Genomic DNA, 144,179 nt, shown 5'->3' on the forward strand with positions numbered 1-144,179 from the left:
TTAGGGGATCTTCCCAACCCTGGGATTGAACCCAGGTGTCTAGCTTCTCCTGCATTGGCAGGTGAATTCTTTACCACTAGCACTACATGCTATATAAATTGTTGTAAATCCAATGTAATGCCTTGCTTTTTGGAACATTCTGAAGGTTACAAAAAATATTTTCAATTCTTGGCTGGTATAATTAGATGCACAACTCATGGATATGAAGGGCTGACTGTACATGTCAATTATATGCAGTTGATTAATTGTGTCCTTGGGCTCATTTTGCTGATTATCTGCCTGATGGATCTATCCATTTTTTTATAGAGTGATATTGAAGTCTCCAACTATTATAGTGGATTCATCTATTTCTTCATGCTGTTTTGTTTTTGCCTTACTTAATTTGATACTCTGTTTTTAGGCATATACCCATTAAGGACTATTATATCCTCTTGAAATAGTTACACTTTTATCATTATGTAATTCTTCGGTTTGCCCCTAAAGAGTTCCATATTCTGAAGTATCTTATGTCTGAAATTAGTACAGATACTTCAGATTTCTTTGATTTGGTATTAGGATGGGAATTTTTTTTTCTATCTCTTTAATAAACAGGTGTCTTTATATTTAAAGTGAGTTTCTTAAAGACAACTTAGACTTGGGTCTTATTTTTTTAATCTATTCCAGCAATCTCTGTATTGAAATTTATATATTTATACCATTAATGTTAAAGTAATTCTTTTTTTTTTAATTTTTTATTGAAGGGTAATTGCTTTACATAATTTTGTTGTTTTCTGTCAAACCTCAACATGAATCAGCCATATGTATATATATATATCCCTCCCTTTTGAACCTCCCTCCAATCTCTCTCCCCATCCCACCCCCCTAGGTGGTTACAGAGCCCCTGTTTGAGTTTCCTGAGCCATACAGCAAATTCCCGTTGGCTATCTATTTTACATATGGTACTGTAAGTTTCCATGTTCCTATTTCCATACATCTCGCCCTTCCCACATATCCATAAGTCTATTTTCTATGTCTGTTTCTCCACCATTGCCCTTTAAATAAATTATTCAGTACTATTTTTCTAGATTCCATATAGATGCATTAAAATATGATATTTATCTTTCTCTTTCTGACTCACTTCACTCTGTATAATAGGTTCTAGGTTAATTCACCTCATCAGAACTGACTCAACTGTGTTCCTTTTTATGGATGAGTAACATTCCATTGTGTATATGTACCACAACTTCCTTATCCATTCATCTGTCAATGGACATCTAGGTTGCTTCTGTGTTCTGGCTATTGTAAATAGTGGTGCAATCAGCAAAGGGATACATGTGTCTTTTTCAATTTTGTTTACTCAGGGTATATGACTAGGAGTGGGATTTCTGGGTCATATGGTGGTTTTATTCCTAGGTTTTAAGGAATCTCCATACCGTCTTCCATAGTGGCTGTATCAAATTACATTCCCACCAATAGGGTGTGAACGTTCCCTTTTCCCACACCTTCTCCAGCACTTATTGTTTGAGGCTTTTTCATGATGGCCATTCTGACCAGAGTGAGGTGATATGTCATTGAACTTTTGATATGCATTTCGCTATTAAAGAGATCTCTTCAAGAAAATTCGAGATACCAAGGGAAAATTTCATGCAGATATGGGCTCGATAAAGGACAGAAATGGTATGGACCTAACAGAACCAGAAGATATTAAGAAGAGGTGGCAAGAATACACAGAACAGTACAAAAAAGATCTTCAGGACCCAGATAATCACGATGATGTGATCACTCATCTAGAGCCAGACATCCTGAAATGTGAAGTCAAGTGGGCCTTAGAAAGCATCACTATGAACAAAGCTAGTGGAGGTGATAGAATTCCAGTTGAGCTATTTCAAATCCTGAAAGATGATGCTGTGAAAGTGCTGCACTCAATATGCCAGCAAATATGGAAAACTCAGCAGTGGCCACAGGACTGGAAAAGGTCCGTTTTCATTCCAATCCCAAAGAAAGGCAATGCCAAAGAATGCTAAAACTACCGCACAATTGCACTTATCTCACATGCTAGTAAAGTAATGCTCAAAATTCTCCAAGCCAGGCTTCAGCAATACATGAACCGTGAACTTCCTGATGTTCAAGCTGGTTTTAGAAAAGGCAGAGGAACCAGAGATCAAATTGCCAACATCTGCTGGATCATGGAAAAATCAAGACAGTTCCAGAAAAATATCTATTTCTGCTTTATTGACTATGCCAAAGCCTTTGACTGTGTGGATCACAACAAACTGTGGAAAGTTCTTCAAGAGATGGGAATACCAGACCACCTGACCTGCCTCTTGAGAAATCTGTATGCAAGTCAGGAAGCAACAGTTAGAACTGGACATGGAACAACAGACTGGTTCCAAATAGGAAAAGGAGTATGTCAAGGCTGTATATTGGCACCCTGCTTATTTAAATTGTATGCAGAGTACATCATGAGAAAGGATGGACTGGAAGAAACAAAAGCTGAAATCAAGATTGCTGGGAGAAATATCAATGACCTCAGATATGCAGATGATACCACCCTTATGGCATAAAATGAAGAGGAACTAAAAAGCCTCTAGATGAAGTGAAAGAGGAGAGTGAAAAATTTGGCTTAAAGCTCAACATTCAGAAAATGAAGATCATGGCATCCAGTCCCATCACTTCATGGGAAATAGATGGGGAAACAGTGGAAACAGTGTCAGACTTTATTTTTGGGGGCTCCAAAATCACTGCAGATGGTGACTGCAGCCATGAAATTAAAAGACACTTACTCCTTGGAAGGAAAGTTATGTCCAACCTAGATAGCATATTCAAAAGCAGAGACATTACTTTGCCAACAAAGGTCCGGCTGGTCAACGCTATTGTTTTTCCTGTTGTCATGTATGGATGTGTGAGTTGGACTGTGAAGAAGGCTGAGCGCCGAAGAATTGATGCTTTTGAACTGTGGTGTTGGAGAAGACTCTTGAGAGTCCCTTGGACTGCAAGGAGATCCAACCAGTCCATTCTGAAGGAGATCAGCCCTGGGTGTTCTTTGGAAGGAATGATGCCAAAGCTGAAACTCCAGTACTTTGGCCACCTCATGTGAAGAGTTGACTCATTGGAAAAGACTCTGATGTTGGGAGGGATTGGGGGCAGGAGGAGAAGGGGACGACAGAGGATGAGATGGCTGGATGGTATCACTGACTCGATGGACGTGAGTCTGAATGAACTCTAAGATTTGGTGATGGGCAGGGAGGCCTGGCGTGCTGTGATTCATGTGGTCGCAAAGAGTTGGACACAACTGAGTGACTGAACTGAATAAAGAGTGATGTTGAGCATTTTTTCATGTATTTGGTATCATCTGTATGTCGTCTTTGGAGAAGTGTCTATTTAGCTCTTTTTCCACTTTTTGATTGGGTTATGACTGCTTGTGTATTTTGGAGATTAAGTCTTTTTCAGTCATTTCATTTGCTACTCTTTTCTCCCATTCCACATGTTGTCTTTTCGCCTTGCTTATAGTTTCCTTTGCTGTGCAAAAGCTTTTACGTTTAATCAGTTTCCACCTGTTTACTTTTGTTTCTATTTATATTACTCTAGGAGGTAGATCATAGAGGATCTTGTGTTGATTTATGCCATCCAGTGTTCTGTCAATGTTTTCCACTAAGAGTTTTAATGTTTTGGTCTTATATTTAGGTCTTTAATCCATTTTGAGTTTATTTTTGTGTATGGTGTTAGGAAGCGTTCTAATTTCATTCTTTAACATGTAGCTGTCCAGTTTTCCTAGCACCATTTATTGAAGAGGCTGCCTTTTCCCCACTGTATATTCTTGCCTCCTTTGTCAAAAATAAGGTACCATAGGTGCATGGGTTTATTTCTGGGCTTTATATCTTGTTCTATTGGTCTACATTTCTGCTTTTTTCTGCCAGTACCATACTGTCTTGATGATTGTAGCTTGATAGTATAACCTGAAGTCAGGAAGGTTGATTCCTCCAGGTCCACTCTTCTTTCTCAGGACTGCTTTGGCTACTTGGGTTCTTTTGGGTTTCCATATGCATTGTGAATTTTTTTGTTCAAATTTTGTGAAAAATGCCATTGGTAATTTGATAGGGATCACACTGAATCTGCAGATTGCATTTGGTAGTATAGTCATTTTCACAATATTGATTCTTCCTACCCAAGAACATGGAATATCTCACCATCTGTTTATGTCATCTTTGATTTCTTTCATCAGTGTCTTATAATTTTCTGTGTGTTTTTCTTTTGTCTCCTTAGGTAAGTTTACTCCTAGATATTTAATTCTTTTTGTTGCAATGGTGAATGGGATTGGTTCCTTAATTGCTCTTTCTGATTTTTCATTGTTAGTATATAGAAACTCAAGTGATTTCTGTGTATTGATTTTGTATCCTGCAGCTTTGCTAAATTCACTTTAGCACACTTTCTGATACTATCTTTAGGGTTTTCTGTGTACAGTATCATGTCATCTGCAAACAGTGAGAGCTTTACTTCTTTTTTTTCTGATCTGGATTCCTTTGATTTCTTTTTTCTTCTCTGATTGCTGTATCTATAAGAACTATGTTGGATAAAAGTGGTGAAATTGGACACCCTTTTCTTGTTCGGGACCTTAGGGGGAATGTTTTCAGTTTTTCACCATTGAGAATAATGTTTGCTGTAGGCTTATCATACATGGCCTTTATTATGTTGAGGTAGGTCCCTTGTATGCCCATTTTTTGAAGAGTTTTAATCATAGACGGGTGCAGAATTGTTTCAAAGGCTTTTTTCTGCATCTATTGAGATGATCATATGGTTTTATCTTTCAGTTTGTTAATATAGTGTATTGCATTGGTTGATTTGCTTATACTGAAGAATCCTTGCATTCCTGGAATAAACCTAACTTGATCATGGTGTATGAGCTTTTTGATGTGTTGCTGAATTCTGTTTGCTAAAATTTTGTTGAGGATTTTTGCATCTATGTTCATCGGTGATATTGGTTTTCTTTTTTGTGTTGTCTTTATCTGTTGTGGTATCAGGGTGATGACGGACTCATAGAATAAGTTTGAAAGTGTTCCTTCCTCTGAAATTTTTTGAAAGAGTTTTAGAAGGATATGCATTAGCTGTGGTTTTCAGGCTCTCTGCCCACTGATGAAGAATGGTAAGAGGCTTAGAAAGCTTCCTGATGGAAAGACTGATTGAGGGGAAAACTAGGTCTTGTTCTGATGGGCAGGGCAATGTTCAGTAAAACTTTAATCCAATTTTCTATTGATGGATGGACCTGTGTTCCCTCCCTGTTATTTACCTGGGGCCAAACTAAGGTGGAGGTAATGAAGATAATGATGACCTCCTTCAAAAGATCTTATGCAGGCAGTGCTACCCTCAGTGCCCCCAAACCTGCAGCAGGCAGCACCAACCCACACCTCTGCCAGAGACTCCTGAACACTCATGGGCAAGTCTGAATCAGTCTCTTCTGGGGTCACTGCTCCTTTCTTCTGGTTTCTGGTGCCCACAACGTTCTCTTTGTGCCACCCTCCTCCCAAGAGTCTGTTTCACCAGTCCTAGGTAAGTTCTGGCAGCTCTATGGTGGGGTTAATTGTGACCTCCTCCAAGAGGGCTTATGCCATACCCAGGTCTGCTGCACCCAGAGCCCCTGCTTCTGTGGAAGTCCAATGCTGACACAAACAGAGCTCTGTCTCAGTCTCTGTGGGGTCTCTGGGTCCTGGTGCACATAAGGTTTGTTAGAGCCCTCTGAGCATCTCAGGCAGGTATAGGGTTTGATTCTAAATGGAATTTTGTCCCTCCTACCATTTGCTGGGGCTTCTCCTTTGCCTTTGGATGTGGGGCTATCTCCTCAAAGTTGCTCCAGCACAGCACAGCTGTCACTCGAGCACCTACCATCTTGCTGGGGCTTATCTGCGTTTGGAGGTGGGGTATCTCCTCACACTCTCTCCAGCACCATGTAGCCGCTGCTCCAGTGCCATACCGGAAACAGTATGTGAACCATGAACTTCCAGATGTTCAAGCTGGATTTAAAAAAGGCAGAGGAACCAGATATCAAATTGCCAGTATCCATTGGATCATCAAAAAAGTGATAGAGTTAAAAAAAAAAATCTACTTTAGCTTTATTGACTATGCCAAAGCCTTTGACTGTGTGGATCATAACAAACTGGAAAATTCTTAAAGAGATGGGAATACCAGACCACCTGACCTGCCTCCTGAGAAATCTTCATGCTGATCAAGAAGCAAGTTAGAACTGGACATGGAACAACACAGTGATTCCAAATCAGGAAAGGACTGCATCAAGGCTTTATATTGTCACCCTGCTTATTTAACTTGTATACAGAGTACATGATGAGAAATGCTGAGCTGGATGAAGCACAAGCTGGAATCAAGATTTCCAGGAGAAATATCAATAACCTCAGATATGCAAATGACATCACTCTTATGGCAAAAAGTGAAGTAGAACTAAAGAGCCAGTTGATGAAAGTGAAAGAGGAGAGTGAAAAAGTTGGCTTAAAACTCAACATTCAAAAAACTAAGATCATGGCATTTGGGCCCATCACTTCATGGCAAATAGATGGGGATACAATGAAGACAGTGACAGACTTTATTCTTTGGGCTCCAGAATCACTGCAGATGGTGACTGCAGCCATGAAATTAAAAGACGGTTGCTCCTTGAAAGGAGAGTTATGACCAGCCTAGACAGCATATTAAAAAGTAGAGACATTATGTTGCTTACAAAAGTCCATCTAGTCAAGGCTATGGTCTTCCAGTAGTCATGTATGGATGTGAGATATGGACTATAAAGAAAGCCGAGTGCCAAAGAATTGATGCTTTTGAACTGTGGTGTTGGAGGAGACTCTTGAGAGTCCCTTGGACTGCAAGGAGATCAAACCAGTCAATCCAAAGGAAATCAGTCCTGAATATTCATTTGAAGGACTGATGCTGAGGCTGAAGCTCCAATACTTTGGCCACCTGATGTGAAGAACTGACTCATTGGAAAACACCCTGATGCTAGGAAAGATTGAGGGCGGGAAGATAAGGGGACGACAGAGGATGAGATGGTTGGATGGCGTCACCGACTCAATTGACATGACTTTGAATAAACTCCTGGAGTTGTTGATGGATAAGGAGGCCTGGTGTACTGCAGTCCATGGGATCACAAAGAGTCGGACACAACTGAGTGACTGAACTTAGGCATTAGCTCTTCTCCAAATGTTTGATGGAATTCTGTGAAGCCATCTGGTGCTGGGCTTTTGTTTTTTGGGAGATTTTTGATCACTGGTTCAATTTCAGTGCTTGTATTTGGGTTGTTCATAATTTCTATTTTTTCCTGGTTCAGTCTTGGAAGATTGAACTTTTCTAAGAATCTGTCCATTTCTTCCAGGCTATCCATTTTATTGCCATATAGTTGTTCATAATAGTCTCTTATAATCCTTTGTATTTCTGCATTGTCTGTTGTAACCTCTCCTTTTTCAATTTTAATTTTGTTGATTTGATTCTTCTTTTTTTCTTGATGAGTCTGGCTAATGGCTTGTCAATTTTATTTATCTTCTCAAAGGACCAGCTTTTAGTTTTATTAATCTTTACTATTGCTACTTTGATTTCTTTTCATTTATTTCTGCTCGGATCTTCATGATTTATTTCCTTCTACTAATTTTGGGGTTTTTTGTTCTTCTTTTTCCAGTTGTTTTAGATGTATAGTTAAGTTGTCTACTCGACGTTTTTCTTGTTTCTTGAGGTAGGATTGTATTGCTATAAATTTCCCTCTTAGAACTGCTTTTGCTGAATCCCATAGGTTTTGAGTTGTCATGTTTTCTTTGTCATTTATTTCTAGATTTTTTTTTTTAATTTCCCTTTTGATTTCTTCAGGAACCTGTTGGCTATTTAGAAACGTGTTGTGTAATCTCCATGTGTTTGTGTTTCTTACAGGGTTTTTTTTTTTCTTGCAATTGATATCTAGTCTCATAGTGTTATGGTCTGACAAGATGCTTGACATGACTTCAATTTTCTTAAATTTACTGAAGTTTGATTTTTGACCCAAGTGTTGGTCTATCCTGGAGAATATTCCATGTGCACTTGAGAAGAAGGTGTATTCTTTTGCATTTGGATGCAATGTCCTGAAGATATCAATGAGATCCATCTCATCTAATGTATCCTTTAAGACTTGTGTTTCCTTATTAATTTTCTGTTTTGATGATCTGTCCATTGGTGTGAGTGGGGTGTTAAAGTCTCCTACTATTATTGTATTACTGTCAATTTCTCCTTTTATGCCTGTTAGTGTTTGTCTTATGTATTGAGGTGCTCCTATGTTTGGTGCATAGGCATTTACAATTGTTATGTCTTCCTTTTGGGTTGATCCCTTGATCATTACGTAGTGTCCTTCCTTATCTCTTGTAATCTTCTTTATTTTAAGGTCTATTTTGTCTGATATGATGATTGCCAATCCAGCTTTCTTATGCTTCCCATTTGCATGGAATATATTTTTCCATCATTTCATTTTCAATCTGTATGTGTCTTGAGGTCTGAAATGGGTTTCTTGTAGACAGCATATAAATAGGTCTTGTTTTTATATCCTTTCAGCCATCTGTGTCTTTTGGTTGGAGCATTTAATCCGTTTACATTTAAAGTAATCATTGATATATATGTTCCTATTGCCATTTTCTTAATTGTTTGGGGTTGATGTTTTAGATCTTTTTTCTTCTGTTGTATTTCTTGACTATGGAAGTCCATTTAGCATTTGTTGTAAAGCTGGTTTGGTGGTACTGAATTCTGTTAACTTTTGCTTGTTTGAAAACCTTTTTATTTCTGCATCAGTTTTGAATGAGATCCTTGCCAGGTACTGTAATCTTGGTTGTAGATTTTTCCCTTTCAATACTTTAAATATATCTGCCATTCCCCTTTGGCCTGCAGAGTTTCTGCTGAAAGATCAGCTGTTAAGTGTATGGGGTTTCCCTTGTATATTACTTGTTGCTTCTCCCTTGCTGCTTTTAATATTCTTTCTTTGTGTTTATTCTTTGTTAGTTTGATTAGTATGTATGTTAGCATGTTTCTCCTTGGGTTTATCCTGTATAGGACTCTTTGTGCCTCTTGGGCTTGATTGACCATTTCCTTTCCCATGTTGGGGAAATTTTCAACTATAATCTCTTCAAAATTTTTCTTCATATCCTTTCTTTTTCTCGTCTTCTTCTGGGACCCCTATTATTCGAATGTTACTGTGTTTGATATTGTCCCAGAGGTCTCTGAGACTATCCTCTGTTCATTTCATTATTTTTACTTTATTCTGCTCTTCAGAAGTTATTTCCACCATTTTATCTTCCAGTTCACTGATTTGTTCTTCTGCTTCAGATATTCTGCTATTGATTCCTTATAGAGATATTTTTAATTTCAGTAATTGTGTCATTTGTCTCTATATTTTTTTCTTTAATTCTTCTAGGTCTTCTTTAGTTGATTCTTGCATTTTCTCCATTTTTTTTTCAAGGTTTTGATCATGTTTACTATCATTTTTCTGAATTGTTTTTCAGGGATTTTGCCTATTTCCTCCATTTACTTGGGTTTCTGTGTTTCTAGTTTGTTCCTTCATTTATGTAGCATTTCTCTGCCGTTTCATTTTTTTTTTTTTTTAACTTATTGTGTTTGAGGTCTCCTTTTCCTAGGCTTCAAGGTGGAATTCTTTCTTCCTTTTGGTTTCTGCCCTCCTAACGTTGGTCCAATGGTTTATGTAAGCTTCCTATAGGGTGAGATTTGTGATGAGTTTTTGTTTGTTTTTCCTCTGATGGGCAAGGCTGAGTGATGTGGTAATCCTGTCTGCTGATGATTGGGATTGTATTTTTGTGTTGATTTTTGTTTAGATGAGGCATCCTGAGCAGGCCGCTACTGATGATTGGATGATGCTGAGTCTTGATTTCAAGTGGTTTCCTTTGTGTTAGTTCTCACTGTTTGATACTCCCTCGGATTAGTTCTCTGGTAGTCTAGGGTCTTGGAGTCAGTGCTCCCACTCTAAAGGCTCAGGGCTTGATCTCCCTGCACCTCTAAACCTACACTTCAAATGAGAGCAACTCAACAATAGGTGTGGGTTTGGGGGTGTCGGAGCCTGTGCCAGGGCTGAACTCACAAAGTTGATCAGCCATGGGAGCCCCCAGGCCAGCAGGAGACTTCGGAGCAAAAACTAAAGCAATTCTTGATATATTTGGATTAATAGCAGATTAATTGTTATTTTTATTGATTGCCTGCCTTTTTTCTCTATACCTATTTGTCTTCCACAATTTTGTACCTTTTGTAGTATTAATGGAATTTTCTTTGTGACTGCACTTTCTCTCTTTGCTAAGCATATCAATTATACTTTTAAAAAACTTTTTTAGTGATTTTCTTTTAGTTGCAATATCCATTTGCAAATAACAGAAATTGGCTTCTAAATTATGCTATAATACTTCAAAGATGATGAAAGTACAAAGTATTCCTATTTCTTCCATCTTGTCCTTTGTATAATTGTTATCATTCATTTCACTCATACATCAGTTCAGTTCAGTCACTCAGTTGTGTCCGACTCTTTGCAACCCCATGAACTGCAGCACGCCAGGCCTCCCTGTCCATCACCAACTCCCGGAGTTCACTGAGACTCACGTCCATCGAGTCAGTGATGCCATCCAGCCATCTCATCCTCTGTCGTCCCCTTCTCCTCCTGCCCCTAATCCCTCCCAGCATCAGAGTCTTTTCCAATGAGTCAACTCTTCGCATGAGGTGGCCAAAGTACTGGAGTTTCAGCTTTAGCATCATTCCTTCCAAAGAACACCCAGGGCTGATCTCCTTCAGAATGGACTGGTTGGATCTCCTTGCAGTCCAAGGGACTCTAAAGAGTCTTCTCCAACACCACAGTGCAAAAGCATCAATTCTTCAGGGCTCAGCTTTCTTCACAGTCCAACTCTTACATCCATACATGACCACAGGAAGAACCATAGCCTTGACTAGCCAGAACTTTGTTGGCAAATAATGTTTCTGCTTTTGAATATGCTATCTAGGTTGGTCATAACTTTCCTTCCAAGGAGTAAGCGTCTTTTAATTTCATGGCTGCAGTCACCATCCGCAGTGATCTTGGAGCCCAAATAAATAAAGTCTGATGCTGTTTCCACTGTTTCCCCATCTATTTCCCATGAAGTGATGGGACCGGATGCCATGATCTTCGTTTTCTGAATGTTGAGCTTTAAGCCAACTTTTTCACTCTCCACTTTCACTTTCATCAAGAGGCTTTTGAGTTCCTCTTCACTTTCTGCCATAAGGGTGGTTTCATCTGCATATCTGAGGTTACTGATATTTCTCCGGGCAATCTTGATTCCAGCTTGTGCTTCCTCCAGCCCAGCATTTCTCATGATGTACTCTGCATATAAGTTAAATAAGCAGGGTGACAATGTACAGCCTTGATATAGTGCTTTTCCTATTTGGAACCAGTCTGTTGTTCCATGTCCAGTTCTAACTCTTGCTTCCTGACCTGCATACAGATTTCTCAAAAGGCAGGTCAGGTGGTCTGGTATTCCCATCTCTTGAAGAATTTTCCACAGTTTATTGTGATCCACACAGTCAAAGGCTTTGGCATAGTCAATAAAGCAGAAATATATGTTTTTTTGGAATTCTCTTGCTTTTTTGATGATCCAGCGGATGTTGGCAATTTGATCTCTGGTTCCTCTGTTTTTTCTAAAACCAGCTTAAACATCAGGAAGTTCACAGTTCACATATTGCTGAAGCCTGGCTTGGAGAATTTTGAGCATTACTTTACTAGCATGTGAGATGAGTGCAATTGTGCAGTAGTTTGAGCATTCTTTGGCATTGACTTTCCTGGGATTGGAATGAAAACTGACCTTTTCCTGTCCTGTGGCCACTGCTAAGTTTTCCATATTTGCTGGCATATTGAGTGCAGCACTTTCACAGCATCATCTTTCAGGATTTGAAATCGCTCAACTGGAATCCATCACCTCCACTAGCTTTGTTCATAGTGATGCTTTCTAAGGCCCACTTGACTTCACATTCCAGGATGTCTGGCTCTAGATGAGTGATCACACCATATTGATTATCTGGGTCCTGAAGATCTTTTTTGTACTGTTCTTCTGTGTATTCTTGTGTAATCATATATATGTGTGTGTATATAAAATAAAATACATTGTTGCTGTTGTTATTTTGAACAAATCATTATCTGTTAGATCAATAAAGAATAAACAGTAAATGTTTTTGTTTTATCTTTACTTATTCCTTCTTAGTTGCTCTTTCTTTCTTATGTAGATCCAAGTTTTGTACCTATACTGTTTTCTTTCTCTCTGAGGAACTGCTTTTAATATTTCTTTCAAAGCAGGTATTTTGTCAGTGTGTGCATTTGTCCTAAGTCGCTTCAGTTGTGTCCAACTCCTTGTGACCCTATGGACTGTATCCTCTCCATGCAATTCTTCAGGAAATAATACTGAAGTAGGTTGCCATGCCCTTTTCCAGGGGGTCTTCCCAACCTAATGATTGAATCTACATCTCTTGAATCTCCTGCATTGGCATGTGCGTTCTTACCACTAGCACAACCTGAGCAGTCCCATTTTGTCAATAAATTCCCTCGTTTGTTTCTCTAAGAAAATTTTTGTTTATCTGAGAAATTTTCTCACTGAATAATGGTTTCTATGTTGGTAATTTTTCTCTCAACTCTTTTAATATTTCACTCCACTCTCTTCTTGCTTCCATCATTTCTAAACAATTCATTGTAATTCTTATCTTTTCTCCTCTATAAGCTAGGTATTTTTATTTTGTTGATTCTTTCAATATTTTATCATTTTTTTTTAAGTTTGTATATGTTACGCCTAATTATATATGTTTTTTGGAATTTATCCTGTGGGGCTTTCTCTAAGCTTCCTATATCTGTGGTTTGGTGTCTGACATTAATTTCGGGAAAATTCTCAGTGATAATTGTTTAAAATATTCATTTTGTTCCTTTCTTTTTTTCTTCTTCTGGTATTTCCATTATGCATATGTTACGCCTTTAGTAGTTACCCCACGGTCCTTGGACATTCTGTGTGTGTGTGTGTGTGTGTGTGTGTTTCAGTCTTTGTTTTCATTGCTTTTCAGTTTGGGAGTTCTTTTATTAAAATATCCTCAAGCTTAGAGTTTTCCTTATCTGTGTCCAGTCTACTAATATGCTCATCAAAGACACTCTTTGTATATTTTACAGTGTTTATGATATATAGCATTTCTTTTTGATTCTTAGAATTCCATGTTTCTGTTTAGATTTTTCAACTGTTCTTATATGCTCTCTACTCTTATACATTATAGCCCTTAGCATAATAATCATGGTTTTTTCCTCTTCTTTTTTATTGAGGTACAGTTGGCTGACAACATTATATTCTTTTCAAGTGCCCCTGAACTGTGAAATTTACCACTGTTCTCAGTCCTTCCCTCCCACCCTTAGGTAGGACAGGATGGGGACTGGATTTGGGTGTTTCCTTTCTCCCATGTAGAAGGCTAAGCTACCTAGAGTTAAGTTTTCCAAAACTGAACTTCTTTCCTGAAAGAAGCCCAGCAAATTATGATCTGGTAAAATAGTCTCTACTTGGGGCATGTCATGTTAAGAAGAAAAGAATGCTCTACCGTATTTCAAAATGATTTGTTTTCCCCTTTTACAGCCAAAAATATGAGGGAATTTTTCTCATGTATTCACTGTAAGGACCTGGAAGAACTCCTCTAGGTAAATCTAACAGAACTTTATAGGCCCTTCTATGACTGGGTCTTCCTAGAGTTTTAACTCTCAGAGCTGTCCACATTGAGCCTCTAGCCATTTGTCAATTACAGTTCAGATTTTCTTACCCTGGCATTGCTTCACATAGAAGTTCCTGCTCATGGATTTCTGCTCTATAAATTATGATTCTCTGTATCTGCCTGTTTGTCTCTCCAATTTTGGTACATTTGTTTGCCCTGTGACCTCATTTTCTGGTTACTATAAGAAGAGTTGTTTTTTCAGTTTGTTCAACTTTTTATTTGTTGAACAAATAAAATTCCTAGAAACATGGAATTATAGGATTGAGTGGTGACTTCTAAGCTTCTTGCATGCTGAACCAGAAATAGGGAGTCTCTAGCTTTTCTAATTAATTTCTAAGGATAGGATAAAATTAATTTTTTAGGGATAGTTTTAGACAAACATAAAAGTTTCAAAGATAGTACAGAGAGTTTATATTAATATAAACCCCAGGCCTAATTTCTCCTGTTATTAGCCTCTTACACTGGTATGGTACATTTACCACAACTAACAAACCATTGTTGATGAAATATTACTATATAAAGTCTATACTTTGTGTGGATGTCCATAGATTTATCTAATTTCTTCTTTCTGTTCCAGAAACTGCTATCCAAGAAACTTCATCACGTTTAGTCATTATGTCTCTTTAAGATCTTGGCTGTGAGAGTTTCTCAGACTTTCCTTGTTTTTGATTAACTTGATAGTTTTAGAGAGTACTCATAGTGTATTTTGTACAAGACATATCAATTTTAATGTATTTGTTGTTTTTGTCAGTGTTAGACTGGAGCAATTTTTTTGAGTGGAGGAATAATACCACATAGGTAAAGCGGTATTTTTATCACATCACCTCAGGGATACATAATATCAACATGATTATTTTATTTATTTATTTTAATTAGAGGCTGATTACTTTACGATATTGTATTGGTTTTGCCTATCCTGCCCTAGTTAGTGTTCTCCAGGTTTCTCAAAAATATTTGCTTTTTCCCCCATTTTTATACTCTATTCTTTATTTTAACAGAATCTAGGAATTTATTAGTGACTGATATTTGTTATTTATTTTCTCATCTATGTGCCTATACTCTCTTCTTTAGAAACAAGTCACCAAACAAGGTGCACATGCAATGGGAGGAGAATGATTAAGCTCTACTTCTTGGAAGGAAAAATTATTTGAAACTTTTCTGTAAAGAACTGTTCCCGCTATTCCCATATTTATTTTTTTTCAATCATTTATCTATATCAGTATAAACTTGTGAGATTTATTTTATTATTTGCATTATAATCAGATATTATATTATGTCCTATGTTGCATAGATTGTTCCAGGTTTGGTTAGTAGGACATATTTTAGGTTGACTCCTGTGTCCCTTTGATATTCCTTTATGCTTTTATTTTCTGAATAATAGTCTACTTTCTGAGCACTACCTTACTTTCTGATCCTACAAGATGTTCCAGGCTCATTTTCACTGAATATATTTCCTATCCTAGCTCTAATAATTTTTCTAGGAGCCTTGATTTTCTTTTATTGGAAGGATGGTACCTGCAAACTTAGATATGGTACTGCTGTGCTCAAAGCTACTGGGGTAGTCTTTCCAAGTCCTCTCAGTTGACAGATTTGGGAAATATATATGTGTATACTAACACTTGGTTATCCACACCTATCTATAATTATTTCTATATTTCTCCATCTGTATCTACATTAGGCTATATACATAATCATGCTGATATCTTTGATCACAGTGCAATAGTATATGATTCATTCCAGCATTTCTCCCCTTGCTTATCTTCCCTCTCCAACCATAACGTACCCAGCTCCTACCATGCACTTTCCACTTACTTATTAGTTTCAATTCCAATGTTCATGTAAAGTAGTTTCAGAATTTTTAACCTGTACTTCTGTGAGAAACAACTTTATCAACTAGAGTACGATGTTTATGTATAAATCTTTTTGTATTTAGCCTTAAATTTTCTAGTCAAATCACTAGTTTCAAATTTTAATTAGGTCAGCTTTTTCCCCCATCCCCTTCAGTGAAGTCATGCTGTTTTGAGACAGATTCTGCATTTCATCCTGGATCCCTGACCTACTGTTTTTTCTTTCTTTCTTTCTTTCTTTTTTTTTTTTGCATTCACTGAAATTCACTCTGTGATGTACAGTATTTTGTGGCTTGACAAATACTAGTGCTGTGTATCTACTACATCAGTATCTCACATAAAAATTCCATCACCCTAATGAACCTGCTATGCATTCCCTTGTAATTGACCACTCCCCTCTCAAACCCCTGGAAACCATGTTTGTCTTCTGTCTCTATATTTTTGCCTTTTCTAGAATGTCATATGAATGGAATCATTTAATATGTAGCCTTTTAGATCTGACTTTTCACATTTAACAAACTGCATTTGTTTTATTCATGTTATTGTATGAATTACTAATTGATTCCTTTTTATTTTTACTGAATAATATGCTCTTTATAATTGTTCCACAATTTCCTTTTCCATTCACCTATTGAAGTAAAAAAAAAAAAAAAAAACAGACATCTTGGTTGCTTCCACTTTTTGGTGATCATGAATAAAGCTCCTATAAACATTCATGTACAGGTTTTTGTATGAACATAAGTATTCAGTTCACTTGGGTAAATACTTAGGGATGTAACTGATGTTTTTACTGCATGAGTAACTACCAGAGTGTCTTCAAAGTGGCTATCCCACTTCTCATTCCCACCTGCAATGGATGAGAATTTCTGTTACTCCACAATTTTGTGAGTATTTGGTATTATCAATTACATGTTTTTAATTTCCATTTATCTAATGACATATGAAATTGAGCATATTTTCATATATTTATTTGTCATTAGATACCTTTGTTTAGACCTTTCATTCATTGTTTTATTTATCCCCCTTATTAATGAGTTTTAAGAGTTCCTTGTATATTCTGGACACAAATGTGATTGTTTTCATCAGATACATAATTTGAAAATATTTTCTCCTATTATTTCCCCCCTGGTCTTGTCATTCTCTTAACAACATATTTTTCAAATCAAAGCTTCTAGATTTGATAAAGTCCAATATGATGAGGTTTTTCTTTCATAGGTCATACTTTTGCTGTGTCTAAAAGCTCATTGTCAAACACAGGGTTATGTAGATTTTCTCCTAGAAGCTTTATATTCTTTCATTTTTATAATTAGGTTTTTGATTCACTTTGAATTAATTTTTCAAAAGATATAAGGTATAGTTATGGGATTTTTTTTCACATGGTCCTCCAATTTATTAACACTACTTGTTAAAAAGACTGTTCTTTTCCCACTGAGTTTCTTTGCATCTATTTCAAAAATCAGTTCATTTGGGTGTCTGTTTCTGGAATCTTCATTTTATTCAATTTATCTACATGTATCCTTTCACCAACACCACAATGTCTTGATTAATGTAGCTTTATAGCAAGTCTTGAAATTGAGTATTGTGCATTACCCAACTTTTTCTTACTTTTTCTCTTTTTTTTTTTTACTTTTTTTCTAAATTTTTTTTATTATCCCACTACCTTTGAATTCCTATGTAAATTTTAGAATCAGCTTGTCATTATCTACAAAAATAAACCAAAAAAAGCTTGTGGAGATTTCTATTGAGATTGTGTGGAATATATTGAAAAATTGGAGAGAAATAACATTTTAACAATCTGGAATCTTCCATCCCATCTACATGGTATATATTTTTTTCCCACTTATTTAGATCTTATTCTATTTTTCATCAGTGTTTTATACTTTTCTACATATAGATCATACCTATATACATATATATATATATATGTATATGTTTTATACATATATATATACACACACACTAGATGGGTGGATGGGAAGAAATTTGAGGATTGCAATCAGCTGCTTTAAATGAATAGCTGGGAGTCTAGCTTCAGGTGTTATGTAGTCCTTTTTTATACCTTCTGGAGGAAACCAAACCCTACAGAAAGGGACCAGAATATCTTAGCCCACCCGGAGTCTTAAGCATCCTCTGGCCTTAGAATCAACCATTCACTGTCTGGTGAACTAAAAGGAAATTCTCCTCCTAGGGAGACCAGTGAAACAGGCACTGTGCTTCAGTCCTCTCTCTACTTCTAATATTTTTGCATTCTCCTTATCTCAAGGTGCCTCCTTTTGGAGAATTGGTGGTGGTGGTGTAGTCACTAAGTCATGTCTGACTGCTGTGACCCCATGAATTGTAACCCATCAGGCTCCTCTGTCCATGGGATTTTCCAGGCAAGAATACTGGAGTGGTTTGCCATTTCCTTCTCCAGGGGATCTTCCTGATCCAGGGATCAAATCCAGGTCTCCTGCACTATAGGCAGATTCTTTACTGACTGAGGTAACAGGGAAGCAGTACTCAACAACATTGTAATATGTTATCTTTACTGATATATTTATATTTAAAAATATTATTCCAGAAGAATTATTCAAAAACAAATTACTTTGTTGAAATTTCTGGCAATATGACATTAGTATAGAAAAATATTTTGGGATTAGGAGATTTCCCAATATCCACTAAATCAAAACACAAAAAAGTCATTATTCTTCCTATTCATAAAGTGATTCTAGGGTCTATGTCATGTACACATCAAAACATGAAAATAGAGAACTATTACTTAGTGAGTACTTGCTATGTGCCAGACACTGGGTTAAGTATTTTATGTACCTTCTCTCTCCTAATCATTATTACATTGTAAGGAGGTAAGTATGGTCATCCTGATAGTACAAACAAGGAAACAGAAGTTTAAATTAGTTAAATAACTTGAAATGTCAAAGAGTTAGCAAATGACATAAACTTCAGAGTGTCTAATTCCTAAATAATTATGCTCATCATTATTTTATTGTTTTATGCTTTATTTACTAGAAAGGTAGCCAAAATAAACAATATGAATTTTACAGATAATTTCATAAAGAAAGCATATCTTCTGATTCTGAAACAACCTTTCTTAAGAATTAGTTTTAGATGTAAATGAAAGGTTCAGTGCTCAACAAAATAAAATTGGATATAATTAAACTATCACTAATAATAAGATTAACTGATGGAAAATATTTTGGCTTTAGAAATTCTTTTCCTCAAAACCCCCTCACTTGAAAAAATTTCTAAAGCCATGTTCAATTTCCTTTGAGCCTAGACTGTAATAGCTTTATATCCTTTCTCTTATATCCTCATGTTTTCTCAGCAATCTTCTAAAAACATTATGCCTGACAGCCATTATTAGTATCCCTGCTTGATTATATAATTATTGGCATTATTAATTTCAGCACTATAAAATTCAGCAGAAAAAACTGAGAACTAATCAAGATGGAATGTTCAGATCACAGCATGTGAAGACCTGGAGTAAATATTCATTTGGAGATTGGAGATTTAAGGTGTGCAACTTTCATTAATATTTTATAATATACTTTCTCATTCTCCAAGTGTTGAAATTGGCACTTATAATATAGTGTGATCTAACAGGGTATCAAAAAGCATCAGCTAATTTAATCTATGCCCTGCTAGTTCTACTATGCTCAGCAAATAAGAAAGTGACCTTCTGTGTATGACAAAATGGTGGAGGTTGAAACTTCATTTGTGTTCTAACTCTGCATAAGGAAAATATTATGTAATATTAGAGCTACTCCACAACATACAAATATAATGGGAACCAGGTGGAGCACTAGTTTTACTTATCTATATTCAATGCACCTTGGGTCAGAAATCAGAGCGGAGGCTAGAGGCATCATTTTAATGATGCTAGTCCAATGCCTTGAATTTTAATAGCACGTTCCTGATGAGAATCTTAAGGCTTTGTTCACCTTCCAAGAATTCAAATAAGTGTGACATGGTGTATGTCCTAAAGACTAATAAAGTATGGAATCTTAGTGGGGTATTTATTGAAACAAATTAAATCCCAAACCAAGACCCTCTTTTATATATTCTTTTTCTTATTGGCACTACTGAGAAGCAAAGTTGGCCTTATATGAGCAAAAAAAATGATGTGAATAGATGCTATAGAAATTTATTTATTTATTTTTCGCACTACCACCTGTTCTGGACATCTTCCATTCGTCTTTTGGACCCATCCTCTACCCTGCATTGTGTTCCAGGAGACTTACCTACAAGAATCATATAAACAGAGCCCCCTTGTCGTCTAGCTTTGGACTGGGTTTGATTAATGGTGAGAGCTGGTAGAAGACTAGCAGGTGTGAGGAGAATGAAGGTGGAAAACTTACCCTCTTGTCTTTCACCCTGTAATTCCGTAGTCTAGGTGTACCCTTGACTAAAGGTCACAGCTCCTATCAGGATTCTTTCCCCACACAGTTCTTTCTGTCTCTGTTCTTCTCCTTTGCCCTTTAGGACCTAAGGAGGTAACTGACACTTTCACCCCTAACTCAATGTTACAAATCCTAGAATCCTGCACCATCTCTTTGGATTTTTGTATGACATGCTTACTACTTTGTAAATAGGCCCTTTATTAAAATCACTGAAATGATTTAATTAGAGATTAGTTCAAGATTATCAGTGCTATTTTCCACCAGCATTCTGGTGATACATTATTCTGTAACACTGTCTGACAAAACACATGAAAAGATGCTCAACATCACTCATTATCAGAGAAATGCAAATCAAAACCACTATGAAGTACCATTTCACGCCAGTCAGAATGGCTGTGATCCAAAAGTCTACAAGCAATAAATGCTGGAGAGGGTGTGGAGAAAAGGAAACTCTCTTACACTGTTGGTGGGAATGCAAACTAGTACAGCCACTATGGAGAAGAGTGTGGAGATTCCTTAAAAAACTGGAAATAGAACTGCCTTATGATCCAGCAATCCCACTGCTGGGCATACACACTGAGGAAACCAGAAGGGAAAGAGACACGTGTACCCCAATGTTCATCGCAGCACTGTTTATAATAGCCGGGACATGGAAGCAACCTAGATGCCCATCAGCAGATGAATGGATAAGAAAGCAGTGGTACATATACACAATGGAGTAATACTCAGCCATTAAAAAGAATGCATTTGAATCAGTTCTAATGAGATGGATGAAACTGGAACCTATTATACAGAGTGAAGTAAGCCAGAAAGAAAAACACCAATACAGTATTATCATGTATGAAACGAGTCACCAGTCCAGGTTCGATGCACGATACTGGATGCTTGGGGCTGGTGCACTCGGACGACCCAGAGGGAGGATATGAGGAGGGAGGAGGGAGGAGGGTTCAGGATGGGGAACACAAGTATACCTGTGGTGGATTCATTTTGATATTTGGCAAAACTAATACAACATTGTAAAGTTTAAAAATAAAATAAAATTAAAATAATAATAATAATAAAAAAGAAATTTATTCTTTTGGCTTTCATCATATAACCAGAAAAGCGCTGCTTGAGATTTCAATTTTATTATCCATTACTTACATATCCTGCTTTCTGACGTAACAACTCACCATGCCTCTCATCGTTCAAGGAAGGGCTATAAAATAATTTATCAATAGACTATTGATAGGAAATATGTGTTATGTATTTTTATATTGTTAAAGACAGTTTAGTATAGTGATTAAAGTCATGTCACCAGAAATTTTATTTATCAGAGCATAGTCAATTTACAGTGTTTTGTTAGTTTCAGGTGTATAGCAAATTGAATCAGTTACACATACACAACATATCCACTCTATTTCTGGATTATTTTCCATATAAGCCATTACGGAGTATTGAGGAGAGTTCCCTGTACTATACATATATAATAGTGTGTATATACATATACACACTATATATTTCATAATTCCATGGGCTAGGTGTACCACTACTATATATATATAGTAGTGTGTATATATCAATCCCAATCTCCCAATTTATCCTTCCTCCCTTTTCCCAATGGTAATCTTAAGATTGTTTTCTACATAGGTGACTCTTTTTCTGTTTTTTAAAGAACTTCATTTGTACCAATTCTTAGATTCCACGTATAAGTGATTTCATACGATATTTGTCTTTCTCTGTCTGACTTCACTCAGTATGACAATCTCTACATCCATCCATGTTGCTGTAAGTAGCATATTTCATTCTTTCTTTGTAACTGAGTAATATTATATGGCATACATGTAGCACATTTTTATTCATTTGTCTATCAACAGTCATTTATTAATAGGTTGCTTTCTTATCTTGGCTATTGTAAATAGTGGTGCAATGAACATCAGGGTGAATTTATTCTTCTGAAGTAAGTTATTTTTCTGGGTATATGCCAAGAAGTGGGATTTCTGGATTATATGGTAGTTCTATTTTTAGTTTTTTAGGAACCTCCATACTGTTCTCCACAATATTTTCACCAATTTACATAACCACCAACAGTGTAGAAGTGTTTCATTTTCTCCACACCCTCTCCAGCATTTATTGCTTTTAGATCTTTTGATGATGGCCATTCTGACTGGTGTGAGTTGATACCTCATTGTAGTCTTGATTTACATTTATCTAACAATTAGTGATCAAGCATCCTTTCATGTGTTTTTTGGTCATCCATCTTCGATGGACAAATGTCTATTTAGATCTTCTGCTCATTTTTTTTGATTGGATTTTTAAAAATTGAGCTGCATGAACTGTTTGTATATTTTGGAGATTAATCCCATGTCAATCACTTCATTTGCAAATATTTTCTCCCATTCTGTGGATTGTCTTTGCACTTTGTTTATGGTTTCCTTTGCTGTGCAAAAGCTTTTAAGTTTAGTTAGGTCTCATTTGTTTATTTTTGTTTTCATTACTCTAGAAGGTGGATCAAAATATATCTTGCTTCCATTTATACCAGAAAATATTCCACTCTATGCTTTCCTCTAAGAGTTTTATTGTATCTGGCCTTACATTTAGGTCTTTAATCAACTTTAGTTTATTTTTGTGTGTGGTGTTAGGGAGTATTCTAATTTCATCCTTTTACATGCAGCTCTTTAGTTTTCCCAGCATATGTTAATGAAGAGACTGTCTTTTCTCTACTGTATATTCTTGCCGATTTTGTCACAAATTAGTTGACTACATCTCCTGCTAGACTATGTCCAGTTTACCTTGATTCATGGACCTAACATTCCAGGTCCCTATGCAATATTGTTCTTTGTAGCATTAGACTTTACTTTACCACCAGACACATTCACAACTGAGTATTGTTTCTGCTTTGGCCCAGACTCTTCATTCTTTCTGGAACTATTTTTCCACTCTTCTTCAGTAGTATATTGGACACATAACAACCTGAAGGGCTCAAATTCTGGTGTCATATCTTTTTTCCTTTTACTGTTCATGGGTTTCTCAAGGCAAGAATATAGGAGTGGTTTGCCATCTCCTTCTCCAGTGGATCACGCTTTATCAGAATGCTAAAGCTTTTGACTATGTGGATCACAACTGTGGAAAATTCTTAAAGAGATGGGAATGCCAGACCACATTATCTGTCTCTTGAGAAACTGTATTCAGGTCAAAAAGCAACAGAACCAGACACGGAACAAAGGACTGGCTCAAAATTGGGAAAGGAGTATGTCAAGGCTGTATATTGGCACCCTGGTTATTTAACTTATATGTAGAGTACATCATGTACAGTGCCAGGCCAGATGAGCCACACACCGGAATCAAAGATGCCAGGAGAAATACCAACAACCTCAAATATGCAGATGATGCCACTCTAATGGCAGAAAGTGAAGAGGAGCTAAAGAGTCCCTTGATGAGGGTGAAAGAGGAAAGTGAAAACTCTGACTTAAGACTCGATATCGAAACAACTAAGATCATGGCATCTGGTCCCATTAATTCATGGCAAATAGATGGGGAAAAAGTGATGGATTTTATTTTCTTGGGCTCCAAAATCATTGCAAATAGTGATTGCAACCAGGAAAGTAAGACATTTGCTCCCTGGAAAAAAAAAGCTATGACAAAACTAGACAGTGTATTATTTTATTTATTTATTTATTTTTTTACTTTACAATATTGTATTGGTTTTGCCATACATCAACATGAATCTGCCATGGGTATACACGTTTTCCTCTTCCTGAACCCCCCTCCCACCTCCCTCCCCATACCATCCCTCTGGGTCATCCCAGTGCACCATCCCCAAACATCTGTATCATGCATCGAACCTGGACTGGCGATTCGTTTCACATATAATATTATACATGTTTCAATGCCATTCTTAGGCAGTGTATTAAAAAGAAGAGATATCAGTTTGCCAACAAAGCTCTGTAGAGTCAAAGCTATGGTTTTTTCAGTAGTCATTATGAACAGATCTGAGAGTTCGTCCATAAAGAAGGCTGAATTCTGAAGAATTGATGCTTTGGGGTTATGGTGCTGGAGAAGACTCTTGAGAGTCACTTGGATAGCAAGAGTCCAAAACAAGCAATCCTAATGGCAATTAACCCTGAATAATAATTGTGGAAGGATTGTTGCTGAAGCTGAAGCTCCAATACTTTGGCTGCCTGATGTAAAAATGTGACTCATTGGAAAAGACCCTGATGTTGGGAAAAATTGAGGGCAGGAGGAGAAGGGGTGACAGAAGATGAGATGGTTGGATCACTGACTCAATGGATATGAGTTTGAACAAACTCTTGGAGATAGTGAAGTACAGAGAAGTCCATGCGGTCACAAACAGTTGGACACGAATTTTTGACTGAACAACAACAGATGACCACAAGTGTATAGGTTTATCTTTGGGCTTTCTATCCTGTTTAATTGGTCTATATTTCTGTTTATGTGCCAGTTCCATAATGTTTCAATTACTGTATCTTTGTGAAACAGTCTGAAGTCAGGGAGCCTGATTCCTTCAGCTCCATTTTTCTTTCTTCAGATTGTTTTGGCTATTCGGGGTCTTTTGTGCTTCCATACAAATTGCAAAACTTTTTGTTCTAGTTCTGTGAAAAATGTTTTTCATAATTTGATAGGATTGCATTGAATCTGTAAATTGCCTTGGTTGTATAGTCATTTTCAAAATATTGACCATCTAAGAACATAATATGTTTTCAATCTGTTTCTGTTTGCATCATCTTCGATTTCTTTCATCAGCATCTTACAGTTTCAGAGTACGAGCTTTTTGCCTGGTTAGATAAGTATACCTAGGTATTTGATTCATATTGATGCAATGGTAAATGGGATTCACAATAAACTGTGGAAAATTCTGAAAGAGATGGGAATACCAGACCACGTGATCTGCCTCTTGAGAAATTTGTATGCAGGTCAGGAAGCAACAGTTAGAACTGGACATGGAACAGACTGGTTCCAAATAGGAAAAGGAGTACGTCAAGGCTGTATAATGTCACCCTGCTTACTTAACTTATATGCAGAGTACATCATGAGAAACGCTGGACTGGAAGAAGCACAAGCTGGAATGAAAATCACCGGGAGAAATATCAATAACCTCAGATATGCAGATGACACCACCCTTATGGCAGAAAGTGAAGAGGAATTAAAAAGCCTCTTGATGAAGTGAAAGAGGAGAGTGAAAAATTTGGCTTAAAGCTCAACATTCAGAAAACGAAGATCATGGCATCCAGTCCCATCACTTCATGGGAAATAGATGGGGAAACAGTGTCAAACTTTATTTTTTGGGGCCCCAAAATCACTGCAGATGGTGATTGCAGCCATGAAATTAAAAGAGGCTTACTCCTTGGAAGAAAAGTTATGACCAACCTAGATAGCATATTCAAAAGCAGAAACATTACTTTTCCAACAAAGGTCCGTCTAGTCAAGGCTATGGTTTTTCCTGTGGTCATGTATGGATGTGAGAGTTGGACTGTGAAGAAGGCTGAGCGCCAAAGAAATGATGCTTTTGAACTGTGGTGTTGGAGAAGACTCTTGAGAGTCCCTTGGACTGCAAGGAGATCCAACCAGTCCATTCTGAAGGAGATCAGCCCTGGGATTTCTTTGGAAGGAATGATGCTAAAGCTGAAACTCCAGTACTTTGGCCACCTCATGCGAAGAGTTGACTCATTGGAAAAGACTCTGATGCTGGGAGGGATTGGGGGCAGGAGGAGAAGGGGGCGACAGAGGATGAGATGGCTGGATGGCATCACTGACTCGATGGACGTGAGTCTGGGTGGACTCTGGGAGTTGATGATGAACAGGGAGGCTGGCATGCTGCAATTCATGGGGTCCCAAAGGTTTGGACACGACTGAGCGACTGAACTGAACTGATATGGGGTTATTTCCTTTATTTCTCATTCTGATTTTTTTTTGTTAGTATATACAAATGCAATAGATTACAATACATTAATATTGTATCCTGCAACTTTACTGAGTTCACAGATGTGCTCAAGTAGTTTTCTGATGGTATCTAGGATTGTCTATGTATAGCATCATGTCATCTGCAGTGACCATATTGCTTCTTCTTTTCCAGTTTGTACTTATTTATTTATTTTTCTTGTCTTATTGCCATGGCTAAGACTTGCAAAGCTCTTTTGCAAAAAAAGCAGTGAGAGTGCACATCCTTGTCTTGTTCCTAATCTTAGAGGAAAGACTTTCAGTTTTTTACCATTGAGAATGATGCTTGCTGCAGGCTTGTCATATATGGCCTTTATTAGACTGAGGTAGATTCCCTCTATGCTCACTTTCTGAAGAGTTTTTATTATAAATGAGTGTGGAATTTTGCCAAAAGTTTATTCAGCATCTATTGAGATGATCTCATAACTTTTATTCTTTAGTCTATTAATGTGGTGTATCTCATTGATTGATTTGTGTATATTGAAGAATCCTTGGATCTCTTGGATAAATCCCATTTGACCATGGTATATGATCCTTTTAATATGTTGTTGGATTCGGTTTGCTGGTATTTTGTTAACGATTATTATGTCTATGTTCATCAGTGATATTGGCTGATGAACATATATCTATGTTCATCACATATATGCTATCATAAGAGATCATATATCTCTTATGATCCTTTGTATTCTGTGGTGTCAGTTGTAATGTTTTCTTTTTCATTTCTAATTTTATTGAGTTGAGCTCTCTTTTTTTTCTTGATGAGTCTGACTAAAGGTTTATCAATTGTGCTTATCTTTTCAAAGAACCAGCTTTTTCAAAAAACCAGTTTCATTGATCTTTTCTATTGTTTTCTTCATCTCCTTGTCATTTATTTCTGATCTGATCGTTATGATTTATTTCCTTCTACTAACTTTGGGTTTTTCTTGTTCTTTCTCTAGTTGCTTTAGGTGTAAAATGAGGTTGTTTGTCACCAGAATTTTAACTGTGGTTCTGTTGATTGCTAATCATGTAACTTTGGATACTTTTCTCACCTTCATAAGTCTTAGTTTAATCATTTGTAAAAGAAGAATAACAACAGTACCTCACAGAGTTCTTATGATGATTGAATAAAGTAGTCATCCAAAGTACTTAACATAGTACATGATAACATAAATAGGTGCTAGCTATTATTAACACCTAGCATATTTATTAATCTATGAATCCATCCATTTAATGAATGTTGAGTTCCTACTATGTGTTAAGCACTATGCTGTGCCTGGGAGATCAGCCCTGGGATTTCTTTGGAAGGAATGATGCTAAAGCTGAAACTCCAGTACTTTGGCCACCTCATGCAAAGTGTTGACCCATTGGAAAAGACTCTGATGCTGGGAGGGATTGGGAGCAGGAGGAAAAGGGGACGACAGAGGATGAGATGGCTGGATGGTATCACTGACTCGATGGATGTGAGTCTGCGTGAACTCCAGGAGTTGGTGATGGACAGGGAGGCCTAGCGTGCTGGGATTCATGGGGTTGCAAAGAGTCGGACATGACTGAGTGACTGATCTGATCTGATCTGATCTGTGCCTGGGATTAAAAGCTGAAGAAAACAACAAATGATCCCTACTTATAAGGTCTAGATCTACAGGCAAAAATTCAAGGACAAATAAAGGTAATCACAAATCACAGTCACAGGTAAATGTAATAAACACCATGTAGGAGAACTGCCTGGTATCATATGATTAAATCATAGAGAAGTTCTACCTCTGAAGAAGACTAGATACTAAATAGAGAAAGAGTAAAAAAATATTTTAAAAATGCAAAAGCAAGTATAGATACCATTGAGGGAAAAGAATAATGAATATGAATGAATGGGGAAGCCCAGCTGGTTATAGCAGAGAGCAAAATCAAGGTTGAAATGTAGTTAAGGATGAGACAACATAGGCCCTTGAACAAAATATTAAAAATTTTGCTGTTGTCTTAATGGAAATAGGAAGTTATGGAAGGTTTTAAGTGTGTGTGTGTGTGTGTGTGTGTGTGTAAAGCTCACTGTATTTTGGAAAAAAAATCATTAACTTCATTGTGAGGATGCAAGGTAGATGAAGACAGACCAATTAGAAGGATATTACAGTAGTTCAGCCATGAAATTAAAAGACGCTTACTCCTTGGAAGGAAAGTTATGACCAACCTAGATAGCATATTCAAAAGCAGAGACATTACTTTGCCAACAAAGGTTCGTCTAGTCAAGGCTATGGTTTTCCCAGTGGTCATGTATGGATGTGAGAGTTGGACTGTGAAGAAGGCTGAGCGCCGAAGAAATGATGCTTTTGAACTGTGGTGTTGGAGAAGACTCTTGAGAGTCCCTTGGACTGCAAGGAGACTCAACCAGTCCATTCTGAAGGAGATCAGCCCTGGGATTTCTTTGGAAGGAATGATGCTAAAGCTGAAACTCCAGTACTTTGGCCACCTCATGCGAAGAGTTGACTCATTGGAAAAGACTCTGATGCTGGGAGGGATTGGGGGCAGGAGGAGAAGGTGACGACAGAGGATGAGATGGCTGGATGGTATCACTGACTCGATGGGTGTGAGTCTGGATGAACTCCGGGAGTTGGTGATGGACAGGGAGGCCTGGCGTGCTGCGATTCATGGGGTCTCAAAGAGTTGGACACGACTGAGCAACTGAACTGAACTGAACAATAGCTCAGGGAACAGATGATGTTCACTTGGATTAGAGTGATGGCAGTGAAGATTGAAAATAGTGGGTGGATTTAAATAGTAAAATTAGCAAGACTTGATGATGGATTGAATATATAGAGTGAAATTTCCCAGGAAGTCACCAATTTTTTTGATTTGTAGAACTTGGTTAACAATTGTGCCATTCACTGAATTATGGGATACTGAAAAGAACCAAGTTGGCAGTAGAGATAGCATATATTTTCTCTTTTGGATATGTTCTATGTGAGTTAATTTTGAATTTAAAGAGATATGTCACATTTTATTTTTTTTAAGTTGTGTTATCTTTTATTATTATTATTTTTCACTTTACAATATTGTATTTGTCACAAACATTTTATTTTTTATAATTTTTATAATTTTTTCCAAATGAAGTATAGTTGGTTTACAGTGTTGTTAGTTTCAAGTGTATAATAAAGTGATTAAGATATATGTATGTATGTATATACTATTTTCAGATTCTTTTCCCTTATAGGTTATTACAAAATATTGAGTATAGATCTATGTTTTATACAGTAAGTCCTTGATGATTATTTTATATATAGTAATGTGTATATGTCAATCCCAAACTCCTAATTTATCCCCTCTTTACTCTTTTGTAAACATAAATTTGTTTTCTATGTCTGTGAGACTATTTCTATTTTGTATATAAGTTAATCTGTGTAACTTTTTAAAGATTCCACATATAAGTGATAGCATATGGTATTTGTCTTGTCTTATTTACTTCACTTAGTATGATAAACTCTAGGTCATCAATATTGCTGCAAATGACATTATTTCCATCTTTTTATGGCTGACTGATATTCCATTGTATATATGTTCCTCATATTCTTTATCCATTCATCTATCTTGACATTTAGGTTGCTTCCATGTCTTGGCTATTGTTATAGTGCTGCAATGAACATTGGGGTGAACATATTTTTGAATTATGGTTTTCTATGGATATATGCCTAGGAATGGGATTGCTGGAACATATAATATGTTCCAGAATACACAGAAGAACTGTACAAAAAAGGTCATAATGAACTGAATTACTATGATGATGTGGTCAGTCACCCAGAGCCAGACATTCTGGAGTGCAAAGTCAAATGGGCCTTAGGAAACACTGCTATTAATAAAGATAGTGGATGTGATGGAATTCCAGTAGAGCTATCCAAAACTCAGAAGGATGATGCCATCAAGGTGTTGCATTCTATATGTCAGCAAATTTGGAAGACCTAGCAGTGGCCACAGGACTGGAAAAGGTCAATCCTCATCCCAATTCCCAAGAAGGGTAGTACTAAAGAATGTGCTAACCATTGGACAACTACACTCATCTCCCATGCTAGTAAGATCAGGCTTAAAATCTTGCAAGCTAGGCTTCAGCATTATGTGAATCAAGAACTTTGAGATGTCCAAGCTTGATTCAAAAAGCAAGAGGAACCAGGGATAAAATTGCCAACATTCAAAGTTGCTGAATAATAGAAAAAATAAGGGAATTCTGGGGGAAAAAAAATACCTACATCTATTCCATCAACTACACTAAAGCCTTGGACTATGTGGTTCATAACAAACTATGGAAAGCTCTTAAAAAAGATGTGAATACCAGGCCATCTTACCTGTCTCCTGAGAAACCTGTATGCAAGTCATGAAGCAACAGTTAGAATCCTGTATGGGACAAATTACTGGTTCAAGATTGAGAAAGAAATACAACAGAGCTGTCTGCTGTCACCCTGTTTGTTTAACATATACGCTGAGCACATCATAAGAAAGGCTGGGCTGGATGAATTACAAGCTGGAATCAAGATTGTTGTTCAGTCTCTCAGTCATGTCTGACACTTTGCAACCTCATGGACTGCAGCACGCCAGGCTTCTTTGTCCTTCACCATCTCCCAGAGCTTGCTTAAACTCATGTCCATTGAGTCGGTGCTGCCATCCAACCATCACATCCTCTGTTGTCCGCTTCTCCTTCTGCCTTCAATCTTTCTTGGCATCAAGGTCTTTTCCAATGAGTCAGCTCTTCACATCAGGTGGCCAAAGTATTGGAGCTTCAGTTTCAGTATTAGTCCTTCCAATGAATATTCAGGACTGATCTCCTTTAGGATTGACTGGTTTGATCTTGCAGTACAAGGAACTCTCAAGAGTCTTCTACAACACCATAACTTCTTCAGCACTCAGCCTTCTTTATGGTCCAACACTCACATCCATACATGACTACTAGAAAAAATATAGCTTTGTCTCAATGGACCATTGTTGGCAAACTGATGTTTTTTGCTCTTTAATACACTGTCTAGTTTTGTCATAGCTTTTCTCCCAAAGAGCAAGCATCTTTTAATTTCATGGCTGCAGTCATCATCTTCAGTGATTTTGGAGCCTAAGAACATAATCTGTCCCTTTTTCTCCATCTATCTGTCATGAAGTGATGGGACCAGATGCCATGATCTTGCTTTTTTGAAGGTTCCATTTTAAGCCAGCTTTTTCACTCTCCTCTTTCACCGTCATCAAGAGGCTCTTGAGTTCCTTTTCACTTTCTACCATAAGGCTGGTGTCCTCTGCATATCTGAGGTTATTGATATTTTTTCCCAGAAATCTTGATTTCAGTTTGTGCTTCATCCATTTTGCATGATATTTACAGCATATAAGTTAAGTAAGCAGGGTGACAATATACAGCCTTGAAGTATTCCTTTCCCAATTTGTAACCAGTCCATTTTTCCATGTCTGATTCTAACTGTTGCTTCTTGACCCGCATACAGGTTTCTCAGGAGGCAGGTAAGGTGGTCTGGTATTTCCATCTCTTGAAGAATTTTCCAATTTGTTGTGATGCATACAGTCAAAGGCTTTGGTGTTGTCAATAAAGCAGAAGTAGATGTTTTTCTGGAGGTTTCTTGCTTTTTCTATGATACAACAAATGTTGGCAATTAATCTCTGGTACCTCTGTCTTTTCTCAATCAAGCTTGAACATCTGGAAGTTCATGATTCACATGCTGTTGAAGCCTAGCTTGGAGAATTTTGAGCATTACTTTGCTAGCTTGTGAAATGAGTGCAATTGTGCAGTTTTCTGAACATTCTTTGGCACTGACCTTCTTTGGCATTTAAATGAAAACTGACATTTTCCAGTCCTTTGGCCACTGCTTAGTTTTCCAAATTTTCAGGCATATTGAGTGCAGCACTTTCACAACATCATCTTTTAGGATTTGACATAGCTCACCTGAAATTATATCACTTGCCCTAGCTTTGTTTGTAGTAATGCTTCCTAAGGTCCACTTGCCTTCATGCTCTAAGATGTCTGGCTCTAGGTGAGCGATCACACCATCATGGTTATCTAGGTCATTAAGATCTTTTTTGTATAGTTCTGTGTATTCTCGTCATCTGTTCTTAATATCTTCTGCATCTGTTAGGTCCAAACTATTTTTTTCCTTTATTGTGCCCATCTTTGTATGAAATATTACCTTGGTATCTCTAATTTTCTTAAAGAGATCTCTAGTATTTCCTATTCCATTGTTTTACATTGTTCACTTAGAAAGGCTTTCTTGTCTCTCCTTGCTAGTCTTTTAATCTCTGCTTTCAGATGGATATAGCTTTCATTTTCTTCTTTGCCTTTAGCTTCTCTTCTTTTCTTGTAAGGCCTCCTCAGACAACAATTTTGAAATCAAGATAGGCTGGAGAAACATCAACCACCTCAGATAGTCAGATGAAATCATTCTAACGTCAGGAAGCTAAGAGGAACTAAAAAGCCTCCTGATGAGGGTGAAGGAGGAGAGTGAAAGAGCTGACTTAAGACTAAATATTAAAACAGCTAAGATCATGGCATCCAACCCCATTATTCCATGGCAAATAGAAGGGGAAAAGGTGGAAGTAGTGACAGATTTTCTCTTCTTGGGCTCTAAAATCACTGCAAATGGTGACTGCAGCCATGAAATCAGAAGACAATCACTTCTTGGGAGGAAAACTATGACAAACATAGACAGTGTGTTGAAAAGCAGAGACATTACTCTGTAAACAAAGGTTAATACAGTCAAGTCTATGGTCTTCCCAGTGGTCGCTAGAGTTGTGAGAGCTGGACCATAAAGAAGACATAATGCCAAAGAATTGCTGCTTTCTAATTGTGATGCTGGAGAACACTTCAAAAGTCCCTTGAAGAGCAAGGAGTTCAAACGAGTCAATCTTGACGGAAATCGACCCTGAATACTTGTCAGAAGGACTGATACTGAAGCTGAAACTCTAGTATTTTGGTCATCTAATGCGAACAGCTAACTCATTGGAAAAGTCCCTGATTCTGGGAAAGATTGAGGGCAGAAGGAGAAGAGGGCATCAGAAGATGAGATGGCTAGATGGCATCACCAATGCAATGGACATAAACTTGGACAAACTTCAGGAGATGGTGAGGGACAGGGAGTCCTGTTTTGCTGCAGTCCATGGTTGTCCAATAGTTGGACAAACTGGGTGACTGAACAACAGCAACACAGATATATGTCTAGGAGTGAGATTGCTGGAACATATGGTAGCTGCATTTTTAGTTTTCTAAAGGACATGCCTACTGTTCTCCTTAGTGACTGTACCAATTTACATTCCCATCAATGAGGGTTCCTTTTTCTCCACACCCTCTGTAGCATTTATTATCTGGTGCTTTTTGATGATAGTGATTCTAACTGGTGTGGGGTGATACCTCACTAGAGTTTTCATTTGCATTTCCTTGATGATTATTATGTTAAATATCTTTTCATGTTCCTGTTGGACATCTCTCTGTCTTACTCTGAGAAATGTCTATTTAGGTCTTTTATCCAGTTTTTGATTGGGTTATTTGCTTTTTTGTTATTGAGTTATATAAGCTGTTTGTATATTTTGGAGATTAAACCCTTGTCAGTCACATCATTTGCAAATATTTTCTCTCATTTTATAGGCTTTCTTCTCATTTTGTTCATAGTTTCCTTTGCTGTACAAAAGCTTTTAAGTTTAATTATGTCCCATTTGTTTATTTCCATTACTCTAGGAAATGGCTTGGAAAAGATCTTGTTGCAATTTACCTCAAAGTGTGTTCTGGTTATGTTTGCCTCTAAGAGTTTTATAGTATCTGGTCTTAACATTTAGGTCTTTAATCCATTTTGAATTTATTTTTATGTATGGGGTTGAAGAATGTTCTAATCTCATTTTGTAACATGTGCTTGTGCAGTTTTCCCAGCACCATTTATTGAAGAGTCTGTATTTCCTTCATTGTATAGTCTTGCCTCCTTTGTTATAGTTAATTGACCACAGGTGTGTTGGGGGGATTATTTCTGGGCTTTCTATCCTAGTTTATTGATCTATGTATCTGTTTTTGTGTTTGCTTATTATAGCTTTGTAGTATAGTCTGAAGTCAGGGAACCTGATTTCTTCAGCCTCATGGTTTTGTTTTGTTTTGTTGGCCACATTTCAAACAGCTGAATTAGTGTAATAAATGCACCATATGGGAATAAATGTACTATGGGGTTAAAGAGGATGAACTTTTGGGGGGTTTCTTCCAATTCTTAGGTTATTAAATCTAATCTTGATTTTATCACCGATCAGCAATGTGGTCTTTAGTAAGACATTCACCTTTCTGAGACTTTACTTTTTCAACTGCAAATTGAGGAAGTTGAACAATATGATCTATAAAAATAAGGTACCTGTACTATCTATGAACTATTTGATTTTACAAGTGCTTATAAAATCAAGCCAAGGGCAAGATACAACTTTTATACTTTCATATTCTAATTATACAATTCCACTTCCTCTTATTTCCTAAAGGAATGGCCCAGAGCTAACTGCTACTTTAAATTAGGAATAGAACAACAGGTAGAATATGCCATCTAGGATATTAAAGTCAGTTATTTGACAAATAAAAATAAAATCATGGCTATTGTGGATCAAATTTCTGGAGACTAAAGTTTCCTGCCTTTTTGTTACCTTTCTTTAACAACAATCAATCAATTTTCTATTCTAAATTTCTATATTATTTTATTTCAAATAGCATCTGATTTATTATTATTGGTGTTATTTAAAAAGCTGTAGTTATATTTGATTATTCCAAAAATAACTTGAGGAAACTAATAATAAAAGGTAACTCAGTGCAATACAGTTGCTAAAATGAAAGTAGATACATATACTAAATATGGAAGAAAGGTTAGCAAAGGTGACTATAATCATTGTGAGAATATATGAGGCTTAAATGAACTTCTTGGCAAATAAAACAGAGAGAAGTGTGAGCAATTATATAATATTCATGGTCTGATCAAAAGAAACATGTTTGTACTCCAAAAGCAAATTTTCTCCCCAGACTACATTCTAAAAGAATTAATTACATAGATTCTTAGACTGGGAATATTGAAAGTAGCGTAGTGTTTTCCTGTCTTTCTAGAAAATGAGAGTGCCCAAAGTCAGTAGGGATGTAAGAGGTGATAGGAATAGTATGAACATTAATGGTACCTACAGGTGACCTGTATTAGGTGTTTTATATGTCTTTTATCTTGTCTTATGATTTAGTTATTATTCATATTTTAAATAGGATAACACTGAGATTTGTAAAGATTAAGTATCCATTGCCTTTGTTTTAGATATCTGCAGTCTTTGGTGTGTTATACATCAAATTTAACAGTGTTTGTTCATATCAATTTTTACTGTTTACTGCCCATAGTGCTAGTTTTATGCCTGGTTCATGTCTCTGGGCTATATTGTTTTAATGTCACATTTGTGGCATAAGGATATGAAAGACACTCACATCCTAGTCATAAAGTTCAACTTCTCTAGTTGTACTAAGCATCCAACCCATCCATTTGCTATGACACCCTAAGGGTGCTGCTACCATTTTGTACATGGATTTCATGATTTTGATATGACTTCCCAGGAATCTCTTTTCCTCTTCTCCTTGAACTTATATGTCACTTTTTCATTACATCTGTCACTTAGGGGCACTGATATTATTTTTTGTGTATTCAGACTTTTACAAATGTCTGAGGCTGTTTCTGCTTCACAAATTTCTGGTCTTCTGATTGAAATGAGGTGAGGGAAAGCTGAACAACATACTTGTCCCAAGATATATCCTACAACACTATTAAGCTGAAAACTTATAAATAAAATCTAAATTTATGTGTGTTTTACCAATGTAGCATAGGTCTTAAATTCATGGTCTTAGGAGTTAAACAGAAATGACTTGAATCCCAGTTCCGCCACTTAGTAGGTAGGTTTGTGTTTCTGGATAACTTATCTAACTTTTCTGCACACTTTCTGCATTTCCAAAGTTGGGATACACTATATTTGCCTAATAAGACAATTTGAGGGACTAAGTGAGATCATAGATATAAAGTGTTGAACACAATGTACAACATACACTAAATGTTCAACCATTAGAATATTCCCAAGTAACTTTCTCAGGGTGCATGATGAGCAAACCATATATAAAAATTAACTCAAATTGACCAAAGATACAAAAGTAAGAGTGAGAACTTATAAAACTCTTAGAAGAAAAGACAGGGAAGCTTCATGGCATTGATTTTTGGCAATTATTTCTTGGATATTGCATCAAAATACAAGCAAAAAAAAGAAAAAAATAATTGACTTCATCAAAATTTAAAAGCTCACTGCATCAAAGGACACTATTAACACAGTGAGAAGGAAACACACAGAGTGACAGAAAACATTTGAAAATCATATATTTAATGAGAGATTAATATTCACAATATATAAATAAATCCTACAACTCAACAACAGAATAGAAAACAACATGTTTAAAAAATGGACAAAGAACTTGAAAGGATATACAAATGGCCAATAAGTACATGAAAAGCTTCTCAGCATCACTAATCATTAAGGGAGTTAAAATCAACCACGATAAGATGCCACTTTAAATTCATTTGGAGAACTACTACCAAACAACCACAACCACTACAACAACAAAAACAGAAAATAATGTGTTAGCAATATGAAGGATTTGAGAAATGATACAGAGAAATGGATATGGAGGATATGGGGAAATAATAACTCTTATGCATTGCTGGTGGAAATGTAAAGTAGTACAGTTGCTATGGAAAATGGTATGATAGTTTCTCAAAAATTAAACATAGAATTATTATATAATCCAGCAATTCCACTTCTAAGTCTATGTGGTTGTTGTTGTTCAGTCACTAAGTCACGTCCAACTCTTTGCAACCCCATGGACTGCAGCACACCAGACCTCCCTATCCCTAAGTCTATACCCTAACAGAATTGAAAGCAGGTACTCCGATATTTGTACAATCACATTCATAGCAGCATTATTCACAATAGCCAAAAGGTGAAAACAACCCAAGTGTTCTTGAACAGATCAATGTATGAATAAAGTGCATTATATACATATAGTGGAATATAATTCATCTCTAAAAAGGAATGAAATTTTGATACATGCTAAAACATGAATGAACTATGAAAATATTAGTCTAAGTGGAATAAACCAGTCAAAAAAGGACAAATGCTGTACTTTGTGTGAAATGTCTAGAGCAGTCAAATTTAGAGACAGAAAGTAGAATGGTGATGCTTAGGTGTTAAGGGGATGGGGGGCTGATTGCTGCACACTTAAAAGCAGTCAAATTGGTAAATTGTATGTTATGTATTTATATTTGTTGTTGCTGTTTAGTTACTACGTTGTGTCTGACTCTTTTGCAACCCCATGGACTGTAGCCAGCCAGGTTCCTCTGGAGTGGGTCCATTCCCTTCCCCAGAGCGTCTTCCCAACCCAGGGATCGAACCTGTGTCTCTTGCATTGACAGGCAGATTCTTTACGATCTGAGGTGCCAGGGAAGCATTATATATATTTAGCCACAATAAAAAAAGAAAAACAAAAGAGAGAGAGAGAGAATGCTTACTAACTCTCAAGACTTTCAGGCAGAAATACCCTCATCTCTACTTAGAGAACAGGAAGTTCAATCTGACAACTCAAGATGCATTAGCTATATCACAAAATAACCCTTACAAACATGTTATAAACTCAAGTATGTGTTCTTATAAGTTAAGTATAGGTTTATGATTAGTTAGAAAATTCCCATCCCACTTACTGGTGTTCTCAGCACTCAGTTTCAGCCTTTCATTATGACATATTTTTCTCTGGAGTATTTTGGCCTTTAGGTGCCCTTTAGGTTAATATCATTGATCATTTAGCAAACCTGGGAATTAGCCTAGCCTGAGCTTTGTTTTTAACACATGTACATTTAAGATTAGCCCTAGGCAGGATTTTTAAGTAGGAGAGGTTTCCCTCTAATCTTTTTTTTAATTTTTTTAACCTGTTTTCCACCATCCAGAAACCTCACTTACAGCAGTTGATCCAAGTTATAGGACTTACTTTCTTTCCCAATCAATACAGATTTATCCTCTACCCCATTTTGGAAATCAAATCTCATACAAGATAAATTATTGTTTGATAATGGCTGAAACTATTTCCCATGTTTTATACGGTTTGCACTTTGACATTAGCTTTCAGTACTTCACCCCAAATAGATGATGTGAAATTTTCAAGACACCACTGCAATGTTAAAGAAAATTATGAGGGGTAATTGGAAGATGAATCTTCCTTTGTGCAACTCAAATTGTAAGAAGGATGCTGTCTATTAAATCTAAATATGAGTCTGATATTATATAAAATAAGTGTTTTTTTTTCTCATAAACACTGGGGAAAGACAGGTCTAAAAATTGGCCAGTGTGTTATCTCTTGATATATTTATTTAACACCCTCTAATGTAGTTAATTCTGAGTATTTTTTAAATGATTTCTTGAGAGCGACACACCCTGACACACACAGTTTCCTCTTTGATCAAGAAATAATAGAATGGCATATCATTCAATGGCTCATTGGTAACAAAGGACACAGCAGACATCATTTAAGGAGGGAAAAGATGCCTTAAAAAAAAAATAACTGAAGGGTGACGGTATTTCTAGGTAACATCACAGGAGATTCATTTCCCAATTTGAATAGGGGGAACTACCAGGCTGAAAAAGATATTGATCTTCACCTGTAGGCATGGCACAGAGTATAGAAACAGGTACTGGGTATTAGCATCATGTTGCACTCATAATTTATTTTTTTAAATTTACTTTCAGCTGTGAAGTTTTATCTAATGCTTCTCATGTGGCCATGTTGTTTTTAACTTTGGCATGTTTCTTTAAAAAAAAAAGAACAGACAGGCAATGAAATTCAGAGAACAAAATGCCCTCAGCTTAGCTTTCTTTAACAATACAAAAGACTTTGTGTTGCTTTAGGGACAGCAGAAATAGAAGTTGTACTTCAGTAAAACTCTAAAGGAATAAAATTCATTAAGGGACAATTATTTCATGTTTGCAATTTCATGATTCACCTCCTCAAAAAGAGACATTTCTATGCATAAAAGTATAAGTCGCTCAATTGTGTCCAACCCTGGGACCCCATGGACTGTAGCCTACCAGGCATTCATGGAATTCTCCAGGCAAGAATATTGGAGTGGGTTGTCATTCGCTTTTCCAGGGGATCTTTCTGACTCAGGGGTCGAACTGGAGTCTTCTGCATTGCAGGTGGATTCTTTACCATCTGAGCTACCAGGGATGCATGGAACCTCAGTAAATGAACAGTAGAGAATCATTCCTATATTGTTGCAAAGAGAAACTTATTTTCCTTCCTTTATATTCTTTCACTTCTTCTCTTAGTTATTTTTCAATGTCTACTAGTCCCTAGTGGTTTTAATTTCAAATTGCTTCCTACACAAACTGTGAGATCTAGATCTATACCTCTCACAGTCCATATTGCTTCCTCTCACAGTTCATTTTGCATAACATCTCTTCAGCTCAATAGTAAACTCAGTTGAAAAAATAAAACATAAAATGACACTGATAGTATAGCATATGGGCCACCACTGGAAAGAGAAAAATGATAGCATATGTAATAAACACCTTTAATATTCAAATGGGCTATACTTACAATTTGTTGTCTTTCTAAAAGTCAGATGAGAATACATTTCTGTGAAAGGGAAAGAAAGATAAGCTATAAAAAATGATAAATATCCTACACCAAAGACATAAAATGGAAACTGTCATGTTTTCCTCTTGTACTTTTCTTTGAGGTAAATATTTCTGAAAACCTCTTATTTTTGAGTTTGTTCTTTTTCTAGGCCAGAAGGGATTCAATGTTTACCTCTAGAAAAGCTACAAGTTGTACTGTGAATATCAGTATTTAAAAACCAATTAGTTCTCAAATTAATTTTCTTTAAAAAGCTAGATCATTTAAGTATAGATTATAACCTAATTGCCCTGGGGCCAGGAAACAGGCAATTTCTACCCTAGTTGTTTTGTAGGGGACATATAATATTTCTGGAACCATACTCCTTAGTGATCTTTCCATTCAATAAGTATCATAGCTTTGAGATTCAGTCTGAGAATTCTTGAGAGGAAAGAAGATGTAAGTTTCCTCATTACTTTCTATTGTTTTCTTCCCTTTAGACCCTAACCTTAACCTGTAAAATTATCACTTTATAATGAATGAACTTTTGCCATAACCCATGTGCTTCTTGCTTCTCCCTGTTTTTCTAAAGCCTAGGGGCATAAAAAGCATGTGCTGTGATTTCATACCAAAAATGTAGAAAAGATAAATTCTAAATCAAGTAGTTAAAGCAAATTCAAGCAATTTATTCAGAAGTCATGATACGAAAAACAACTACTGAAGGAAATGGGGGGGGGAGAGAAAACAAGATTTTCAACATACAATGAAGCCATAGCATGAATCCCATTCTTGTTTATGCTAAAAATTTCATTGGAACATTGTTATATTGTACAGACTTGCAAGAAATACTTATTTTAATAAGATCCATATGGTACTATAATCATCAAACCTTGTAGAGGATTGAGTACAGAGCTATGTTACATGGATGTTACTAAACTTTAAAATGTTCTAAAATTACAGGATAAACCATATTTCTTTGATTTTTTTTTTCACATTTTAATATTCCCAAAATCAAGATGCCCCTTAAAATTGGTGGTATCAGAGTTTAGCAAGTTGAATCTTTTTATTTCTTGGTGTAAATATATAATTTCATATAATTGATGGAATTCTAGTTTTAATAAAATATGGTATTACCTTGTATTGTTACTATATTTAAATTTATATGTACTTTATTTTCTACTTTTGATTATTGAAGTTTCCAAGAATGGGAAGTTTCTGCCTTAAGAACTTCCTAAATCCTGAAATAATGTTATTTTGATATCTTTCCTTGTGAATATTCATAATTTAATCTCATGCTACTTTGGTGCAATTTTCTTTCATATAAACTAAAATACTGTAAGGGTTGTCATGCAATATCCTCACTCTGAGATATTTATTGACTAGACTAGATGGACAGAAGCAACAATTATGATACTTTTGATTTCTTATGTATAGTTTTTTGATAGTTTCAATTTTGTTACTAAAACCACTCCTCTATCATCTATTACAGAAAACTTCTTTAGCACCACACCAGTGTTGCCAGTGGCAAACAAATCCAAATTACATCATGAAGAACATTTTAACTTTGGTCCTAAATTTTATTTTGGCAGAGAAAAATAAATAAATAAATGCAATAAAATGGCAATGATAAAAATAAGAGTTTTATTGTATTTCATTTGTCATCAAAATTCCATTTGGAAATATGGATTAACATTTACCATAAAAATGCAGACAATAATTAAAATGATTTATCAAGTAATATCAATCTCTTGAAACATACACATTGAGGCTGTATTATACTCAATGCTGTGCTAAGCCGTTCAGATGTGTCCGACTCTTTGCAATCCCATGGACTATAGCCCACCAGGCTCCTCTGTGCATGAGGATTCTCCAGGCAAGAATACTGGAGTGGGTTGCCATGCCCTCCTCTAGGGATCTTCCCAATCCAGGGATCGAACCCAGGTCTCCCACATTGCAGGCACATTCTTTACTGTCTGAGCCACCAGGGAAGCCCATTATACTGAATACTGTAATATAATTTGTAATATAAAATACAATTTCTAATAATTAACTGTGAAAAGTGAAGTCGCCCAGTCGTGTTCAACTCTTTGTGACCCCATGGACTGTAGCCTACCACACTCCTCTGTCCATGGGATTTTCCAGGCAAGAGTACTGAAGTGGGTTGCCATTTCCCTCTCCAGAGGATCTTCCCAACCCACGGATTGAACCTGGTTCTCCCGCATTGTAGATAGAGGCTTTACCATCCAAGCCACGAGGGAAGTCCTATAATTAATTGTGGCTTCACTCAAACTTCAAAATATTTGGGTTGCTAATTTACTGTGGGCATAGGTCTTGTAATCAATATACACAAAGCAATTAATGTGGAATCAAAAACTAAATTTAACTAAGTTTATGACAAATTAACATAATAGGATTTTTTCTGTGGGCTTGGATTATCTATATTTGTATCCTATACTAAGTAAATTCATCATTAAATGATTATTCAAGCAAGGTGTTATATAATAAACTCTTAGAAGTCTCTTTTTATTAATTTTTTTATTCCCTCAGTACCTAGCAAAGTGCTTTGAATACAATAGCATTTTATTAATGGTCTGTGAAATAAACTGCAAAAGTAGAAAAGCATGTTGCCTAGATCTATCTATAACTAAGTGTTTGGATAAGGAATTATATATGTGTTTGTTTGTTTTCTGGACAATGTAATATTTTCATATGCAAACATAATAATTCCAGACCTGAGGAGCATTTGTAATAAATGCTTGATACATTTATAATACTAGTTATGATTATAGATGAGAAACTCACCTCTTAAACACTCAGTATCATCATCTATAAAATCAGGAGATGAGACTAAAAAGTCCACATATAGACAAATTATACAAATATAAGTTAAAAAATTAAAAGAAAATAAATTCAGCACTTTGAAATTGCAGACATTAGGGTGTACCATTCCTCTGTGTGGGCTTCTCGGGTGGTGATAGTGGTAAAGAACCTGACTGCCAATGTAGGAGATAAGAGACATGGGTTTGATCCCTGGGAGGAGAAGATACACCAGAGGAGGGCATGGCAACCCACTCCAATATTCTTGTCCGGAGAATCCAATGGACAGAGGAGCCTGGTTGGCTACAGGTTTGCAACAGGGTCACAAAGAGTCAGACACGACTGAAACTACTCAACACACACACATTCCTCTGTGTAATAAAAAAGGTTGATATCATTTCTGATGTTTCACTTCTGACAGCTTTCAAGTCCCACCATTCTTCTTTCCTACATATGTCCTTCTGTCCTACATCTGAGCAAGCTGAGGAGAATAATGGAGTGTTCTCTTCTTTTTGGTGCCAGCAGGAAGTTAAAACCACACAAATCCTGAACTGCTTGTAAGAGCCCTAACCCTGACCTCGACCTCTAATCACATAAAAACCCCAAGCCAATCTCTTTTCCCTGGACTCTCAAGCCATTTTCAGGCCAGCTTGGTAACCACACTGCTCTGTCTAGAATGCTTCATTATCTAAGTAAGAAACTTTCAAAATAACTTCTTGAAATCACAGAAAAAGATAATTTATGCAGAGTCCCACATTATTTAGTAAAACAGAAAACACTAGAACCCAAAATTTCAAGTTCTTGGTCCAATGCTATTTTCACTATGCAACTTTGTTTTGTGACTGTCTATCAACTCCAAAGATACGTGGCCTTAGATTTTCCAGGGAGTGTCTTTCTCTTCACGTATAAAAAGTTATTCAGTATAGAGTACAAATTTCAAAGCATCCTGAGCAGCCATGTCCACTGACCTAACAATACCCTGAAACTTGAAGCAATTTCCTGCAAATTTACTCAAACTTCCTAAAAGGATCACTTTATAATTAGGAATCTCTGAGTATAGTATGTCAAATTAGTTTTAATTACTTTAATTATTTTAGTTATTTACTTTAATTATTACCTATTGTATGCATTATCTCTTTACTCAAAACATAAGTTTCATAAATGTACCAATACTGCTGGGCACACAGTAGTTGATCAATTAATATTCATTTGTTCATTACTACATGTGCACTATCAAGTGAGCACCACACCACATTATTAGAGGAAGAGAATGTAAACAATTTGTCTTTGATCATTATATTCAGAATTTTTCTACAACCCCAGTTTTATATTAAAAATAAAATATAGAAAAAAAGTTGGTACTATGAATGTATTTTAAATCCTTTAACTGATTTTGATTCAGAGTTATATTTCAAGCTACTTCTTTTTCTTTAATCAGTGCAAATGTCCTAGTTTCATTCTTATGAATGTTTTTCTGATGGGTTGTTGGTCATTGACTAGCACATTGTGCTTAATTTATCTAAGCAATGAATAGTATTTTATAGGAGATAAAAGCAAGAGAAACAACAAAGGGAAATATAAAAAAGAATTTCAATAGTCCTTGTCTAAAATCTCCCTTTGGAGAGAACTATATAATTGACATATTTCAAAATTTTATCAAGTTCATGTGACCTAATGTAATTTTCCCCTTATATTACATTGAATATTTATTTTTCCAATATTTATGGATTTAATAAAACAAGATTTTAATGTTCTAAAATATTATTATGGAGGAAGATGATTTAGAGAAGAAAATTGGCAACGGGGTTGCTCTCCATCTTCTCTAACTCTGCCCGACTTTCACGACTTCTTTGATTCCATTATCACCTGTGGGAAAGTTGGCACTGTTGAACACAGTGAGTCAGGACTAATTCACCCCACCCATACCCGCTAGGTCAGAGTTGCCTCCAAATTTGCTTCTACTAAATATATTCCAAGCCCTGGAAATGGCATGGGAACAGAGGGAATTATACCAAGACCCCAGAGCAGGTAAGTGGGTTCTTAGTAGGACAGGCTTCACAAGCTTCAATTTAGTGAAAGTGGCAGTTGGATGGAAGAAATGAATATGGTTTCTGTTTCCTTTGCTGATCTGGACTGGTGCCGGCTGCCAGAACCCAGGATGTGATGCTGTGAACAAGAGTTTGTGGAGGACTCAAGCATGTGGCTGAGAGATGAGACACCTGAAAGATGACTGGGTATAGATATGAGGCTGCACTCTCTCCATCATGATGTAGTAGAGACAGCATAGCTGGCATTTTGCATCTTACAAGATACATGACACCCTTATGTTGGGTCTCCATTTCCCAACACTCTTGGATAATCCATAGGTACAGATTATTATCTAGCAATGTAAACTATACATTTTACTGTGAAAACATTTTCATGAATACTCACTAGTAAGTTATTCAAACAGATTTTGCAGCAATTAGAGTTTAGATCTCTAGGGATTGATATATTTAAACACAACATACCAGGTATCAGTTCATAACATCTGTTCGATCATTGATCCAATGTGTTGCAGCACTAAAATATAGTTAAATTAACACATAATTTACCACTGTGTAGAACAACTGGAGAAGGAAATGGCAACCCATTCCAGTGTTCTTGCCTGGAGAATCTCAGGGACGGGGGAGCCTGGTGGCTGCCGTCTATGGGGTCACACAGAGTTGGACACGACTGAAGTGACTTAGCATAGCATAGAACAACTGCAGAGATAGGGAGACAGAGGAAGAGACAGAACAAAGCAATAAAAATATAACGTTTCATCAGTTCAGTTCAATTCACTGTTGTGTCCCACTCTTTGAGACCCCATGAACTGCAGCATGCCTGGCTTCCCTGTCCATCACTAACTCCAAGAGCTTGCTCAAACTCATGTCATAATGTTTCATACTTTAACCTCCTCCCAATGTTGATACAGCATTTGTAAGTTTACCAGGTGAAGGCAGGTCATCTTTATATCCATTTCACTAAGGTAACTGATTATCAGTAGTTGGCATGAAATTTCTTTCCAAATGAGACCTCTGGTTGGTGAAAGAAAGAAAAATAAAAGATTCAAGAAATCTCCCACCATACAGTCCCAAATAATTGGGTGTCAGAGTTTATTTTTGTTGGTATGTGTCAGTTCTATAAACTAATCAACATGTTATCTAGATCTCTTTTCTGTACTGCCACTAAAATGTTATCTAAAATAGAATAATTTATATTTTTAAATTTCCAAGTTAAAAAAAAAACCTTCTATCTTAAAAAGTGAGCATGTAAACCAATCTTACAGGTTAAAACCTAATTGTAATTGTATTGTCATAATTGTTGTAAACAGATTTCTTTTTTCTTTTTTTTTCTTTTTCTTTTCCAGTCCAGGTTAGATGCAGGATACAGGAAGCTTGGGGCTGGTGCACTGGGATGACCCAGAGGGATGGTATGGGGAGGGAGGTGGGACGGGGGTTCAGGACTGGGAACACGTGTACACCCGTGGTGGATTCATGTTGATACATGGCAAAACCAATACAATATTGTAAAGTAAAAAAATAAAAAAACTTAAATATATATATATAAAAGATAAACAGATTTCTAGGTTCTACTATCTAATCATTGTGATGTTCTGAAAATATGAATTCTTTTAATTATAATATACATATAACATGATAATGAAAGACAGTTACAATAACCTATATAACTGTTTTTCAAAAATATCAGCACAAAACTGAAACTGCACTTAACATAGCAAAGCATTATCAGCAAGGTTCTGCACATATTCACTATATTAGAGACTTGATGGTAATACTACATATTAATACATTTTCATAATTTATTAAATTTTCAGTACAACTTAATCTTATCACAAGCAATTAATTTTCTGAAGGTTGAAATGTATTTGTTTCATCTGTTTGCTACTCTGGCTTTTAACTTCTTTTTAAATGTGCCCATGAAGTATTATTTTTCATGTAGTCTCTGTTTCAACTAATCACAGGCATTTCTTTAAATGCTAGATATAAATCCACTTCAAAATTTGGAAGCTAAGCAGCTGAACATGAGAAATTCATGTTCCAAAGATTCCTGTATCATTTTACTGACAGCCAGAACTACATCAAAATCCTTGGTATCCCCATTTCCCTTTACCAACCCCATGCAGAAAAAGCAAACCAAAAAACCTTCTTCTCTATCCAGTTCTTCATGCAGAATCACACTGTTTGTACAAAAACAGTAATAAACTGACAACTATGTTAGTGCTGTTGACTACTAGTGTCAAAATACATTTACTTGTGTGAGGAGCTTAAAAAGTGTAATTGTTAAAAACAGAATCTCAGGAGACAGGCCACTCAGGTTCAAATGACCAGTTCTGCAACTTAATATCATTGTGAACTGAGACAATTTACTAAATGTCTCTGTGCTTTTGTGTCTTCATCTGTGAAATGGAAATGACTATAGGACCTATATTAGGGCATTATTGAGAAGATTAAATTAATGTATATGAAACATTTAGAACAGTACCTCGTCAGCAAGTTCCATGCTATCATTTGCCATTGTCATTGTTCAAGCTGATAAGCTTACTCAATTTACCAGAGGTTTCCCTGATAAGTTTTAGAGGAGCATTGCCATTTCTATGTGGAAGTATGTAAGTCATGAAACTCAGGAGAATAGTCTATGGATGATTTTTGGCTTTCCTTTGCTCTTAGTTTCAAGAGAGAACTGTTGCACTTAGCTGTAAAATCCTTAAATGTTTTGGTTTCTACCTACTGGCAAGCCACATACTATACCATGCTCAAACCACAATGACCCTGTCTCACCCTCTCATAATCTTTTTTTTCTATTTTGTTGGATGGAGCTATGCACTTGACCTCTATATAAAATGTTCTTCCCTCACTTGTTTATTTAACTCCTGTCATTTCAGTGTCATTCCTTGGGCCAAATCCACCATTAATTGCTCTCAGAGGTCTGTGAAACTCTTTCTAGACTTTATCTGAGTTGTAACTTTGCTTTAATTTATGTCATTAGTTGATTTTTTTGGTCTCCACCACTATATTTTTAAATACTATGAGGGCAGGAGTTGTGCATGATTTTCTTGACACTGTATCTCTCATTTGCCTGATAAACAGTAGGAACTCAAGTATTTGTTGAGTGAATGAATAAATGGAAATAAGGAACATTATGCATGGTGGTGCACCTTCTTCATTTACACTAAATAGGAGGCAAAAGAATGAATCTCAAGATCTTGATGGCAATGAATACTTTCCATGAAAAATGAAATTAGTAATCACTCTTGACTGGTAATTCATCTATAAACAAACATTTATTTTATAGGCAAGATTAACTTTGATAACAGTAATGTAGAAAGCTTTGAATCAATGTGATGAGACAAAGATTAGTACACCTCATTGGGCTCTTTCTTATAGAACATCTTGATGCTTTAGATCATTATAAGAAACTTCTCCCATGAGGATAAAATAAAGTTCTGAAAAACTTTCTGGAAAATTGTATCTAAACAGTTGAATTATTGAGGGTAAATACACTGAGATACAAATGGGGGAAGTATATTTTTCTCCAAACAGCAGGTAAAAGAAAACAAAGAACACCAAACAAACCTCTACATTTTTGTAAGAATCAGAAATATTATTCTTTTCATACACACACCCAGTTCAGTTCAGTCACTCAGTCGTGTCCAACTCTTTGCAACCCCATGAACCGCAGCACTCCAGGCCTCCCTGTCCATCACCAACTCCCGGAGTCCACCCAAACCCATGTCCATTGTGTCGGTGATACCATCCAACCATCTCATCCTCTGTCGCCCCCTTCTCCTCCTGCCCTCAATCTTTCCAGCATCAGGGTCTTTTCCAATGAGTCTGCTCTTCGCATCAGGAGGCCAAAGTATTGGAGTTTCAGACACACACTAATATATATATAAAATAAATAATAAGAATATGATGTATAGCACAGGAAATTCAACTCACTACTCTGTAATGGCCTATATGGGAAGATAATCTAAAAAAAAAGAGTGGAGATTATATATATATATATATATATATATATATATGTATATAATGATTTGCCTTGGAAATGAACACAGATCATTCTGTTGTTTTTGAGATTGCATCCAAGTACTGCATTTCAGACTCTTTTGTTGACCATGATGGCCACTCCATTTCTTCTGAGGGATTCCTGCCCACAGTAGTAGATATAATGGTCATCTGAGTCCCAAAGAAAGGCAATGCCGAAGAATGCTCAAACTACTGCACAATTGCACTCATCTCACATGCTGGTAAAGTAATGCTCAAAATTCTCCAAGCCAGGCTTCAGCAATATGTGAACCATGAACTTCCTGATGTTCAAGCTGGTTTTAGAAAAGGCAGAGGAACCAGAGATCAAATTGCCAACATCCACTGGATCATAGAAAAAGTGAGAGAGTTCCAGAAAAACATCTATTTCTACTTTATTGACTATGCCAAAGCCTTTGACTGTGTGGATCACAATCAACTATGGAAAATTCTGAAAGAGATGGGAATACCAGACCACCTGATCTGCCTCTTGAGAAATTTGTATGCACGTCAGGAAGCAACAGTTAGAACTGGACATGGAACAACAGACTGGTTCCAAATAGGAAAAGGAGTTCGTCAAGGCTGTATATTGTCACCCTGTTTATTTAACTTATATGCAGAGTACATCATGAGAAAGGCTGGACTGGAAGAAACACAAGCTGGAATCAAGATTGCCGAGAGAAATATCAATAACCTCAGATATGCAGATGACACCACCCTTATGGCAGAAAGTGAAGAGGAACTCAAAAGCCTCTTGATGAAAGTGAAAGTGGAGAGTGAAAAAGTTGGCTTAAAGCTCAACTTTCAGAAAACGAAGATCATGGCATCCGGTCCCACCACTTCATGGGAAATAGATGGGGAAACAGTGGAAACAGTGTCAGACTTTATTTTTCTGGGCTCCAAAATCACTACAGATGGTGACTGCAGCCATGAAATTAAAAGACGCTTACTCCTTGGAAGGAAAGTTATGACCAACCTAGATAGCATATTCAAAAGCAGAGACATTACTTCGCCAACAAAGGTTCGTCTAGTCAAGGCTATGGTTTTTCCTGTGGTCATGTATGGATGTGAGAGTTGAACTGTGAAGAAGGCTGAGCGCCGAAGAATTGATGCTTTTGAACTGTGGTGTTGGAGAAGACTCTTGAGAGTCCCTTGGACTGCAAGGAGATCCAACCAGTCCATTCTGAAGGAGATCAGCCCTGGGATTTCTTTGGAAGGAATGATGCTAAAGCTGAAACTCCAGCACTTTGGCCACCTCATGAGAAGAGTTGACTCATTGGAAAAGACTGTGATGCTGGGAGGGATTGGGGGCAGGAGGAGAAGGGGATGACAGAGGATGAGATGGCTGGATGGCATCACTGACTCGATGGACGTGAGTCTGAATGAACTCCGAGAGTTGGTGATGGGCAGGGAGGCCTGGCGTGCTGCGATTCATGGGGTCGCAAAGAGTTGGACACGACTGAGCGACTGATCTGAGATATATATATATATATGTATATATATGTATACGTATACACATACATATGTATGTATGTGTGTGTGTGTATATATATATGTATATATATATATATATATGTATATATATATATATATTATTATGTGTCAGTCCATAGGGTTGTAAAGTGTCAGACACAACTTAGTACAACTGAACAACAAAAACAAATATATGTAAAGGTGATGTACACAAACCATCTATTAGGACCTAAAATAACTCAGAGAAAACTATACTTACTAAAGTAGTTTGGAAAGCTCTAAGAACAACATTAAAGCAGTTGGCAAAAGCATAGTCCTCTTCCCTTCTGCATCATAAGTTCTTACAATTATTTAAGATAGCACCATGATTGTACCTTTTAAATAGAGTTGTAGGGACTATACTAGGATTGCACTTTTAACTCTCTATTTAGAAACCTAACATTGGTTTTATGACTATAGAAAGAGGTCATAAACTTAGCGGGAACAAACTGAATAGCAGAATAAGAGGGATAGCTAAAAGTAATCTGGGATCTCCATGAAAGATTCTTCAGAAATAAAATCATCATTTGATGGCACTAAGTCTGTGTACTCCATGGTAGAACCCTCAAGAACAGAGTCATCCAATAAAGGAACTGAAGAAGTAGTTAAATTTATTTCTCTTTCAGATGCCATTTTAATATAACCACCAAGCCTCTGATCTAAGGGTTTATTGGTTCTGGACAAAGTAAAGCGTAATGTAGCATTAAGTGTAACTAGTTTTGATTGATATATATTTTTCCTAACCAGTGAAGGGCCTTGGTGGATGGGGTGAAAGGCCTTCTCATGTGTCCACCTGGTAAAATTTGAGGGTGCCCACTCAATGGGAAAAGGAGGCTAAGTCCTGTAATTGAGTGGTGACACTGATGACAAAAACTAGCTGTAAATATTTGATCTAGGTCAGCTTCTGAATAATCATTTTGAACAAGTCTAGTCTGGAGTAACCAGTGACCTAGACCCGGAGTAGGGAGACATGGCTCTTTACAATCAGGGCAACACCACTTGTCCAAAGGCATCTTTGTGGCAAGACTGTAGAATAAATTAACAAGAAGCAACAGTGCTAATTACAAAAGTAATTTTAGACTTAAGTCTGAAAAAATATGCTGTGTTTACTTATCCCCTAGTTTGCAGCCTCTATATTCAGGAAAATAGAGTAACAGCAGTGGAAGAACAACTTATCCACAAAATAATAATGTTCTAGTTAACAATTTTAACTTTGTAAACTCTCAGTACATTAAATGGTAAATAAAGCTATTGACATTAAATGAGAATAGTAAAGAGAAATAATTAGATAGGTTATTATTAATCTTGGGATTAATTTTAGCAACAGTATACTAGTCTATCCCACACTTGAAAGAGTTCCACTATCCTCAGTGGAATTTGTTGAGAACTCATGTCTCTCTCTCTTCTAAGAACAGTCTTAGTTCTTAAGAACCAGTTCAGTACAGGGAGGAGATTGTCCCTTTCCAGTGGCACAGTTCACAGACTTGGAATATTAGTCCTCCAAGATGAGATGAATTCTGTCTGACCAGTGCAATTTTATATAAATTCAGATGCTAAAGAAATCTTTCAGAAAGACCTATACAATCATCTCAGCTGGTGGTGTTATTATGTCCACTTGATTTTCAGAAGTTGAGCTGTTCAGCTGTTGTCTGGTGTAGGTGATTTACACCAGTGAAGTGTGTAAGTTTTGTCCTGTAATGTCCTGTAATGTGTAAGTTGACAGAAAAATCTTGTCAGGCTCCTTCTCAGACCATCTCTGAAAGAGTTCTTCCTTTGTGCCCCTAGATCTTGACCCAGTCTCTTAGAAGCAACTGATGAAAGGAATCTGATTATACTCAGGGTACCTGTAAAAAAAATTTTACAAATCCTATGAAAACTTTGGTAATGTATATAGCAAAATTAAAAATTTTGCTGGCTATTATGTGTTAAGTCTTTGTAAGTGTGGTTTGTTTTTCCTAGTTGTACTTATCTGATGTTTAAATTCATTTCAGTTCAGCTCAGTTCAGTAGCTCAGTTATGTCCAACTCTTTGCAACCCCATGAATTGCAGCACTCCAGGCCTCCCTGTCCATCACCATCTCCCGGAGTTCACCCAAACTTATGTGCATCGAGTTGGTGATGCCATCCAGCCATCTCATTCTCTGTCTTCCCCTTCTACTCCTGCCCCGAATCCCTCCCAGCATCAAGGTCTTTTCCAATGAGTCAACTCTTCGCATGAGGTGGCCAAAGCATTGGAGTTTCAGCCTTAGCATCAGTCCTTCCAATGAACACCCAGGTGTTTAAATAAGCACAAGTTAATTAATCTGAATGTTGAATAAGCTTATGAACCATATGTCACATGACTGTATTTCTTGAAACTTAAAAAAAAAAACTATAAACTTGTTAATTTTAGTTGATACATTGTAAGTCTATCATACTCAAATAACATCAAATAATAAAGTTAGGAAATAAAGTATCAATTAAATATTTTGGTCATTTTAGGACCCTTACTTCTTCATTTTAGTATCTGACAAATGAAGTTTCTGATGTAGAGTTATTTATAATTATTTACTGTTACTCTGTCTTTTTAACAGAGTACATTTAAATTGCATTTTTAATATTAACATTAAAGCAGAGTAGAGTAGAGTAGCATTTTAGGACCAAGCCTGTAGGCTATTTGATAGGTTTTTAATTCAAGGTGGGATATTGATCTTGATGAGGATATGCAGATGACACCAGCCTTATGGCAGAGAGTGAAGAACTAAAGAGCCTCTTGATGAAAGTGAAAGAGGAGAGTGAAAAAGTTGGCTAAAAGCTCAACTTTCAGAAAACTAAGATCATGGCACTCAGTCCCATCACTTCATGGCAAATAGATGGGGAAACAGTGGAAACAGTGGCTGATTTTATTTTTCTGGGCTCCAAAATCACTGCAGATGGTGATTGCAGCCAGGAAATTAAAAGACGCTTACTCCTTGGAAGGAAAGTTATGACCAACATGCTGCTGCTGCTGCTGCTAAGTCACTTCAGTCATGTCCGACTCTGTGCTACACCATAGACAGCAGCCCATCAGCGTCCCCCATCCCTCTGATTCTCCAGGCAAGAACACTGGAGTGGATTGTCATTTCCTTCTCCAATGCATGAAAGTGAAAGTGAAGTCGTTCAGTCATGTCCGACTCTTTGTGACATCATGGACTGCGGCCTACCATGCTCCTCCATCCATGGGATTTTCCAGGCAAGAGTACTGACTAACCTAGACATCATATTAAAAAGCAGACACATTACTTCATCAACAAAGTCAAGGCTATGGTTTTTCCAGTGGTCATGTATGGATGTGAGAGTTGGACTATAAAGAAAGGTGAGCACAGAAGAATTGATGCTTTTGAATTGTGGTGTTGGAGAAGACTCTTGAGAGTCCCTTGGACTGCAAGGAGATCCAAGCAGTTCATCCTAAAGAAGATCAGTCCTGAGTGTTCTTTGGTAGGACTGATGTTGAAGCTGAAACTACAATACTTTGGCCACCTGATGCAAAGAGCTGACTCATTGGAAAAGACCCTGATGCTGGGAAAGATTGATAGCAGGAGGAGAAGGGGACAATGGAGGATGAGACAGTTGGGTGGTATCACTGACACAATGGACATGGGTTTGAGTGGACTCTGGGAGTTGGTGATGGACAGGAAGGCCTGGCATGCTGTGGTTCATGGGGTCACACAGAGTCGGATATGACTGAACAACTGAACTGAACTGTCTTAATGTAAAAGCTAAAATCATTTTGACTTAGATATGATATTTTATTATAAATTTACCTTTAAGTTAGTGAGATATCTATATGTTCTAAGCTAAACTACTGTAGAAAACAAAAGCAGATACTAAATAAGAATACACTGAAGAGATGAGAATTTGAAAAAGTTATAAAGCAATGGTTTAGAACGTATAAACACTATGTTTGAAATCTCTCCCAATTAAGGATTTTCAAATTTTATTTATATTTTTGTTTCATTTTAATGTAAGATAACTACAATGACAAGGCAAATCTTTTGGTGTGTTTTCTGAGGCCATATTATATGGAGAAGGACTTGAAAATATTTGTTTGCCTTGTCACAAGGTAGTATTACTGCAGACAAAAGTAAACATAGATATGAGAGATAGATTTATAGTTGATAAATATGTAATTTTGGGTTTTATAGTTGGTATTTACATATTATAATAATATATACACTTGTTCAATATATCATGAACTAATTGTAAACTTTTCTGATAAAAATTCACTTGGCCAAAGAAAAAACATGGTCTCGTTTTGGACATTGATTATAAGATAGATCACAGATGCTATTCTGGAATTAATCTCTTTCATATGAATCTGCATTAATTTATTTAGAAATAATACAATAATTAGAATATATTTATCCTAAATTTACTCGGATAAAGCTCATTAAAATTAAATAGAAGGCTCAGGGTGCAAAAGAGAGGCTTTAGTTTGACAGATAGGGTATAAGACATAAGAGCCTTAAGCTTCATTAGAATTATTTATAGGGCTTCTCGCTTGGCTCAGATGCTAAAGAATCTGCCTGTAATGTGGGGAGACCCAGGTTCAATCCTGGGATCAGGGAAGATCCCTTGGAGAAGGGAATAGCTAGCCACTCCAGCATTCTTGCCTGGAAAATTCCATGGACTGAGGAGTTTCATTAGAATATTTTATAAGATATAAATTGCTAAATATTGTCCAATCAGACACTGATGTTGTTGATTACTAAACTGGATTTTTTATCTTGCATGTTTTTGTATTAATGAGATCATATTGGTCAGCTTTTACTGATTATTTAATTAGGTTTCATGGCTAATGCCATCATTCCTCTCTTTTTCATGGGTCATCCTGCATGTCACAAGACTATGATGCCACAAATATTTGAAGTGCAACATTCATGTGGTCTTTTTGTTCAATATTAATTTCTATGACCTTGTGTGCTATAATGTTAAGCTTATAAGATCTGACACTGAGAAGCTTTTGAGTTATTAAAATTTACAAGATTTTAGGAAGAAAAAAAGCTACTGACTCAGGTTCAGAATTTGTTGAAAAGAGAAGTAATTTCCTAGGAATTTAATGAATACAAGTTTTATAGAATTCACATTTGGTTATATTAACCTGGTAAATAATTAAATCTGCTTGGTCAGTGTAATGTTGAGTCAGTTCTATAAGAATTTGTTTTCTTTTTTCTTCTGAAATATTTTTTAATTTATTTTAATTGGAAACTAATTACTTTACAATATTTTAGTGGTTTTCCCATACATTGACATGAATCCACCACGGGTGGACATGTGTTCCCCATCCTGAATCCCCCTCCCACCTCCCTTCCCATACCATCCCTCTGGGTCATCCCAGTGCACCAGCCCCGATCATCCTATATCATGCTTCAAACCTGGACTGGCGATTTGTTTCACATATGGTATTATACATGTTTCAATGCCATTCTCCCAAATCATCCCACCCTTGCCCTCTCCCACAGAGTCCAAAATACTGTTCTATACATCTGTGTCTCTTTTACTGTCTCACATACAGGGTTATTGTTACCATCTTTCTAAATTCCATATATATGCTTTAGTATACTGTGTTGGTGTTTTTCTTTCTGGCTTACTTCACTCTGTCTAATAGGCTCCAGTTTCATCCACCTCATTAGAACTGATCCAAATGTATTTTTTAATGGCTGAGTAATATTCCATAGTGTGTATGTAACACAGATCTCTTATCCATTTGCTGGTGGACATCTGGGTTGCTTCCATGTCCTGGCTATTACAAACAATGCTGCAATGAACGTTGGGGTACACGTGTCTCTTTCAATTCTGGTTTCCTCAGTGTGTATGCCCGGAAGTAAGATTGCTGGGTCATAAGGCAGTTCTATTTCCAGTTTTTTAAGGAATCTCCACAGTGTTCTCCACAGTGGCTGTTCTAGTTTGCATTCCCACCAACATTATAAGAGTGTTCCATTTAATCCACATGCTCTCCATTTATTGTTTGTAGACTTTTGGATAGCAGCCATTCTGACCAGTATGAGACAGTACAATATTGTGGTTTTGATTCACATTTCTCTGATAATGAGTGATATTGAGCATCTTTTCATGTGTTTGTTACCCATCTGTATGTCTTCTTTGGAGAAATGTCTGTTTAGTTCTTTGGCCCATTATTTGATTGGGTCGTTTATTTTTCTTGAAGTGAGCTGTAAGCTCATTTCAGTCGCTCAGCTGTGTCCGACTCTTTGCAACCCCATGAATCACAGCACGCCAGGCCTCTCTGTCCATCACTAACTCCCAGAGTCCACACAAACCCATGTCTATTGTGTCGGTGATACCATCCAACCATCTCATCCTCTGTCGTCCCTTTCTCCTCCTGCCCTTGATCTTTCCCAGCATCAGCGTCTTTTCCAATGAGTCAGCTCTTCGCAACAGGTGGCCAAACTACTGGAGTTTCAGCTTCAACATTAGTCCCTCCAATGAACACCCAGGCCTGATCTTCTTTAGGTTGGACTGGGTCGATCTCCTTGCAGTCCAAGGGACTCTCAAGAGTCTTCTCCAACACCACAGTTCTAAAGCATCAATTCTTAGGTCCTCAGCTTTCTTTATAGTCCAATTCTCACATCCATAAATGACTACTGGAAAAACCATAGCCTTGACTAGATGGACATTTGTTGACAAAGTAATGTGGCTGGTTTTCTACATGCAGTCTATGTTGGTCATAACTTTCCTTCCAAGGAGTAAGAGTAAGCGTCTTTTAATTTACTGGCTGCAATCATCATCTGCAGTGATTTTGGAGACCAGAAAATTAAAGTCTGACAGTGTTTCCCCATTTATTTGCCATGAAGTGATGGGGCCAAATGCCATAATCTTAGTTTTCTGAATGTTGAACTTTTAGCCAACTTTTCCACTCTCCTCTTTCAATTTCATCAAGAAGCTCTTAAGTTCCTCTTCAATTTCCGCCATCACAGTCGTGTCATCTGCATATTTGAGGTTACTGATATTTCTCCCAGCAATCTTGATTCCAGCTTGTGCTTCTTCCAGCCCAGCGTTTCTCATGATGTATTCTGCCTAGAAGCTAAATAAGCAGGGTGACCATATACAGCCTTGACATACTCCTTTTCCTATTTGTAACCAGTCTCTTGTTCCATGTCCAGTTCTAACTGTTGCTTCCTGACCTGCATATAGGTTTCTCAAGAGGCAGATCAGGTGGTGTGGTATTCCCATCTCTTGAAGAATTTTCCACAGTTTGTTGTGATCCACACAATCAAAGTCTTTGACATAGTCAATAAAGCAGAAATAGATGTTTTTCTGGAACTCTCTTGCCTTTTTTATGATCCACCAGATGTTGGCAATTTGATCTCTGGTTCCTCTGCCTTTTTTAAAACCAGCTTGAACATCTGGAAATTCACAGTTCACATATTGCTTAAGCCTGGCTTCGAGAATTTTTAGCATTACTTTACTAGCGTGTGAGATGACTGGAATTGTGCAGTAGCTTGTGTATTCTTTGGCATTGCCTTTCTTTGGGATTGGAATGAAAACTGACCTTTTCCAGTCCTGTGGTCACTGTTGAATTTTCCAAATTTGCTGGCATATTCAGTGCAGCAGTTTCTCAGCATTACTTAACAGGTTTGGAAATAGCTCAACTGAAATTCCATAACCTCCATGAGCTTTGTTCAGAGTGATGTTTCCTAAGGCCCATTTGACTTCACATTCCAGGATGTCTGGCTCTAGGTGAGTGATCACACCATCGTGATTATCTGGGTCAGGAAGATCTTTTTTGCACATTTATGTGTATTATTGCCACTTCTTAATATCTTCTGATTCTGTTAGGTCCATACCATTTCTGTTCTTTACTGAGCCCATCTATGCCTCAAATGTTTCCTTGGTATCTCTAATTTTCTTGAAGAGATCTCTAGTCTTTTCCATTCTATTATTTTCCTCGATTTCTTTGCATTGATCGCTGAAGAAGGCTTTCTTGTGTCTCCTTGCTATTCTGTGGAACTCTGCATTCAAATGGGTATATCTCTCCTTTTCTCCTTTGCTTTTCACTTCTCTTCTTTTCACAGATTTTTGTAAGGCCTCCTCAGACACCCATTTTGCTTTTTTGCATTTCTTTTTCTTGGGGATTTTCTTGATCTCTGTCTCCTGTACGATGTCACGAACCTCAGTCCATAGTTCATAAGGCATTCTCTCTATCAGATCTAGTCCCATAAATCTATTTCTTACTTCCACTGTAGGAATTTCTTGTATATTTTTGAGATTAATTCTTTGTGAGCTGCTTCACTTGCTATTATTTTCTCACATTCTCATGGCTGTCCACTCACCTTGCTTATCATTTCCTTGTTGTGCAAAAACTTATAAGTTTAATTAGGTCCCATTTGTTTATTTTTGCTTTTATTTCCAATATTTTGGGAGGTGGGTCATAGAAGATCCTGCCATTATTTATGTTGGAGAGTGTTGTCTATGTTATCCTCTAGGAATTTTATAGTTTCTGGTCTTATGTTTAGATCTTTAAACCATTTTGAGTTCATTTTTGTGTATGTTCTTAGAAAGTGTTCTAAGTTCAGATCAATTCAGTCACTCAGTCGTGTCCGACTCTTTGCAACCCCATGAATTGCAGCACACCAGGCCTCCCTGTCCATCACCAACTCCCGGAGTTCACTCAGACTCACGTCCATCGAGTCAGTGATGTCATCCAGCCATCTCATCCTCTGTCGTCCCCTTCTCCTCCTGCCCTCAATCCCTCTCAGCATCAGAGTCTTTTCCAATGAGTCAACTCTTCGCATGAGGTGGCCAAAGTACTGGAGTTTCAGCTTTAGCATTATTCCTTCCAAAGAAATCCCAGGGCAAACGTCCTTCAGAATGGACTGGTTGGATCTCCTTGCAGTCCAAGGGACTCTCCAGAGTCTTCTCCAACACCACAGTGCAAAAGCATCAATTCTTCGGTGCTCAGCTTTCTTCACAGTCCAACTCTCCCATCCATACATGACCACTGGAAAAACCATAGCTTTGACTAGACGGACCTTTGTTGGCAAAATAATGTCTCTGCTTTTGAATATGCTATCTAGGTTGGTCATAACTTTCCTTCCAAGGAGTAAGTCTCTTTTAATTTCATGGCTGCGGTCACCATCTGCAGTGATTTGTTCTAGTTTCATTCTTTTACAAGTGGTTGACCAGTATTCCCAGCACCACTTGTTAAAGATATTGTCTTTTCTCCATTGTATATTCTTGCCTCCTTTGTCAAAGTTAAGGTGCCCATAGGCGAATGGATTTATCTCTGGGCTTTCTATTTTGTTCCATTGACTTATATTTCTGTCTTTGTGCCAGTACCATTCTGTCTTGATGACTGTATCTTTGTAGTATAGTCAGAAGTCAGGCAGGTTGTGGAGAAGGCAATGGCACCCCACTCCAGTACTCTTGCCTGGAAAATCCAATGGATGGAGGAGCCTGGTGGGCTGCAGTCCATTGTATCGTGAAGAGTCGGACAGGACTGAGTGACTACACTTTCACTTTTCACTTTCATGCATTGGAGAAGGAAATGGCAACCCTCTCCAGTGTTCTCGCCTAGAGAATCCCAGGGACGGGGGAGCCTGGTAGGCTACTGTCTCTGGGGTCGCACAGAGTCAGACACGACTGAAGCAACTTAGCAGCAGCAGCAGGCATGTTGATTCCTCCAGTTCCATTCTTCTTTCACAAGATTTCTTTGGCCATTCGAGTTTTTTTGTTTTGTTTTGTTTTTGTATTGCCATACAAATTGTGAAATTATTTGTTATAGCTCTGTGAAAAATATCATTGGTAGCTTCATAGGGATTGCATTAAATCTATAGATTGCTTTGAGTAGTATGCTCATTTTCACTATATTGATTCCTCCAATCCATGAACATGGTATATTTCTTCACCTAATGATGTCCTCTTTGATTTCTTTCATCAGTGTTTTATAGTTTTGTACATATAGGTTTTTTTTTTTAGGTGAATTTATTCCTAAGCATTTTATTCTTTTCTTTGTAATGGTGAATGGAATTGTTTCCTTAATTTCTCTTTCTGTTTTCTCATTGTTGGTGCATAGGAATGCAAGGGATGTCTGTGTGTTAATTTTATATCCTGCAGCTTTACTTTGTTCATTGATTAGCTCTAGTAACTTTCTGGTGGAATCTTTAGGGTTTTCTATGTCGAGGATCATGTCATCTGCAAACAGTGAGTTTTACTTCTTTTCCAATATTGATTCCTTTTATTTCTTTTTCTGCTCTGATTGCTTTGGCCAAAGCTTCCAAAACTATGTTGAATAGTAGTAGTGAGAGTGGGTACCCTTGTCTTATTACTGACTTTAGGGGAAATGCTTTCAATTTTTCACCATTGAGGATACTGTTTGCTGTGGGTTTATCATATATAGCTTTTATTATGCTGAGGTATGTTTCCTCTATTCCTGCTTTCTGGAGGGTTTTTATCATAAATGGATGTTGAATTTTGTCAAAGGCTTTCTCTGCATCTATTCAGATAATCATGTGGATTTTATCTTTCAATTTGTTAATGTGGTGTATCACATTGATTGATTTGTAGATAGTGAAGAATCCGTGCATCCCTGGGATAAAGCCCACTTGGTCATGATGTATGATCTTTTTAATATGTTGTTGGATTCTATTTGCTAGAATTTTGTTAAGGATTTTTCATCTATGTTTTTCAGTGATATTGGCCTGTAGTTTTCTTTTTTGTGTGGTATAATTGTCTGGTTTTGGTATTATGGTGATGGTGGCCTCATAGAATGAGTTTGGAAGTTTACCTTCCTCTGCAATTTTCTGGAAGAGTTTGAGTAAAATAGGTGTTAGCTCTTCTCTAAATTTTTGGTAGAATTCAGCTGTGAAGCAGTATGGTCCTGGACTTTTGTTTACTGGAGGATTTCTGAATACACTTTAGATTTCTGTGCTTGTGATGAGTCTTAAGCATTTCTACTTCTTCCTGGTTCAGTTTTGGAAAGTTATACTTTTCTAAGTATTTGTCCATTTCTTCCAAGTTGTCCATTTTATTGGCATATAGTTGCTGATAGCAGTCTCTTTTGATCTTTTGTATTTCTGTGTTGGCTGTTGTGATTTTTCCACTTACATTTCTAGTTTTGTTGATTTGATTCTTCTCTCTTTGTTTCTTGATAAATCTGGCTGATGTTTTATCAATTTTATTTTTCTTCTCAAAGAACGAGCTTTTAGCCTTTTTGATTTTTGCTATAGTCTGTTTTGTTTCTTCTGCATTTATTTCTGTTCTTATTTTTAAGATTTATTTCTTTCTACTAACTCTAGAGTTCTTCATTTCTTCCTTTTCTAGTTGCTTTAGGAGTAAAGTTAGGTTATTTATTTAACTTTTTTCTTGTTTCTTGAGGTAACCCTGTATTGCTATGAACCTTCACTTTAGCACTCTTTTTACAGTGTTCCAAAGGTTTTGAGTTGCTGTGTTTTCATTTTCATTAGTTTCTATGCATATTTTGATTTCTTCTGTTATTTGTTGGTTGTTCAGAAGTGTGCTGTTCAGCCTCCATATTTTGAAAGTTTTAATAGTTTTTTTCCTGTAACTGATATCTAATCTTACTGTATTGTGGTCAGAAAAGATGCTTGGAATTATTTCAACTTTTTTGTATTTACCAAGGCAAGATTTATGGCCCAGGATATGATCTACCCTGGAGAAGGTTCCGCGTGCACTTGAGAAAAAGATGAAATTCATTGTTCTTGAGTTAAATGTCCTATAGATATCAATTATGTCTGACTGGCCTATTGTATCATTTAAAGTTTGTGTCTCCTTGTTAATTTTATGTTTGGTTGATTTATCCATAGGTGTGAGTGGGGTATTAAAGTCTCCCACTATTATTGTGTTATTGTTAATTTCCCCTTTCATACTTGTTAGCATTTGTCTTACATATTGTGGTGCTTCTATGTTGGGTGCATATATATTTACAAGTGTTGTATCTTCTTCTTGGATTGATCCTTTGAGCATTATGTAGTGTTCTTCTTTGTCTCTTTTCTCAGCCTTTATTTCAAAGTCTATTTTATCTGATATGAGTATTGCTACTCCTGCTTTCTTTTGGTCTCTGTTTACATGGAATATCTTTTTCCAGCCCTTCACTTTCAGTCTGTATGTGTTCCTTGTTTTAAGGTGGGTCTCTTGTAGACAACAAATATAGGAGTCTTTTTTTTTTTTTTTTTATCCATTCAGCCAGTCTTTGTCTTTTGGTTGGGGCATTCAACCCATTCATATTTAAGGTAATTATTGATAAGTATGATCCATTGCCACTTACTTTGTTGTTTTGAGTTCGAGTTTATACACCCTTTCTGTGTTTGCTGTTTAGAGAAAATCCTTTAGCATTTGTTGGAGAGCTGGTTTGGTGGTGCTGAATTCTCTAAGCTTTTGCTTCTCTGTAAAGCTTTTGATTTCTCCTTCATATTTGAATGAGATTCTTGCTGGGTACAGCAATCTGGGTTGTAGGTTTTTCTCTTTCATCACTTTAAGTATGTCCTGCCATTTCCTTCTGGCCTGAAGAATTTCCATTGAAACATCAGCTGTTATCCTTATTGGAATCCCCTTATGTGTTATTGTTGCTTTTCCTTTGCTGCTTTTAATATTTGTTCTTTGTGTTTGATCTTTGTTAATTTGATTAACATGTGTTTGTGGTGTTTTGACTTAGGTTTATCCTGTTTGGGACTCTCCGGGTTTCTTGTACTTGTGTGACTATTTCCTTTCCTATTTTAGGGAAGTTTTCAACTATTATCTCCTCAAGTATTTTCTCATGGCCTTTCTTTTTGTCTTCTTCTCTGGGACTCCTATGATTTAGACATTGGGGCATTTAACATTGTCCCAGTGGTCTCTGAGGTTGTCTTCATTTCTTTTAATTCTTTTTTTTTTTTTTTTCCTCTCTGCTTCATTTATTTCCATCTTTCTGTCTTCTACCTCACTTATCCTATCTTCTGTCTCAGTTATTCTACTGTTGGTTCCCTTCACAGTGTTTTTTTTTTAATCTCATTTATTGCAATATTCATTATTGATTGACTTTTTTTATGTCTTCTAGGTCCTTTTTAAACATTTCTTGCATCTTCTCAGTCCTTGTCTCCAGGCTATTTATCTGTAGCTCCATTTTGTTTTCAAGATTTTGAATCATTTTTACTCTCATTATTCTCACTTATTTTTCAGGTAGACTCCCTATCTCTGCCTCTTTTGTTTGGATTGGTAGGCATTTATCATGTTTCCTTACTTGCTCAGTATTTCTCTGCCTTTTCATCTTGTTTATATTGCTGTGTTTGGGGTGACCTTTTTGTATGCTGGAAGCTTGTGGTTCTTTATTGTGGAGGTTCCTCGCTGTGGGTGGGGTTGGATGGGTGGCTTGTCAAGGTTTCCTGGTTAGGGAAGCTTGTGTCGGTGTTCTGGTGGGTGGAGCTGGATTTCTTCTCTCTGGAGTGCAATGAAGTGCCAAGTAGTGAGTTTTGAGGTGTCTGTGCGTTTGGTGTGACTTTGGGCAGCCTGTATATTGAAGCTCAGGCCTATATTCCTGCATTGCTGGATAATTTGCATGGTATGTCTTGCTCTGGAACTTGTTGGCTCTTAGATGGTGCTTGGTTTCAGTGTAGGTATCAAGGTTTTTGGATGAGCTCTTATTGATTAATGTTCCCTGAACTCAGGTGTTCTCTGGTGTTCTCAGGTTTTGGACTTAAGCCTCCTGCCTCTGGTTTTCTGTCTTTTTCTTACAGTATCCTCAAGACTTCTCCATCTATACAGCACAGATGATAAAACATCTAGGTTAATAATGAAAAGCTTCTCTACAGTGACAGACACCCAGAGTTACAGAGTTCACAGACATAAATGGAGAAGAGAAGATGGAGGAGGGAGATAGACGTTACCAGGAGGAGAAGAGGGGGAATCAACAGGGGAGAGAGCAAGGTAGCCATTAATAAATTTCCTATGTGCTCTCTATAGTCAGGACCCCTCAGAGAGGTTCATGCAGTTACACAGGGAAGAGAAAAGGGAGGAAGGAGACAGAGGTGACCAGGAGGAGAAAAGGTGGAATCAAAAGGAGAGAGACCAATCTAGCCAGTAATCAGTTCCCTAAGTATTCTCCACAGCCCGGGACACACAAAGAGATTCACAGAGTTGTGTAGAGAAGAGAAAGGGGAGGGAGGAGATAGAGGTGACCTTGTGGATAAAAAGGAGAGTTGAAAAGGGGAAAGAGCAATCAAGCTAGTAATCACACTCCCAAGTAAAAAATGGTTACTGAAGATTGGATTCTTAAAGGTACAAAATTGATAACATTACCAAAACACAAAGATTAAAAATCTAAAGTAGAGGTTAGACTCTCAAAAATACAATATTAAAAAAACAAAACAGGAGGAGGAGCTAAGATGGCAGAGGAATAGGACGGGGAGAACACTTTCTCCCCCACAAATTCATCAAAAGAACATTTAAATGCCAGTAAATCCCACAAAACAACTTCTGAATGCTGGCAGAGGACATCAGGCACCCAGAAAAGCAACCCATTGTCTTCAAAAGGAGGTAGGAAAAAATATAAAAGACAAAAAAAGAGACAAAAGAAGGAACGACGGATCTCGGTCCCTGGAAGGGAGTCTTAAAAAGAGAGAAGTTTCCAAACACCAGGAAACATTCTCACTGCCGAGCCTGTGCCGAGCCTTGGAAGCACAGAGGGTAACATAACAGGGAGGAAAAATAAATAAACAAAACCCACAGATTATGAGCCCTATGGTAACTCCCCCAGCGGAGAAGCAGCGCAGATGCCTGCACAAGCCATTATCAAGTGGGGGCTGGGCAGGGAGGCACGGCGCGGGCTGCATCGCTTAGAGTAAGGATTTGGCCTGAATACCCCGAGCACTACCTGAGCAAAATAATATGGGCTAGCAAACCAGACTGTGGGATATCTACCATGTGAAAAGCCAGCCCTAGCCTCAGACACCGCCAGGCCTGCACACGGAACAAAGGACTGAACAGAGATAGCAGGCTGCAGACCTTCCCCCTCCGGTGACAGACAGCCAGAACTGGAAGGGGACAATCACAGCCCCGGAGAGACATTATCTACAAAACTGTAAGCAGGCTTCTTTGCTAACTAAAACTTCTTGGGGTTCTGGACAGTCAACATCCGCCTAAGAAGGTGCGACAGTTGTACACCCAGATAACCAAGCGGCGGGGAGGCGATAAGTCACAGCAACCGTGCTCACCAAACACCTCATCACCTGAGCTGCTCGAACCTGGGAAGGGCACAAAACGCAGGCCCAACCGAGTCTGTGCCTCTGAGTACTACCTGAGTGCCTGAACCTGAGCGGCTTAGACCCGGGAGGTGCAAGCAGCCCAGGGCCAGCCGCGGATGGTTCCCGGTGCAGCAACCTAGAGTCTGAGCAGTGTGGGCAGGGAGGCCACATGCGCGGTGAGCGGGGGCAGGCCCAGTGTGGCTGAGGCACTGCGAGCACACCCCAGTGTTATTTATTTGCAGCATCCCTCCCTCCCCACAGCATGACTGAACAAGTGAGCCTTAAAAAAAAAAAAAAAAAGGTGTCCACCACTGCCCTCTTTGTATCAGGGTGGAAATCAGACACTGAAGAGACCAGCAAACAGAAGAAGCTGTAACAGAGGGAACCGCCTTGGAAGCAACAGGCAATAGATTAAAATCCCGTGGTTAGTACCAACTACATAGGAAGGGGCCTATGGATCTTGAGAAATATAAGCCGGAACAAGGAACTAGCCGAAAACGAACTGAACCCACAATACCCACAACAACATCAGAGAAAGTCCTATATATATTTTTTACTATTTTTACGATCATTCTTTCTTTCTTTCTTTTTTTTTTAAAAATTTTTAAGTCCTCTATTACTCCTTTAATTTTCACTTTTATACCCTACTATTACTTTGTGAAAAAAAAGACCCTTTTTTTTAAAAAAAAAGCAAACTTCATATTTTTTTTTATAACTTTTGTGACCTTGTTTTTTTTTCTTCTTTTTCTTTTTCTCTTTCTTTCTTTTTTTCTTCTTTTCTTTAAAACTGTATTTTTGAAATTCCAAACTCTACTCTAGATTTTTAACTTTTGTTTTTTGGTATTTGTTATCAATTTTGTACCTATATTTTCTTTATAATTTTTGTGACTTTTTAAAAAAATTTTCTCTCTTTCTTTCCCTTCTTCTTTTCTTTAACATTGTGTTTCTGAAATTCCAAACTCTACTCTAGATTTTTAATTTTTGCTTTTAGGTATTTGTTACCAATTTTGTACCTTTAAGAACCCAATCTTCAGTACCCATTTTTTACTAGGGAGCGAGATTACTGGCTTGACTGCTTTCTCCCCCTTCAGGCTCTCCTTTTTTTCCACCAGGTCGCCTGTGTCTCCTCCCTAACCCCTCCCTACTCTACCCAACTCTGTGAATTTCTGTGTGTTCCAGACAGTGGAGAACACTTAGGGACTGATTACTGGCTGGATCTGTCTCTCTCCTTTTCATTCCCTCCTTTTATCCTCCTGGCCACCTCTGTCTCCTTCCTCCCTCTTCTCTTCCCTGTATAACTCCGTGAACATCTCTGAGCGGTGCAGTTGTGGAGTGCACATAAGGAAGTGATTACTGGTTAGCCCGCTCTCTCTTCTATTGATTCCACCTCAATTCATTCAGGTCACTTCTAACTCCCTCCTCCCTCTTCTCTTCTCCATGTAATGCTGTGAACCTCTCTGGGTGACACTCACAGTGGAGAAACTTTTCATCTTTAACCTAGATGTTTTATCAATGGTGCTGTATAGAAGGAGAAGTTTTGAGACTACTGTAAAAACAAGACAGATAACTGGAAGCAGGAGGCTTAAATCTAAACCCTGACTCCAGGGAACTCCTGACTCCAAGGAACATTAATTGACAGGAGCTCATCAAATGCCTCCATACCTACACTGAAACCAAGCACCACACAAGGGCCAACAAGTTCCAGGGCAAGACATACCAAGCAAATTCTCCAGCAACACAGCCCTGAGCTCCAATATACAGGCTGCCCAAAGTCACCCCAAAACGATAGCCATCTCATAACTCATTACTGGACACTTCATTGCACTCCAGATAGAAGAAATCCAGCTCTACCCACCAGAACACCGACACAAGCTTCCCAAACCAAGAAAACTTGACAAGCCACCTGTACAAACCCACACAGAGCGAGGAAATGCCGCAATAAAGAGAACTCCACAAACTGCCAGAATACAGAAAGGACACCCCAAACTCAGCAATTTAAACAAGATGAAGAGACAGAGGAATACCCAGCAGGTAAAGGAACAGGATAAATGCCCACCAAACCAAACAAAAGAGGAAGAGATAGGGAATCTACCTGATAAAGAATTATGAATAATGATAGTGAAATTGATCCAAAATCTTGAAAACAAAATGGAATCACAGATAAATAGCCTGGAGACAAGGATTGAGAAGATGAAAGAAAGGTTTAACAAGGACCTAGAAGAAATAAAAAAGAGTCAATATATAATGAATAATGCAATAAATGAGATCAAAAACACTCTGGAGGCAACAAATAGTAGAATAAGAGAGGCAGAAGATAGGATTAGTGAATTAGAAGATAGAATGGTAGAAATAAATGAATCAGAGAGGAAAAAAGAAAAACGAATTAAAAGAAATGAGGACAATCTCAGAGACCTCCAGGACAATATTAAACACTACAACATTCGAATCATAAGAGTCCCAGAAGAAGAAGACAAAAAGAAAGACCATGAGAAAATACTTGAGGAGATAATAGTTGAAAACTTCCCTAAAATGGGGAAGGAAATAATCACTCAAGTCCAAGAAACCCAAAGAGTCCCAAAGAGAATAAACCCAAGGCGAAACACCCCAAGACACATATTAATCAAATTAACAAAGATCAAACACAAAGAACAAATATTAAAAGCAGCAAGGGAAAAAATACAAATAACACATAAGGGAATTCCCATAAGGATAACAGCTGATCTTTCAATAGAAACTCTCCAAGCCAGGAGGGAATGGCAAGACATACTTAAAGTGATGAAAGAAAATAATCTACAGCCCAGATTATTGTACCCAGCAAGGATCTCATTCAAGTATGAAGGAGAAATCAAAAGCTTTACAGACAAGACAAGCTGAGAGAATTCAGCACCACTAAACCAGCTCTCCAACAAATACTAAAGGATATTCTCTAGACAGGAAACACAAAAAGAGTGTATAAATTTGAACTCAAAACAATAAAGTAAATGGCAAAAAGATCATACTTATCAATAATTACCTTAAACCTAAATGGGTTGAATGCCCCAAACAAAAGACAAAGACTGGCTGAATGGATACAAAAACAAGACCCCTACATATGTTGTGTACAAGAGACCCATCTCAAAACAGGGGACACATTCAGACTGAAAGTGAAGGGCTGGAAAAAGATTTTTCATGCAAATAGGGACCAAAAGAAAGCAGGAGTAGCAATACTCATATCAGATAAAATAGACTTTAAAACAAAGGCTGTGAAAAGAGACAAAGAAGGTCACTACCTAATGATCAAAGGATCAATCCAAGAAGAAGATATAACAATTATAAATATATATGCACCCAACATAGGAGCACCACAATATGTAAGACAAATACTAACAAGTATGAAAGGAGAAATTAACAATAACACAATAATAGTGGGAGACTTTAATACCCCACTCACACCTATGGATAGATCAACTAAACAGAAAATTAACAAGGAAACACAAACTTTAAATGATACAATAGACCAGTTAGACCTAATTGATATCTATAGGACATTTCATCCCAAAACAATGAATTTCACCTTTTTCTCAAGCGCACACGGAACCTTCTCCAGGATAGACCACATCCTGGGCCATAAATATAGCCGTGATAAATTCATAAAAACTGAAATCATTCCAAGCATCTTTTCTGACCACAATGCAGTAAGATTAGATCTCAATTACAGGAGAAAAACTATTAAAAATTCCAACATATGGAGGCTGAACAACACGCTGCTGAATAACCAACAAATCACAGAAGAAATCAAAAAAGAAATCAAATTTTGCATAGAAACGAATGAAAATGAAAACACAACAACCCAAAACCTGTGGGACACTGTAAAAGCAGTCCTAAGGAGAAAGTTCATAGCAATACAACCATACCTCAAGAAACAAGAAAAAAGTCAAATAAATAACCTAACTCTACACCTAAAACAACTACAAAAGGAAGAGATGCAGAACCCCAGGGTTAGTAGAAGGAAAGAAATCTTAAAAATTAGGGCAGAAATAAATGCAAAATAAACAAAAGAGACCATAGCAAAAATCAACAAAGCCAAAAGCTTGTTCTTTGAAAGGATAAATAAAATTGGCAAACCATTAGCCAGACTCATCAAGAAACAAAGGGAGAAAAATCAAATCAATATAATTAGAAATGAAAATGGAGAGATCACAGCAGACAACACAGAAATACAAAGGATCATAAGAGACTACTATCAGCAATTATATGGCAATAAAATGGACAACGTGGAAGAAATGGACAAATTCTTAGAAAAGTACAACTTTCCAAAACTGGACCAGGAAGAAATAGAAAATTTTAACAGACCCATCATAAGCACAGACATTGAAAATGTAATCAGAAATCTTCAAGAAAACAAAAGCCCAGGTCCAGACAGCTTCACAGCTGAATTCGACCAAAAATTTGGAAAAGAGCTAACACCTATCCTACTCAAACTCCTCCAGAAAATTGCAGAGGAAGATAAACTTCCAAACTCATTCTATGAGGCCACCATCACCCTAATACCAAAACCTGACAAAGATGCCACAAAAAAAGAAAACTACAGGCCAATATCACTGATGAACACAGATGTAAAAATCCTCAACAAAACTCTAGCAATCAGAATCCAACAACATATTAAAAAGATCATACACCATGACCAAGTGGGCTTTATCCCAGGGATGCAAGGATTCTTCAATATCCACAAATCATCAATGTAATACACCTCATTAACAAATTGAAAAATAAAAGCCATATGATTATCTCAATAGATGCAGAGAAAGCCTTTGACAAAATTCAACATTCATTTATGATAAAAACTCTACAGAAAGCAGGAATAGAAGGAACATACCTCAACATAATAAAAGCTATATATGACAAACCCACAGCAAACATTATCCTCAATGGTGAAAAATTGAAAGCATTTCCCCTAAAGTCAGGAACAAGACAAGTGTGCCCACTTCCACTATTACTATTCAACATAGTTTTGGAAGTTTTGGCTGCAGCAATAAGAGCAGAAAAAGAAATAAAAGGAATCCAATTTGGAAAAGAAGAAGTAAAACTCTCACTGTTTGCAGATTACATGATCCTCTACATAGAAAACCCTAATAAGATTCCACCAGAAAATTACTAGAACTAATCAATGAATATAGTAAAGTTGCAGGATATAAAATCAACACAAAGAAATCCCTTGCATTCTTATACACTAACAATGAGAAAAGAGAAAGAGAAATTAAGGAAACAATTCCATTCACCATTGCAACGGAAAGAATAAAATACTTAGGAATATATCTACCTAAAGAAACTAAAGACCTATATATAGAAAACTATAAAACACTGGTGAAAGTAATCAAAGAGGACACTAATAGATGGAGAAATATCCCATGTTCATGGATTGGAAGAATCAATATAGTGAAAATGAGTATACTACCCAAAGGAATTTATAGATTCCATGCAATCCCTATCAAGCTACCAACGGTATTCTTCACAGAGCTAGAACAAATAATTTCACAATTTGTATGGAAATACAAAAAACCTCGAATAGCCAAAGCTATCTTGAGAAAGAAGAATGGAACTGGTGAAATCAGCCTGCCTGACTTCAGGCTCTACTACAAAGCCACAGTAATCAAGACAGTATGGTACTGGCACAAAGACAGAAATATAGATCAATGGAACACAATAGAAAGCCCAGAGATAAATCCACACACATATGGACACCTTATCTTTGACAAAGGAGGCAAGAATATACAATGGATTAAAGACAATCTCTTTAACAAGTGGTGCTGGGAAAACTGGTCAACCACTTGTAAAAGAATGAAACTAGAGCACTTTCTAACACCATACACAAAAATAAACTCAAAATGGATTAAAGATCTAAATGTAAGACCAGAAATTATAAAATTCCTAGAGGAGAACATAGGCAAAACCCTCTCTGACATACATCACAGCAGGATCCTCTATGACCCACCTCCCAGAATATTTGAAATAAAAGCAAAAATAAACAAATGGGACCTAATTAAACTTTAAAGCTTCTGCACAACAAAGGAAACTATAAGCAACGTGAAAAGACAGCCTTCAGATTGGGAGAAAATAATAGTAAATGAAGCAACTGACAAAAAACTAATCTCAAAAATATACAAGCAACTCCTACACCTCAATTCCAGAAAAATAAATGACCCAATCAAAAAATGGGCCAAAGAACTAAATAGACATTTCTCCAAAGAAGACATACAGATGGCTAACAAACACATGAAAAGATGCTCAACATCACTCATTATCAGAGAAATGCAAGTCAAAACCACTATGAGGTACCATTTCACACCAGTCAGAATGGCTGCTATCCAAAACTCTACAAGCAATAAATGCTAGAGAGGGTGTGGAGAAAAGGGAACCCTCTTACACTGTTGGTGGGAATGCAAACTAGTACAGCCACTATGGAGAAGAGTGTGGAGATTCCTTAAAAAACTGGAAATAGAACTGCCTTATGATCCAGCAATCCCACTGCTGGGCATACACACTGAGGAAACCAGAATTGAAAGAGACACGTGTACCCCAATGTTCATCACAGCACTGTTTATAATAGCCAGGACATGGAAGCAACCTAGATGTCCATCAGCAGATGAATGGATAAGAAAGCAGTGGTACATATACACAATGGAGTATTACTCAGTCATTAAAAAGAATACATTTGAATTAGTTCTAATGAGGTGGATGAAACTGGAGCCTATTATACAGAGTGAAGTAAGCCAGAAAGAAAAACACCAATACAGTGTACTAACACATATATATGGAATTTAGAAAGATGGTCACAATAACCCTGTATATGAGACAGCAAAAGAGACACTAATGTATAGAACAGTCTTTTGGACTCTTTGGGAGAGGGAGAGGGTGGGATGACTTGGGAGAATGGCATTAAAATATGTATAACATCATATATGAAACGAGTTGCCAGTCCAGGTTTGATGCACTATACTGGATGCTTCGGGCTGGTGCACTGTGACGACCTGGAGGGATGGTATGGGGAGGGAGGATGGAGGAGGTTTCGGGATGGGGAACACATGTATACCTGTGGCAGATTCATTTTGATATATGGCAAAACCAGTACAATATTGTAAAATTAAATAAAATAAAATTTTAAAAAATTAAAAAACAATGTTACAAAATTTATAAAATATATATATGAAGTTTGCTTTAAAAATAGGGTCTTTTTTTGCAAAGTAATTGTAGGTTATAAAAATGATAATTAAATGAGCAATAGAGGACTTAAAATTTAAAAAAATTAAAAAATGATAATAGTAAAAATATATTTATGAATATCTCTGGAGCTGTTGCAGGCAGTATGGGGTCAGTTCAGTTTTAGATATTTCCTTGATCCAGCTTCTACTTCTCAAGATCTATAGGCCCCTTCCAATGTAGTCAGTGCTAACTACAGGGTTTTAATCTGTTACACCTGTCACTTTCCAAACGGTTCCATGTGTTTGTTTTAGCTTCTTCTGTTTGCTGGTTTCTTTAGTGTCTAATTTCCGCCCTGACACATGGGGGCAAAGGTGGTCACTTATTTAGGCTCACTTGTTCAGTTGTGCTGTGGGGAAGGAGGAACACTCCAAACAAATATCACTGGCATGTTTGGCGAGTGCTCACAGCGTCTCGACCACGCTGGGTTTGCCCCCACTCACGGCATGTGCACTTTCCCAGTCTACACTTCTCAGGCTCTAGGTTGCTCTTCCAGGGAACTGTCTGAAGCGGGCCCTTGGTTGCACGAACTTCCCAGGTCTAAGCCACTCAGGTTCAGGTTCTCAAGTACTCCACAAAGGTGCAGACTCGGTTGGGTGCCCTTCCCAGTTCCGATCAGCTCAGACAACCAGGCACTCATAGTCTCCCCAGGTGGAGAGTGTGTCTTATCACCTCCCCACTCCCAGCCACCCAGTTTCCTGGGTGGCAGCGCCCGCAGCCATCTCAGGTGTGCCATGTGTCTCTTCTGGGGAGCTGATCTATGGCTGTGACCTTCCCAGCAGATGTCAACCATCTAGAATCCCATGGAGTCTTGGTTAGCAACTGGGAGCTTGCTTGCAGTTTGGTAGAGAATGCCTCTCTGGGGCCGAGATTGCCCCTTTTCCAGCTCTGGCTGCCCCCAGTCTGCCTCCCTGTCTCTGGTGGGGAAATGGGCTGGTCCACTGCCAGCTAGCTCTCCTTTTGCATTTTCTTAGTCCTTTGTTCTGTGACTGGGCCTGGCAGTGTCTTAGGTTAGGGCTTTTTGCGGGATGGTTCTCTCTCTCTCTCTTTCCTCTTTTTTTTTTTTCCCTCTCTCTCTCTGGCTATCCCTGTTTGGGTTGCTATCTCTCCTTAGCTCCCTCAGATTGCCCTCAGGGCATTCAGGTCTGGTCCTTACCCTAAGCAATGCAGCCCGTGCCTCCCTGTTCAGCCTCTCCTTGCTGATGGCAGATGTGAGAGCTGGGAGTTGCTGTTAGGCACGTAATCTGTGGGTTTCATTTATTTATTTTTCCTCCCAGTTATGTTGCCCTCTGAGATTCCAAAACTCCTCACAGACCCACTGGTGAAAGTGTTTCCTGGTGTTTGGAAAGTTCTCTTTTAAGACTCCCTTCCCAGGAGGGATCTCTGTCCCTACCTCTTTGTCTCTCTTTTTATCTATTATTTTTTGTCCTACCTCCTTTTGAAGACAATGGACTGCCTTTCTGGGTGCCTGATGTCCTCTGCCAGAATTCAGAAGTTGTTTTGTGGAATTTGCTCAGCATTCAAATGTTTTTTTCAATGAATTTTTGGGGGAGAAAGTGGTCTCTCTGTCCTATTCCTCTGCCATCTTAGGACCGCCTCTAGAAGAGTTTATTTTGGATTGAAAGAGTTTTCTGAATTGTAAGTTCCTATTTAAGAATGTAGGACTACTAACAGTCATGAAAGTACAATTTAAAATTGGAACTGCATGATTAAGACCTTTTTGTCTTTATTTCTGTAAGTAGTATTGAATACCAACTGAAGAAGATGGTCAATGCTTTTAGTTTCATGGCTAATTAAGACCTCAAGTATCTGGATAAGTGAATAAGAAACTCCAAATGAAAGTGATTTCACCTATTTTTAAAATATAGGAAAGTTTCTTTTAATAATGTGTACCTATGAGCCTGATATTTTTTAGACGTGAGACTCATTAAGATAATTTCTCCATGGTTTAGTATCTGTTATTGACATTTGATAGAAGACTCCCTAATGATTGATATTTTTTTTTTCCTTTTGGTACTTATAAGTGATCTGGTAACCTTGACACAGAATTTCTGGTGGCTCAGATGGTAAAGTGCCTGCCTACAATGTGGGAGACCCAAAAACAACAGAATAGGAAAGACTAGAGATTTCTTCAAGAAAATTAGACATACCAAGGGAATATTTAATGCAAAGATGGGCTCGATAAAGGACAGAAATGGTATGGACTTAAGATAAGCAGAAGATATTAAGAAAAGGTGGCAAGAATACACAGAAGAACTGTACAAAAAAGATCCTCACGACCCAGATAATCACAATGGTGTGATCACTCACCTAGAGCCAGACATCCTGGAATGTGAAGTCAAGTGGGCCTTAGAAAGCATCACTATGAACAAACCTAGTGGAGGTGATGGAATTCCAGTTGGTGTGAAAGTGCTGCACTCAATATGCAAGCAAATTTGGAAAACTCAGCAGTGGCCACAGGACTGGAAAAGGTCAGTTTTCATTCCAATCCCAAAGAAAGGCAATGCCAAAGAATGCTCAAACTACCACACAGTTGCATTTATCTCACATGCTAGTAAAGTAATGCTCAAAATTCTCCAAGCCAGGCTTCAGCAATATGTGAACTGTGAACTTCCAGATGTTCAAGCGGGATTTAGAAAAGGCAGAGGAACCAGAGATCAAATTGCCAACATCCACTGGAACATGGAAAAAGGAAGAGAGTTCCAGAAAAAAACATCTATTTCTGCTTTATTGACTATGCCAAAGCCTTTGACTATGTGGATCACAATAAACTGTGGGAAATTCTGAAAGAGATGGGAATACCAGACCACCTGACTTGCCTCTTGAGAAATCTGTATGCAGGTCAGGAAGCAACAGTTAGAACTGGACATGGAACAACAGACTGGTTCCAAATAGGAAAAGGAGTAGATCAAGGCTGTATATTGTCACCCTGCTTATTTAACTTTTATGCAGAGTACATCATGAGAAACGCTGGGCTGGAGGAAGCACAAGCTGGAATCAAGATTGCCAGGAGAAATATCAATAATCTAAGATATGCAGATGACACCCCCCCTTATGGCAGAAAGTGAAGAGGAACTAAAAAGCCTCTTGATGAAAGTGAAAGAGGAGAGTGAAAAAGTTGGCTTAAAACTCAACATTCAGAAAACGAAGATCAGGGCATCTGGTCCCATCACTTCATGGGAAATAGATGGGGAAACAGTGGAAACAGTGTCAGACTTTGTTTTTGGAGGCTTCAAAATCACTGCAGATGGTGATTGCAGCCATGAAATTAAAAGACACTCACTCCTTGGAAGGAAAGTTATGACCAACCTAGATAGAATATTCAAAAGCAGAGACATTACTTTGTCAACAAAGCCCATCTAGTCAAGGCTATATTTTTTTCCAGTAGTCATGTATAGATGTGAGAATTGGACTATGAAGAAAGCTGAATGTCAAATAATTGATGCTTTTTAACTGTGGTGTTGGAAAAGACTCTTGAGAGTCCCTTGGACTGCAAGGAGATCCAACCAGTCCATCCTAAAGGAGATCAGTCCTGGATGTTCATTGGAAGGACTGGTGCTAAAGTTGAAGCTCCAATACTTTGGCCACCTCAGGCGAAGAGTTGACTCATTGGAAAAAACCCTGATGCTGGGAGGGATTGAGGGCAGAAGAAGGGGACGACAGAGGATGAGATGGCTGGATGTCATCACTAAGTCCATGGACATGAGTTTGAGTGAAATCTGGGAATTGATGATCAACAGGGAGGCCTGGCGTGCTGTGATCATGGGATTGCAAAGAGTCGGACACGACTGAGCAACTGAACTGAACTGAACTGAACCCTGAGACATTACTGATACCCTCTGGGACCTAACTAAGATCAGTACCCTGACTTTTGAGTCTATCTGTTGTCAGTCATATCAGCTTGAGTTCTTCTTGGTGGCACTGACTGAAGATAAAGCCTTTGTCATTATCTGAGGACCTGTGCTATCCAGGGTCTCACCAAGGGTCATCCCTGGTGCCCTGAAAACCATTTAATGCTCCTTAACCCAATTCATAGAAAAAAACTGAAAACCAACATTCAGGTAATTGTTGCCTTAAAACAATCTGTCCTGAAAGGTGATATGGTGTATTGATGAGGAGTTGGAGTTGGATTGCCAGGTTATGAATCCAAGTTCTAAAATTTCATCACTGAGTAAATTGGATTCTTCCTGCCTCGGTTACCTTATATGTTAAGTGATGAAAATAAGGATATCTAAATCACACTGTTGTGAGTTAAGCACATGTAACTATTCCTAAGCACATAGTGGGAGCTATAATAGGCTTAAATATGTCAGGATCATATGGCCATCTGTCAGATGACCTGACTAAAGTCAACTTATCATCAGAGTTATGACTAGAAAATTTCTTACCTTAGTTTTCATTTTAGTGTTGCTGAAGAGAGATTCCTAACTCTTCATATTTATGTTAGATCACAAGACTATTAATTGTTGTGGTACAGGAATTGGCATTGCATACTGGTAATTAATCTGTAAGCAAGCTTCATGTTAGCAGAATAGGATATAAGCTGACTTCTATTATAAAGATGGATGAGGCAGTGAACTGAATTGAAGGTTTTACTATATCATGTAAGTATTATAAAGAGTCATGCTACATTGGAAGATTCACATGGATAACATATTCACATCTCATCCAAACTATTTTTCATAGGGTTAAAACAACATTCTTTAAAAAAAAAAAAAAAAACACTGTCCTAAAAAATCACAGTTTAGGAAGCTGAGCTTTGAGGTAAAAGGGAGGGAGTAGAAAGATGAATTGATTTGAGGGACTGGCTATAATTCTAATTATTTTTCTTTTCATTTCACAGAACTATGCTGTTTGAATAAAGTAGTGATAGAGGTTAGAACAGTGTGCGTCAAACACAGTCAACATCAGTCAACATTAGTCAACAGTGTGCGTCAAACACAGTCAACATCACCCGAGGAAGTGTAAAGATTCAGATTCCTAGGACCCACGACAAAGCTAATGAATAATTGTGGTAAGGGCAGAAATTTGTCATTTTTAACCTCCTTCAGCCACCTCTCACAAGCACCTCTCATCCCCGTTATTGCAAATAGGTCTATGCACAATGAAGTTTGTGGATCACTGCATTAGCAACTCTCTCCAAAGGTTAACTGTGTTTAGAACTGTCCATGACAGTCCTGCCACAGTTATGTCTGAAGTGTGAAAAGTGATTGCAGCCTGGAAGACCAGACTCTGAATGCTTTTGTTATTGTTGTTCAGTAGCTAAATTGTGTCTGACTCTTTGCATGCTTAATACCATTGTAAATCACAAAGGAACTTCTTACCCTCATACTCTAAAAACGTTCAAGCATTCTACTTAGAAGCTAGGAAATGTTTTTAAAATATAGAAGTTTTCCATTAGAATATAATGACTTCTTTCAACAGAGAATTTTGATATTCATAACATAATCACACTGAACTGAAACAAAATATTAAAACATAAAAAAGGGTTTAAAATGTGTTATGCACTAAATACACACATATCTCTATGTGCTCTACACAAACACTATATAAGATGAAATTCAAACAAATTTATACAAAAAAAATGTACATACCACTACTGTTTTCTCATCTCTATATAATAATCACATTAAATTTTATTTCCCATTCTTTAAACTAAGAGTCTGGTATGCTTTAGCTCTAAAATAGAAACACCTAGAAGGAATCCATACTTTCTTATTCCCTTATTTTATGCTTTTTAGCCTTTTAGAGGGGGCAAGGAGAGATCATAGACCACTTGTGGGAGCTAACAAATAAGAACTATCTCCCCTGCAAAATGCATGTAGACAGTTTTTCTACAAGTTCAGGGATGTTCACAGACACTCTGTGGCTTATGGACTCTGGTTAAGAACACCTGCTGTACCAGAAAACTGAAAAAAAAAATGTATAAGTTTCTTCAAATTCCAATGGAAATCCTTCTCCAAAGAGAACAAAAGGAAAGACCATGAATTATTTTAAGTTTGAGAATATTAGTAAGTTCTTTTAAGCCCAAACATGCAGAACTGGATTGGCAATATGACTTCCTTTTCAAACAGCATTTTCTGATAATTATAATTTTATTAATGGTACTCAGTAACAATCTATTTTAGTAGCAGATGATATGATAAGAAATTTAGGTTAAGACAAATTACCATATTTTTAACAACTTTCAGTTCAGTTCAGTCATTCAGTCGTGTCCGACTATTTGCGACCCCATGAATTGCAGCACACCAGGCCTCCCTGTCCATCACCAACTCCCAGAGTTCACTCAAACTCATGGCCATCAAGTCAGTGATGCCATACAGCCATCTCATCCTCTGTCTTTCCCTTTTCTTCCTGCCGCCAATCCCTCCCAGCATCAGAGTCTTTTCCAAAGAGTCAACTCTTCACATGAGGTGGCCAAAGTACTGGAGTTTCAGCTTTAGCATCATTCCTTCCAAAGAACACCCAGGACTGATCTTCTTCAGAGTGGACTGGTTGGATCTCCTTGCAGTCCAAGGGACTCTCAAGAGTCTTCTCCAACACCACAGTGCAAAAGCATCAATTCTTCAATGCTAAGCTTTCTTCACAGTCCAACTCTCACATCCATACATGACTACTTAAAAAACCATAGCCTTGACTAGACGGACCTTTGTTGGCAAAGTAATGTCTCTGCTTTTGAATATTCTATCTAGGTTGGTCATAACTTTCCTTCCAAGGAGTAAGTCTCTTTTAATTTCATGGCTGCAATCACCATCTGCAGTGATTTTGGAGCCCCCAAAAACAAAGTCTGACACTGTTTTCACTGTTTCCCTATCTATTTCCCATGAAGTAATGGGACCAGATGCCATGATCTTCGTTTTCTGAATGTTGAGCTTTAAGCCAACTTTTTCACTCTCCTCTTTCACTTTCATCAAGAGGCTTTTTAGTTCCTCTTCACTTTCTGCCATAAGCGTGGTGTCATCTGCATATCTGAGGTTATTCATATTTATCCCAGCAATCTTGATTCCAGCCTGTGCTTCTTCCAGCCCAGCGTTTCTCATGATGTATTCTGCATATATGTTACATAAGCAGGGTGACAATATACAGCCTTGATCTACTCCTTTTCCTATTTGGGACCAGTCTGTTGCTCCATGTCCAGTTCTAACTGTTGCTTCCTGACCTGCATACAGATTTCTCAAGAGGCAGGTCAGGTGGTCTGGTATTCCCATCTCTTTCAGAATTTTCCACAGTTTATTTTGATCCACACTGTCAAAGGCTTTGGCATAGTCAATCTGGAACTCTCTTGCTTTTTTCGATGATCCAGCAGATGTTGGCAATTTGATCTCTGGTTCCTCTGTCTTTTCTAAAACCAGCTTGAACATCTAGAAGTTCACGGTTTATGTACTGCTGAAGCATGGCTTGCAGAATTTTGAACATTAATTTACTAGCATGTGAGATGAGTGCAATTGTGTGGTAGTTTGAGCATTCTTTGGCATTGCCTTTCTTTGGGATGGGAATGAAAACTGACCTTTTCCAGTCCTGTGGCCACTGCTGAGTTTTCCAATTTTGCTGACATATTGAGTGCAGGACTTTCACAGCTTCATCTTTCAGGATTTGAAATTTAAGATATAATTCATACACCATAAGTATATACTCCAATGGATTGTAGCCTAGACTTGCCTATGTATAACTATTATCACACTTTATTTTATTTTATTTTTTTGGCCACATTGCATGGCTGGCAGGATCTTCCCTGATCAGGGATTGAACCCAAGCCATGGCAGTGAAAGCCCAGAATCCTAGCCTCTAGGCCACCAGGGAAGTTCCTCACCACATTTGGTTTTAAAATATTTTCATCAATTTAAAAAGAAGCCCTGAACCATTATCAGTGGCTACTCCCCATTCCTCTCCCATACCTAATTTAAGAAGAAAGAAAGTGTTAGTTGCTCATGTCTGAATCTTTGTGACCCCATGGACTGTAGCCTGTCAGTCTCTTCTGTCCATGGAATTTTCCAGGCAAAAATACTGGAGTGGGTATCTATTCCCTTCTTTAGGGATCTTCGTGACATAGAGTGCAAAGCTGGGTCTCCTGCATTGCAGGCAGATACTTTACCATCTGAGTCATCACAAAAGCCCCCATACCTAACTAAACAACCAGGAATTTTTTTTTTCCTGTAACAACTAACTTTTTTTTCCTGTCTCTATAAATTTTTCTCTTCTAGGTTTCTACAAAAATAATATTAATATAACATAATAATGTGGTCTCTTGTGACTAGCTTCTTTTACTCAGCATAATGCTTTCAAGGTCCACCCACATAACACCATAAACTAGTATTTCATTCCTTTTTAGTTGTCCAAGGTAAGGAGCAATGGCTGCGCTTTGCTGGAGCAGCTGTGAAGAGATACTCCACACCCAAGGTAAAAGAAACACAAGTAAGGTGTCGCAAGAGGGCATCATAGGGCAAACACACTGAAAACCATACTCACAGAAAACTAGTCAGTCTAATCACGCTAGGACCACAGCCTTGTCTAACTCAATGAAACTAAGCCATGCCCGTGGGACAACCCAAGACGGGCAGGTCATGGTGGAGAGATCTGACAGAATGTGGTCCACTGGAGAAGGGAATGGAAAAACCGCTTCAGTAGTATTGCCTTGAGAGCCCCATGAACAGTATGAAAAGGCAAAATGATACGATACTGAAAGAGAAACTCCCCAGGTCAGTAGGTGCCCAATATGCTACGGGAGATCAGTGGAGAAATAACTCCAGAAAGAATGAAGGAATGGAGCCAAGCAAAAACAATACCCAGCTGTGGATGGGACTGGTGATAGAAGCAAGGTCAAATGCTGTAAATAGCAATATTTCATAGGAACCTGGAATGTCAGGTCCATGAATCAAGGCAAATTGGAAGTGGTCAAACAAGAGATGGCAAGAGTGAATGTCGACATTCTAGGAATCAGGGAACTGAAATGGACTGGAATGGGTGAATTTAACTCAGATGACCATTATATCTACTACTGAGTGCATGAATCCCTCAGAAGAAATGGAGTGGCCATCATGGTCAACAAAAGAGTCCGAAATGCAGTACTTGGATGCAATCTAAAAAATGACAGAATGATCTCTGTTCATTTCCAAGGCAAACCATTCAATATCACAGTAATCCAAGTCTATGCCCCAACCAGTAATGCTGAAGAAGCTGAAGTTAAACGGTTCTATGAAGACCTACAAGGCCTTTTAGAACTAATACCCAAAAAATATGTCCTTTTCAATATAGGGGACTGGAATGCAAAAGTAGGAAGTCAAGAAACACCTGGAGTAACAGGCAAATTGAGCCTTGGAATATGGAATGAAGCAGGGCAAAGACTAATAGAGTTTTGCCAGGAAAATGCACTGGTCATAACAAATACCCTCTTCCAACAACACAAGAGAAGACTCTATACATGGACATCACCAGATGGTCAACACCAAAATCAGATTGATTATATTTTTTGCAGCCAAAGATGGAGAAGCTCTATACAGTCAGCAAAAACAAGACCAGGAGCTGACTGTTTCTCAGACCATGTACTCCTTATTGCCAAATTAAGACTTAAATTGAAGAAAGTAGGGAAAACCACTAGACCATTCAGGTATTACCTAAAACAAATCCCTTATGATTATACAGTGGAAGTGAGAAATAGATTTAAGGGCCTAGATCTGATAGATAGAATGCCTGATGAACTATGGAATGAGGTTCGTGACATTGTATAGGAGACAGGGATCAAGACCATCCCGATGGAAAAGAAATGCAAAAAAGCAAAATGGCTGTCTGGGGAGGCCTTACAAATAGCTGTGAAAAGAAGAGAAGTGAAAAGCAAAGGAGAAAAGGAAAGATATAAGCATCTGAATGCAGAGTTCCAAAGAATAGCAAGAAGAGATAAGAAAGCCTTCTTCAGTGATCAATGCAAAGAAATAGAGGAAAACAACAGAATGGGAAAGACTAGGGATCTCTTCAAGAAAATCAGAGATACCAAAGGAACATTTCATGGAAAGATGGGCTCGATAAAGGACAGAAATGGTATGGACCTAAGAGAAGCAGAAGATATTAAGAAGAGATGGCAAGAATACACAGAAGAACTATACAAAAAAGATCTTCACGACCCAGATAATCATGAGGTTGTGATCACTGACTTAAAGCCAGACATCCTGGAATGTGAAGTCAAGTGGGCCTTAGGAAGCATCACTATGAACAAAGCTAGTGGAGGTGATGAAATTCCAGTTGAGTTATTCCAAATCCTGAAAGATGATGCTGTGAAAGTGCTGCACTCAATATGCCAGCAAAATTGGAAAACTCAGCAGTGGCCACAGGACTGGAAAAGGTCAGTTTTCATTCCAATCCCAAAGAAAGGCAATGCCAAAGAATGCTCAAACTACTGCAAAATTGCACTCATCTCACATGCTAGTAAATTAATGTTCAAAATTCTCCAAGCCAGGCTTCAGCAATATGTGAACCATGAACTGCCTGATGTTCAAGCTGGTTTTAGAAAAGACAGAGGAACCAGAGATCAAATTGCCAACATCCACTGGAACATGGAAAAAGGAAGAGAGTTCCAGAAAAAAAATCTATTTCTGCTTTATTGACTATGCCAAAGCCTTTGACTGTGTGGATCACAATAAACTGTGGAAAATTCTGAAAGAGATGGGAATACCAGACCACCTGATATGCCTCTTGAGAAATTTTTATGCAGGTCAGGAAGCAACAGTTAGAACTGGACATGGAACAACAGACTGGTTCCAAATAGGAAAAGGAGTTCATCAAGGCTGTATATTGTCACCCTGTTTTTTTTTAAACTTATATGCAGAGTACATCATGAGAAACGCTGGACTGGAGGAAGCACAAGCTGGAGTCAAGATTGCTGGGAGAAATATCAGTAACTTCAGATATGCAGATGACAACACCCTTCTGGCAGAAAGTGAAGAGGAACTAAAAAGCCTATTGATGAAAGTGAAAGTGGAGAGTTAAAAAGTTGGCTTAAAGCTCAACATTCAGAAAACGGACATCATGGCATCCGGTCCCATCACTTCATGGGAAATAGATGGGGACACAATGGAAACAGTGTCAGACTTTATTTTCCTGGGCTCCAAAATCACTACAGATGGTGACTGCAACCATGAAATTAAAAGATGCTTATTCCTTGGAAGGAAAGTTATGACCAACCTAGATAGCATATTCAAAAGTACAGACATTACTTTGCCAAAAAAGATTCATCTAGTCAAGGCTATGATTTTTCCTGTGGTCTTGTATGGATGTGAGAGTTGGACTGTGAAGAAGGCTGAGCACCGAAGAATTGATGCTTTTGAACTGTGGTGTTGGAGAAGACTCTTGATAGTCCCTTGGACTGCAAGGAGATCCAACCAGTCCATTTTGAAGGAGATCAGCCCTGGGATTTCTTTGGAAGGAATGATGCTAAAGCTGAAACTCCAGTACTTTGGCCACCTCATGCGAAGAGTTGACTCATTGGAAAAGACTCTGATGCTGGGAGGGATTAGGGGCAGGAGGAGAAGGGGACGACAGAGGATGAGATGGCTGTATGACATCACTGACTCGATGTACGTGAGTCTCAGTGAACTCCGGGAGTTGGTGATGGACAGGGAGGCCTGGTGTGCTGCAGTTCATGGGGTTGCAAAGAGTCGGACACGACTGAGCGACTGATCTTATCTGATATGGATATACTGCATTTTATCCATTCATCAGTTGATGAACATTTTAATTGCCTCTACCTTTTGGCTATGATGAATAATGCTGCTAAAAACAATCATCTACAAGTTTTATGGATGTATGTTTTCATTTCTTTGTGGTTTATACCTAGGAGTAGAATTGCTTAGTAATATGATAACTCTATGTTTAATCATTTGAAGACCTATCAGACTTCTCTAAAAGGGCTACCCCATGTTACGTTCCCAACAGCAGCATATGAGAGTTCTAATTTCTCTACATCTTTGACGACATTTGCTATAATCTGACTTTTTTAATACTAGCTAATCTAGTGTAAAGTGTAAAGTGATACCTCAGTGTGATTTTGGTTTGCATTCCCCCAATAACTAATGACATTAAGAATTTTTCATGTGTTTATTGGCCATTAATATATCTTCCTTGGAGAAATGTATATTCATATCCTTTCCTCATTTTAAAATTGTGTTTTATTTTTATTAATGAGTTTGTGTTCCTTATATATTCTAGATACCAATCCTTTATCAAATATATAATTTGCAGAAATCTTATGCCATTCTCTGGGTTGTCTGTTCACTTTCTTGATGATATCCTTTGAAGCCCAGAAGTTTTTATTTTGATGTAATTTAATGTATTTAGTTTTGTATTGTTGTAGCCCATACTTTTGGTGTCATAGCTAAGAATCTTTTGCCAAATTTAGGGTCATAAAAAATATTTTTCTAAGAGTTTTATGATTTTAGCTTTTACATTTAGATCTTTGATCCATTTCAAATTAATTTTTATATGTAGCATGAAGTAGGGGTCCAACTTCATTCTTTTGCACATGGATATTCCCCTGGTAGCTCAGAGGGTAAAGCATCTGCCAACAATGTGGAAGACACAAGTTCAACCCCTGGGTCAGGAAGATCCCCTGGAGAAGGAAATGGCAACCCACTCCAGTACTCTTGCCTGGAAAATCTCATGGACAGAGAAGCCTGGTAGGCTACAGTCCATGGGGTCGCAAAGAGTCGGACACGACTGAGTGACTTCACTTTATTGTTACCTCAGCACCATTTGTTGAAAAGATTATTCTTTCCCCCATTGAATGGTCTTGGCACACTTACAGAAGATCAGTTGACCATAAATGTGTGGTTTTACTTTTGAACATGCTTTTATTTCATTAATCTATATGTCTATCCTTGTGCTAGTGTCATAGCCATGTTTACAATTTCTTTGTAGTTAGTTTTGAAATCAAGAACTTTGAATCCTCCTACTTCATTTTTCTTTGTCAAGATTGCTTTGGTTATTTTTGATACATTAAAATTCTGTATGAATTTTACAATCAGGTTGCCAATGTCTGCAGTCAGCTGAGATTCTGATAGGGATTAAGTTAAATCTGTAATTTATTTTGAGAAATGTTACCATCTTAGTATTATGAAATGTTCTAATCCATGAACATGGAGTGTTGTTTTATTTACTTAGATCTTTAATTTCTCTCAACAATGTTTTGCAGTTTTCAGACTATAAATTTTACATTCATTCATTAAATTTATTATTAATTATTTAATATGCTTTGATGCTATTTTAATTTATTCCTAATTATTTCATTTGCTTTAATGCTATATTTAAATGAAATTGTTTTCTTAATTTTATTTTGAGATTGTTCATTACAAATTATAGGATTACAACTGATTTCAGTATATTGGTGTGAATTGATGCATGCTATTCATGTTTTCATCCTGTAAGTATCAAACTAAAATGTTGAATGTGTTATGCTAGGAAACAAAGAATAAAAGAGTCATATAATTCTTAACGGGATTAAAATTTATTATATTATGTAGTCACTTACGCCAAAGTGACTACACCAAAGTCTTTGACTGTGTGGATCACAACGAACTGGAAAATTCCTCAAGAGATGGGAATACCAGACCACCTTACCTGCCCCCTAAGAAATTTTTACTCAGGCCAAGAAGCAACAGTTAGAACTGGACATAGAACAACAAACTGGTTCCAAATCAGGAAAAGAGTATGTCAAGGCTCTATGTTGTCACCCTGCTTATTTAACTTATATCAGAGTACATCATGTGAAATGCCAGGCTGGATGAAGCACAAGCTGAAATCAAAATTCCAGGAGAAATATCAATAACTTCATATATGCAGATGATACCCCTTATGCCAGAAAGCAAAGAAGAACTAAAGAGCCTCTTGATGAAGGTGAAAGAAGAGAGTGAAAATGTTGGCTTAAAATTCAACATTCATAAAACTACAATCATGGCATCTGGTCCCATCATTTCATGGCAAATAGATGGGGAAACAGTGACAGACTTTATTTTTGGGGGCTCCAAAATCACTGCAGATGGTGATTGCAGCTATGAAATAAAAAGACACTTGCTCCTTGGAAGAGAAGCTATGACCAACCTAGACAGCATATTAAAATGCAGAGACATTACTTTGTTAACAAAGGTCAGTCTAGTCAAAGCTTTGGTTTTTCAGTAGTCATGTATGGATGTGAGAGTTGGACTATAAAGAAAGCTGAGCACAGAAGAATTGATGCTTTTGAATTGTGATGTTGGAGAAGACGCTTGAGAGTCCCTTGGATTGCATGCAGATCAAACCAGTCAATCCTAAAGGAAATCAGTCCTGAATATTCATTGGAAGGACTGATGCTGAAGTTGAAATGCCAATACTTTGGCCACCTCATGTGAAGAACCAACTCACTGGAAAATACCCTGATGCTATGAAAGATTGAAGGCAGGAGGAGAAAGGGATGACAGAGGATGAGATGGTTGGGTGGCATCACTGACTCAATTAACACGAGTTTGAGTAGGTTCTGGGAGTTGGTGATGGACAAGGAAGCCTGGCATGCTGCAGTACATGTGGTCACAAAAAGTCACACATGACAGAGTGACTAAACCGAACTGAGTCACTTAAAATAATTTCAATTCAAGAAAGACGTCTTTAGATAAATATATCATAGTTTTGGGGGGGCAGACCTCCACACCTGGGCTCTGACATGTAAGAATGATCCTAACATTAGCCTGTACAAAGTGATTGTAGCCCCTTCCCTTCTGGCTCTGACAGCAAGAATCTGCCTACAATGCAGGAGACCTGGGATCAATCTCTGGGTCAGAAGAACCCCTGGAGAAGGAAATAGCAACCCACTCCAGCATTCTTGCCTGGAGAATCCCATGGACAGAGGAGCCTTGTGGGCTACAGTTTATGGGGTCACAAAGAGTCGGACATGACTGGGAACTGAGTGTTGAGGACCCATATGAATAGCTATAAGTATAATACAATATAAAATAAATCTATCATTTATAAAATATGCTTAGATGGTAAGGTAGGAGATGTGGGAGAATACAAAAGTTGAGCTGGAAAAGTACTGAGCATCAAATTTGAAAATAATCATCACCCTATTTAGAAAGTGGTGGTTAAAACAACAACTACATGCAAATATTACTAAGGAACAGTTGAATAAAATATTCTTTAGAAATTTAAGATATATGCTTGTAAATAAAGATAACTCTTACTTGTTGAAGAGAGGGTAATGACGTTTTTAAACCAGGACAGTGATGGAAATGTGGTCATGCCATAGGTTCAGTGAACAGATACAAAAAGAAAGTAAAATTAATAGTTCCTTGATGAACACTTCCCTAGATTCTGTGTTACAGAAGATGACAAAAGGAACTGATTTCTTTTTCCCCATAAAGTAATAAAATCATAAACACCAAGTAAGTTAAATGACCTAGTTATGGATACAATTATTTCTAATCTGTGAAAAGTTTCTAAAGTTTTAGCGTTTTTTGGTTCCCCTTAAAATAAAATATCTGAAAACTATTTTAATATGAGGAAGTGAAATCTGTTCAAGCCACAGGGAAATCTCTTTAATTTTCAAAACCAAATATTTTCTTTAGAAAATTTCCCTTCCTCCCCCATTTCATTCTAATTTTCAATCACAGAGCTACCAATTAATATTTGAAGACAAACCAGGGATAAATGCCAGGCAAAATTGTAAAAGGCGACTAAGCTGATCTTCCTATCCCTCACATTCTGTTATACAAACCCTTCCCCTTTTCCTGGTTGCTGCTACCCAACCCACATGCACAATCCATTAATGCTGCTCCAGCCTTCCCAAAACCTTTCTAGAAGCATTTTCTATTTTGAAACTTTTACAAAGTTTTCATCAAAACTTTCCCTGGCCTGTCTAATAGGCTTGACATATAGGAGAATGTATCTGCTTATAATAGCCAGAACATGGAAACAACCTAGATGTCCATCAGCAGATGAATGGATAAGAAAGCTGTGGTACATATACACAATGGAGTATTACTCAGCCATTAAAAAGAATACATTTGAATCAGTTCTAATGAGGTGGATGAAACTGGAGCCTATTATACAGAGTGAAGTAAGCCAGAAGGACAAACACCAATACAGTATACTAACGCATATATATGGAATTTAGAAAGATGGTAATGATAACCCTGTATACGAGACAGCAAAAGAGACACTGATGTATAGAACAGGCTTATGGACTCTGTGGGAGAGGGAGAGGGTGGGAAGATTTGGGAGAATGGCATTGAAACATGTGAAATGTCATGTATGAAACGAGATGCCAGTCCAGGTTCAATGCACGATGCTGGATGCTTGGGGCTGGTGCACTGGGACGACCCAGAGGGATGATATGGGGAGGGAGGAGGGAGGAGGGTTCAGGATGGGGAACACATGAAAAAAAAAAATAATAATAATTCCCATAAGTTTTACAATAAAATATCAAAATGTTAAAAAAAAATTAAAAAAAATTTAAAAAAATTACACACTAAAAAAAAAAAAAATTTCAAGTTTGAACTTTAAAGGATGAGAGCTTTAATATGCTTCATTTCTTTGAGTGCACTCTGATTTTAAACTAGAGCTCCCTAGAGACCCTGTATAGGCTATGACATTTGTAACTGGTTTTGGAAATTGGAGATCTTATTGAAAGCCTAACACAAAATAAACAAACAAAAAACACAATTCCTTGTCTGCCTATGTTTAAGGATGCATGGATTTGAGTAATAACAATAATAGGTACAATTACATAACTCTACTTCTCACTTTCTTTTATTTCTCCAGGGTTCAACTGGAGTATCACAGACAGAAAAAGGCCTACTACTTAGTTAGTTGTTGTAGTAGTTATTACTTAGTTACTAAGTAATTACTTATTGACTACATAACTATTAGTAACTATTAGTTACTAATAGTAATTACTTAGTAACTAGCAATTAGTAACTTAGTAACTATTAATTAAATAACTAAGTAGTTACTTAGTAACTAAGTAGTAACTACTTTAGTTAAATGGTCCCAAATAAAAAAATATAACTTATTCATAGTTCAAACTATAATTGGTTTACCTACAACCTGTATACCTGTGGTGGATTCATGTTGATATACGGCAAAACCAATACAATATTGTAAAGTTAAAAAATAAAATAAAATAAAAAATAAAAATAAATTTAAAAATAAAATAAAATAAAAAATATTTTAAAGAGACTTTCTTACTTTCTGGAAAGCCAATTTTTGTGACATTGCACCAAAGTTTAGCATAATGATATATGCATAGCTAATTTTGAGAGATGGAGTTGAGAAATAGAATGTGTTCATAATTACTTTCAACTATCACAATTTAGGTATTTGTTAAGGCAAATATTGTAAGAATAGCTATCCTTTTCTTTTTTCCTCTGAAAAGAGATCTGAAATGAAACATTCTAAGTTCTTGGATGGTAAATTGGTTCTGTAAATAAATAAATAAACAAACTTATGCCAGCATTTGCTATCTTTTAAATAAGTTCAGCATTTATTCATTCACTAAACAAGTGTTTATTGAGTGTCTCCCACATTCCAGGTACTCTTCTAGACAAAAAAGACACAACAGTGGAGAAGAAAGACTACATTTACAAATTGTGAAACAAGTCACTCAGTATTCTGTTAAAAAAAAAAAAAAAGACAATCCATTTAAACCCAGTAATTAAATCTCTGAACCTTAAAAGGAACATTGTTTTCTAATTCTAAAGACTTTTTCTTTCTCTTCAGAAGAGCTAGTCTGGGATAAGGTAGAACATGTATTAGTAAGTATGTGTGTACATTATGCATATTTTTATTCATGTAGGTTGAGCTCCTTCTAGATGATATACTTTTTTCCTGTTCTAATTTTGGAAATAAAGATATGAGAAACTGAGTTGAAAAGGCAAGAGAGTCTCCCTAGTCATCTAAGGAATATAATTATAAATGTGTTTTTCATCCTTCATAAGGTTCATCTCAGGACAAGGTACTAAAATTATAACCAACCTACCTCATTAGATTTTAGGATAGATGACTGATAGATAGATGGATAGAGATAATTAGATAGTAAATACTATTAATACATATTTATATCTCTACCTGTCTACCTACTACCTGCTTATCTAATGATAGATCTATCTACCTACCTATGTACTAAATGCCTTTGTTAAAACAATGTATATATATATTTTTTCTCTCATTTTTTCTCTTTCAATAGGAAAAAAATATGTTTTTATGCCTTTATTTATTTTTTACTGACTTCCCGGGTGGCTCAGATGGTAAAAGCGTCTGCCTACAAAGCGGAAGACCCAGGTTCGATCCCTGGGTCGGGAAGATCCTCTGGAGAAGGAAATGGCAACCCACTCCAGTATTCTTGTCTGGAAAATCCCATGGATGGAGGAGCCTGGCAGGCTACAGTCCATGGGGTTGCAAAGAGTTGGACACAACTGAGCAACTTTACAACAACTATTACTAAAAATATTCAGGGTCAAAATAGGAGAAAAAAAAGTTAAACTACATACATAGGTCTGTAATCTTAATAAAAATCACTTGGACTTTGTGATTATGAGTAAAGTAAATAAAAAGCTATGAAATTATTCTCTAAAGAGGTATATTTACATGATAAAGACTAGTTGAAAATTTGAATATATACAAAGTAGTCAAATACAATACTGCTGTAAAGTTTTATAGAATAACTAATAAAGAACTAGGAAGAGAGAGTAGAAAATATGTAATTGGCTGGGGCCACTGTCAACTACAAATTGGCCCTTGCCAAGACCATTTGCCAGTGACTCAACAACAACAACAAGGACATTTGTCATCTACCTCTGCAGAGAATGAACCCTGTGCTGCAGCTGTTGACCTTCAACAGCCCTTGAGGGAGTTCAGGGTGGAATGAGGCACCCTGTCCTCCAGGGAGTCTGGTGGAACAGGTCTTTGGATAGTTAGCTATTTTCAGGAACTGATTTCATGATCCCAATCCTTGCATCTCTTCATATCTAGAAAAGCACTAAATCCTTTCATAATATCAGCTCCTCATAACTAGCAGAAAACCCCTTGTAAAGTAAGTGCTTGATTGCACTGAACTCTCCCTTTACGAAAATCTTATATGTTGACCTTCCCCTCCTATTTCTTTGGAGCAGTTTCTCAGAACTAACTGAGGTGCTCCTGGGCTGCAGTCCTCATTTTGCCCCAAATAGAACTCAACTCAAAATTCTCAAGTTGTGCATTGTTTTAGTTGGCAACACATAGTTAAACTTTTTGTGGTAAGAAGCGTCAGATTTAGCTTGGCATTGGGGGTTTAGTTGACTGCACACATTGCATTTGTGGTAAAGCAGAGCATTTACTTCTAAGTTATCAAACTTTTAGTTTCCTGATGTGGAACTCCAAGCTGGAGTGGTCCTAGCTTGAGCCTAGAAATTTATTTCAACAGTCCTTCTTTCCTCCTTTTGATCATCCTCTTGACCACTCAAAAGTTTTGATAAAAAATATTAGTTTAAGAGTAGTGGCCAAGATAGGAGAATAGGAGAAGTTCACCGCCTCCCACAGGCACCAAAATTACAACTACTGGCAGAGAAACTATTGATAAGAAATACTGGAAGATGAGAATAAAAGACCTTCCATAGAAAAAGACGTAAGTAAGAAACCACAATGAGACTGGTAGAAGTGGCAGAGACACAGTAAAGACTCATACATACCCTGATGTGGGAAACACACAAACAGAAAGATAATTACAATTTCAGAGGTTCTCCACCTCACATTGGGCTCCTGAGCCTGGGGAGGTACTGCACAAGGAGAACAAGACCCCAAGACATTTGGCTTTGAAGGCCAGTGGAACTTATATTCAGGAGACCCAGGAGACTGTAGGAAGTAGAGACTCAACTCTGAAAGGGAGCACACAAAATTTCACAAGTTCCAATTTGAAAGGAGCTTAGTCAGACCCACCTGCTGATCTGGGAGAGAATCCAGAAACTGGATTTCATGCTAGAGACATAGACATTGGAAGCAACCATTTTGGGGAGCTCATACTACCAAGACACTAATGTTGGTAAATGACATTGTGGAATCCTCCCTCTATCTTATGAGCTCTGGGACCTGGCTGTGTACACTAGCCTGTGGGAACTAATACTAGGAAGCCTCAGGTGAAGCAAATGGCTTCAGGTGAAGCCAGCTGCTTTAAGAACTCCTGAGTCAATAGCCACCCTGGGACCCAGCCCAGTCCACAAGAGGGCCCAGGACATGGCTTTGTACATCAGTCCAAGGACCAGTACAGCCCTGAAATGTGCCATGTTGGGACCAAACCCACCCAACAGCAGGCAGGCATCAGCCTCTGGACACATTGAGCACAGGCCCTATAAACCAGCACGTGAACACCATCTCTGGAACACTATGTGTGCTGCACCCAGCAGTGGCAGAAACTAGATCCATTCCCAAGTAGACCAACACCAATTCTGCATCCCACAGCGCCCTTTATTCAGTGCCCTTCATCCAGGGCCCTAGCTCTGCCCACCTATAGATGACCACTAGCCCCAGTGGCCCCCAGGGTCAGGGACCAGCTCTGACACATATCAGACACTCTAGCTAGCAATGTCAGAAACTTGTCCCATCTATCAGCAGATCAACACTAGATTTAGGACCTTATCCCCAGGGACTCCACAGCCAGCTCCCACTTATGAGAGACCAGCAGACTCCATGGAAAGCAAGACCTGGCAACAAACTAGACAGGGACCATTCACACCTATAAAACTGTCAACAGTAGTGAGCCCACAACAACACAAGTACCCACAAAGCCCACATAGGTGGCACCCATAAAACATATAGTCCTGGGGGTCAGAGGGATAGAACATATAAGATCATAGCAATACAAGCTTACCTCAAGAAACAAGAGAAATATCAAATAAATAACCTAACTTTACACCTAAAGAAACTAGAAAAAGAAGAAATGAAGAGCCCCTAAATTAGTAGAAGGAAACAAATCATAAAAATCAGAGCAGAAATAAATGAAAAGAAACAAAGGAGAATATAGCAAAAATCAACAAAACTAAAACTTGGTACTTTGAGAAGATAAATAAAATAGACAAACCATTGGCCGGACTCATCAAGAAAAAAAGGGAGAAGAATCGAATCAATAAAATTAGAAATGAAAATGGATGTTACAACAGACAACACAGAAATACAAACGATCATAAGAGACTACAATGAGCAAATATATGCCAATAAAATGGACAGCTTGGAAGAAATGGACAAATTCTTAGAAAAATATAACCTTCCAAAACTGAACCAGGAAGAAATAGAAAATATTAACAGAACCATCACAAGCATGGAAATTGAAACTTTAATAGAAAAAATCTTCCAATAAACAAAAGCCCAGGACCAGATGGCTTCAGAGGTGAATTCTACCAAAAATTTAGAGAAGAGCTAACAGCTATCCTACAAAACACTTCCAGAAAATTGCAGAGGAAGGCAAACTCCAAAACTCATTTTATGAGGCCACCATCACCCTAATACCAAAACCAGACAAAGGCCACAAAAAAAGAAAACTACAGGCCAATATCACTGATGAATATAGACGCAAAAATTCTTAACAAAATTCTAGAAAACAGAATCCAACAACATATTAAAGAGATCATACCTCATGACCAAGTGGGCTTTATCCCAGGGATGCAAGGATTCTTCAATATGTGCAAATCGATCAATGTGATACACCACATTAACAAATTGAAAGATAAAAACCATATGATTATCTCAATGGATGCAGAGAAAGCCTTTGACAAAATTCAACATCAATTTATGGAAAAAAAAAAAGAAAACAACTCCAGAAAGCAGGAATAGAAGGAGCATACCTCAACATAATAAAAGCCATCTACAATAAACCACAGCAAACATTAGCCTCAATGGTGAAAAACTGAAAGCATTTCCTCTAAAGTCAGAAAGAAGACAAGGGTGCCCACTCTCACCACTACTATTCAACATAGATTTGGAAGTCTTAACCACAATAATCAGAGAAGAAAAAGAAATAAAGGGAATCCAGATTGGAAATGAAGAAGTAAAACACTCACTGTTTGCAGATGACATGATCCTCTACATAGAAAACTCTAAAGACACCACCAGATAATTAATAGAGCTAGTCAATGAATGTATTGAAGTTGCAGGATATAAAATCAATACAAAGAAATCCCTTGAATTCCTATACACTAACAAATAGGAAAAGGAGTACATCAAAGCTGTATATTGTCACCCTGTTTTTTTAACTTATATGCAGAGTACATCATGAGAAACGCTGGGTTGGAAGAACTACAAGCTGGAATCAAGATTGCAAGGAGAAATATCAATAATCTCAGATATGCAGATGACACCACCCTTATGGCAGAAAGTGAAGAGGAACTAAGGCACCTCTTGATGAAAGTGAAAGTGGAGAGTGAAAAGTTGGCTTAAAGCTCAACATTCAGAAAACGAACATCAGGGCATCCAGTCCCATCACTTCATGGGAAATAGATGGGGAAACAGTGGAAACAGTGTCAGACTTTTTTTGGGGGGGCTCCAAAATCACTGCAGATGGTGGCTGCAGCCATGAAATTAAAAGATGCTTACTTCTTGGAAGGAAAGTTATGACCAACCTGAACAGCATATTGAAAAGCAGAGACATTACTTTCCCAACAAACGTCCGTCTAGTCAAGTGTATGGTTTTTCCAGTGGTCATGTATGGATGTGAGAGTTGGACTGTGAAGAAAGCTGAGCACCGAAGAATTGATGCTTTTGAACTGTGGTGTTGGAGAAGACTCTTGAGAGTCCCTTGGACGGCAAGGAGATTCAACCAGTGCATTCTGAAGGAGATCAGCCCTGGGATTTCTTTGGAAGGAATGCTGCTAAAGCTGAAACTCCAATACTTTGGCCACCTCATGCAAAGAGTTGACTCATTGGAAAAGACTCTGATGTTGGGAGGGATTGGGGGCAGGAGGAGAAAGGGACGACAGAGGATGAGATGGCTGGATGGCATCACCAACTCGATGGACATGAGTTTGGGTGAACTCTGGGAGTTGGTGATGGACAGGGAGGCCTGGGGTGCTGCAGTTCATGGGGTCGCAAAGAGTCAGACACGACTGAGCAACTGAACTGAAGTGAACTGAACAATGAGAAAACAGAGAAATAAAGGAAACAATCCCATTCACCACTGTAATGAAAAGAATAAAATACTTAGGAATAAATTTACCTAAAGAAACAAATGACATATACATAAAACTATAAAACACCAATGAAAGAAATCAAAGATGACAGAAAAAGATGGAGAAATATACCATGTTCAGGGATCGGAAGCATCAATATAGTGAAAATGAGTATACTATCTAAAGTAATCTATAGATTCAATGCAATCCCTATCAAGCTAACGATGGTACTTTTCTGAGAACTAAAACAAATAATTTCAAAATTTGTATAGAAATACAGAAAACCTCGAATAGCCAAAGCAATCTTGAGAAAGAAGAATGGAACTGGAGGAATCAACCTGCCTGACTTCAGGCTCTACTACAAAGCCACAGTCATCAAGACAGTATGGTACTGGCACAAAGACAGAAATATAGATCAATGGAACAAAATATAAAGCCCAGAGATGAATCTATGCACCTATGGACACGTTGTCTTTGACAAAGGAGGCAAGAATATACAATGGAGAAAAGACAATCCCTTTAACAAATGGTGCTGGGAAAACTGGTCAACTACCTGGAAAAGAATGAAATTAGAACACTTTCTAATATGATACACAAAAATTAACTCAAAATGGATTAAAGATCTAAATGTAAGACCAGAAACTGTAAAACTCCTATAGGAAAACAGAGGCAGAACACTTACTAACATAAATCACAGCAGTATCCTCTATGACCCACCTTTCAGAGTAATGGGAATAAAAGCAAAACTAAACAGATGGAACTAATTAAACTTAACCACTTTTGCACAATGAAGGGAACTATAAGCAATGTGAAAAGACAGCCTTCAGAATGGGAGAAAGTAATAGCAAATGAAACAATGGACAAAGAATTAATCTCTAAAATATACAAACGGTTCATGCAGCTCAATACCAGAAAAATAAACGACCCAATCAAAAAAATGGGCCAGAGAACTAAACAGACATTTCTCCAAAGAAGACATACAGATGGTTAACAAACGCATGAAAAGATGCTCAACATCACTCATTATCAGAGAAATTCAAATTAAAACCACAATGAGGTTCAGTCTCACACTGGTTAGAATGGCTGCCATCAAAATTTCTACAAAGAGTAAATGCTGGAGAGGGTGCAGAGAAAAGGGAACACTCTTACCCTGATGGTGGGAATGCAAACTAGTGAAGCCACTATGGAGAACAATGTGGAGATTTCTTAAAGAACTTGAAATAAAACTGCCATACAAACCAGCAATCCCACTGCTGGGCATACACACAGAGGAAACCACAATTGAAAGAGACAGGTGTACCCCAATATTCATTGCAGCACTGTTTACAATAGCCAGGACATGGAAGCAACCTAGATGTCCATTGGCACGTACATAGATAAGAAAGTGGTGGTATATATACACAATGGAATATTACTCAGCTATTAAAAAGAACACATTTGAGTCAGTTCTAACAAGGTGGATGAAACTGGAGCCTATTATACAGACTGAAGTAAGTCAGAAAGAAAAACATGAATACAGTATATTAACACATATATATGAAATTTAGAAAGATGGTAACAACGACCCTATGTGCAAGACAGCAAAAGAGACACAGACATAAAGAACAGATTTTTGGACTCTGTGGGTGAATGCGGTGGTGGGATGATTTGAGAGAATAGTATTGAAACAGGTATATTACCATTTTTGAAATAGATCACCAGTCTACTTTCGATTAATGAAACAGGGCACTCAAAGCCAGTGCACTGGGATGACACAAAGGGATGAGATGGGGAGGGAGGTGGGAGGAGGTTTTAGGACAGGGGGACACATGTACACCCATGGCTGATTCATGTCAGTATATGGCAAAAACCACCACAATATTGCAAAGTAATTACCTCCAATTAAAATATATAAATTAGTTAAAAAAAAAAAAAAAAAAAAACGCTGGCAGAGATTGTGAGTACGTAATCCGATTCCCCTTTCCTGGTTGGTTCCAAAAAGTGTCATGCTGTAAACTGCTCTAAAGTAGTTCTGGACTGACTCTAAGTGCCCGACCCAAATACACATCCTTTCTGGAGGAAGGCTCCATCATCCTAGGTCTCAGAGAATCTCAGAAATATGAGCAGTTAACATACTAACAAGCTCATCAGGAAATGAGACACCAGAAGCCAGAAATACAACAGAAATCAGCAGAAATACATCTACAGTGGCTTCAGGTATCCTTCATTATCTACATTCTTATTTTGACTTCCAGAAACCAAATAGATTGAATTACTAGAATTCCCACTCTGTACAAAAGTTTGCCACATACTGCCCAGATTCAAGAACCTAATAGATTTGCATGACAAGACAATAAAAATCAATAAGCAAGTGACAGACATTTTATAAACTGGGGAAAGACTTGAACAGATCCTTCAGAGACAAGAATATCCACATGCCAATAAACACATGAAAAGTGCATACAGAATAAGAAAATTAACACCACAGTATGATAACAACTATACAGTCCCAGAAGAGCTAAATCAAAGTAGAAAGACAATATGTAAAGTACTGATGAACATGTGAATTGACTAGAAGTTTCAAACACTGCCATGGAATTAGAACCTAATAAAGTCCATTTTGGAAGACTGATTGCACTATAGGCCAAAGATAAAACCTATGACCTAGCAATTGTACTCACAATTGTTTCCTTAACAGAAATTCATGCTTATGCTCCCAAAAGATGTCTACAAGAATGTCTATTACCATCTGTAATAGCCCCAATTAGAAATATCACAAATGTATATCTTCAATGGAGTGGATTAATCTATTGTGATAAATTCATACTGTGGAAGACTACACCTTATGACAATGAAAATAAATAAAATACGGCTATCAGAACAACGTGGATGCATTTCATAAGCATAAAGTTGAATGAAAAAAAAAAGCCAAGTACACATTGTGTGATTTTTTTTCCTATGTAAGTAAAGTTCAAAAGCAGACAACATAAATATATATTATTAAAAGTTAAAAAAAAAAAAAAGATGTCTTACAAAAGCCATTAGTTCAAGGTCATGAACATAACCTACTACATATGTAGAAATAAAAGCATCAAATTAGACAAAATGATGTGATAGATGAATGTGTTCCAAATGAAGCAACAAGATAAAACCCCAAAGAAGAACTAAATCAGAGACAAGTGATCTATCCAGTAAAGTACTCCATGTAATGACTGCAAAGATGTTCAAAGAACTTGAGTGAAGAACCAGTGACAGAGTGAGAATTTGGAAGCTTTTAACAAACATAAAGTATAAAGAAGAACCAACAGAGATGAAGAATATAATACCTGAGATAAAAGTACACCAGAAAGGATCAACAGTAGATAAGCGAATACAGAGGAACAGGTTAGCAAGCTGGAAGACAGAGTAGTGGAAATCACTGAAATTGAACAGAAAAAAGAGAGAGAGAGAATAGTGCAAGAGAACTCTAGGACAACATAAAGAACACTAACATTCACATTATAGGATCCCAGAAGAGAGAAAGAAACAGAACGTATTTGAAAACATAGTAGTTTAAATGTTCCTAACCTGAAAAAGGAAACAGATATCCAGGTCTAGAAAGCACAGAGAGTCCCAAACAGGATCAACCCAAAGAGGACCACACCAAGACACAGCATAATTAAAATAGTAAAAATTAAGGATAAAGAGATAATATTAAAAGAAGCAAGGGAAAAACAAGTTATATATAAGTGAACTTCTGTAAGGCTATTAGCTGACTTCATAGGCCAGTAGGTATGATATGTTTGAAGTGATAAAAGGGAAAAACCTACAACCAAGATTACTCTACCAGGAAAGGCTTTCATTCAGATTCGATGGAGAAATCAAAAGTTTTACAGAAAAGCAGAACCAGAAAGAGTTCAGCACTACCAAACCAACTTTATAAGAAGCTTTAAGAGAACCTCTATAAGAGGTAAATAAAAGATCATCACTACATATATGAAAATTACAAGGGAAAAATATCTCTATGCTGTGCTGTGCTAAGTCATTTCAGCCATGTCTGACCTCTTAGGACACTATGGACTGTAGCCCATTGGGCTCCTCTGTCCATGGGATTCTCCAGATAAGAATACTTGACTAGGTTCCCATACCCTTATCCAGGGAATCTTCCTGACCCAGGGATTGAACCTGCATCTCTTATGTCTCTTGCATTGGCAGGCAAGTTTTTTATCAGCAGCACCACCCAGGAAGCCCAAAATATCTCTGGTAAAGGTAAACATACAGTAAGGAAGTAAATTATTGCTAATAATGAACTATTAGTAACAGAAAGAATAAAACATGATCCCATTTAAAATCATATAAAAAATATGTATACCTAGAAATAAATTCAGCCAAGGAAGTGAAAGACCTGTATTCTGAAAAGTACACAATGTTTATGAAGGAAATTAAAGGTGACACAAAGAAATGGAAAGATACCCACATTCTCAGATTGGAAGAATTAATGTTGTTATAAAGTCCATACTCAGTTCAGTTCAGTCACTCAGTTGTGTCCAACTCGTTGAGACCCCATGAATCGCAGCACACCAGGCATCCCTGTCCATCACCAACTCGTGGAGTCTACTCAAAATGGTGTCCATCGAGTCGGTCATGCCATCCAGCCATCTCATCCTCTGTCTTCCCCTTCTCCTCCTGCAACCAATCCCTCCCAGCATCAGGGTCTTTTCCAATGAGTCAACTCTTTGCATGATGTGGCCAAAGTATTGGAGTTTCAGCTTTAGCATCAGTCCTCCCAATGAACATTAAGGACTGATCTCCTTTAGAATGGACTGGTTGGATTTCTGTGCAGTCCAAGGGACTCTCAAGAGTCTTCTCCAAAACCACAATTCAAAAGCATCAATTCCTCGGTGCTCAGCTTTCTTCACAGTTCAACTCTCACATCCATACATGACCACAGGAAAAACCATAGCCTTGACTAGACAGACCTTTGTTGGCGAAGTAATGTCTCTGCTTTTGAATATGCTATCTAGGTTGGTCATAACTTTCCTTCCAAGGAGTAAATGTCTTTTAATTTCATGGCTACAGTCACCATCTGCAGTGATTTTGGAGCTCAAAAAAATAGAGTCTGACACTGTTTCCACTGTTTCCCCATTTATTTCCCATGAAGTGATGGGACCGGATGCCATGATCTTAGTTTTCTGAATGTTGAGCTTTAAGCCAACTTTTCCACTCTCCTCTTTCACTTTCATCAAGAGGCTCTTTAGTTCCTCTTCAATTTCTGCCATAAGGGTGGTGTCATCAGCATATCTGAGATTATTGATATTTCTCCCGGCAATTTTGATTCCAGCTTGTGCTTCTTCCAGCCCAGCTTTTCTCATGATGTACTCTGCATAAAAGTTAAATAAGCAGGGTGACAATATATAGCCTTGACATACTCCTTTTCCTATTTGGAACCAGTCTGTTGTTCCATGTCCAGTTCTAACTGTTGCTTCCTGACCTGCATATAGGTTTCTCAAGAGGCAGGTCAGGTGGTCTGGTATCCCCATCTCTTGAAGAATTTTCCACAGTTAATTGTGATCCACGCATGCAGCTGCAACAGAACATAAGCATGGTCAGCTGCGATGGCACACAAGCATGGCCGAGAGGAGCTACCCCACGCCCGAGGTCAGGGGCAAAAGCTGGGAGGACCCCAAGCCCGAGGGGCAGTGGCCGGGAGGAGCTAACCTCCGCCTGAGGCCAGGGGTGGTGGCCAGGAGGAGCTACCCCATGTCCAAGGAGCTGTGGCTGTGAGGGCGCCAGAGGGCCTAGAGGAGCCACTCCACGTTCAAGGTCAGGAGGGGTGGTGGTGAGGCAATACCCCTTGTCCAAGTTAAGGAGCAGCAGCTGCATTTTGCTGGAGCAGCCATGAAGAGATACCCCACGTCCAAGGTAAGAGAAACCCAAATAAGACGGTAGGTGTTGCAAGAGGGCATCAGAGGGCAAACACACTGAAACCATAATCACAGAAAACTAGTCAATCTAATCACACTAGGACCACAGCCTTGTCTAACTCAGTGAAACTAAGCCATGCCCTTGGGGCCACCCAAGATGGGCGGGTCATGGTGGAGAGGTCTGACAGAATGTGGTCCACTGGAGAAGGGAATGGCAAACCACTTCAGTATTCTTGCCTTGAGAACTCCAGAGGAATATTACTCAGCCTTTAAAAATAATAAAGTCCTGCCCCCTGTAACAATGTGAATGTATGTAGTGATTATTATACTTAGTGAAATAATACAGGCAGAGTATCACACACACACACACAGTATCACTTATATATATATATATTCATTTCTTTTAATTTTGAGATTTTATATATATAAAATCTCAAAATTAAAAGAAATGAATGTATATAAGAAAACTGAAAGAGTATGAAAGAGACTTACAGATACAGAGGGCAAAGTAATTACCAGTGGGGAGTTCAGAGGGGTGAGGGGAAAAACAGGGGAATGGGCTTAATAGATACAAACTACTATGTTTAAAATAGATGAGCAACTAGAATGTATTATATGGCACAGGAAAATATAGCCATTGTCTTGTAAATAATTTAACAAGAGTATAACCTATGAAAATATTGAATCATTATGCTTTATACTTGATACTAATATAATATTGTATCATATATTTTTGCATTTTCATATCATTCATTGGATTCTCAAGGCAGAATATGGAGGTGGTTTGCCATTCCCTTCAGCAGTGGATCACCTTTTGTCAGAACTCTCCAGCATGACCTGTCCATCTTGCATGGCCCTGCACAGCATGACTCATAGTTTCATTGAGTTACACAAGGCTGTGGTCCATGTGATCATTTTGGTTAATTTTCTGTGATTGTGGTTTTCATTCTGGGGGCCATGGGATTATGGCTCTTACTTCTGTCTGCCTTCTGATGGATGAGAGTAAGAGGCTTGTACAAGCTTCCTGGTGGGAGGGACTGGATGTGGGGAAAACTAGGTCTTGCTCTGGTGGGCAAGGCCATGCTCAGTAAATATTTAATCCCATTTTCTTCTGATGGGGTAGGACTGTGCTCCCTCACTGTTGTTTTTTCGGCTGAGGCAGCCCAGTCCTGGAGTCTGCAGTCTCTGTGGTATAGCTAAGGATCTATGGTAAGGCTAATGGTCACCTCCTCCAAGAGGACTTATGCCAACACACCATGCCTCCTAGGACTGCTGCTGCCAGTAGCCCTGACCCTGCAGTGGGCCACTGTTGACCCACGCCTCCACAGGAGACTCCCAGACACTCACAGGCAGGTATGGCTCAGTCTCTTGTAGGGTCACTGCTCCTTTCCCCTGGGTTCTGGTGCACACAAGGTTTTGTTTGTGCCCTCCAAGAGTCTCTGTTTCCTCCAGCCCTGTGGAAGCTCTGTAATCAAATCCCTCTGACCTTCAAAGTCAGATTCCCTGGGGATTCCCAGTTCCTTTGCCAGATCCTTAAGTTGGGAAGTCTGATGTGGAGCCTAGAACATTCTCAACAGTGCAAGGATTTCTCTGGTATAATTGTTCTCCAGTTTGTGGGTTGCCTGCCCAGCAGCTCTATGGGAGGGCTACAGGCTCTTTGGTAGAGTTAATGGTGACCTCCTCCAAGAGGACTTATGCCACACGGCCTGCCTCTCGGGAATGCTGATGCCAGTGCCCTGTCCCTGTGGCAGGCCACTGTTGACCCATACCTCTGCAAGAGACCTTCAAACACTCATAGGCAGGTCTGGCTCAGAACAACACCATTATAATATTGTAAATCAACTATAATTTAATAGGAAGCAAATTAGGATATATCTTACATGTGAAAAAAGAAAGAACAGTCTTATTTACAATCACATCAAAATAATAAAATAATCTTGAAATGATATAACTAAAGAACTAAAAGACTTGTACTCAGAAAATTATAAGATATTGATGAAAAAATTAAAGATGATACTAAAACATGGAAAGACATACCTTCTCGATGGATTAGAAGAATTATTATTAAAATGAATGTACTACCCAAGGCAATCTACACATTTAATGCAATCTTTATCTAAAAACCAATGGCATTTTTCTTCACAAAACTAGAATGATACTAGAATTTGTATGGAAGCACAAAAGACCCTGAATAGCCAAAGGGAACTTGAGAAAGAAGAACAAAGCTAGGGGTATCATGTATCCTCATTTCAAACTATACTACAAAGTTACACTAATCAAAATAGTATGTTACTGGCACAAAAACAAACACATAGGTCAATGGAACAGAATACAGAGCCTAGAAATGCACTCACACTTATTTGGGTGATTGATCTATGACAAAAGTGCCTTATCATACAATGAGGAAAAGATAGCCTCTTCAATAAACAGTGTTGGGAATTGTGTATGCAAAAAAATACAAACTGGACTACTCTCTCAGATGATATACAAAAATAATTCACAATGGGTTAAAAACCTAAATCTTATATCAGTAACCATAATACTTCTAGAAGAAAACAAAGGCAGAACACTCTTTAACATCAGTCTTCTTAATATTTTGGGGGTATGTTTCTTTAGGCAAGGGAACCAAAAGCAAAAATAAACACATGGGGCTACATCAAGCTAAAAACCTTCACACACCAAAGGAAACTATAAACAAAATGAAAAAGTCATCTATTAAATGGGAGAAGGTATTTACAAATAATGTATCTGATAAAGATTAGTATACAAAATATACAGAGAACCCATACAACTCAACATAAAAATAATCTCTGATTAACAAATGGGCAGAGGATCTGAAAAGGCATTTTTCCAAAGGAGGCATACAGATGGCCAACAGGTACCTGAAAAGATGGTTAACATCAGGGAAATGCAAATGAAAACCACAATAAGATGTCACTTCACACTTGCCAGAAAGGCTATTATACAAAAGACAACAAAGAGTAAGTGCTTGTGAGGATTTGAAGAAATTGGAACCCTCATTCACTGTTGGTGGGAATGTAAATTGGTACAGCCAGTATGGAAAACAGTATGGAGATTGCTCAAAAAATTAAAAATAGAACTACTATATGATCAAGCAACTCCATTTCTTGGTATTTATCTGAGGAAAATGAGAACACAAGGAAGGTACAAGAGAACACTCTGTAAAGGTACATATATCCCTATGTTCATCACAGCATTATTTGCAATAGTCAATATATGAAAGAAACTTAAGTGACCATGAATAGATGAATGAATAAAGATGTGGTATGTATGTATGTATATACACACACACACACACACACACATATACACAGGCACACAGTGGAATAGTACTCAACCATGAAAAGGATGACATCTTACCATTTGTGATAACATAGATGGGTCTATATGGTATTATGCTAAATGAGATGTAATTCAGAGAAAGACAAATATTATATTATTTCACTTATATGTGGAATATAGAAAACAGCATAAATTAACAATAAAACAGAAAGCGAGCTATAGCTTCAGAGAAAAAATAGGTTTTTGCCAGAGGGGAGTGGTGTGGAGATAGGAGAGAAATAGGGAAATTAAGAGATACTAACTTTCAGTTACAAAATATATGTCATGTGTCTGAACTGTACACATGTACGGGAAATACGTGTGTTAGTCACTTGGTTGTGCCTAACTCTTTGCTACCCCATGTACTGTAGCCCACTAGGCTCCTCTGTCCATGGGATTCTCTGGGCAAGAATACTGGACTGGGTAGCCATTCCCTTTTTGAGAGGATCTTCCCAACCCAGGGATAAAACCTGGGTCTCCTGCATTGCAGGTGGATTCTTTACAGTCTGAGCCACCAGGGAAGTCCTATCTTTGTGTGGTAATATGTCATAACTAGATTTAGCACAGTTATTATTTTGAAAAGTATAGAAATGTTGAGTCACTATGTAGTGTAACAGGATAAACACAGTGTTATACACCAATTATGCTTCATAAACAAACTCCTATAAAAAGAGATCAGATTTATCATGACCAAAGGTGGAATTGGGGGAAGGGGAGTTAGATAAAGGGAGTCAAATGGTACAAACTTCCAGTTATAAGATAAATACTAGGAATGTAATGTTCAACATGATAAATACAATTAACACTGCGGCTTCCCTTGTGGCTCAGCTGGTAAAGAATCTGCCTTCAATGTGGGAGACCTGGGTTTGATCCCTGTTTTGGGAAGATCCCCTGGAGAAAGGAACAGCTACCCACTCCAGTATTCTAGCCTGGAGAATTCCATGAACTGTATAGTCCATGGGGTTGTAAAGAGTTGGACACAACTGAGCAAATTTCACTTCACCTGTTACATATGAAAGTTGTTAAGAGAATAAATCCTAAGAGTTCTCATTAAAAGGAAAATATGTGTTTCTTTTTTCTTTAATTTCACATCTGTATGAGATGATGGATGTTTATTAAACTTACTGTAATAATCATTTCATGCCGGGAGCCGGCATATTGCATATTGAGTGCATATTGCATATTGAGTGCAGCACTTTCCACAGCATCATCTTTCAGGATCTGGAATAGCTCAACTGGAATTCTATCACTGCCGGTAGCCAGCGTGAGGAACTCCGCCCATGACAAAGGTCATGAGGAAGGAGGCTCGGCATACGCAAAGGCGGGATCGAGCTTCAGGAGTCCCCCTGGAAATTCTCGAGCATATACCCCCAAAACCAGAGTCTGCCTACTTTCTGCTTTGTGCTTTCACCTACACCTCTGACTTTACGGGGGGCTGTCCCCCACTACCTCTCTGAAAAAAGAGTTAGCTTACAGCTCCAGTTAATAATTCCTGAGTGTGACACTGTTTAACCTACAAACTCCTTTGGAAATCCTCTAGCCTGCCTGAATAGGTTTTTCCGGCCACATGTGATTGTTCAGAGCCTCCCAACTGTGAGAGGCAGGAGATGTTCTAAACTGTCTAAATACAGATTCCTTTGAGCAGTTAAAAGATTGATTAGAAATTGTATCGGTGAAGGGATTTTCACTTGTTGGGCCAATGTTTGCTGCTAAGTCTCCATACCCCTTACCTGCTGTGTCCCTGGCAGTGTATTGATTAATATAATTGGTGTAAGTAGTAGCTTTAATGTTTGTAACCTGGGACCCTTGAGTTAATTCTTTTTCTTGTTATAGCCCACCACACCTTTGCTCTGTAGGAATGCAACTTTATCTAATGCTTTTGGAGGGTGGCTCCTGACCAATCACCTTTAGAGAAAAATAAGTTTTCTGAAGAAAAGGTCTTAAAATGTTAACAGGCCTCCGGGCCAGAAGATGATGCAAATCACCCAAGCTTTTGCATATGATAAGTTTGCAGGAAGAAAGCCTGGCTTGCTGCCTGACTCTACCCCTTCCCCCATTATCCTCTATGCATAACTTAAGGTATAAAAACTACTTTGGAAAATAAAGTACGGGCCTTGTTCACCGAAACTTGGTCTCACCATGTCGTTCTTTCTCTTACCTTCTGGCTGTATTATTCAGCCTCTTTTCTCCACTGAATTTTCCTATTGAGCTATCCTCATTCTATTACTCTTTATATCCTTAATTAACGTTTAATTAAGCAATTGTTTCCTGATCTTCGCCTACGCCGTCTCTCCTTCGAATACCCTGGATCAGCCGGGGCTGGTCCCCGGCAATTTCATGATGGGTATAAGCCAAATTATTATGTTCTATACCTTAAACTTGCTGCTGCTAAGTCGCTTCAGTCGTGTCCGACTCTGTGCAAGCCCATAGACGGCAGCCCATCAGGATCCCCCATCCCTGGGATTCTCCAGGCAAAAACACTGGAGTGGGTTGCCATTTCCTTCTCCAATGCATGAAAGTGAAGTCGCTTAGTCGTGTTTGACTCTTAGCAACCCCACAGATGGCAGCCCACCAGGCTCCTCCATCCATGGGATTTTCCAGGCAAGAGTGCTGGAGTGGATTGCCATTTCCTTCTCCAGGGGACCTTCCCGACCCAGAAATCGAACCCGCGTCTCCCACATTGCAGGCAGACGCTTTACCATCTGAGCCACCAGGGAAGCCCTTAATTTTCGTAAAGCCAATTAAATAAAACTTTGTACAATTTAATTTGGTGACTTCATCCAAAAGTAAAATGATATCACACATCTACAGCATATATATGCAGATAAACATAGAGACAGACACATGGACCTTGTAACTTTTATTTTACAACTTTAGTCATAGATTTTCAAGATGGCAGAGGAGTAGGGGGATATGGAGTGCATCTCTCTCCATGAATGCATCAAGAATACAACCACAGATGCAACATTTCTCACAGAACACTGGCTGAACACTAGCAGGAGTCCTTAACCACTGGAAAGAATTATACACATCCACGCATAACTGGGTTCAGTTCAGTTCAGTTCAGTCACTCAGTCGTGTCCGACTCCTTGCAACCCCATGCACTGCAGCACACCAGGTTTCCCTGACCATCACCAACTCCCAGAGCCTACTCAAACTCATGTCCATCATGTCTGTAACACCACCCAATAATCTCATCCTCTGTCATCCCTTTCTCCTCCCGCCTTCAACCTTTCCCAGAATCAGCATCTTTTCCAATGAGTCGGTTCTTCACATCAGGTGGCCAAAGTATTAGAGTTTCAGTTTCATCATCAGTCCTTCCAATGAATATTCAAGACTGTTTTCCTTCAGGATGGACTGGTTGGATCTCCTTGCAATCCAAGGAACTCTCAAGAATCTTCTCCAACACCATAGTTCAAAAGCATTAATTCTTCGGTGCTCAGCTTTCTTTATAGTCCAACTCTCACATCTATACATGACTACTGGAAAAACCATAGCTTTGACTAGACAGACTTTTGTTGGTAATCTCTTTGCTTTATAATATGCTGTCTAGGTTGGTCATAGCTTTTCTTCCAAGGAGCAAGCGTCTTTTAATTTCTTGGCTACAGTCACCATCTGCAGTAATTTTGGAGCCCCAAAAAATAAAGTCTGTCACTGGTTCCATTGTTTCCCTGTCTATTTACCATGAAATTATGGGACTGGATGCCATGATCTTAGTTTTCTGAATGTTGAGTTTTAACCCAACGTTTTCAGTCTCCTCTTTGATCTTTTTCAAGAGGCTCTTTGGTTCTTCTTTGCTTTCTGGAGTAAGGGTGGTGTCATCTGTGTATCTGAGGTTATTGATATTTCTCCTGGCAATCTTGATTCCACCTTGTGCTTCATCTAGCCTGGCATTTCTCATGTTGTACTCTGCATTTATGTTAAATAAGCAGGGTAACAACATATAGCCTTGACATACTCCTTTCCCAATTTGGAACCAGTCTGTTGTTCCATGTCCAGTTGTAACTGTTGATTCTTGACCTGCATACAGATTTTTCAGGAGGCAGGTCAGGTGACTGGGTAGGATGAAAGAAAGAAGGGAGAAGGAGGAGAGCAAGAAGGACCAAACCTGCACCCCAGGGTAGAGGGGCTGAAGCAGGGAGAGATTCCTCCATCCAGGGAAATCGGTTGGGACAGAGGGGAAGAAATTGAGTCTGTTGGAGGGTAAAGCAGCTGATCTGTGATAGTCTGAAGGGAGTGAGAACCACACAGATAATCCTTGTCATGGCCCTACATACCCTGAATTGGGGTGTTGGTCCATTGGTGTGTGTGGCTGCTGGCAGATGGAGAATGGGAATTGGAGGGCAATCTCAGAGCAAGGACTGCTGTTGATGGCAGGGAGACAGCTGAGGGGATGGAGGGAGGAAATCCACACCAAGAATGCCTTTGGAGAAAAACCAGGTGGCCACCAGAAACAGGATGTTACTGCTGAGTCACACAAAGAGGGTGGAGCCACCACTTTAGCCTCTCTCTCACCATATGCCAGCATCAGCAGCTGATCAATACAGAAGGAGCAGCTTGAGCTGCCCTTTGAGTGCCTGTTGCACTGAGCAATAGAAAAGGACCAGCTAGGGCTGTCCAGTAAGTGCCTGCTGGGCCATGCAATAAAGAAGGACCAGCCAGAGTAGCCCTTTGAGTGCCTGCTGCCAGAGGCTAGAAAAGTCTTCTAATAAAGCCGTATGTCTTGCACCCATATCTGCCAGTTTCCCTGTGCACATGGTGCCTCCAGAGTCCCTACAATCCACGCAGTTGCACCATCTCACACCCTGTCCTCACTCACTACAGCAGAGCCAAGTCCTCCACCAAACTCCTGTGGATGGTCCACATGCAGAAGTGGGGATAAAACCACAATTGAACTCCAGGGGCAAAGTGGGTAAGGAAGAGGATCAAAAACCTTTCCATTAGCTGCACAAGTTACAGATTAAGTCAGCACCATCAACTAGACAGACTGTGTCTATGGAATATGTTAAAGGACAATGAGAGTTCCCACAAGGAAAATTCTCTAGCTCTGGCAGCTGTGGAGGAAGAAGGCAAGCACATGTGGGAGGAGGGCCAGATTAGAGTCTGAACTGTCCCCTCAGCAGATCCAGAGACCAGCTCTCCCCAGCACTGAAGGGTCCCCTAGAGAAGTGGAGGTGGGCTATGGCTCATAGCGAGGGCAAGAATACTGACAGCTAAGACCCTAGGAAAGCATTTATTATTTTTTTGATTTGAATTGTCCTATTGTTGGTTCTGGCTTTCTTTTTTCTCTGTTGTGGTTGTTGTTTTTATTATTGTTATTACTATTTAGGCTTTTGGGGGATTTTTTAATAATACTTTTTATTTCTTTTATATATTTCTACTATTTTGGCTTTATGCTGTTCTGTGTCTCTTTTTTGGATTCATTTTTGTTGTGGTGGTTGATATATATATATATATATATATATATATATATATATATATATATAATCTTTTTATTATGTAATTCCAACTTTGCTTTCCTAATTTTATTTCTTTTATCATTTTTGTCTGTTTGTCTTATTTTATTTGCTTTATTCCTCAGTTGGCACTCTGCTTCTGTTTTACTTTCTATTTTGTATTTTACATAGTTTTGTTTTTAATTGATTTCTTTGATTTCTGTTGTTCATTAGGTTGCTCTCTTGTAATTTGTTTTCTTTGGTTTTGGTTTCTTGTGTGTATGTGTGTGTGTGTGTGTGTGTGTGTTCCTTTGTTTTTGTTTTTATTAGGCTGATTTTGCTTTTACTATTAGTGTCTGCTTCATTTTTTGTTTCCTGTATTTTTGTTTTGTTTTATTCCCTTTATTGTCATAATAACAAACTTGTGGAGTCTTGGCTTCCTGACTGGAAGTCAGTCCTCAGTCTCTGTAGTGAAAGTGATGAGTTCAATAAAATGGACAACCTGGAAGAAGAAATAGAAAATGTGAACAGACCAATCACAAGCACTAGAAATGAAACTGTGATCAAAAATTTTCCAACAAATAAAAGCCCAGGGCCAGATGGCTTCACAGGTGAATTCTATCAAATGTTTAGAGACTAGCTAACACTCTTGAACTCTTCCAAAAAAACTGCAGAAGGAGGAACATTCCCAAATTCACTCTACAAAGCCATCATCTCCCTGATATGAAAACCAGCAAATATAGCACACAAAAAAGAAAATCACAGGCCAATATTACTCATAAACATAGATGCAGAAATCCTCAACAAAATACTAGCAAACAGAATCTAAGAACAAATTAAAAGGATCATACACCATTATCAAGTGGGATTTATCCCAGTGGTGTGAGGATTTTCAATATATGCAAATCAATCAATGTGATACACTGTATTAATAAACTGAAAGCTTTTAAAAAACATGATAATTTCAATAGATGCAGAAAGAACTTTCAACAAAATTCAATACCCATTTATGATTAAAAAAAAAAAAAACTACAATAAGTGGATATAGAAGGAAACTACCTCAGCATAATAAAGACCATACATGACAAATACACCACAAACATTATTCTTAATAGCAAAAAACCTAAAGTATTCCCTCTAAGATCAGGAACAAGACAAGGGTGCCCACTCTTGCTACTATTATTTAATATAGTTCTGGAAGTCCTAGCAATGGCAATCAGAGAAGAAAAAATAAATAACAGTAATTTAGATCAGAAAATAAGATGGAAAACTCTCAGTGTTTGGAGGTGGCATGATACTATACATAGAACACCTTAGAGATGCCACCAGAAAATTATTAGACCTAATCAATGAAATTAGTAGAGTCAGGATACAAAATTAATACACAGAAATCTCTTGCATTCCTATGCACTAATAACAAAAAATCAGAAAGAGAAATTAAGGAAACAATTCCATTCACCATTGCAAGGAAAAAAAAAAAAAAAAACTATGAAGAAACCTACCAAAGGAGACAAAAGACCTGTATGCAGAAAACTATAAGACACTGATGAAAGAAATCAAAGATGAAACATACAGATGGAGAGATATACCATTTGGCTTGATTGGAAGAATCAGTATTATGAAAATGACTATACTATCCAAAGCAATTTACAGATTCAATGCTGGTGGCTCAGACAGTAAACAGTCTGCCTGCAATACAGGAGTCCCAGGTTCAATCTTGGGTTGGGAAGATCCCCTGAAGAAGGGAATGGCTACCCACTCCAGTATTCTTGCCTGGAGAATTCCATGGACAGAAGAGCCTTGTGGGCTATTGTCCATGGGGTTGCAAAGAGTCAGACACTACTGACTGAATAACACTTTCACTTTCACCCAAAGCAATCTATAGACTCAATGCAATCCCTATCAAATTACCAATGGCTTTTTTCACAGAACTAGAACAAAAAAGTCAGAATTTGTATGAAAACACAAAAGACCCCGAATAGACAAAGCAATCTTGAGAAAGAAAAACAAAGCTGGAGGAATCAACTTTCCTTACTTCAGACTATAATATAAATCTACAGTAATCAAGACAGTATGACATAGCACAAAAACAGAAACACAGATCAATGAAACAAGATAGAAATCACAGAGATAAACTCACACACCCATTGGTACCTTGTCTTTGACAAATGAGGCAAGAACATACAATAGAGAAAGGACAGCCTCTTCAATAAGTGGTCCTGGTAAAACTGGACAGCTGAATGTAAAAGAATGAAATTAGAACACTTCCTAGTGCCATACACAAAAATAAAATTGCAATGAATTAAAGATCTAAATGTAAGGCCAGACACTATAAAACTCTTATAGGAAAACATAGAGCATTCTTTGACATAAATCACAACAAGATCCTCTTTGACCCACCTCCTAGAGTAATGGAAATAAAAACAAAAATAAACTTATGGGACCTAATTAAACTTAAAAGCTTTTTCACAGCAAAGGAAATGATAAGGTGAAAAGAACTCTCAAAATAGGAGAAAATAATTACAAACAAAACAAGTGATGAAGAATTAATCTCCAAAATATATAAGCAGCTCATACAGGTCAATATCAGAAAAATGAACAACCTAATCAAAAAATGGGTGGGAAATTTAAACAGACATTTCTATAAGGAAGACATACAGATGGCCAACAAACATATGAAAAGATGCTCGACATGGTTCATTATTTTGTTGTTGTTGTTCAGTTGCCCACTTGTTCGACTCTTTGTAACCCCATAGATTCTTTGCAACTCTCTGCAGCACACCAGTCTTCTCTGTCACTCACCACCTCCCAAAGTTTGCCCAAGTTCATGTCCATTGCATCAGTGATGGCATCCAGCCATCTCATCTTCTGATGCCCTCTTCTTCTGCCCTCAATCTTTCCCAGCATCAGGGACTTTTCCAATGAGTCAGCTGTTCACATCAGATAACCAAAATACTGGAGTTTCAGATTCAGCATCAGTACTTCCAACGAGTATTCAGGGTTGATTTCCCTAAAGATTGACTGGTTTGATCTTTCTGTCCAAGGGACTCTCATCAATCCTCTCCAGCACGATAGTTTGAAGGCATCAGCTCTCCGGAGCTCTGCATTTCATATGGCTCACTATTAGAGAAATGCAAATCAAAACTTTAATACAATGAGGTATCACCTCACACCAGTAAGAATGACTGTCATCAAAAAATCTACAAACAATAAATGCTGGAGCAGATGTGGAGAAAATGTGAAGAAAACAAATTCTTGCACTGTTTTGGGGAATATAAAATGATATAGTCACTATGGAAAACAATATGCAAATTCTTTAAAAATACACTATGAATAAAAACTTAGCCATGAGATAGGTATAATAATGGAAAACTCTCTAGTTTATAAAAGAACAGTTCGTTACAAAATGTGATTTCTGGTAGAAAGGATAAGATTACTTGTTTAGATGACTTACACATTTTGTTAATATTTATAGAGAAGACTTTTTATTCATCTAGTTTCCAAAGAGCCTTTCCCTTTTATTTTTGTTTCTTTTTGAAAAGAATTACCTTGATTCCTAAAAAAGACCAAGTAGAACATTTAAATCTCAAAAGTATATAGAAAGAATGTAAATTCCTCCAAGAAGGATTTTTGTTTCCTAAGGCCAGAATTTTTACAATAGGTATAGACTTTTGAGATAAATAGGGGAACTTTGGGGATTGGTAAAAGTATATATGGCCTTTTTCTGTTTTTGTGAAGACTCACTTTTTTAAGGCAAGTTGTCCTCAATTGGTAGGATAGTTTTTAATTCCTCAAAAAAGTGGGCTGTAACCTGAATGATATTAAGGCACTGACCCACCCATCCAACTCCATTATCTTCAACTTGCTTCTTTATATCAGAGAATTCTTGAACAAAGATAGAAATCAGAAGATTCCTATGTTCAAGATTTAGACCTATTAATTTTTGGAATGTTTTTCTTTCTGTCTGGGTACACAGTTTCATTAAGCTTATGGGAGAAGGCCAAAAAAGTTCCTATTGGGCTCTGAATATCAGCTTACAATCTGTCCAACTTCTGACCACAGAGCTACTTGGAAAAAAAAAATCCATTCAGATTTCTTGTTGGGCTTCAGTTGGTACAAACAATAAATATTCCTGGCAGAACTGAGTGACACCATGGATGAAATTGACATCCCCAAAGAACACACAAAAGATACAATCCTCCAAAGATTCAGAGCCACTCCCAAAGATAGCTGAAAGAAAGAAAGACTTAAACAAGATCCCTGAGAGCTGGAATCAGTTAGTAGAACCCTCGCTGAAAATGGAATGCAACCCAATTTTTGTATGATAACTTGTCAGTTGAATTGCCTGCATATGCAAGAACAAACGGACTTCCCTATTAGTCCAGTGGCTAAGGCTCCTTGGTCCCATTGCAGGGGGCAAATGTTCCATTCCTGGTCATGTAACTAGATTCCACATGCCACAATGAACCAACAACCTGTACGCCCCCAGCAGGCAGAAAGCCAAGCCAAGTTCTCAGGACACAAAATGAGACAAACAAAATAGCTATCCCTGGAAGAGAAAGGGTTGATAAGCAATGGGCACACCAAAATCAAATTCACAAGATTTTATATTTGGAAAGGAAGAAACAACAGAAAATGTTATCTTCCTTTCTTGACCAGTTACTACAGGTAGATTCAGGAGATCTGACACTGAAAAGAATTCTTACCTTTTGCTGGCTTCTGCCAGTTTTCTCAGGATCCCCTCTGCAGTCTCTCCAGAGCCAGTAGGGGTTAAAGTAGAAACTGTAGCCCTGGTGACTACCAGAATTTGACAACATTTTCCATTAATTTTAATTTTAGTTTCCCCTTGGCTGTTTAAGTGAATGAGGGGTAGCAGTTTACTGAAGAATCCCTCTGAGTTCTATATGTGAAGGGGATAAACAGGGACTAGGTATAAGTGTAAGTGTTAGTCACTCAGGCGTGCCCAACTCTTTGTGACCCTATGGACTGAAGCTCACCAGGCTCCTCTGTCCATGAGATTTTCCAGGCAATGATACTGGAGTGAGTTGCCATTTTCTTCTCCATAGGGGCTAGGTATAGGGACATTCAATTTTGTGTAGAACGATTAAAAAAAAAAATCTTTTAAGGACAACCTTTTTTTCTAGTGTCTCAGATGATTGCAAATGAGACATCAATAACTGGGCCAGTGCTTTGATGATTTGTTGCTGTTGTTTGGTCACTCAGTCACGTCAGAATCTTTGTGACCCCATGGACTGCAACGTTCCAGGATTCCCTGTCCTTCATCATCTCCTGGAGTTTGTTCAAACTCATGTCCACTGAGTCAGTGATGCCATTCAACCATCTTATTCTCTGTCTTCCCCTTCTCCTCCTGCCTTCAATCATTCTCAGCATCGGGGTCTTTTCCAATGAGTCAGTTCTTCGAATCAAGTGACCACAGTATTGGAGCTTCAGCTTCAGCATCAGTCCTTCCAACCAGTATTCAGGACTGATTTCCTTTAGGATTGACTGGTTTGATCTCCTTGCAGTCCAAGGTCAAGGGTCTTTTCCAACACCACAATTTGAAAGCATCAATTATTTGGCACTCAGCTTTTCTTATGGTCCAACTCTCACATTTGTACATGCTGCTAAGTTGTTGCTAAGTCGCTTCAGTCGAGTCTGACTCTGTGCGACCCCATAGATGGTAGTCCACCAGGCTCCCCCATCTCTGGGATTCTCCAGGCAAGAACACTGGAATGGGTTGCCATTTCCTTCTCTAATGCATGAAAGTGAAAAGTGAAAGGGAAGTCACTCAGTAGTGTCTGACTCTTAGCGACCCCATGGACTGCAGCCTACCAGGTTCCTCCACCCATGAGATTTTCCAGACAAGAGTACTGAAGTGGGGTGTCATTGCCTTCTCCAGTAAAGGAGACTAGAGGGGAATAATACAAATCATGACAGTCTTACAGTCTTTTGTTTTAGGTACCTCTTGTGTCTTTAATTTTTCGTTAACCTTTTGCAGTGGACTATTATGGAAATTTGAAGACTTTTGAACTCTTCAGCCTGCCTATTAAAATAGCTATCCTATTGTGTTTGTTGATTTGGAAGCCCTTGCTTTCAAGTGCACTTCTTGAATGACCTTATCTGATTGGAATATTCCCCATAATGGTCATTGTAATTCTAGGATTTGTAAGATTTTGCTATTTTGTAGATATCTACAGCTTCTGTGACCACAGTTCTTAGATATAAAATAAGTGGTTCTGTCATAAGGGGATGCATTTTATTCTTTGAAACTTGAGGATCCCTCTTCTTCAGTTAAGCCATGGGTCTCTTGGAGCCAAATTAATTCCTAAAAGGTATGTGCTTCTGGTTTGAGTATTTTGTGGTGTTCTACAGCATACCTCATTGCACAGAAACTTTCTTGAGGCTGGCGGGTGACTTAGTGTCAATATAACCTGTTTGGTGACCAACTTATCCTAACATGGGAGTCTTACAGTTAGGTGATGAGCACTGTAACAGCTTTTAAGTGCTCGACCATGCCTACCTTTCACACCTTTGGTTTCCAAGATATCCATTAGCAATAGATCTATGATTCCCTTCACTAGGTTTCTTCATATAGTTGGCCCTCCGTATCTGTGGCCGTGGAGCCCACAGATACAGAGGGCAAAAATGTATGATGACATTTTGTAGAAGGGACTTGAAGATCCATTGATTTTGGTAACTGCAAGGGATCCTATAACCAATCCCCCACAGGTACTGAGGGTTAATTGTAGGGGGAGACACCCTTGATAGCTTTTTCATAGTGTGACCTATGCCACCTTAGATTGTGATTTTGAGGTCAGAACATTCTGAATCTTTATTCTACATTCATTTTCCCAAGTGTAATTTCCTCAATACTTTAGGCTTCAACTTACCCCAAGGCTTTGTGAGTGCCCTAGTTGTTGTCACCCATCATGGACTCTCAATATAAAAATCCCAGAAGCTTTCCAGAGAATGATAACCTTTCTGGGAACAGTATTTTTAAAATAAGGTTTATTTGGCTCAGAGAGCTATACAAAGGGGAGTGAAGCTCAAATCCAGGAGTGACTTACCCATGACCCTTGGTAACAAAGATAAGAACAGTGAACTCAAAGCATTCTGAGGACACCTGTCCTGTGAGTCTCATTGCCCCATTGGCCATTAACAGTCAGTTTCAGATCCCATTCTTCATCACCAAAAACTTTGGAACCCAAGAAAATAAAGTCTCTCACTGTTTTGGTTGTTTCCACACCTATTTGCCATGAAGTGATGGAACTGGATGTCATGATCTTAGTTTTATGAATGTTGAGTTTTAAGCCTGCTTTTTCACTCTCCTCTTTCACTTTCATCAAGAGGCTTTTCAGTTCCTCTTTGCTTTCTGCCATAAAGGTGGTGTCATCTGCATATCTGAGGTTATTTATATTTCTCCCAGCAATCTTGATTCTAGCTCATGTTTCGTCCAACCCAGCATTTCACATGATGTATTCTGCATATAGATTAAATAATCAAGGTTACAGTATACAACCTTGACCTACTCCTTTCCCAATTTGGGAATCAGTCCATTGTTCCATGTCCAGTTCTAACTGTTGCTTCTTGACCTGTATACAGACTTCTCAAGAGGCAGGTAAGGTGGTCTGGTACTCCCATTTTTAAAAGAATTTTCCAAGGTTTGTTGCAATGCACACAGTCAAAGGCTTTAGCATAGTCAATGAAGCAGAAGTTGATATTTTTCTGGAATTCTCTTGCTTTTTCTATGATCCAATTGATGTTGGCAATTTGATCTCTGGTTCCTCTGCCTTTTCTAAATCAAGCTTGAACATCTGGAAGTTCTTGGCTCATGTATTGGTGAAGCCTAGCTTGGAGAATTTTGAGTATTACTTTGCTAGCATGTGAAAAGAGTGCAATGGTGCAGTAGTTTGAACATTCTTTGGCATTGCCTTTCTTTGGAATTGGAATGAAAACTGACCTTTTCTTGTCCTATAGCCAGTGCTGAGTTTTCCAAATTTGGTGGCATATTGAGTGCAGCTCTTTCACAGAATCATTTCTTAGGATTTGAAATAGCTCAACTGGAATTCCATTACCTCCAGTAGCTTTGTTTATAGTGATGCTTCCTAAGGCCCACTTGACTTCACACTCCACGATGTCTGGCTCTAGGAGAGTGATCACGCCATCATGTTTATCTGGGTCATTAAGATATTTTTTTTGTGTAGTTCTTCAGTGTTCTGTATAGTTCTTGCCACCTCTTCTTAATATCTTCTGCTTCTGTTAGGTCCATACTGTTTCTTTCCTTTGTTGTGCCCATATTTGCATGAAATGTTCCCTTGGTATCTCTAATTTTCTTGAAGAGATCTCTAGTTTTTCCCATTCTATTGTTTTCCTCTATTTCTTTACATTGACCACTTAGGAAGACTATCTTATCTCTCCTTGCTATACATTGGAACTCTCCGTTGAGATGGGTGTATATTTCCTTTTCTCCTTTGCCTTTAGCTTTTCTTCTTTTCTCAGCTATTTGTAGGGCCTCCTCAGGCAACCATTTTGCCTTTTTGCATTTCTTTTTCTTGGGGATGGTTTTGATCATGATCTCCTGCATAATGTTATGAACCTCCATCCATAGTTCTTCAGGCACTCTGTCTATCAGATTTAATCTCTTCAATCTATCTGTCACTTCTACTGTATAATAAGACTTCCCTGGTGGCTCAGAGGGTAAAGCGTCTGTCCACAATGTGGGAGACCCGGGTTTGATTCCTGGGTCGGGAAGATCCCCTGGAGAAGGAAATGGCAATCCACTCCAGTACTATTGCCTGGAAAATCCCATGGACAGAGGAGCTTGGTAGGCTACAGTCCATGGGGTCCCAAAGAGTCGGACACGACTGAGAGACTTCACTTTCACTTTCAATGTATAATCATAAGGGATTTTATTTAGATCATACCTGAATGGTTTAGTGATTTTTCTCTACTTTCTTCAATTTAAGTCTAAATTTCACAATAAGGAGTTCAGGATCTGAGCCACAGTCAGCTCCTGGTCTTGTTTTTGCTGACTGTATATAGCTTTTCCATCTTTGGCTGCAAAGAATGTAATCAATCTGATTTTAGTACTGGCCATCTGGTGATATTCATGCATAGAGTCAGCTCTTGTGTTGTTGGAAGAGGGAGTTTGCTATGACTAGTGAATTCTCTTGGCAAAGCTCTGTTAGCCTTTGCTCTGCTTCATTTTGTACTCCAAGGCCAAACTTGCCTGTTACTCCAGGTATCGCTTTACTTCCTACTTTTGCATTCCAGTCCCCTATGACAAAAAGGACATCTTTTTTGGTGTTTGTTCTAGAATGTCTTGTAGGTCTTCACAGAAGTATTCAACTTCAGTTTCTTTGGCATTAGTGGTTGGGGCATCGATTTCGATTATCATGATATTGAATAATGGTTTTTCATGGAAACAAACCAAAATAATTCTGTTGTTTTTGAGATTGCACCCAAGTACCACATTTCAGACTCTTTTGTTAACTATGAGGGCTACTTCATTTCTTCTAAGGGATTCTTCCCCACAGTAGTAGATGTAATGCTCATCTGTATTAAATTCACCCATTCCAGTCTGTTTTAGTTCACTAATTCCTAAAATGCCAATGTTCACTCTTGCCATCTCGTTTGACCACTTCCTTTTTACCTTGATTCATGGACCTAACATTCCAGGTTCCTATGCAAAATTGTTCTTTATAGCATCAGACATTACTTTCACCACCAGACACATCCACAGTTGAGTGGCATTTTGATTTTGGCATAGCCAGTTCATACTTTCTTGAAGTATTTCTCCACTGATCTCCAGTAGCACATGGGGCACCTACTGATCTAGGGAGTTCATCTTTCAGTGCCATATCTTTTTGTCAATTCATACTCTAATATCTAGTCACAGAAAAAAAAAATCTGGATTCTAGAAGGTGAAAGTTGATAACAAGTAACTTTAAAGGTGTTTCTTCAAACATGTTTTGATTCAGAAAATGTAGTATGGAAAAGTGTTAAGAAGATTTCATAGTTTTTTTTTTTTCAAGACATATTTAGTTGGTTAAATAAAATTTTTAAAAAATCTTAGAGTAGTAGGTTTCCAGAAAAAATGCTAAGACAGTAGGAAGTTCCCAAACACCCACCTCTCAAATCCCCTTATGGTGCTGCTAAGTCGCTTCAGTCGTGTCCAACTCTGTGCGACCCCATAGAGGGCAGCCCACCAAGATCCCCTGTCCCTGGGATTCTCCAGGCAAGAACACTGGAGTGGGTTGCCATTTCCTTCTCCAGTACATGAAAGTGAAAAAAATAAAGTGAAGTTGCTCAGTCGTGTCCGACTCCCAGCAAGCCCAAGGACTGCAGCCCACCAGGCCCCTCTGTCCATGGGGTTTTTCCAGGCAAGAATAAATCCCCTTATTGTACTGTGGTATTTTGTCACAAATAAAGAACCAACATCTTTACATTATTATTAACTAAATTCCACAGTTTCTTCAGGTTTCACTAGTATTTCCTTAATACATTTTCTCTGTTACATTTATTTGTCATGTCATCTAGTCTCTTCTGGACTATGATAGTTTCTCAGACTTTCCTTGTTTTTGATAACGTTGAACGTTTTGAAGAGTACTGATCAGGTATTCTGTGAAACATCCCTCGATTGGGATGTTTCTGATTTTGTCTAATGGCTAGAATGGTGTTATGGGCTCTTGGGAGGAAAACAACAGAGGTAAAGTGCCATTTTCATCAGACATAAGATCATGGGTATATGCAATGAACATGACTTGTCACTGGTGATCACCTAGATCACTCAATAGCGGTAGTGGTTGCCAGGTTACTCCAATGTAAATTACTTTTTCTCCCATTCAATACTCCATTCTCTCATGGTCTAGTCATTTAAAAGTATGTTCTTTATGGAGCAGTCTTAGATTGACATTCTATTTCATCTTGTTTTTTTTTTTTTTTTTGTCTAAGAATAACATCTTTTTCTAATCTAGTTGGAAATATCTAACCATTTACTTAATATATTCTTTGTGTGAGACAATATTACTTGTCTCTTAAAAGAAGAGTCAAGATACAATTATTACTTTATTGATTCTCAACATGAATATTTTTATGCCATTTGATTATTTTTTTCATGATATAGTAACATATGGTTATAAACTTACTCGTTCTTTAAAGATACTGCTATCCCTGGACTTTATATTTTGGCTGTTACTGTAGATCTGTGATAGAGTCTTTTGGCCTAAAGAAGGCATTGAATGGCAACGCTATCGCTGCCCCTGCCACATGACATAGAACTGGAAGGTGATCCCTTGGAGAATATCAGGTCTTTTGTCTGTATAGTGCCTCCTCCCCAGGTGACTGACTGGGATTATCTCAATTGAATCCTTCTTCCTGGAATTTCCACAATGAACCAGTACCTAGATGTATTTCCCTGTTTTAAGGTTAGGACAGCAATTTGGCTTATTAATATAAATAACAATAATCCTTTTACAGCTGATGAGTACACTCTTTTGCACCACAAGGCATATAAGTAGAGAATCTGTAGTGCATTAACTATCAAAAATACAGGCCCACCAGGATTGCTAAGTTCATCCCTAACCTACCAAATAAATCTTTCAGATGATTGACAATAGTGTGAAGGATTTCAGTGTTTTCTCTGCTTCTCTGGGGTTTTATGCTAATTCAGGAATCACTGGAGATTTTGAAACTGCAGGACTTCACTCAGATTATCTTTACTGATCCTGGAGTTGGCTAGTGAAGCCTTTATTTTAACTGTTAAGCACCTTTATAATTTTGTTGTTCTTGCCTTTGTTTGGCAAGGCTAGAGCTCAGTTAGTGCAACCTGGCTTGTTAAAGTGAGGGGTAGGTATCAAGAGAAGACAGATGGGGGGTGAAGCAAAGAACTGCTAGTGATTGCTATTGGAATCATTTTTTTTTAAATGGGGGTCGATGTACAACTTGGGTATTTTTAGGTGCATCAGCAATAGCTTTGACTTCAATGCATTTCTCTTTTTTTAAAGCTTGCTTTGATGCAAGTAATCAATACTGTAGTTTTGGTGAAAAAATCCTTTTTGACAAAAGCTCCAAGATTGATTACCTAGATCAATACCATTTTTAAGAACAATTCATCAGGATTGTATTTAAACAGAGACTATGAGGCATTTAAACCATTAATAACACAAATCTTTTCCCCCTTCTCTCCTCCTTGTGGATTATCTCTTTTCATCCTCAACACAGTAGTAGATTTCACAGTAGAGTATAATGTCACACAGTTTTCCAGAGATTAAAATAGGATGACATGTCTTCCAAACTGTTGTTCCTCTCCTCTCTTCTGTTTCTCTCATGACTCTCTGTTGTTCCTAATTTGCATATAAACCCTCTATTGCCCTCACAATACTGAGGTTCTGGAATCTTTTGTTTTCTTGTCTTATAAAAATCAAGAAAACATATCCTGGAAAAAAATGAAGATGAAGAACTGCAGAGCTTTACTGCAAGCAAGCTCTTACACTTTTCAATCATCTGCCACTCTAGGAGTAGGTGTAATTGGCTCCATAATTCAGGTAAAGGCACATTTTTGGCCCGAGTCACTATTGTAATTGTGGATGTGTGGCTCCAGTTTAGTGGAGGATAAAAATGGTCCTCATATGTCAGGGTGTACTTCTAAAAATCATAACAATGAGAAGCAGTGCCTAGCTATAAGTAAAACTCAGAATGGTTTGGTGGTGGTGAAGTCACTCAGTCATGTCCGACTCTTTGTGACCCCACGGACTGTAACCTACCAGGCTTTTCCATCAGTGGGATTTTCCAGGCAAGAATACTGGAGTGGGTTGCCATTTCCTTCTCTAGAGGATCTTCCTGACCCAAGGATCAAACCCAGGTCTCCCACATTGTAGACAGACGTTTTACCATCTGAGCCACCAGGGAAGTCAATCAGAATGGTTCACCACAGTTTTTAAGAATTAAATAATTATCCATTTGTTCAGAATGCAAAACTGACCTGAAAGTACTGAGATGAGAATGGTCCTCCAAACCACTTTTTCTATACTCTTTCTGAAAATATGAGTAAAATGAAATATGGATAATGGGGGGACTGCTCTGTGACAGCTATCAATTGGTAGCTTTAAAATTGCTTTTAACTTTCACCCTAATGGGGTCATTGGAGACTCAGCTAAAGGCTTCAAGAAGATCCACAGTAATCCCCTGAAGTTTGCCTTGGAATTCAGGTGTCATTTTCAAAGCTCTTTCTATATGTACTTTCTCAGTTTGCCTCTAGATTGTGTTATCAGTTCAGTTCAGTCACTCAGTGTTACATGCAGTGCCAAGTGGGCCAAGAAGTGCTGTATGCAAACTAAAGACATATAACTCAGGCCAAGAAGAGGTAAATTGCATGCTGACTTAGGATGGTAAAAGACCCAAAATATTATTAATACATGAGTTTTTTCTTGGCAAGATTGACTGCAAAAAAGTTTCTAAGTTTCAGCTAAAAGTATTGTGCAAGTTCATTTTTAAAGGCATCAGTGAAATTGACGCTGAGCATTCTAAGTTGGTATACCACTAAGTTTCAAAGCTAATACTCAATTCACTTTGGATGTTGCCGGGGACCAGCCCCGACTGATCCAGGGTATTCGAAGGAGAGACGGCATAGGCGAGGATCAGGATACGATAGTTTCAATTAGATATTGATCAGAGATATAAAGAGTAATAGAATAAGGATAGCTCAGTAGGAAAATTCAGTGGAGAAAAGAGGCTGAGTAGCTTAGTTTATGCGGGAGACCAATAAAACTTCAAGACAAGAAGTTTGCACCACTTACGTAGGCCACAGGCGTCCTTCCGTTCTCCCGAAGGAGAGGAGACACTGAGGCCTCCCCGGTCGGATCTTAGAAGCCCAGGCATAATTAGTAAGCATGGCGGGTTCCGCGCTCCAGATGGACACTCAACCAGAGTGAGAGAGAGAGCGACATGGGGAGACCAGTATTTCGAGAAACTGATCCCAATTCTTTATTTTCCAGAGTCTGTTTTTATACACTAAGATGTTATACAAAAGTCACGTGGGGACAGCAGTCCTGACTTTTATTAAAGTCAGGTGCTTCACACAAATGTATACAGAGGTCTTAGGGGTGTTACATCATCTTCTGGCCAGGGGGGCCTGCTGACAATTTACGACCCTCTCCTTGTGACAGCGGTCAGTCAATCAGGACACTTATTTCTCCAGGGCTGATTATTCTCAAAACAGACGCCACCCAAATAAAGTTACATTCCTACAGGGTGAGGGTGTAGTGGGTTTTAGTTAAGGAAAGAATTTACTTAGCCTAAGGTCTAACGTGATTAATATCAAAGGTTAATTCTATATATTCATTAATGTGTGTAAGGGCAGGGGATATGGAGACTTAGCAACAAACATTGGCTCAACAAATGAAAAACCCTTCACCAACACAATTTCTAATTAGCCCATTATACTTATACTAATAGTTTTCTAACTTTTCTAAGGAACCTGTTTTTAGAAGGTTTAAAGCATCTTGTGCCTCTCACGGTTGGGAGGCTGTGAGTGATCACATGTGGCCGGACGAGCCTGTCAGGCAGGCTAGAGAACCTTCAGAGGAGTTTGTAGGTTAAAACACTCTTATCACGCCCAGGAATTATTATTAACTGGAGCTCTAAGTTAACTCCTTCTCCAAAAGAGGTGGTGGGGGACAGCCCCCCGTAAAGTCAGAGGTGTAGGTGAGCACAAAGTAGTAAAGTAGGCAGGCTCTGGTTATGGTGGTAGACGCTGGAGGATTTCCAGGGGGACTCCTGAGGCTCGATCCTGCCTTTGCGTATGTCAAGCCTCCTTCCTCATGACCTTTGCCATGGGCGGAGTACCTCACTCTGGCCCCCAACAGGATGTTCTACCTGTCCTTTGTGTGGAATTTATGTAGAAAAAGTGAGTTGTAGAAGATATTCTCGAATACATGGTGGGTTTACTAATGGCAATTTTACTTTCCACAGAGCCACTTTACAAAAGCCCCTCAGCTTTGTTTTTACTTTACCCATTTTCAGTGAAAAAACATAAGTGAAGTGTCCAGTTCATTAATAATATTTTATAGAGATTATGATCATTTATAAATGAGAGTTCAAGTGGCTCTCCTGTGTCCCTACACCTGTATTCAATGTCTGTCAGCATAAAGGCAGGTGGGTCAGATGAGGCCTTTGGAGTATCAATGTTTCCTGCAGTACATCCATCCTCACTCCAAAACATATCTTCTTTATCTTAATACATTTGCCATGTTCAAGAACAACATTCAAGTGAATTTGAAGATCTAAGTGACTTTGTTCAATGACTCATGAATTGGGCAGCATATCATGTAGTAAATAGAAGGATGTTCTAAGGAGGTGGACAAAAGGTAAGGATTTTCTAGAAACAGGGTGAGACAAAGAGGTTATTAGGAAAATAAAAGAAATATTATTTCAGGTAACATGACTCCCTAGGGCCAACCTAAAAATGTCAGATACTCCTTTCCTAGGAGAAGTTGAAACAACAATTAAATCTTGGTTTAGTGTCCTGGAGAGATGTGACTCCACCTTGGACCTGTTGTTGTTGTTGTTCAGTCACTAAATCATATCTGTCTCTGCGTGACCCCATGTATTGCAACATGCCAGGCTCCTCTGTTTTCTCTTTTTCCTGGGGTTTGCTCAAATTCATGTCCATTGACTCGGTTGATGCTATCTAACCATCTCATCCTCCGCCACCCTCTTCTCCTTTTGCCTTCAGCCTTTCCAAGTATCAGGGTCTTCTCCAGTGAGTAGGCTCTTCATATCAGGTGGCCAAAGTATTGGAGCTTCAGAATCAGTCCTTCCAATGAATATTCAGGGTTGATTTCCTCTAGGATTGATTGGTTTGATCTCCTTGCGGTTCAAGGGACTCTCAAGAGTCTTCTCCATCACCACAGTTTAAAAGTATAAAATCTTCATCACTCAGCCTTTTTTTTTCTTTTTTAATATTTATTTATTTTTTAATTGATTGATGATTGGTTTACAATATTGGTTTGATTTCTATCATACACCAGTATGAATTAGCCATAAGTGTACATATGCTCCCTCCTTCTTGAATCTCCCTCTCAGCTCCTTCCCATTCCCACCCCCTCTAGGTTACTACAGAGCCCCAGTTTGAGTTACCTGAGTCATACAACAAATTACCATTGGCCATCTACTTACATGTGGTACTGCATATGTTACCATGCTACTCTTTCCATTCATCTCACCTTTTCCCTCTTCTCCCCCACCCTTGTCCATAAGTCTGTTCTCTATGTCTCTGTCTCCATTGCTACTCTGCAAACAGGTTCATCAGTATCATCCTTCTAGATACCATATATATGTGTTGATATACGATATTCTTTTTTTCTCTTTCTGACTTACTTTACTCTGTATAATAGGCTCTAGGTTCCTCTACCTCATGAGAACTGACTCAAATGTGTTCCTTTTTATGTCTGAGTAGTATTACAGTATTCCACTGTATATATGTACCACAGCTTATTTATCCATTCATCTGTTGATGGGCATCTAGGTTGTTTCCATGTCTTAGCTGTTGTAAATAGTGATGTAATGAACATTGGGGTATATCTGTCTTTCTTCAGGTTTGATTTCTTCAGGGTATATGCCTAAAAGTGGTATTGCTGGGTCATATGGTAGTCTTGAGAAAAGAATACTCAAATTACCACATGATTGCACTCATCTCTCATGCTAGCAAGGTCATGCTCAAAATTCTCCTAGCCAGGATTCAACAGTACATGAACCGTGAACGTCCAGATGTTCAAGCTGGATTTAGAAAAGGCAGAGGAACCCAGAGATCAAATTGCCAACATCCATTGGATCATCAAAAAAGCAAGAGAGTTCCAGAAAAATATCTATTTCTGCTTTATTGACTATGCCAAAGCCTTCGATTGTGTGGATCACCACAAACTGTTGAAAATTCTTAAAGAGATGGGAATACCAGACCACCTTACCTGCCTCCTGAGAAACCCATATGCAGGTCAAGAAGCAACAGTTAGAACCGGACATAGAATGACAAGCTGATTTAAAATTGGAAAAGAATACGTCACAGCTGTATATCGTCACCCTGCTTATTTACCTTGTATGCAGAGTACATCATATGAAATGCCATTCTGGATGAAGCACAACCCGGAATCAAGATTTCTGGGAGAAATATCAACAACCTCAGATATGTAAATGACACCACCCTTATGGCAGAAAGTGAAGAGGAACTAAAGAGCCTCTTGTGGGTGTAGTTCTAAGATGGCAGAGGAATAGGATGGGGAGACCACTTTCTCCCCCACAAATTCATTGAAAGGTCATTTGAATGCAGAGCAACTTCCACAAAACAACTTCTGAATGATGGTAGAGGACACCAGGCACCCAGAAAGGTAGCCCATTGTCTTTGAAAGGAGGTAGAATAAAATATAAAAGACAAAAAGAAAGACAAGAGTTAGGGGCAGAGACACATATCAGGGAGGGAGTTGTGAGGGAGGAGAAGTTTCCAAACACCAGGAAGCACTCTCACCAGTGGGTTTATGGGGAGTTTTGGAATCTCAGAGGGCAACATAAGAGGAGGGGAAAACACACACACACACACACACACACACACACACACACACACACACACAGAATTAGTGCCTTAACCACAATTCCCAGTGGAGAAATCGCCCAGATGCTCACATCTGTTGTGAGGCGTGGGTGGGTTGCATGCTTAGGGTAAGGACCAAGCCTGAATGCCCTAAGGACAATCTGAAGGTGCTAACATGAGATAGCTACCCAAACTGTGGGATAGCCAGAGAGAGAGAAAGAAAAAGGGGAGAGACAGAAAGAACTTTCCTGCAAAAAACTCTAACCTAAGGCACAGCCTGGCAGGCTCACAGAACAAAGGACTGAGCAAATACCCAAGGAGAGCTAGCTGGCTGCAGACCACCAGACCTCCTGCTGGAGGTAGAGAGGCAGGTGGGTGACAGCCAGAGTTGGAAGGCGAGAGGCAATCTTGGCCCAAGAGACGTCATCCTCCACCAAACTGTGAGCAGATTCCCAGTTGCTAACAAAGTCTTCCTGGAATCCTGGACAGTTGACATCTGCCAGGAGGGTTGCAGCCTGACATCAGCCCCCAAGAGGAGACACATGACACACCTGAGACTGCGCTCTTGCAGCACACCCAAGAAACCGAGTGTCTGGGACCAGGGAAGTGATAAGATGCACTCACACCTGGGATAGTGCACTTGCCAAGCAACTGGTCGCCTGAGCTCCTTGGATCTGGAAAGGGCACAAAACACAAGCCCAACCGAGTCTGTACCTTTGTGGAGTACCGGAGAACCTGAACCTGATCAGCTTAGACCTGGGAAGTGTATACAACCCAGGACCCACTTTAGACAGTTCACCTGCAGAGCAACCTGGAGCCTGAGAACTGTAGACAGGGAAAGCACACGCTGTGAGCTGGGGCAAATCCAGTGTGGTCCATATACTGCAAGCACTCCCCACACATGCCAGTGATATTGTTTGCAGTGTTCCTCCCTCCCCACAACAAAACTATAAAAGTGAGCCTAAATAAGTGACCACCTTCACCCCCTTGTGTTAGGGTGGAACTTAGGCACTGAAGAGACTTGCAAACAGAGGAAACCAAAATAAACAAGAAGAGGGAGCCACTCTGGAAGTGACAGGTGCAACAGATTAAAACCCTGTAGTTAGCATTGACTAAGCATTGGAAGGGGCCTATAGACCTTGAGAAGAAGTATAAGCTGGAACAAGGAACTATCAGAAATTGAACTGACACCACACTGTCTGCAACAGCTCCAAAGAAATTCATAGATATCATTTTTTATTTTTTTTATTTTTCAGTTTGTATTACTCATTTAATTTTCATTTTTATAACCTATTACCTTGCAAAAAAAATGACCCTATTTTTAAGTTGCTGCTGCTGCTAAGTCACTTCAGTCGTGTCCGACTCTGTGCGACCCCATGGACTGCAGCCTACCAGGCTTCCCTGTCAATTGGATTCTCCAGGCAAGAATACTGGAGTGGGTTGCCATTTCCTTCTCCATATTTTAAAGCAGATTTCCCATATATATTTTTTATAATTTTTGTGATTGATATTGTTTTGTATTTTTAATATTATATTTTTCGGAGTCTAACCTCTATTCTAGATTTTTAATATTTGCTTTTTGATATTTGTTATCAATTTTGTACCTTTAAGAATCTAATCTTCACTACTCATTTTTACTTAGGAGTGTGATTACTGGCTTGCTTGCTCTCTCCCCTTTTGACATTCCCTTTTCTCCCCCATATCACCTCTATCTCCTCCCTCCTCCTTCTCTTCTCTACTTAACTCTGTGAATCTCCTTGGGTGTTCTGGGCTGTGGAGAACACTTAGAGAACTGATTACTGGCTAGACTGGTCTCTCCCCTTTTGACTCCCCCTCTTCTCTTCCTGGTTACCTCTATTTCCCTTATCCCTCTTTCTCTTTTCTAAGGAACTCCGTGAACCTCTCTAGGTGTTCCAGACTGTGAAGACTACATAGGGAACTGATTACTGTCTAGATTGCTCTCTCCCCTTTTGATTTCCCCTCTTGTCCTCCTGTTCATCTCTATCTCCCTCATCCCTCTTCTCTTCTCCATGCAACTCTGTGAACCTCTCTAGGTGTCCCTCATTGGGGAGAATCTTTTCACAATTACCTAGATGTTTTATCATCAGTGCTGTATGGATGGAGAAGTCTTAAGGCTACTGTAAGTATAAGACTGAAAGCCAGAGGCACAGGCTTAAATCCAAAACTTGAGAACACCAGGGAACTCCTGATCAACTCCTTAATCAACAAGAGCTCATCCAAAAGCCCCATACCTATACTGAAACGAAGCTCCACCCAAGAGTCAACAAGTTCCAGAGCAAAATATACCATGATAATCTTCAGCAACACAGAAAAATAGCCCTGAGCATTAAAATACAGTCTGCTCCAACAAACCAGTAGACACCTCGAAAGTCACTACTGGACACTTCACTGCACTCCAGAGAGAAGAGATCCAGATCCACCCACCAGAACACTGATGCAAGCTTCCCTAAGCAGGAAACCTTGACAAGCCAGTAGTGCAACCACACCCACAGAGAGGAACCTCCACAATAAAGAGGAACCACAAACTTCCAGCATACAGAAAGGCCACCAAAAACACAGTGATTTAAACAAAAGGAAAAGGCATAGAGATACTCAGCAGGTAAAGGAAGATGATAAATGCCCACCAGACCAAACAAAAGAGGAGATAGGGAGTCTACCTGAAAAGTAATTCATCATAATGGTAGTAAAGATGATTCAAAATCTTGAAAACAAAATGGAGTTACAGATAAGTAGTCTGGAGACAAGGATTGAGAAGAAAGGTTTAACAAGGACCTAGAAGAAATAAAAGAGTCATTCAATAATGAATAATGCAATAACTGAGATCAAAAGAACTCTGGAGGGAACCAACAGTAGAATAACTGAGGCAGAAGATAGGATAAGTGAGGTGGAAGATAGAATGGTAGAAATAAATGAAACAGAGTGTAAAAAAAAAAAAAAGAAAAGAAAAAGAATTAAAAGAAATGAAGATAACCTCAGAGACCTCTGGGACAATGATAAACACCCCAACATTCAAATCATTGAAGTCCCAGAAGAAGAAGACAAAAAGAAAGGCCATGAGAAAATACTTGAGGAGATAATAGTTGAAAACTTCCCTAAAATGGGGAAGGAAATAGCCACCCAAGTCCAAGAAACCCAGAGGGTGCAAAACAGGATAAACCCAAGGTGAAACACCCTAAGGCATATATTAATCAAATTAACAAGGATCAAACACAAAGAGCAAATATTAAAAGCAACAAGGGAAAAGCAACAAATAACACACAACCCTTATGGGATTCCCATAAGGATCACAGCTGAACTTTCACTAGAAACTCTTCAGGTCAGCAGGGAATGGCAGGACATACTTAAAGTCATGAAAGAGAAAAACCTACAACCCAGATTACTATACCCAGCAAGGATCTCATTCAAATATGAAAGAGAAATGAAAAGCTTTACAGACAAGCAAAAACTGAGAGGATTCAGCACCACCAAACCAGCTCTCCAACAATTGCTAAAGGATCTTCCCTAGACAGGAAACACAGAAAAGGTGCATAAACTTGAACCCAAAACAACAAAATAAATGGCAATGGGATCATACTTATCAATAATTACCTTAAATGTAAATGGGTTGAATGCCCCAACCAAAAGACAAAAACTGGCTGAATGGATACAAAAAGAAGACCCCTATATATGCTGTCTACAAGAGATCCACCTCAAACCTAGGGACACATACAGACTGAAAGTGAAGGGCTGGAAAAAGGTATTTCATGCAAATGGAGACCAAAAGAAAGCAGGAGTAGTAATACTCATATCAGACAAAATAGACTTTGAAGTAAAGGCCGTGAAAAGAGACAAAGAAGAACATTACATAATTATCAAAGGATCAGTCCAAGAAGGAGGCGTAACAGTTATAAATATATATGCATCCAACATAGGAGCACCACAATATGTAAGGCAAATGCTAACAAATATGAAAGGGAAAATTAATAGTAACACAATAATAGTGGGAGACTTTAATACCCCACTTACACCTGTGGATAGATCAACTAAACAGAAAATTAGCATGGAAACACAAACTTTAAATGATACAATGGACCAGTTAGACCTAATTGATATCTATAGGACATTTCACCCTAAAACAATGAACTTCACCTTTTTTTCTCAAATGCACACGGAACATGCTCCAGGATAGATCACATCCTAGCCCATAAATCTAGCAATGGTAAATAAAAAAAAAAAAAAGAAATAATCTCAAGCATCTTTTCTGATCATAATGTGGTAAGATTAGATGTCAACTACAGGAAAAAAAAAAAAACTATTTAAAAATACAAACATATGGAGGCTAAACAACACACTTCTGAATAACCAAGAAATCACAGAAGTAATAAAAAAATGAGTCAAAATATGCATAGAAACAAATGAAAATGAAAACACGAAAACCCAAAACCTATGGGATTCAGTAAAAGCAGTGCTAAGGGGAACGTTCATAGCAATACAAGCTTACCTCAAGAAAAGAGAAAAATCAAATAAATAACCTAACCCTACACATAAAGCAACTACAAAAAGGAGAAATGAAGAACCCCAGAGTTAGTAGAAGGACAGAAACATAAAAATTAGGGCAAAAATAAATGAAAAAGAAACAAAGTAGCCTATAGCAAAAATCAACAACAACAAAAAAAGCTGGTTCTTTGAGGAGATAAATAAAATAGACAGAGGGAGCTGCCCTAATATGGCGGACGAATAGAATGGGGAAACCACTTTCTCCCCTACAAATTCATTGAAAGGTCATTTGAACATTGAGCAACTTCCACAAAACAACTTCTGAACGCTGGCAGAGGACATCAGGCAGCCAGAAAGGCAGCCCGTTGTCTTCAAAAGGAGGTAGGCCAAAATATAAAAGACAAAAAGAGAGACAAAAGAGTTAGGGACAGAGACCCATCCTGAGGAAGGAGTCATAAGAAAGGAGAAGTTTCCAAACACAAGGAAACCCTCTCACTGGCGCGTTTGTGGGGAGTTTTGGAATCTCAGAGGGCAACATAACCTGGAGGAAAAAATCAATAAATAAAACCCACAGATTGTGCCCCTAATTACAACTTCCAGCAGAGAAATAGCCCAGATGCTCAAGTCCACCACCAGCAAGCGGGGGCTGAAAAGGGAGGCGTGGGCTGCATTGCTTAGGGTAAGGACTGGGCCTGAATGCCCTGAGGGAAATCTGAGGGAGCTAAGGTGAAATAGTAACCCAAACCATGGGATAGCCAGAGAGAGAGAGAGAGAGAGAGAGAGAGAGAGAGAGAGAGAGAGGTAAGAGTGAAACAGAGAGAGCACTTTCCCGTGAATAGCTCTAACCTAAGGCACTGTCGGGTCCACTCACAAAAGAAATAATTGAGAGAATACCCAAAGAGAGCTAGCTGGCTGCAGACCTGCCCATCTGCCTGCTGGAGGCAGAGAGGCAGGCAGCTGGCAAGAAACACATGAGGGCTGTTTGTTCATACAAACATGTGCAGGCTAAACAACACCCTTCTGAATAACCAACAAACCACAGAAGAAATCAAAAAAGTAATCAAAATATGCATAGAAACGAATGAAAATGAAAACACAACAACCCAAAACCTATGGGATTCAGTAAAAGCAATGATAAGGGGAAGGTTCATAGCAATATAAGCCTACCTCAAGAAACAGGATAGAAATCAAATAAATAACCAAACTCTACATCTAAAGCAACTAGAAAAAGAAGAAATGAAGCACCCCAGGTTAGTAGAAGGAAAGAAATCATAAAAATTAGAGCAGAAATAACTGCAAAAGAAATGAGACCATAGTGAAAATCAACAAAGCTAAAAGCTGGCTCTTTGAGAAAATAAATAAAATAGTCAAACCATTAGCCAGACTCATCAAGAAACAAAGGAAATGAATCAAATCAACAAACTTAGAAATGAAAATGGAGAAATCACAACAAACAAGACAGAAATACAAAGGATCATAAGAGACTACTATCAACAACTATATGCCAATAAAATGTACAAATTGGAAGAAATGGATAAATTCTTAGAAAAGTATAACTCCCAAAACTGAACTAGGAAGAAATCGAAAATTTTAGCAGAACCATCACAAACATGGAAATCGAAACTGTAATCAGAAATCTTCCAGTAAACAAAAGCCCAGGACCAGACAGACAGCTTTACAGCTGAATTCTACTGAAAGTTTAGAGAAGAGCTAATACCTATCCTACTCAAATTCTTCCAGAAAATTGCAGAGGAAGGTAAGCTTCCAAACTCATTCTATGAGGCCACCATCACCCTAATACCAAAACCAAACAATAATGCCACAAAAAAAAAAAAGAAAAGAAAAAAAAAACTACAGGCCAATATCACCGATGAACATAGATGCAAAAATCCTTAATAAAATTATAGCAAACAGAATCCAACAACATATGGAAAAGATCATACATCACGACCAAGTGGGCTTTATCCCAGGGATGCAAGGATTCTTCAATATCTGCAAATGAATCGATGCAATATACCACATTAACAAATTGAAAGATAAAAACCATATGATTATCTCAATAGATGCAGAGAAAACCTTTGACAAAATTCAACATCCATTCATGATAAAACCCTCTAGAAAGCAGGAATAGAAGGAACATACCTCAACATAATAAGAGCTGTATATGACAAACCCACAGCAAATACTATCCCCAATGGTGAAAAATTGAAAGCATTTCCTTTAAATTCAGGAACAAGATAATTCTGCCCACTCTCACCCCTACTCTTCAACATAGTTTTGGAAGTTATTGCCACAACAATCGGAGAAGAAAAATTTTAAAAGGGAATCAGATTGGAAAAGAAGAAGTAAACTCTCATTGTTTGCAGTGAGAGTAAAAGCAGAGAGAGTTTTCTATGATCCTCTACATAGAAAACCCTAAAGACTCCACCAGAAAATTACTAGAGCAAATCAGTGAATATAATAAAGTTGCAGGATATAAAATTAAGACGCAGAAATCCCTTGCATTCTTATACACTGAGAAAACAGAAAAATTAAGGAAATAATTCTATTCACCATTGTAGTGAAAAGAATAAAATACTTAGGAATAAAACTACCTAAAGAAACAAAAGACCTATATATAGAAAACTATAAAACACTGATGAAAGAAATCAAAGATGAGACATATAGATGGAGAAATGTACCATGTTCATGGATTGGAAGAATCAATATAGTGAAAATGAATGTACTACTCAAAGCAATCTATGGATTCAATGCAATCCCCATCAAGCTACCAATGGTATTTTTCACAAAGCTACAACAAATAATTTCACAACTTGTATGGAAATACAAAAACCTCAAATACCCAAAGAAATCTTGAGAAAGAAGAATGGAACTGGAGGAATCAACCTGTCTGACTTCAGGCTCTACTACAAACCACAGTCATCAAGACAGTATGGTACTGGCACAAAGACAGAAGTATAGATCAGTGGAGCAAAATAGAAAGCCCAGAGATAAATGCACGCACCTATGGACACCTTATCTTTGACAAAGAAGGCAAGAATATACAATGGAGAAAAGACAATCTCTTTAACAAGTGGTGCTGGGAAAAGTGGTCAACCACTTGTAAAATAATAAAACTAGAACACTTTCTAATACCATACACAAAAATAAACTCAATATAGATTAAAGATCTAAATGTAAGACCAGAAACTGTAAAACTCCTAGTGGAAAACATAGGCAAAACACTCTCTGATGCAAGTCACAACAGGATCCTCTATGACCCACCTCCCAGACTAATGGGAATAAAAGGAAAAATAAACAAATGGGCCCTAATTAAACTTAAAAGCTTTTGCACAATGAAGGAAACTATAAGAAAGATGAAAAGACAGCCTTCAGAATGGGAAGTATAATAGCAAATGAAGCAACTGACAAAGAATTAATCTCAAAAATATACAAGCAACTCCTGCAGCTCCATTCCAGAAAAATAAACGACCTAATCAAAAAATGGTCCAAAGAACTAAACAAACATATCTCCAAAGAAGACATACAGATGGCTCACAAACACTTGAAAAGATGCTCAACATCACTCCTTATCAGACAAATGCAAATCAAAACCACAATGAGGTACCATCTCATGCCAATCAGAATGGCTGCTATCAAAAAGTCTACAAACAATAAATGCTGGAGTGGGTGCAGAGAAAAATGAACCCTCTTACACTGTTGGTGGGAATGCAAACTAGAACAGCCACTATGGAGAACAATGTGGAGATTTCTTAAAAGACTTGAAATAGAATTGCCATATGACCCAGAAATCCCACTGCTGGGCATACACACCAAGGAAACCAGAATTGAAAGAGACACATGTACCCTAATGTTCATTGCAGCACTGTTTATAATAGCCAGGACATGGAAGCAACCTAGATGTCCATCGACAGACGAATGGATAAGAAAGCTGTAGTACATATACACAATGGAATATTACTCAGCTATTAAACAGAATGCATTTGAATCAGTTCTAATGAGGTGGATGAAACTGGAGCATATTATACAGAGTGTAGTAAGCCAGGAAAAAAAAAAAAAACACCAATACAGTATATTAATGCATATATATGGAATATAGAAAGATGGTAACAATGCCCTATATGCAAGACAGCAAAAGAGACACAGATGTAAAGAACAGACTTTTGGACTCTGTGGGAGAAGATGAGGGTGGGATGATTTGAGAGAATGGCATTGAAACATATATATTACCATATGTGAAATATATCACCAGTCCAGGCTTGATGCATGAGACAGGGCACTCTGGACTGGTGCACTGGGATGACCCTGAGGGATGGGATGGGGAGGGAGGTGGGATGGGGGTTCAGGATGGGGGACACATGTACACCCTTGGCTGATTCATATCAAAGTATGGCAAAAACCACGACAACACTTTAAAGTAATTAGCCTTCAATGAAAAGAAGTCATTTAACTAAAAAAAAAAAAAAAAAATAGAGCCTCTTGATGAAGGTGAAAGAGGAGAGTGAAAAAGCTGGCTTAAAACTCAGCATTTAAAAAAAAAAAAAGATCATGACATCTTATTCCATCACTTCATGGCAAATAGATAGGAAACAATGGAAACAGGGACAGACTTTATTTTCTTGGGCTCTAAAATTGCTGTGGATGGTGATTGCAGCCATGAAATTAAAAGACGCTTTCTCATTGAAAGAAAAGTTATGACAAACCTAGACAGCATATTAAAAAAGCAGAGACATTACTTTGCTGACAAAGATTGGTCTAGTCAAAGCTATCGTTTATCCAGTGGTCATGTACGGATGTGAGATTTGGACCATAAGGAAAGCTGAGCACTGTAGAATTGATGCTTTCAAACTGTGATGTTGGAAAAGACCCTTGACCTTGTACTGCAAGGAGATCTAACCAGTCAATCCTAAAGGAATTCACTCCTGAATATTGATTGGAAGGACTGGTGCTGAAGCTGAAGCTCCAATATTGTGGCCACTTGATTCAAAGGACTGACTCATTGGGAAAGATCCGGATGCTGAGAAAGATTGAATGCAGGAGGAGAAAGGGATGGCAGAGGATGAGATAGCTTGATGGAGTCACCAACTCGATGAGCATGATTTTGAGCAAGCTCCGGGAGACTGTGAAGGACAGGGAAGCCTGGTGTGCTGCAGTCCATGTGGTCAGAAAAAGTCAGACACGACTGAGCAACTGAACTGAACTGATAACCATATATAGCTATATAACTTTTCTTCATCCCTCCCTCCCTTCCTTGCTTTCCAGACTGTCCACTATAAGTATAAATATTTTTTTCAGAGATTCTCTTGGAATATAGATGAATACATCTACCAGATAGCTAATTCAACAAACCAATATAGAAACCTGATCCAAGAAAATTCTCCCTTCCAGCTTAAGTGTAGAAAAATCAGCCTTCTGTCTGCTTCTACTGACTTCCTTAGACATTGGGAAGCAGAATGGTTTCTCTTTTGTCAATCTTCAGAAGGTTTGGCAACCCACTCCAGTACTCTTGCCTGGAAAATCCCATGGACAGAGAAGCCTGGTAGGCTGCAGTCCATGGGGTCACAAAGAGTCGGACACGACTGAGCGACTTCACTTTGACTTTTCACTTTCATGCATTGGAGAAGGAAATGACAACCCACTCCAGTGTTCTGATCTGGAGAATCCCAGGGACGGTGGAGCCTCGTGGGCTGCTGTCTATGGGGTCGCACAGAGTCAGACATGACTGAAGCAACTTAACAGCAGCAGCAGCAGCAGAAGGTTTACTATGGAACTTCAGAAAACAAAATGAGAAGCAGCAGGTAATTCAATAAGTTATTTGGCAGCCATTTTAGGTATTATTTTACACGTATTGCTCTAATAGAAAATTAAACTAAGGCATTTGTTTCTTGCTTTATATTGCCATAGGTGATAATTTTTGAACTTACAACTGTTTGAAGAAATTTGTTTTCTGTACATATTCTTATAGAAAATCTTTACTGCTGCTAAGTCACTTCAGTCGTGTCCGACTCTGTGCGACCCCGGAGATGGCAGCCCACCAGGCTCCCGTGTCCCTGGGATTCTCCAGGCAAGAACACTAGAGTGGGGTACCATTTCCTTCTCCAATGCATGAAAGTGAAAAGTAAAAGTGAAGTCTCTCAGTTGTGTCCGACTCCTAGCGACCCCATGGACTGCAGCCCACCAGGCTCCTTCATCCCTAGGATTTTCCAGGCAAGAGTACTGGAGTGGGGTGATATCGCCTTCTCCTATTGTTCACAAATCCTCTAAGAGGATTTTACTGCTGCTGGGTGTACTCTTGTGTAAAAATTATACAATAAAGTAAGAAAAAGGCATCTCCATTGTGGACTGACTCAGAAACTCTATTTTGGAAGACTGAATGTTATTGATATTAGTGTGGGTAAAGAGTATAATCGTCTTCAGAGTAAAAAAATGTCATGATTATTTTATAATATTTATATTAAGGGTTTTTTTTTTTTTTTGGTGCTTACTGAATATTTCCAAATTCATTTTTTACCTGAGAATTGTGATTAAAAAATCAGATGTTCAGTTTGTCAAAATAGAGCCTATACACATATTATGGGTATTGTATACTTTTCTGTATGTATATTACACTTCAAAAGTTGTTATTTTAAAAAAGTCATCCAATCAACTCACAGCATACATAGAAATAAGTACTTTAAAATGTCACAATCCTTGCATTTCAACACATTAAAAAAAACCTTTCTATTTTATATTAGAGTATAGCTGATATGTTGTGATAGTTTCAGGTGGACAGCAAAGGGACTCTGTCATACATATGTATGTATCCATTCTCCCCAAAACTCCCCTTCTATCCAGTCTGCCACATAACATTGAGCAAAGTTTCCTGTGCTATACAGTAGGACCTTATTGGCTATCCATTTTAAATATAGAAGTGTCAACACAAATTTCCATTGCAGTTTTCTAGTTGCACAAGGAAACATTCCAAAGTGTAAATATATATGCTGCTAAGTCGCTTTAGTCGTGTCTAATTCTGTGCAACCCCATGGACTACAGCCTACCAGCCTCCTCTGTCCATGGGATTTTCCAGGCAAGAGTACTGGAGTGGGGTGCCATTGCCTTCTCCATATATTTGCTAGTATAACACAAATCAAACATGAGATATTTCGAGATGTTTTCTAAGATAGCCTAGAGAAATTTTGGGAATTCCATCCATCTGCATGCACACACACACACACACAGATATACTCCATTTGTTTATATTCACATGTTGATAGATATTTTTCTCACTTGTGAGCTATTATGAAGAATTTAGCTATAAACATTTGTGTACAAGACACAGGTTTTCATTTTTCTTGGGTAGATCCTAAGGGCAGATTTGCTAGGTAATATTGTAAATATATGTTAATCTTTGGAAGCAACATCAAGCTTTTCTAAACCAGCTTGCCATTTTATATACCCATTATTTAATATATGAAAATTCTCATTTCTCCAAATTCTCACCAACACATATGATTATATATGCATGTTTATTATAGTTATTCAAGTGGGTTTGAAGTAGTATTCTATTGTGGCTTTAATGTGCATTCCCCTCATAATTAATGTCATAATCATGTTGTGCATCTTTGTCTGTGCTTATTGACCATTTCAATATCTTTTTTAATGAAATTACTATTCATATCTTTTCCTCATTTTTAATTGGGTTACTTGCTTTCTCATAATTGAACAGTAAATATTCTTCATGTATTCTGACTGCAAGTTCACTATTGGATGTTATATTATTTGAAAATACTTTCTCCCAGTTTGTGACCTTCCTTCTCGTTTTCTCAATGGTGTCTTCTGAAATGCAAAAGTTTTAATTTTGATGAAGTTTAATATAACAAAATTTTCTTTTAGTACTTCTGTTTTTGGTGTCTTATTTTTAAATAAATGACTGTGAATTCAAGTGCTACCATATATTTTTGGCTCATTCATATGTGACCACAAAGATACACATAGGTTGTTATGCCAATATATCATTCTCTGTAAGGGAAATCAACTGAATATGAGGATTGTAGTTGAATCACTTTCTGAATCTTCAGGAGAAAGCACTTTCTAAGGCATTCTAAACACCAAATAGTTTTCAATTTTAAATTGCCATAAACTCCATAGACTGTGAAACTCCCTGGTCCTTTGAATGCTGGGACATCTCAGGATTTGGTGCTGGACTCCCTTGGCTCCTCATTTTGTTCTCCTCATGATATCTTACCCCTTTCTGCATCCAGGCTAAGATTGGTACTCACCTCCTCAACTGCCTAAACAGCCTTTGTTTAACTCTGACTGTATTTACATTATAATGGAACTTGCATTACAAGCCTATCACCATCCTACTGTTAGTTCATGAAAATACTCTATTCATCCTTGTACAGACAAATCCGTGTATAGTGCCTGACACATGAAGGTTCAAAAATATTTATTACGTACTCAAAAGAGGCCCATATTTCCAGCCTCATCTCCTATCATGTTTCCATATAAACAGTTCCCCAGCTATACTACTGTTGCTCAAAGAACAAATTTAATTTTTGTGCATACTGCTTTCTCTGCCTGAGATACCATTATTCCCCTTTCTCTCTCTAATGTTCATTACATGCTTTGGCTGACTATTTGAAAACATTGAATTTATACAAGAGCTACACTCTTTCTTAAGTTTCCTCTCTGGCAAGCCTAGGAATGCTTATTAAGGCTGGAATAGACAATCTATTAGGAAGCAATATCTACAGAGAAAAGGCGCAGATAATTTGGATATAATATTGTCAGGGAATAAAATGAAACCTTGATTACCAGAGTTTGAAAAAAACAAAGTAAAACAAACCTGTGTAGCTGATTGCAGGTGGAGAGTCTGCACTGGCAAAATACTAAAATGGACACTGGCAGACACAAAAAAATAAAGAACTGCCAGTAAGGATTATCACTCCTCACATTCACAAAAATACTCAGAACTATATGGTTCAAGATTCTAAAGCCTGCCATTTGCATGAATAAAGAAAAAGCAAAAAGCAACCAGATGGGCATAAATCCTTGATATTTGGATTCTTTAGCTACTGTCACTTAAAGCAGATAATACTTCTGTACAGAAGCAAATCACTGCTGAAGAAAACAGTGAAAAGTCTAAAATTAGCTTACAACTGTCTACTGATTCACCATTTTCCATTTCTCACTAACCAACACAGTACTCATCTTCATCTTTTTGTTTTGGGTCCAGAAGACATCCTTGTGAGTTTGTATTTTTCTTCTTATCTCTGATTCCTCTAGTTCTCAGTTCAGTTCAGTTCAGTCGCTCAGTCGTGTCTGACTATTTGTGACGCCATAAATTGCAGCATGCCAGGAGAAGGCAATGGCACCCCACTCCCGTACTCTTGCCTAGAAAATCCCATGGACGGAGGAGCCTGGTGGGCTGCAGTCCATGGGGTCGCTAAGGGTCGGACACGACTGAAAGACTTCACTTTCACTTTTCACTTTCCTGCACTGGAGAAGGAAATGGCACCCCACTCCAGTGTTCTTGCCTGGAGAATCCCAGAGATAGGGGAACCTGGTGGGCTGCCATCTATGGGGTCGCACAGAGTCGGACACGACTGAAGCGACTTAGCAGCAGCAACAGCAGGCCTCCCCATCCGTCACCAACTCCCGGAGTTCACTCAAACTCACATCCATTGAGTCGGTGATGCCATCCAGCCATCTCATCCTCTGTCATCCCCTTCTCCTCCTGCCCCCAATCCCTCCCAGCATCAGAGTCTTTTCCAATGAGTCAACTCTTCGCATGAGGTGGCCAAAGTACTGGAGTTTCAGCTTTAGCATCATTCCTCTAGTTCCAGATATACCTAAAGCCTCCCTTGTCTTAGGACCTGACTCAAGGGTTTCCCTGGAGCAGCATTAGCCTTCCTTTGTCCATCTCTGTCAGATGATTCTCAATACAACTTCAATTAGTATTGATTATATTCTTGAATACTTTCTGCATGTCTTATGCACTTTGCACAAAACTCTGTAATTGTCACTCTGCAACTATTCTCTCTGTGATCAGCTTGGATTGTGTGGGTTGTAACTGGAAGGGGATTAGACATGAGACACAAGGACTGTACGTTTTATTTTTAAGAGGGTTTTCCTTTACAAAATCAGGAATTACATTTGCAAAATAATCACAACTGGAAAATTATTAGTCCATGTATTTTTCCCTAAAGGAGATATGTGAAAAATTACTTATGAGGCAAAAAAAAGTACCACAGAAATAAAACATCTTCTCAGTACTTTTATTTCTTAGGCTAAAGACAAGAGTCTATGAATATTTAAATTCAGATGTTTCTTTGACCCAACAAAAAGAACTAGAAAGAAGTTCACATTAAGTAGTACAGCTGGCTCTCTGTATCTGAAGATTCAACCAAATTCAGATTGAAAATATTTGGAAAAAATTCCAGAAACTTCCTAAAAGCAAAAACTGAATTTGTTGTGTGCTGGCAACTATTTTCATAGCTGTAAATCCATAAATAAATTGTAAATTGATAAATAATTTACACTGTATTAGGTATTATAAGCAATATAAAGATGATTTAAAGTATACAGGTGGATGCTTGGTTATATGTAAATTCTATGACATTTTATATAGGGGACTCGAGCATCCATGGATTTTGGTATTAGAAGGGAGTCCTGGAATTAATCCCCAAGGATACTGAGGGATGACTGTATATGAATTGAGTAATCAGATATTCTTTATAAGCCTTCAAACAGCATTATACGCACATACATTCTATGGTGTATAAATTGATTTCATGTATTTATTCATATCTATATTTTCACAACAAGAATATCTAACTCTACATTTCCATGATTTATATGCAAGTATGGTTACCTTTATGACTTTTGCAAGTTCATGTATAAGCAATACAAATTATTAATTCTAAAAAAAGCCCCTCCACCAGTGACTTATAAACAAAAAAAAATGTGAGTTGGCAGGTCGAGTTTCTTTCCCTCTACCAAAAAGTCAAAGTCACAAAAATAAATAATTCTACGAGGCAAAATATCAAAATAGACTACAAACTTCAAAGGTTTTAATTCAACTCAAGGGGTGTGGGCAGCTCTGACCTACATTAACAAAAAAAAAAAAACAATTTTGGAATATTTTTATCTGTATATCCATAGGGTACTCCCATTCTTCAACATGACACTGGCTAATTGGAAGATGAAGAGGGAAAAAAGAAATACAAGGTCATATACTATTGTTCCAGTATTCTTCAGGTTATGTATAGGTCTTTAGGGAATGGACTCTCATTCTTTCTGGGGTAGATCCAACTCAAACCTGCAACTAGGAAGTATTTGAGGCCCTCAGAATTCTAAGGAAGACCAGGAGACACAGAAAACATCTCAGTAGGCTCCCCTTTACTATATACTGCATGTTGTTTAGTATATGGTGATGGAGGATGAATCTTCTCTACCAATTCTTCTTTTTAAAAAAACGTTAAATATGTATATCTGAGATTAGCATGATTGAACTGCCTGTTCAAGTGGTATTATCAAGAGAAAGGCATATTTTAATACCTACACATGTGACATCAAGCAGTTCTTGAAACTGTCATGTTTATGTGGTCTTCCTACAACATGGTACATTTGTCTCTTCTTACGCAGATGGCAAAAAGTTCTTTTGAAATAGCTCTCATGTAGCTAGAAGCCTGGAAGCTGGATTCAGTTGTTAAAAACTTTTGATGTCAAATTAACTTTAGTCTGTGTCCAGTGGACTACATTTAGCTGGATCACTATTTGGATGTACTCAAAGTTAGTAGAGAACAGTATATCCTAAATGATCATTTTTCAAACTATCTGCTAGCCCTCTCAACACTGGCAGTCTCTGTGGAAAATGAGGAGGAAAAAGAATAAGGGAAATCTCACTTTATCAAACA

General features: G+C 38.1%; 1 non-coding gene across 1 annotated transcript; it reads left to right on the forward strand.

The window, feature by feature from the left end:
- Positions 1 to 90,640: 90,640 nt before the first annotated feature.
- TRNAC-ACA (transfer RNA cysteine (anticodon ACA)) lies at positions 90,641 to 90,713 on the forward strand. Its single transcript has one exon. It is a non-coding gene; the product is annotated as a tRNA-Cys (tRNA).
- The last annotated feature ends 53,466 nt before the right edge of the window (positions 90,714 to 144,179 follow it).

Source organism: Bos taurus, chromosome X (assembly GCF_002263795.3).
Source record: "Bos taurus isolate L1 Dominette 01449 registration number 42190680 breed Hereford chromosome X, ARS-UCD2.0, whole genome shotgun sequence".
In the NCBI taxonomy this organism is placed as follows: Eukaryota; Metazoa; Chordata; class Mammalia; order Artiodactyla; family Bovidae; genus Bos; species Bos taurus.